A 144179-nucleotide genomic window follows, 5' to 3' on the forward strand; every position below is an offset into this window, starting at 1 on the left:
GATCCTTCAAACCAAAAGAAGAGCAATAAAAGTTTGCGTGCTTTTAGCCAGCACCTGCTCCTCGGTGGCTCAGCCCATCCCTAACTGGCGTCCACATGTTCATCTTGAGCTGTAAACGCGAGCTCCGCAGCACTAAGGTCCAGACTAGAAGCTCCGTGTGGTGCGTGCAGGTGTCTACTCAAACAGACGCGAGACAGAGACGCGGGAGAAAGAGGAAACAGAGTCCTGCAAACCCTGAACTTCCGTAAGGGGTCCGGCGTGGCAAAAGCGAACCTCTCCCGGCGGGGAAAGCTGCCAGCTGAGGGAATTGGGGTGGGGACGGCGAAAGAGGGCAAGGAAACTGGGGGTCAGCCCGGGAGATGGAGGGGCGGGGCAGAAATAGAAGAGTTACCATGCCGCCGAGCACTTCGTCCTGGTCGTCGGTGAGGAGCAGCACCACATTGGGCCTCCGAGAACCCGCCGCCACCCCAGAGACCCCCAGGCAGCTGCCCAGCAGCAGCAGCAGCAGCAGCAGCGCTGGGCTGCAGGAAGGCAGGTGACGGGGGTTGTCCCGCCGGGGCCCAGTTGGGGCCAGAGGCAGGAGCCACATGGCGGACACAGCGCCGGGGCGGCCCCGGGACCGAGTGGAGGGAGGCGCAGGTGTCTGAAAGGCTAGAGGAAAAGGACCTGCAGGAAGAAAGGGATTGCACGGGAAAGGCCCCGGGGCTGGGGTCAGGCGTTTTCTCCCCTAGCACGATCACGTGAGCCGGGGACTGGAGGCGGAGCACACCGAGCAATCACGTGAAGAGCGATAGGGTAGGACTGCGGCCGGAAGGGGAGGGAGGACGGACCACCCGGCCGGAAACCGGAAGTGGGCGAAAAAAAGGTCCGAGAGCTGGACCTGGACTTGTTTCATTCTCAGGCTGGGGTTGGGTTCTCGGGGGACGTGAAGCTTAATGGTTGGTGTAAGGTTTAAAATGGAGAGAAGATAAGATGGAATGGAGGAGAGAATCAGCTCACAGTAAGCGATTAAGAGAAGGGAGAAATGTACCTACCGCATAGTAAGATCAGCTGGTGGGCGAAGTCGGCTCTGTCATATTTAATCTCCGAGTCCACACTCACTGATGGCCTTACAGTTAATCATTTCTAATTTTCTCTACCACCCACCTACTAAATTTGGAGCTGGATACCAGATTAGCATTCTTAATTTCAAGCCTCGGCTGATAACATGATTTCAAACAAGCAAACGATTTAGAGATATCCTGACAGCCTAATGTTCCTTGGTGAATTTTTTAATATTTACCCTAATAGTCTTCGGTGAATTTTTGAAAGCCGTCTTAGAGGTTGTTGGAGGATATGCATATTGAACAAAAACAAAACCCCTGAAACAGTCACCCAACCACATTAAGTAATGTTTGGGGGAACAAATTCCATGAAACTAGGACTATAAATATTTCTGTGGTAGCTCTAGAACAGCTTTATCTCAACTCTCTGTTGAAGTCTATAAAAACAGAATTATCCCTGGCAGGGTGAAGGGTCAAGTCTTATTTCCAATTCAGAACAACAACTAGTACCTCCTGGCTCCTAACAAAGTGTATTTTCTCTAAGTACTATCCTATTGTGAGGTAAAAATAATTGTGGAAATACATCAAAATGTCACATGTACAACTATAAGATTTATGCAAAAGGAAGTGTTGCCTTTTTTTGTTTTTTTTTTTGTTTTTTTTAAATAGATTTACAGAAGGCAAGAGAATCTTTACAAAGTGAAGTAAAGTTCCACTGCAAGAAAAATTATGCTGGGCATCTGGTCAGAGTAGTTCCCAGATGGCCATGGTACTGGGTAACAGCCTCAAGCTGGGCTCATTTTGCAAGCTGGTGGAATAACTCCTAGGAAATCAAAGACTTCCAGGAAGACTTCTGGCACAAAAAAAGAACCTGCTTCCATGCCCCAAATTGTAAGATTATATCACTGTTCTTATTTCAAGGCTAGATTATAAAGTATGATGGTAGACACTTTACAATTAGGTGCCAACTTTATTCCAAATGCTAGGCATCTGGAACTTGCAATCTAGTTGCAGAGAGATATACAATCTAATAATCACAGAAGTGTATTATTACAAATAAGGAGACGTTTTGTGAAGGAAAAGTAAAAAGTGCAATGAGCATTTAAGGAGGTGGGGGGCTGACCGAATTTATGATAGGCTAAGGAAGTAAACTTCCAGTGTCCATGTGAAGTTTAAATAGGAGATGACTTGTTAATGGAATGGTTCGGTGGTAGAATGTCTCCTAGGCACAGTACAGTATGTGCAAAGGTCCTGAGGTGGTGCATTCAAAGAACTAAAAGATGCCAGTGTAGTTGGAGCAGAGGGAGAGAAGGAGAGGGAGAGGTAGACAGGACCCAGATCCTATGTGAAGGATTTTGGTCTTCATCTAAAGCTAATGGGAAATCACTGGAAGAATAGGGGAGAAAAAATATATATGAATTTTATAAGATCCTTTATGCTGTGGCATGGTGTACAGATTAGAAGAGGGCAAGAATGGATAAAGGTCAATTAGGTGGAGAGATGATGATAACAGGAACAAATCAGATTTTGTGGGGCATGAAGCTTATATGTATACAAGTTGGCAAGGGTGGCTTCTTAAAAAGAATAATAGTTACAAATACAAAATTAGGTACAAAGTGAATATTTTTTTAGGCTAAGAAAGAAATACCAGTATTATCAATTTTTAAAAGTTGAAAAATATTGCAAATTACAAATGCAAAATTTTAAAACAGTATTTTTTATTAAATTTTTTTGATGTTTCTTTATTTTTGAGAGAGAGAGAGACACGGACACTCAGAATCTGAAGCAGGCTCCAGGCTCTGAGCTGTCAGCACAGAGCCCGATGCAGGCTCACACTCACAATAAAAAATATTTTTATTAGTGAACTGCCAGATACATCTCTCCATGTTTTTTTCCCCTACATTTTATGGCTATGTACACTTCAATCATCTTTTATATGACGGTGGCTTTGTAATACTCTATAGAGAGAATAGGAAGATAATTTAGTCTTTTCTCTGGTATAGTTGATCAGTATTTGATTTTTATTACTGATAGTTCAGAAGAATTTTTTTTCATCCTCGCAGTTCATTGTTGGTTATACACACACATACATGATCACACACACTTACTATAATCATGTATTATGAGTTTATGTTGTCTTCATTTATGTCAACTTGAGGTCAAATCAGAAATTTAAATATTTTTAATGAGCTTATATGATTTTCTTCACAAATTGATTATCAAAAAAATTCACGGGCCTGTTTATTACTTTCATTTGCAATTTATCTCTTCATTTTAGACAATTACTGTCTTTGTTATCTGAAAAAAATTAGTACTATTTACTTCTCAATGTCAAGATAATTTCTTTTGATTTTCTCACTCATCTTTACCACTTTAATTTCATATTTATTAATTTTTTACCCTCAATTTTATATCAGTACTTTAGTAAAATAAATTTACGAATGACCTGAGAAGGTGCCCACTATGTACATCCACATCAGGAGTTTGTAATTTATCACATCTTTAATTGAAATGTTCCAAAGTGTCTTTCTAAATTGTAGTTAAAAATGTTATATTTGGGTTTTGTCAACTGTTGAATAAGTTCTTACATCTCATTTGTGTTTTGGTTTGTCTTTTGAGTCATTGAAAATATATTTTAGAGTCCTTAAATTTTCTTTGAGCCTGTGTTGCAAGGCTTGAACACTTTTATAATGGGCAGACCATTTCATTATAGTTAGATGCTTTAAGGAAAAATCCAACTTGGCATATATGTTTAAAAGATCAAGAAAAAAAGACTCCATATAGTAGTCGAACCTGAAAGTAAGATACACAACAGTCTCAGATTCTTGAAGTAGTTAACCTCAGATGCTTTGAGGCAGCCTTGCCTCTAACAAAATCAAGGTAGTGATTTGTGCATGGCTCATGTGCTGCAGTGGTTTTTAAAGAACACGCAGCCCTTTGTTCTAATCATCATAATAGCTGTGCTGACATGTGACTGTAAATGCCCAACTGCAGGTTGAAATGGCTCAAATCTTTTTTCACCTTGTTGAATAAAGTCAGACAAATGTTTTCAGTTGGGTGAAAAAGTTAAAAATTGCTAATAGGAGTTCCTATTAGAGGAGTAATCCACAATAATTGACAACTGATCAGTTTGTCACATCCAGAATAGAATGTATAATGTTATTATTTGGTGTCTGGTTATATATTTGACTTACCACTCTTTAAAACATTTCCCCATCATTTAAATTAATTTGTCATAAATTGTCTTGGTAAAATAAGTCACTTTTTATTTATTTTTTAATGTTTATTTTTGAAAGAGAGAGAGAGAGATGCACAGAATGTGAGCGGGGGAGGAACAGAGAGAGAGGAGACACAGAATCCGAAGCAGGCTTCAGGCTCTGAGCTGTCAGCTCGGAGCCCGATGCGGAGCTTGAACTCACAGACCGTGAGATCATGACCTGAGCTGAAGTCAGACGCTTAACCGACTGAGCCACCAAGGTGCCCCAATAGGTCACTTTTTAAAATGTTATCATTTTTTCCTAGACCTTAAGCAAAAATGGATTAAACCCAGCTATTATTTGAAAAGTTCCCATGAAACTTCCATTATGACAACACTACTTTTTATCATGACCTTTGAAGTAAAAATATCTTTCACTTACATATTTGACAACCTTAAGATCTCCATCTCGGACCATGATGGAGTAATAGGGCTGGACTAACGTTCTTGCTGTAAACCACCAGAAAACAGGACCAAGTGTATATTTTTGCACAACGGACAACAGGCAGTGCAGGACTCTGATCCCTGTGTGAAAAGGAATCAATTAACTGCTTTCAACTTGGAGGCACATTCTGAACCCGGGAGCCAGAGAGAGTGTTTCATGTAGAAAGAAGATGAGTTGAGGGGACAGAGATGAAGTTTGGGGGAGGATGAGGTACTTGGAAGTTGCGGGGCAGAGTTCCAAAGAGAAGGAAAAGCTCCATCAATCTGCACAGATATCCTTTTGAGGTGTTGTTGAATACTAAGATGTGAATGTGTAGGGTGGAAGGCATCATAAAATAAGGCAACGAATAACCAAAAACATGTAAGAATTCTCAGTGGAAATATCTGAGATTCAACTAGCCAGAAGAGTCTTCCTTGATCACTGGGGGTATTCAGTAGAGAACGCAAAAAAGTCATACCTTAGTAGTGGGGCTAAATTACCATGAGTGAAAAGTATTGTACACCTGCAATGACAAAGTTTAAATACAAGTCACAAAATATGAAGCTGATCTGCAAGAACCTTAACTTGCCTGCCAGAAGAAGGACACACACACTTGAAAACTGCAAAATCTAGATACTCAACAATATGAAATTCATAATGTCCTGCATCCAGTAATAAAAAATTACTACACAGGATCCCAAATAGGAAAATGTGACTGATAACCAGGGAAAAATCAGTCAACGGAAACGTAATAAATGACACAGATGAAGTAATTAACAGGTCCGGGATTTTAAAACCCCTCTTATAACGATATGTCATAGTCGAAACAGATCTAGACCGTCTGGGCACCCTGCAGAATGTCATATCTGTCTGCTGCACCCATGACATACTGATCAGGCGGGGTGAACAAGAGTCAGCTAACAGGCTGCCATCTTTGATATGATGCATGTGCTCTCGGGAGTGGGTGATGGACCCTATGAAAATTCGGGGACTTGTCCCTTCGGTAAAGGATTGTAGGGGTCCAGGGGTGTATCAGGGTCATGGTCTCCGAGGCAAAAACAAATTGCTGCATCTTGCTTTTGTTATTACAAAGAAGGAAGCCCAGTGCTCATTCTACCTTTCTGTATTCTGTATGCAACCTATTCTACCTATGCATACTGCCTCAGCTGTATACTGCGTGACGCTGAGTGACGTGGAAGGCTGCCAGCTTTGAGTGGGGCCTGGAGCAGACAAGCAGGCTACAGCAGACAGTGCTGGCTACATTGTAATCTGTGGGGCCCAGGGTGAAGTAATGCAGAAAAAAAGTGCCACGAAATGTACTAAAGTATAAAAGCCTTTCATTTTAAAAATACTGTATTACTGGGGCACCTGGGTGGCTCAGTTAGTGAAGTGCCTGACTCTTGATTTCAGTTCAGGTCATGATCTCATGGTTCGTGGGTTTGAGCCCCACGTTGGGCTCCCCATTGACAGCAAGAGGCCTCCTTGGGACTCTCTCTGTCTCTCTGTCTCGCTCTCTCTGCCCCTCTCCTGCTCACATGAGCACATGTTCTCTCTCTCTCTTAAATAAACTTTATAAAAAAAATCTTGTATTTACTAACAAGATGCAGTGGGGGTTCTAGTGATACTTGAGTAACACCATAATCTTACAAACTGCAATTAATATTTTTGGCATTATAATTTATATATCCTATAAATAACATTTTATTAACGTGATACCTTGACTGCTAATATGATTTTTCTGGCTTGCTTTCCTGCAAATTCATTTCTTAGGCCATCAAAATGTATACTTTTAGTAACTTCATTTTCATTTGATACAATTAAAAGCAATGTCATTTGCTCTCAGCAAATGCATGATTGCAAATAATTGTTAATAATTTTTAATTTTTTTAAAACATTTTTATTTATTTTTGAGACAGGGAGAGACAGAGCATGAACAGGGGAGGGTCAGAGAGAGGGAGACACAGAATCTGAAACAGGCTCCAGGCTCTGAGCTGTCAGCACAGAGCCTGACGCGGGGCTCCAACTCACGGACTGTGAGATCATGACCTGAGCCGAAGTCGGCCGCTTAACCGACTGAGCCACCCAGGCGCCCCAATAATTTTTAATTTTAAGGAGGCTCTTTCTTCCAACATAACTATTACTGAAGCTGTTAATGGTATTTTATAGGCTGCATAACAAAGGGATAAATTATTGATAGATTATTTCAAAATAGAAAGTTTGTCATGTGGAACTGACAATTCTTGTGGACTAATTTTTCTAAAACATTTAAATCTTATAGATCAGTTTTATTTAGATATTAATTTAATTGTAAATGTAAGCCAAAAATTATTGTGATTTTGCAGTTGTAAAATTGTTACTGGTATAATAGTTACACTGTAATGTTTCCTTTGATATTTCCTATAACTTGTGGAAGGTGTACAAGAAACCTCCAGCAGCTTCAAACTTTAAAATATTTTTTAACGTTTTATTATATATTTTTTGAGAGATAGAGCACGAGCAGGGGATGGGCAGAGAGAGAGGGAGACAAAGAATCAGAAGCAGGCTCCAGGCTCCAGGCTGTCAGCACAGAGCCTGATGTGGGGCTAGAACCCATGAACCATGAGATCATGACCTGAGCTGAAGTTAGATGCTCAACCGACTGAGCCAACCAGGTGCCCCAGCTTCAAACTTTTATATACAGCAATTCAAGGTGCCTGTCTATTCATTCTATCACAGCATCTTCAATTACAAGGCAAAATTACTTTTAAATTCTTTTCATCATTAATAATTGGTTCATCTGGACTTTCACACGAAAATGGTGTTATTTTCTATTTGTAAACTTGTGGATATTTGTTTTGCCATGTTGCAGAAGTTTTCTAAAGTCTGAAGAATTCTAAACTCTTAATTCTAATAATTCAATGAATTCTCTGAATTGTTTTATTACGATGTTCACATGTGTGCTTTTATTTCATAATAATTTACTGGCAAAATGTATTGCCTGAAAGCAAGCAGTTCCCATCCTAGCTCTCAAATATTTGTGCAAATACCACAAAGATGGGATCTGGGGAGCAGATGGGGATCCCCACAACAGGTCCCAGCCTTGGCCTTGTGTAGAGCCTCTTTCCCTTCCTGCTGCTGTTGCCACCACTGCTGCTTCTCCACTGTTCTCTCTGCTGTTGCTGCCTCCAGTTTGGGCTGTGGTCTTTTTCTGACCCCTCTGGGGCCTGAGACTCCCTGGACCGCCCTGAGGCATTCCCTGTGACCATTGCTTTGTGCCTGGCTGCTGCTTGTGGCATTCTTTGTCCTGGTTTATCTCTTCTGCTTATGCATGTCCCATTGCACTTTATTTTCAAAACACAAGTTCAAAGATAAAATTGTTAGTAATTTCAAGGTGGTGACCACAAAGCATCAGGCCAGGTGTGGGTACCTTCTCAGAATGATGCTCTGTGCAACTACAGGGTTCACATCTTAAAGTCTGTCCTGGTGGCAGATCCAGCCCGTGACGCATGTAAGCCTTCTGCTTGGGCCACGCACTCTGGCAGACCCTATGGTATTCCGGGTGCCAGTGATGAGAAAAGATGCAATGTGGAACAAGCCCCAGTGGGAAAATGTTATCTGCAGCAGGATTACGCATCTTTTGAAAAATAACTCCCGGTGTACTGAGCCCTGATAGAGATGGAACTCTTGGCCATGAGACACGGAATGACCATGCGTCCTGTACTGTCCACAATGAGTTGGGTCCTCTTGGATCTACCAAGTTGAAGTTGGTTAGGATCAGCAGTAATTTCACATAAGATGAAATATTACCTCTGGAACCAAGCATGAGCAAGACTGGAGGGAATAAACAAGTGCATGAGTAGGTAGCCCAGACTCTCAGATCGCTCAGCAGGGTTACTGGAGTACCCCTCTCTCAGCTCAGACCTCAGGTACTGTATGACCAGCCAAAGGAGGAGGAGAAAGTCAGAGCCTGGTTTATGGATAGAACAGCTTGGTACATTGATGCAAGGTGGAAATGGATGATGAGTTGCAGCCTCACTTGGAGCTGGCCTTGAACGACAGTGGTAAGAGAAAACCATCCTAAATGGGCACAGCTTTGGTGCACCTGACCATCCAGGTTGTGTGGCAAGGGAAGTGGTCTGACATTACAATAGTATATGCATTCATCGGTAGTGGTGAATGGCCTTGGCTGGTCCCGTCGTGGGTATGGAAGGAAAATGACTGGAAGATTGTAGATAGGGAGGTCTGAGGTAGAGGCAAAAGCATGGACATCCAGGAACAGGCACAAAGTGTGGTCATCTTTGTGTGACATGTTTATGCCCACCAGAAAGCACTCACTATGGAAGAGGCACTAAACAACGAATTATACAAAATAGCTTGGTCATTTTAGGTTAACCACCCTTTGTCAGTGGCCACCTAAACGCTGGCATGGTAGGCACCTCACGCTCAAAGAATGTCACGTGATTACAGGTGGGCTAGCAGAAGTTTGGCTCCCAGCTGATACGCATTGAGCAATCACAGTTTTTTACTATTATGAAGAAAAAGTTATGTTCTGTCACTTGGAAATCTAGTGTAACAATCCTTAGTTAAACAGTAAGATGAGATCTCCAAAGTTCCTCTTAACACGAAATTTCATGACTTAAATGTCATTCATAATTAATAGCCCTTATTTTTAAATGTTTATTTCTGAGAGAGAGGGCATGTGCACGCAGGGGAGGTGCAGAGAGAAGGGGACAGAGGATCTGAAGTGGGCTCTGTGCTGACAGCAGAGAGGCCAACACGGGGCTTGAACCCTTGAACCGTGAGATCATGACTTGAGCCAAACGAACGAAGTCTGACTTAACCAACTGAGCCACTCAGGCTCCCCTAATAGCCCTTGTTTATTGGCTAACTACTATGTATCACTATGTATTTCCTAAGGTCTATCTAAGGCTTGATGGTTTTTAAAAGTAATAAAATCTCTTTTTAACCTGGCATCCCAGCTTTTTGGATTGAAAACTATGAGTCTTCCGCATGTCTAGTTATTAAACTGAAAACGGAGATTATTGTAGTCCAAGCATATAAATAAATTGTAATCAGCAAAAATAAAGAGCAAAAATGAGCTTCCATGAGCAGAAGCTGAAACCAAGCCATGACTTTTTGAATTTCTCTTATGCCTGGGAATGAGAAATCCCGGAAGGATTAGAGTAAAAGATTCAATGCTAGATATTAGAAATCAGCCATTCTGAGCATAATCAAAGCTTTCATCATAGCAATTCATTATTTATGTGTGTGTCTTAACATGCTGAAAAAATTATCAAATTATCAAAAATGTTGAGAGTCTTGTTAAGGTAGTTTTTTTTTGTTTGTTTGTTTTTTTTTTAGTTACCTTTAATGTTTATTCATTTTTGGTGTAGAGGGACAGAGTGCAAACAGAGGAGAGGCAGAGAGAGGGAGACACAGAATCCAAAGCACACTCCAGGCTCTGAGTTGTCAGTACAAAGCCCTACTCGGGCTCAAACCCACAAACCATGAGATCATGACCTGAGCTGAAGTCGGACTCAACTGAGTGAGCCACCCAGGAGCCTCTTGTTAGGGTAGTTTGTTTTTTTTTTTTTTTAATTTTTTTTTTAACGTTTAATTATTTTTGAGACAGAGAGAGACAGAGCATGAACGGGGGAGGGTCAGAGAGAGGGAGACACAGAATCTGAAACGGGCTCCAGGCTCTGGGCGGTCAGCACAGAGCCCGACGCAGGGCTCGAACTCACGGACCGTGAGATCATGACCTGAGCCGAAGTTGGCCGCTTAACCGACTGAGCCACCCAGGCGCCCCTTGTTAGGGTAGTTTTAAGTGACAGGTATCAGAAGGTTATTGGCAAGACCCCAGTGCCTGTTTGGAAATTGTAAACGTTCACAGCCTGTAGTTTGCACACTAGATTTCCGTAAATTGTATTCTATAAATTGTAGTAAATTGTACTCAATATAGGTGCTCTTAGATCCTTGTAAATATAATGTATCACTAGACCTTATATCTGGCATAAAGTAGTTAGTATAATTATTTAAATATTGAAACTAAGTTTCCAAATAAGTTAAAATACTGATTATCAGTAGCATAATTAACCATAGTAAACTTAATTTTAGCTATTACCTTTAGTCATGATCAGTTTGAAATCATATTCTATGAGACCAATAGTTCTCTCTTACCTCCAATTAGAAGGCTTCAGAGCTTCAGGGAACTCACCTAGGGACTTCCAGTCACCAGGCAGCAGTAATATAAGGTCCAAAAATGGGCTGCTCTATGCTAACACCACTTCTAAGATTCTTTTTAATGAGACTCTCTTTTTTTTAGGAAAGCAGGTAATTTGTTGGTCTTCTGTCTAGTTTGATGAGCATACATCCATGAACAAAATTAGACAAAAATTCCTGCCTTCAGGAGCTTACATTTTCCTGGCAGAAGACAGATGACAAAATAAGTCATTAGGTGATATGGTAAGTCGGAAGATGGAGCATATTATGGAAAAAAGAGAACAAGGAGGGGGAATAAGGGAATGGTGGAGGGTGGGGAGCCACAGTTTCAAATAGAGTGGTTAGACCCACTGAGAAGATGATGTTTAAGCAGAGACTTGACCTTGGTGAGGTAAGAGTCCTGTGGGTATCTGGGGGGATGATCATTCTAACAAGTGCAAGGGACTTGAATCTATTTTCCTTGTTAGCTTTTATTTTGCCAATTTCCTCTCCTAGTGTGGTTTGGTACTGACAGGAAATGAGAAATAATTTTGAAGTTCTGAATAATTTAGAAATGTTGACTGTCAATGACCTATTGTGTTTACTGGTTTCTTTCCCCATCTCCTTCAAGCTCACTTTGAGTTTCTTCATCCATAAGTCCTGATAGAGATACCTAACATGAGGTTCTGAAGACTGGTAACCACATTTCTTACTGGATGGAGATAGAGAAAGGGTTGGGGAGTCAAATAAGAAAAGAGATCCAATTTCATTGTTTCCCGTTACTGAAAGTCCTGCGTGTTGCAAACTTTGGCATATGAAAGAAGCTCCCAGCTAAGCGTCTGACTCTTGATTTCGGCTCAGAGGGTCATGATCTCACTGTTGGTGAGATTGAGCCCTTCGTCAGGCTCTGTGATGACAACTTGAAACCTGCTTGGGATTCTCTCTCTCTCTCTCTCTCTCTCTCTCTCTGTGCCCCTCCTCTGCTCACTCTGTCTCTCTCTCAAAAGTAAATAAACATTGGTTGATGGGGGGTGGGAGGGAGGGGAGGGTGGGTGATGGGTATTGAGGAGGGCACCTTTTGGGATGAGCACTGGGTGTTGTATGGAAACCAATTTGACAATTCCATATATTGAAAAAAAGTAAACATTAAAAACAAAATTTTAAAAAAAGCTCAAAAGACTAAACAACAAAGTAATAAATAATTTCATTTTTCTATTTAATACCTTTTATAATTCAATGGGCATAGTAGTAAATACAGTTGTAAAACCACAACATGATGTTTCTAGTCTTTTTAAAAATTCTGGATACCTAAGGAGAAAAGTCGTTAAAAGTTTGCTTTTCTTACAGTAACTCCAAATTTCAAAAAGGGCCCTATTGCCCTCACTCTGTGTTTACAAGCATTGTGGTGGTGGTGGTGACCAGAGGCCTCAGGTTTCTACCTGTAGGGTCAGACTCTATTATGAAAGTGCCATGAAAAGTAAAACGTGTGCTGAACAAACATGAAGCCCCACCATTGTTCACTAGGTGCATTGTGGCTGCTTTTAGAAATACGGCAAATATTTAATAGCTCTAGGGCTTACACAAATACATGTTCATCCATTAATGAAAATCCATAATGGAGTCCATAATGGAATATGTATTCATCCATAATGAAAGCCAGACACTTTAAGCATTAAGGGAAGTTCACTTTATTCTTTGTGAATGGGCAGTTATTTAGTCCCTCTGTGCCTCAGCTCCTCACCTGAAAAGTGAGGCTATATATAGCACTTACCTTTTAAACTCTGTATGGTGAGGGATGTTAGTTCATTAGACTTATCCTTGTGGTCATTCTGAAATATACTCAAATATCAAAACCATATGTTGGACACCTGAAACTAACTTAATTTTAAGTCAATTATACCTCAAAAAAAAAAAAGTCCCACAATATTTACCTGCTTTATAGGGTTAAAGTGAGAATTAAATGGGATAGTTCGTGCAAAGAATTAAGAACAGGATTTGGCACACACAAAAAGCCGTCAAAAACGTTGAGAATTACTACTAAATTCACAAAGATACATGCCGTGGAGGGGCATCTCAGGGTTCTTCCACTGGGGTCTAATGTAAAGATACATCTCTCAGAATATTACCGTCAGCTTTTGATTTCACTGTCAGAATCAGCCATGTCAATTCATTGGTGCGGTCGTCTCACGGACATTTATTAAAGCCCTCATTCTTTGTTAGGTTTTGTGCCTGGGAATTAGTTGATCTTAATCTAGCACTTGACTTTTTCACTGAAGGATGAAAGTTCCCAGCGTTATTAAATCTCCAGCATAAGCCAAGTCTTCAGAAAGGTTATTGTCAGAAACTAAGAGCGCCTTGAAAGGCGCCCGGATCAGGTGGGACGGTGGGAAGGGCTGGGCACTGTGCCTTGAGTACGCGAAGAAGGGAGCTCCTGGCCTCGGCCTATTGACTGGCGTCGAGAACTCTCCCCCGCAGGATTTCTAGCAGGTGGCTGACTAGGAGGCAAGAATTGCCCCCTTTTTGAGTTAAATCACGTGCTTAAAAGTAAAGGTGGGGGCTGCCAGAGGGCCCTTCCCCCTCCGGCTGAAGGCTTCGTCCTGATGCGTTCTGGCCACATCCTCCTAGACGCGGATCAGATAGCGTTCCCAGGGGAAGTGGGGCCTCACCTGCTGCAGGTGTCCCCAGGTGGTTCAGAGGCGTGGCCGTATGCCCCCCAGCCCCCCGCCCCGCTCGTCCCGGTTCGGAGCTGCGGGGCGGCGGCTCGCGTGCCCGCCGAGGGGAGGTCAGGAGCCTCGGGGATCTGGGGCCCGCTGGCGCGGCGCGCGGCCCAGGGCACCCCCGGCGGCCGTGAGGCCGCGCCTCCTCCCGGAACTGGCCGGCGCGGCCGGGCGGGAGGAGAGGCGGGAGCCGGGCTTTCGCGCACCGCGGGCCATGGAGGTCCTTCCCACGGGCGGGGGCCGGACGGGGCGCCCGGAGCCCGAGGCAGGGCGGGAGGACGCGGCGGAGGAAGCGGTTGTCGGTGCTCCCCGGTCTGTGTGCCTGCGCGGGGCCCCCCCGGCGGAGCAGCCTCGAGGCTCCCGGGACTCCTGGGAGGCCGAGGAGGACCCGGAGCCCGGCGAGCCGCGGGGCGGCAGGACGAGCCGCACGGCGTCCCTGGTGAGCGGCCTGCTCACCGAGCTGTACAGCTGCACTGAGGAGGAGGAGGCGGCGGGCGGGAGCCGGGGGCTCGGGGGTCGCCCACGGCGCCGCGACAGCCTCGACAGCTCCACGGAGGCCTCCGGCTCCGACGTGTTCCTGGGCGGCCGCGGCGGCGACTCCCGGGTGCTGCAGGAGCTGCAGGAGCGGCCGAGCCAGCGGCACCAGATGCAGTACCTGCGGCAGAAAGGTGAGCTTCGGGGGCTTCGGGGGCTTCGGGGACGGGCCGCAGGGCACCCCGCCGCGTCCGCCGGAACTCCCGCGCTCACCTGGGCACCCCTGGCTGAGCCGCGCGGCGCTCCGATATTACGGTTGGGGCGGCTCCTTTGACCTGCGGCTAGTGGCCGCGGTGTCACTGGTTCGTGGCTAAACTCAGTTCTTACTGTGCCCCCGCCCGCATCCCTCTCGAGCTGCTCAGTGGAACCTCAGTTGTTGGGGTTGTAGCGGGTGGTACAGTTGTTGGGGGTGGTAGCGGCGGGTCTCCGCTCCTCTGCGCGCACCGTGTTTGCAGGAGCCCCGAAGGGACAGGCAGCCCACCTTCTAATTGCACCTGAACAGCTCTTTCGACTGTTGGGAGTTTCTGGTACGCGTAGCACAAGTTGCCTAGGGGGCGCCGAGAGAAGACCGGCGACTCCTGGGCCTGATTTTTTTTTTTTTTTTTTTATTTCTCCTAATCCGCCCTGCCTGGCCACACCACTAGGATAGTGTTTAACTAGTGAGGCAGAATAATTCGATAATGCAGTTTCTAAGCAGAGCGGATGAATTCCATTTCTGCCAGCCAGTCTGGTTTCAGGAAGCTCACTCGGCGGCGGATTAGTGGAGGGCCCTACGCTGTTGGCTTTAGCACAGGGTTTGACTGCTGGTACCTTCGATTTGAAAATGGACGTGGCTTTTGGGGAGTGGCGGGGGGGAGGCTAATTTGGTGTTTCTTTTGTTATCAGACCCTGATGCTCACGTCCTGAGGTTCCCCCCCACCCCCGCCTTAACTGTTCATAATAGCTTGCCTTTCAGGCACTGTTATTACAGATGTCTTTTTCATAGATGTATCAAGACCTCAATTTATATAATAAAGTGAGGTGTGGAAAACAGATGCTAAGCCGCCATAACATATCTTGAATTAGTGTCCTTGTGCTAAATTACCAGGAGAGGAAGGAAGGAGAGAATACTATTGAATGGTCTCCTGTCTCCTAATTGTAAGTCTAGCTGGTGCCAGGTGGGGGAAAAAAAATAAATAACAGAAAAGGAATAAATCTGTCTGCTTTCTCGAATCTGTGTTGAAAGTTGAAAGCTGTTTGCTTTCAACTTCCTCCTTTGGCTTCCTAGCAAAGGTTTTTTTCTCAGCTGATTGTTACAAATGGCTTCTGCCTTCCTCCCCCTGCCTGGGACTTTGCCTGGAGTAGTGCCATTTAATTTTACACAGTTTTTTGGCTGTTCTCGGAGTGTTTATGCCAGGAGTTCCGTGGGGGCAATAGGTCTTTCCGAATCCAACAAAATCAACTCTGAAGAATTATGATTTGCCTTTCTGTCTTTTACAAGGCCGTTCACTTTTCATTACTGAGCAAATTTGGGGGGTTGGCAATTTCCTCGTGGAAGAGGAAATTTGGCAAGCTAAAGTTTAAAGTTTAAAGAGCTTTGCCTGTGGATTTCAAACCAGTGACCACTCTACTAATTCACAAGATCTCCAAGATTCTGTTTTTCCCAAGTCTCAGCCTTATTGCATAGTTGCCTGCTAACCTTTTCTTTCCTTTGAATCGACTCTGTTAAGATGAACAAAAGTGCCATATTATAATAATCTTATACGCACCCACACGCACCCCCTTTATTGATGAGTATCATTAGAATATTAAGAATAAACAGGTGGAAGCACGTGGAAACAGCTGTCTGCATAAATAATTTTACAGCTTATTAGATTACTTGATTTTGTTTCAAGATCAAAAAATGTCCCTCCTATCATAATGCTTTGTAGATAACCTCTTACTCTATTAGGATTTTTGCTGTAGCACCTATTTAGGTGTTTGGCGTGTGTGGGTCCTTTATTTATGTGAAGCATCAGAATGGTTTCTCAGGAAATCTTGGCTCCCTTCTTGGTATTTTCATAAAGGAGGTGAACTTTGGAGTCAGAGTGCTTGAATCGATATCCTGCCACTGTTCATTACTCGCTGTGTGACCTTGGGCAAGCTATTTAACCTTTCTGTGTCTTATTTTTCTCACTTACAAATATGGATAATAATAACACCTACCTCTCAGAGAGGACTGTGGTGATAATTACGTAAGTTAATGTGTGTGTAAAATGCTCAACAAAGTTTAGATACTATTTTTATCAACGTACACACTGGAATTTCTTAGAGAGGAAATTGTCCGCTGCTTGTCAGTTGGTCTTTTCCTCATTTACTTAACAGCAAAAGTGGCTGATGCTGTGGGGCATGCAAAGATAAAGGAAACCTTATTATTCCTGTCTTCAGGATGCTTTATCAGCAGATATTGCTGTAGAAGACATTTCTAAACTCTGAAGATTTTTCCCATGTTGGATAATACACATAGTTCAGAGCATCACAGAGCTGTGGATACCTTAAGAGTCCCTGAAAATGACTCTTTGTTGGAAGGAAACTATAATGTAAAACAAAAAACAACTATAATGTAAATGCAAGATAATGATATTCCTACCCTTTCTGTTTCTGGAAGGAAAAATTTTAAACATTCAAAGAAAGGCTCTTTGCTCTGTGGAAGGCATCTAGGGACGAAGAGCCCCCTGGTCTCCTCTTTTAGCTTGTTTCCATATTTACTTTTCCTTAGAACACGAATGTTATCATTTAACCTAAATGTGTTCTTTTCCTTATGTGCCACCAAGTTTGAACTCAAGGTAAGAGAAATGGCCTTTGTTCTCTTCTTCAGAGTAACCCCTTATTCTTATTTTAGTGCTATTTATATTGATGTTTATAAAGACTGTTCACATTTCTTTCTCAAAATAGTCTTGTATGCTAAACATAATTTGAGCCTGGGAGTACTACCTTGCCTAAGATCACAAAGATGGTTGGTTGGTCCAAAGGGAGTTCTTTTCAAGGTCTAATACATTGTCCATGATGTGGCTAAACATGATTGCTGTTAAAGGTCCACCTTGTACTTCTGTTATACAGACCCCCAAAGTTCTTTTTCTTTGACCTCTGGATTTTTTTTTTTTTTTTTTTTTTTTCTTTTTTTTTTAGCTTTTGAATACTTCTTTTGTTCTCTTTGGATCCTCTCTAGTTTCTCAAAGTCCCTTTAAAAATGAATAGACCCAAATCCCACACAGGATCTCTAATGAGGGCCTAGCCAATTCAGAGTTGCATGGAAGCTTCTTGCCTGACTGGCAGACCACACTCCAGTGACTAATGATAATACCAAGTGTGACAGACGAAACTCCCAAATTGTAATGATTATTCATATAAAGATTGCTGATAGTTCCGATTCCCAAGTCTTTTTTCATTTGTGGAAAAACAGCTGTTGGGAATATTAATTTTATGAATGTAAAATTATCCTTAATTTATCTGTGTAAAGGAAATGTATCTTCTATCATATTTGAAAAACTACTGAGTTTCTAAAGTGAAATATTGTACCTAATAATCAAGCTATTGGAAGACTGTATATTTAAAACCAAACCAATATTGCTATATTCATCTACGTTAGAAAATGTGGTTATATTATTTGCTTTTAACGGATCATTTACAAAGGTGAGTGCTTTTAAAAACGTTTGTTATCAGGGGACGTCTGAGTGGCTCAGTTGGTTAAGCCTCCCACTTCTGGTTTCAGCCCCAGGCGTGATCTCAGTTTTGTGAGTTTGAGTCCCACCTCAGGCTCCATGCTGGCAGTGCGGACCTGCTTGGGATTCTCTGTCTCCCTCCCTCTCTCTGCCCCTCCCCAGCTCATTCTGTCTGTCTGTCTCTCTCTCTCTCTCCCCCAAAACAAATGAATAAACTTTAAAACAAAACCAAACGAAAACATTTGTTATCAAGGGCGCCTGGGTGACTCAGTTGGTTGAGTGTCCAGCTTCAGCTCAGGTCATCATCTCAAGGTTCATGAGTTTGAAACTCGAATTGTCGCTGCTGTTGGCTTGGAGCCCACTTCAGATCCTCTGTCCCCTTCTCTCTCTCTGCCCCTCCCCTCCCCCCACTCACACATTCTCTCTCAAAAATGAATAAACATTTATTTAAAAAAATTGTTATCAGCTGTTAGATTTACCATTGATGTAACTGATTCAAAAGGATTCTTTTCTTGTAAGCTTACCGTCTGAGCACTTTAATGATACAAAATATACATGCCAATTTTCAGGCAATGAAAGGTAAATCTGCAACCTGAGCTAAATGTGGCAAGAGTCTTTGCTTACATGTTGCAAGTAGCCTCAAAGATAAAACTTATCTTACAGTAATTATCTCACGGCCAGGGCAGGAAATGTTTGAGTGATTTATTTGATCAGAATATCTCAGCTGAACACGTGCATGTAATCCTGGGTGAGAAGCCAGAATTACTTGGTTTAAATGGATGTTCTAGATATTCGTCCTATGATTGGTGAGTGTTACATGGGAATTTGTATTCTTCTCAGGGTATTTATTTTCTTATTTTTCTTTTTCTTTGATAGACACTAATGAACTGAAGACAATCCTTCAAGAGCTAAAGCATAGAATTGGCGTACAATCTGCAAAGCTACTTCGGCAGCTGAAGCAAAAAGATAGGCTTCTGCATAAAGTACAGAGAAACTGCGATATCGTGACTGCGTGCCTGCAGGCTGTGTCCCAGAAGCGGAGTAAGTGCTGGAGTGGGGTTATCCCTTTGGCCACATGTGTCTGGAATGTTAGTGGAGCTGAGCCAATAGTTGTTGTGTTTTTGAATATATGGCAAAGTTTTAAATGGAAGCTTCTATCATCGAAACTGAGAGCTATGAACAACTCAGTTTCCTGGGATTTTTTTGTTTTGTTTTTGTTTTGTTTTTGTTTTTTGTTTTGTAAAAATGTATAGTACGTGTCTGATGTTACAAACTTCATTTTATTATTCTAGATTTGAAGTCGTACTTCATTTTGACCATGGTTATTTTTACCTGATGCTAAATAATGACTAAAATATTTTTAGAACTGCATCAAATAGACACAGCCTCAAAGGCCTTTGTTCTCTTCTTCTCTGTGTCACTCTAAAAAGTGAATCAAACATCGGCTTTAAAAAAGGACCCTTTTATAACAGGAACTTACACTTGCTTTGAAATTTAAAAAAGACGAAATATTTTAATAAGTTAAATCTGTCTCATAGGTCATCCATTCACAGCTAAGAGCTGTGTGGTTTGTTAACTGAGTTAAAAATGTTAAATCATTGATCCTTGTTAGCTACGGGATGTAAAACCTTGTGAATTAATCTTTTAATTCTCCATGCAATAGTTTTATGTTTTATTCTGCTAACATTTCCCTATTTTTGTTTTGTATTCTTTATTAACATGCAGCACGGCAGAACAGTATATTCAGGTATGGCAAATTTAGGCACCAGTGATGTTTTGATCAAATGCCTGTGACAGGTTTTTGGGTGCATGTGAAAGTTGCTTTATTTTGTTTCTTTGTCCCACCACATTTTATATATGAAGTGATACTTTTTAGAGTTTTTTTTTTTTTTAATTCCAAATTAAGATGTGTTTGTTTTCATAAGACAATTTTCAGGGTTTGACTAGTTTCAGATAATAAAATTAATGGCTTAAACTTCATTCTTAGGTTTATGATAAAAAGTAAATACCATGTTTTCCTCCTCCTGTTTTATTATGTCACTGTTTGTTATCCCCAAGTTGTTATTCTTGCTGTCTCCTAAAGAAGGTTTCAACCTAATGTAAATTGAACAGAATGTTACGTAATTATCATAATGATATAATGGTCCATACAAGGAGCAGGATGTAATTGAATTGACTGATTTTGAATAGGGTTTTCTCCAGAGCTAGGCACTTGTCTGAAACAGCTAGAGAAGGACGATACGGATATAGATATACATACACATGTGTGTATATTTTATATGTGTATCTATCTACAAAAAGTTGGCATGTGTTATATTTGATATTTTTCCATGGATTCTGATTGATTCACAAGTGTCTAGTAGAAATTCTGTTATTTTCCCTTTATTTTGAAATACCTTGATTTTTCTCTTTTCAACTGTGTTTTCATCTACCATTATTACTGTTGTACCAGACGTTAAAAGCATGAAGTGGTAAATGCATGGGGTTTGGATGTGGGAAAAAGTATAAGGGGGCGATGGAACCAGTGTTAGGAGACAGAGGGGAATGTCTGGCTGGCATAGGATCACGGGTTGATAATTACCAGGGACTGATAATCATTTAGAGTTTGAGTTTACTTGACTGATAAAGGGACAGGCATTTGTGTCTTTTTAGAAAAACGTGTTCACGAGAACCTAATTCAATTGTGAATTTGAATGCAGCCTTCCTATGTATTTTAGGGTTTGTCTCTTTAAATCCAGCCACTGTTTCGTATTTCATAGAGTATGGGATTAATGCCTCTTAACCTTGGGAGTTACATTATCACCTTGGTAATAAGACTCTACTAAATGGGACAGAATGTTTTTTGTTGAATTAAGAAATGACAGTGGATCAGGGGTGCCGACTGAGCCACCCAGATGCTTAAGAGTTCTAAAGAATTTAGATCTCACTGTTTTGTAATGAATAACTGAGCTTTCATTTTAGCAGTGATTGGCAGTGATGCGTTCAAATACAACATGTATGTTGACTTTTTTGTATTTAATATACAGAAGTCCAGATAACCCTCATTTTCTCCACTATATATGGATTCAGTCCTTATAATTCTTTCCATAAGTGATGTTCTCCCTTTCATAACATGTTATAATGTAATATAAAACTTTTTAACCTTTTTTAAAAATGGGTCATTTCCTATTGATACACCAAAGAGGATATGATTTTATAAGTAAGTGTGGATTATGAACCAAAATGACTAGGTTGTGTTTATTTCAAACACATATGCTGTAACTGCTTGGATTTTATGGTTTCTTACACCAAACCTTACAGTAGAATCCCTTTATTACTTATTTATTTAGTTTGTTTCAAGTTTTTATTTAAATTCCAGTTAGTTAACATATAGTGTAATATTAGTTTCAAGAATAGAATTTAGCAATTCATCACTTGCATATAACATCTAGTGCTCATCATAACAAGTACCCACTTTAGTACCTATCACCCAGTTAGCCCATCCCCCTGCCCACCTCCCTTTCAGCAGCCCTCAGTTTGTTCTCTATAGTTAAGAGTCTGTGTTATGGCTTGCCTTCCTCTTTTTTTTTTTCCCTCTATGTTTTGCTTCTTAAATTCCACATATGAGTGAAATCATATGGTATTTGTCTTTCTCTGATTTATTTTGCTTAGCATAATAGACTCTAATTACATCCACATCATTGCAAATGGCAAGATTTCATTCTTTTTGATGGCTGAGTAATATTCTATCGTATATATATGTGTATATATACATATATATATGTGTATATATGTGTGTAATATTCTATCATATATATATATGTATATGTATATATACCACATATATATATGTGGTATATATACATATACATATATATATATATATACCACATCTTCTTTATTTATCAGTTGATGGACATTTGGGCTCTTTTCATAGTTAGGCTATTGTTGATAATATTACTATAAATATCAGGGACTGTGTGTCCCTTCAAATCAGTATTTTTATATTCTTTGGGGAAACATCTAGTAATGTAAATTCCAGATCATAGGGTAGCTCTATTTTTAACCTTTTGAGGAACTTCCATACTGTTTTACAGAGTGCACGAGTGTGCATTCCCATGAGCAGTGTAAGAGGGTTCCTCTTTCTCCACATCCTTGCCGACTTCTGTTGTTTCCTGCATTGTTCATTTTAGCCATTCTGACAGGTATGAGGTGCTATCTCATTGTGGTTTTGATTTGTATTTCTCTGATGATGAGTGATGTTGAGCATCTTTTCATGTGTCTGTTAGCCATCTGGATGTCTTCTTTGGAGAAGCATCTATTCATGTGTTCTACCCATTTCTTAACCAGATTGTTTGTTATTTGGGGGTTGAGTTTGATAAGTCCTTTGTAGGTTTTGGATACTAGCCCTTTATCTGATATGTCATTTGCAAATATCTTCTCCCATTTTGAAGGTTACCTTTTAGTTTTGTTGATTGTTTCTTTCTGTACAGAAGCTTTTTATCTTGATGAAGTCCCATAATTCATTTTTTGCTTTTGTTTCCCTTGCCTCTGGAGACATATTTAGTGAGAGGTGACTATGGCCGATGTCAAAGAGGTTGCTTTATTTTATTTTATTTTTTATTTTTTATTAAAATTTTTTTTAACGTTTATTTTTGAGAGAAAGAGACAGTGTGAGCAGGAGAGGGACAGAGAGAGACAGAGGCACAGAATCGAAGCAGGCTCCAGGCTCTGAGCTGTCAGCACAGAGCCCGAAGCGGGGCTCGAACTCACGAGTGATGAGATCACGACCTGAGCTGAAGTAGGGTGCTTAACTGACTGAGCCACCCAGGAGCCCCAAGGTTGCTTTATTTAAAAAAAAATTTGGGGGGCGCCTGGGTGGCTCAGTCGGTTGAGTGTCCAACTTTGGCTCAGGTCATGATCTTGAAGTTCGTGAGTTCGAGCCCCGCATTGGACTCTGTGCTGACAGCTCAGAGCCTGGAGCCTGCTTCAGATTCTGTGTCTCCCTCTTTCTCTGCCCCTTCCCCACTCATACTCTGTCTCTCTCTGTCTCTCAAAAATGAATAAACGTTAAAAAAAATTTTTTTTTTAACGTTTATTTTTGAGAGAGAACGAGAGAAAGAGAGAGAGAGGGAGAGAGGCAGAGTGCGAGTGGGGGATGGGCAGAGAATGAGAGGGAGACACAGAATCCAAAGCAGGCTCCAGGCTCCGAGCTGTCAGGACAGAGCCCAACATGGGGTTCCAACCCATGAGCCATGAGATCATGACCTGAGCCAAAGTTGGACGCTTAACTGGCTGAGTCACCCAGGTGACTGAGGTTGCTTTATTTTCAAACAGGATGGGATTAAGAGCAGGATCAATATTTGCCTTGTAGAAGAGCATATGTTCCCCCATATTTAACCATTTGTCTAAGGATAACCATGGTATAACCAATTTATTTTTTTTATTTTATTAAAAATTTTTTTAATGTCTATTTATTTTTGAGAGACAGAGCATAAGCAGATAAGGGACAGAGAGAGAGGGAGACACAGAATCCGAAGTAGGCTCCAGGCTCTGAACTGTCATCACAGAGTCAGATGCAGGGCTTGAACTTATGAGCTGTGAGATAATGACCTGAACTGAAGTCTGACGCTTAATCGACTGAGCCACCCAGGCACCCTTGGTATAGCCAATTTAATATTAATAGTAAAATTAATAATAAGAATGGTAGTGGTGTCACTATTCATTACGTGCATGCAGGTGTGCAGGAAAATCACCCTCAAGGCTTTAAGACAATGGGATAATTAGATGAATATTTGGCCACGAGTTCATCTGTTGTCTTTTTGTTGTTGTTGTTGTTGTTTTTCTGATGTTAAGGTTAAGTGGTTTGCTTATTATGTGACTTGATTATTTTTCCTGAAGGCAGAAAGGAGGCTATCTTAACTATCAGCATTTCCTAATTTTATAATTTTTTGCATTGGTATAGTAAATTTTTAAGTTATGCTGGCTGAGTTTGTGAAATGGTAGTATAAGCAAGTAATAAAATCTACCTGTCATTGGAAAACTGTGGTAAAGAGGGAAGGTGGAAAAAATGTGAACATTCATGAAAGTATTGTCTTTATTTTAGCCTTGTCAATAAGTACAGGAATTTTTTTAAATTTTTTTAAAATTTTATTTTTTTAATTATTTTTAAAAAATTTTTTTAATGTTTATTTATTTTTGAGACAGAGAGAGACAGAGCATGAACGGGGGAGGGTCAGAGAGAGGGAGACACGGAACCCGAAACAGGCTCCAGGCTCTGAGCTGTCAGCACAGAGCCCGACGCGGGGCTTGAACTCACGGACTGCGAGATCATGACCTGAGCCGAAGTCGGCCGCTTAACCGACTGAGCCACCCAGCCGCCCCAAGTACAGGAATTTTAAACAGCTTACTGCCTCATTTGATCAATGTGTCTGGCATCTTTAATACTGTGACTAAATCTTGCTGTCTATCATAAATACCTGGCAGACACACTTGCCAAATAGTGAATGGTAGTGGTCCTTATTCTTTTTTTTTTTCTATGGTTATCTTCTCTAAAGTAGCCTTCTCTGTGGCAGGAGAAGGAATTTGTGTGGCTTCAGGTTGGTGGCACCGACATTCAACATTTTCTGCTAAGAAACAATTCTCTGTGTTTTTAGAACAGATTATGAAAGTAAGTGCACTCAACCCGCCATTCCCCTCCTAGGTATTTACCCAAGAGAATTGAAGACGTATGTCCCCACAAAAATGAGGACGTTCATGTTGGTAGAAGCACTATTCATAATAGCCCCAAAGTGGAAACAACTCAAATGTCTATCAGTGGGTGAATGGATTAACAAAAGTGGTATATCCATACGATGGAATAGTATTCAGCCATAAACAGGAATGAAGCACTGATTCATGTTACACATGGATGACCCTTGAAAACATTATGCTAAGAGAAAGAAGCAAGACACAAAAGTCCACATATTGTATGCTTCTATTTGAAACGTCCAGAAGAGGTAAATCCATAATAATGGAAAGTCAATTCGTGGTTGCCAGGGGCCAGGGTAAGGAGAATGAAGAATGGCTGCTCATGGTATAGGTTTCTTATTAGGGTGACAAAAATGTTCTGCAATTAGATGGTGGTGATGGTTACACAATTTTGTGAATATACTAAGCATCACTAAATTGTAGAGTTTAAAAGGGTGAATTTTATGGTGTGTGGATTATATCTCAATAAAATAAATACAGTCAAACCTTGGTTTGTGAGCATAATTCATTCTGTAAACATGCTTGTAATCCAAAGCACTTGTATATCAAAGTGAATTTCCCCACAAGAAATAAGGGAAACTCAGATGATTCATTCTAGAACCCCAAAATATTCACATAAAAATGATTACAATACTGTAATATAATACAAAACAATGAATAAAATACAAAATACAAAGAAAAATAAATTAACCCGCACTGACCTTTGAAAACCTTTGTGGCTGATGTGAGGGAGACAAGAGAGAGGAGGGTTATTCTGCAGGACGACTTTCACTATCACTAACGGAATCACTGCTGTCTATTGGCTCAATGGAATCTTTTTCTTTTTGCGCAACTTTAACAAGGAACCTATCCAATGACGCTTGCTTTTGCCTCCTTTTGAGGTTTTTGTGGAAACGTGCTGTTGCATTGACAATCACCCACAATCCTGCAGAGACAGAAAGAGAGAGAGAGAGAGAAAGAAAGGGAGAACCATTGGCTCGGCTGTGATCATGTGACATTAGGTGCCATGTACTACTCGTATTGCAAGACATGGCACATTTATCAAGTAAAAATTAGAAATGTTTGCTCGTCTTGCAGAACACTTGCAGAATAAGTTACTCGCAATCGACGGTTTTACTGTAGAATGTGTTATTGTACAATAAAAGTAATAAATGTAATAAAATATGTGTTAAAAATATAACCCACTCCTCATGGAAACTTCGGAAAATACAAAAGTATGAAAAGAGGAAAAATCGCTTTCGAAAGACATTTTTTCATAGTTTTGAATATTTATTCAAGTGTTTTTTTATGCAAAGTTTTTCCAAAGTCAGCGTACAACATAACATTTTTGTATCCAAAATTGTCAAACTTTCCATTATTATGGATTTACCTTTTTCATGTAACATCATAAGCTGGCATAAATTATCCATAAATATAATTTTGAATGATTAATGCACTGTTTTTCAGCCCATCATTTTGTTTTGTTAACAACATCGTAATAGTGAAAAACCTCCTTTCAGTCATAAGTACAGAAACACAACTTAAGCTGATTTAAGTGAAAAGGGAAATTGATTGGCTCACATAATTAAAATTCCAAGGATGTGGCTTCAGATGTAACTAAATCAGATACAGCTGCCTATATATAGTATCTTTAAGGGGCACCTGGTTGGCTCAGTTGGTTAAGTGTCCAACTTCGGCTCAGGTCACGATCTCACAGTTCAGACAGCTCAGAGCCTGAAGCCTGCTTCAGATTCTGTGTCTCCTTCTCTCTCTGCCCTTCCCAGCTCACACTCTGTCTCTTTCTCTCTCTCTCTCTCTCTTTCTCTCTCTCTCTCAAAAAAAAACAAAAAAAACAAAAAAAACAACAAACCATCAACAAAAAAACCCCGCACCCCCCCAATATTAAGAATATGAAATCATATTAAGAATATGATTTCATACCTTAGCAGTGCTTTCCTCTGCACCAAATAACACCAAAAGGGCCACTATGGCAGCTCCAATTAATCAACCTTACCTGAAAGCACAAAGTTCTTTCCACAGTTCCAGAAAGTTCCATAATTCGCTTTCCTTGACCTAGCTGGGTCACCTGCTCACTAAGAATCAATAAATATTTATGTATGTAAGAAGGTGATAAAGTGATAAGTACTATGGAAAATAAAAAACAGGTTAGGGAAGATTTGGAGTAGCCAACAATTGGTCCTGGTGTTACCAGTCTTTTATTAGATTTATTCATAGGTAATTAAGGTTTCTTGATGCTATTTTAAATTGGTATCTTTTAGAAAATTCATTTTCTGTTTGTTTCTAGTACATAGAAATATGGTTGTTTTCTGCATATTGACCTTATATCTAGCAATCTTACTTTTTTTTGTTGATTCTAATTATCTGTACATTCTTTTTAATTTTTATTTATTTTAATTTTTTTAAGATTTTTTTTAAGTAATCTCTACACCCAGTGTGGGGCTTGAACTTATAACCCCAAGATAAAGTGTTGCAAGCTCCACTGACTGAGCCAATGAGGCATTCTGATAAATTATTTTGTGTTAAAAAATTTTTTTTAATGTTTATTTATTTTTGAGAGCGATAGGTAGAGTGTGAGTGGAGGAGAGGCAGAGAGAGAGGGAGATACAGAATCTGAAGCAGGCTTCAGGCTCTGAGCTGTCAGCACGGAGCCTGACATGGAGCTTGAACCCAAGAACCTTGAGATCATGACCTGAGCCAAAGTCGGATGCTTAACCGAATGAGCCACCCAGGTACCCCATTTTGTATTTTTTTAATGAACATAATCTTTATCACCTGTGATTACGGTCAGTTTTATGTCAATTTTCTTTACCATTCTTTCATTTCTTGTTCTTGTGCACTGGTTAAGACCTCCGTGATAATATTGAATAGAAGTAGTGATAATGGGGTGAAATTTTTTTCAGATGCAATCTCAGAGGGAAAGTTTTTTCCCCCATCATTTCCCCATTAAGTACAATGCTTGCTGAACGTTTTCTATAGAAGTCCTTTATCAAATTAAGGAAATTCTCTTATCTAATTTGCTAAGATGTTGAACTTTATCATACAACTTTATTGCTGTATTGAGATAATATGTTGAAAGTTAAAACAACTTTGCATTCCTGGAAGTATCCTAATTAGGTCATGAGATGTATGTATTTATATATACATATATTTCTGGCTTTGTTTTTCATAATATTTTATTGATGATTTTTATGGCTATGTTCATGAGTGACAAGCTTATGATTTTCCTTTCTTATAATGCTCTTGTCAGGTTTTGGGAGACTCATAAAAGAAGCTATAGAGTGTGCTCACTTTTTCCATTATTTGGAAGAAATTGTGTAAGACTGGAATTATTTCTTTCATTTTTGATAGAATTCACTGGTAAAATATTTGGGCCTGAAGCTTTCTTTGTAGGAAGGTTTTAAATTATGGATTCAACTTAAAAAATAATTATAGGATTATTTGTATTTTCTATTTCTTCTTGTATCAGCTTTGGTAAATTTATAGGATTTACCCATTTCCCATATCTTGTCACACTTATGGACAAAATTTTAAAGACTATGTTTTGGGTTCCTTTGGTGTTTCAAGATACTAAAACATTTCTACTGATTTAAAGAGGAATTCACTTACCACTTAAAATATGTTTTATTATAGAATGTATCATCATAAAGAACAGTATTTTAACAAATATGTATATTAGAAATATATTAAAAAAAAATAAAGTTCTATGTATGTGGATATCTACTTACCAGAATTGAGTAACTGTTACTAGAACATTAGAAAACCCTGAGTGCTCTTCCCTGATTGAAATTTCCTCTCTTCCTCACATTCTCTTACTTTTCTTTGTAGTTTTTCTCCCTGCTGTGTAAATTCCTAAATAATGTATAGTTTTGAGAAACTGAGTAGCAAGCCCAAGCCTAGTTGTACACAGAAAGGGTAATTAATGTTTGCCTCTGTTAGATAAAGGCTCCCAAGAGATAAACCAGGCTCTGGATCATAGTCTGGTGGTGGGTACCCCTGAGAATGCACAGGACCCCCTTCTGGGGGAGTCAGGGAGCAAGGTGATAAATGAGGTTTGTGGCATCTGTCAGAGCTGAGGTTTAGGCTGTTTGCTGCATGATCAGCTAAGTTGGGGGAATGGCCTGCTTTTTATGTTTGATTCAAAGCTTTCCATGACTTGCTCTTGCTTCCAGAAGTAGGTCAAAACACAACACTTTTGTGGGCATGGAGGGGAGGAGAGGGTGACCACTTCCTCAGCACATTGTGAGATAAACAAGTCCAGATGAGAATGTGGACCTGCTCTCCCAGGCATTCTGTCCTTGAGTTAGAAAGATGGTCCAGTAGCAGGAAGCATCTTGCATTGACTGCCATCAATACAACTGTCACTTGATCCACACTGCTACAATCTGGACTGATTGTGCTCAATCTGGTGCAGAGCTGTTACCTTGGGGTTTCCCTTCCCTCTCTATGCCTCTCTCCTGTGTTGGATCTTTTGTTTCCCATATCCCACGTTTTCTTCTTTCCTAATTATTCTTTTTATATCATTGCCTGTATCCCCTCGAGCAAGGGTGCCTGTGAGGTAGAAGTTTGGAAATTGTGCAGGAATGAAGATGTCTTTATTAGACCCTTCCTTTGACAATTTCATACTTCCTCTGTTGACTTCTTCCATTCTTGCTCTTCAGAAGTCTGGAGCCTTTCTGATTCCTTATCCTTTGTACTGGACTCCCCCCTCCCCCCACCTCCGAAAGCTTGTGGAATCTTCTCTTTGTTCTTGGTGTTCTGAAATTATCACATTCCTTCTTATTTTGCTTGGTGTGGGTCTGTTTTCACCCATTGTGCCTGGCCTTGATAGACTCTGAGTCACGCAGCTTACATCCTTCAGTTCTGGAAAATTTATGTAAATTATTCCTTTGATGCTTTTCCTTCCTCCTTTTCTTTTTCCTCTTTCTGGAATTCTATTTTTTGGCTGTTGGAACTTCTGGATTAGTTCTTGAATATTCTTTGTTTTCTTATTTTCCATCTCTCTTTTTTTGGTGTCTTTTTTGTTTGTTTGTTTGTTTGTTTTACTTTCTTGCAGACTATCTCAACTTTATTTTCCCATCCTGCTATTGAGACCTCTTTTTTGGGGGATTGTTATTTGATTGTTTGTTTTATATATAGTATCCTACTCTTGTTTTATAAATTTACATATTTTCTTATTGCTTCAAGGATATTAATGATAGAGACTAAAATGGACAAACAGAAAACAATTTGGAGGAAAGAGATTATACAAGGAGGAAAGAAACTTTCAAAACTTATTATATTTAGAGTCTTTTCTCAGATATCTAGTAGTCCTTGGCTGTCTGCTTGTAATTAAGTGTGGGGGTCTAAAATAGTGACTTGAACTCTGAACTGTCCAGTAAGGCTTCTTGATTTTGAGCTTTGCTCAAGAGTCACCTGGATGGGTCCCCAGGTAAGTACCTTCAGGTCTTTCCTTTGGGGCTACTCAGCTTCCTCAGGGAAGAGCTTGCTGACCTCCTGCTTGGATCGTGAAGGTCTGTGGGCGTAAGCTCTGGGATCTCTGCCTTCAGCAGTCAGCATGCAGGTGGTCGCTGAGTCCCTTTGTGTTGGGTCAGGTACTCACCGTCAGCTGGCTGTCCAGCAACTCTTTGTTTTAACCCTTTTCAGAAAGGAAACCTTCAAACTTTTGGAAGGATGACAGAGGAGTAATTGCCCAACCTCATGAAATAGAGGGGAGGATGTAGGGATGCAGCCATTTCTCAACAGCTTCCTCCAGGTTCTCCTTAGTAAGCCTCCTCAAGAGCTGGCTGTCCATCTCTGAGTTTTGTGGAATATGTGATGTAATGAAGCTTTGCCTTGTCAATCTGAGATCTGGCTTTGTAGGCTCTAAGTCAGTTTCTACTTGTCCATATGCTTTTTGAGCTTCAACATTTTGTTGTTGTCTCTGCTGCTTTGTTTCCTGATCCTTATAGGGTTACGGTAAAGATCCCTGTACTGTAATTTTAGTGTGGTTTTGGTGGGGACCAGATTTACTGCAATTTTTTTCTGTCTGTCTTCTTCACTCAGATGTGCATATTCCTTTTTCATAAGTTCAGAAGGTAAAAAGAAATTAGCATTTTTTTCACGTTTTACTGAGATACATTTGACATATAAAGAAGTTAGCATTTAAATTAAGGTAGATTTGGGAGCTCCTGGATGGCTCAGACGGCAGAGTGTGGAACTCTTGATCTCAGGGTTGTAAATTCAAGCCCCAGATTGGCATAGAGATTACTTAAAAATAAACTCTTTAAAAAAATCTTAAGGTAGTTTGCCTTAAATTTGGAACTTGGTGGCAGAACCGTGAGTTTTGGCACAATTTTGTTAATACGGATAACAGATTTAGGTATATTTTGATATATAATTAGCAGTTTGATCTGCCCTGAAGTAACTTAGTGAGAATATGACTAGATGAAAGCAACAGGATTGTAATTGCTTACAGTATTTTTAGCTATAGTTTCCTCTCATTTTTTAAAAAAAACTCTTTAGTGTCTTACAGCTTAGGGTTATTTTTTCTGTTTTGTCTTAATTTGCTCATTCCTACGCATACTGCAAGTTTGTAGAATATTTGAAACAGTAACAGCTTTTGAACCTCCGACTTCCTAGAAATTGTTGGGGCTTTGAAAAAAGCAGAAGATGTTTGTTGTGGCTTTTAGAAAAAAAAAAAAAAATCTGGAGGCGCCTGGGTGGCTCAGTCGGTTAAGTGCCGAGTTCAGCTCAGGTCATGATCTTGCGGTTCATGAGTTTGAGCCCCGCGTCGGGTTCTGTGCTGACAGCTCGGAGCCTGGAGCCTGCTTTGGTTTTCGTGTCTGCCTCTCTCTCTGCCCTCTCCCACTCATGCTCTGTCTCTCTGTCTCTCAAGAATAAATAAACATTAAAAAAATTAAAAAGAAAAATCTGAATCTCAAAGTCATCATAATTTAGAACCAGAAGAGAATTTAAATCTGATTTCTACTTACTCCCAACCTAATGGTTGAGCAAAGTGAAGGGTAGAGGAGTTGAGAGCTTTGCTAATACTCAGCTGGTTGGTGACTGAGGACTTCCTGGTTGGTGTCCTTGCTATCAGTTATGACAAGAGAAAAATATACAGCCAGCAGGGGGAGTTCTCATTCTCTCTTAAGCTTTCTTAAAAACAGTATTAAATTTATGTTCTCTGTACAGTAGTCCTCCCTTATCTACGAGGGGTAGGTTCCAAGACCCCCAGTGGATGCCTACAACCGTGAATAGTGCTGAATCCTGTATATACTATGTTTTTTCCTATGCATACACACAACTATGATGAAGTTTAATTTATAAATTAGGCACAGTGAGAGATTAACAAGTAATAACAAAATAGAACAATTATAACCATATACTCTAATGAAGGTTGTGTGAATGTGGTCTCTTTCTCTCTCTCTCTCAAATTATCTCACTGTACTGTACTCACCCTTCTTGTGATAATGTGAGATGATACAATGCCTACATGATGAGATGAGGTCAGGATATGATACATCAGGGGCATCATTTGCTTCTGAACTGTGGTTGACTGTGGGTGAGCGAAACCGCAGAAAGTGAAACCACAGACCCAGGGCGGGAGGACTTTTGTGTTGTCTGAACTTGAATCCCAGTTCTGCCACTCCCTGGATGTGCAATCTCATGCAAGTTAATTAACACCCCCGTGCTTCAGTTTTCTCATCAGTAAACAGAGGATGATGATAATACCTACTTCTAATTATGAGAATTATGTGAGTTAAAGTATGTGACGTGGTTAGAATAGTGTTGGCTGCATCATTTACTCTTATTGCCTTTATTCCTGCAGTAGGAAGGGTTGGAGGCTGCCTTTTCCATCAGCGTTTGGATACGTGCCTTTTTAAGGCAACTGTGAAGGTTGCTGAGGCTCCTCACATTTAAAAAAATTGATGGGGTGGCGTTATTGGAGGAGGAGATACTGAATAATCATGATTAGGTGTTTTTACATCTTTAGCTTTTTGGGAAAGCGTAGCTTACTCTTCTCCAGTAGCATGCAAGGAGATGGCTCATCTCTCATGTGTCACAGTTGGGAAGAGGATATGTATACATATTGTGGGGACACACATTATATCTGAAAGTAGGCACCTGCCTGTCTGCTCAAAGGGAGATAGGAGCAAAGATGAGAGTCCCCCAAATCCTCCTTGAGACATCTCAAAGAACCGGGATAGAGGAATGATAGACACATGTCATGTGGGTGAGGGTGGGAGGCGTTGGGAGACATTTCAGGCAGAGATAATGGTGCAGAGGCTGTGAGAGCATCAGATATTTGTGATACTTTCAGTAATCTAGTGTTACAAATTATATAAAACTGGAGGCTGGAGGGAAGGGGCAGAGCTTGAGGCGGGAGTTTACATTGTGTCCTATAGCATCACTGCTGAGCACTAGAGTGATGTGATTGGAGTTTTGTGTTTCAAGGGTCATTTTGGCCCCAGTGAGGAGGACAGGCTGCAGAGGGAGAGTGTACATGAGGAGTATCAGGAGGAGGCTGATGCAATAAATGAGTTGAATTGATGGGCTCTCGGAGAAGGAGCTGTGGGAATGGAGGAAAGGCAGTGAGACATTTAGGAAGGAGATTGGGTAGGGCCAGGAGGCTGGTGTGGGAAGAGGAGGAATCTGGGGGCCTGGGGGTCTGGGTAAGGTTTGGGAAGCATTAATAAGTGCTTGCAGCTAAGATCCCTTAGGGGCACCTCGTGGGGCTGTTGGGGAGGAGTGTGTGGAATGGCCAGAGAACAGAGTCCTCAAAGGAGAGCTGTGCAGAAGAAGCTGTTGGAGGACAGAGACTGTTTCAAGGAGGTGCAGTTTTAGCTTCTATAGAACAGTTCTCAAGAACTTTTGTAAAGTACACATGGCTGTACATAAAATTACCGTAGAGGAGTCAAATAGGAAAATGAAAAACACATCGGATTTTTGCCTTTTTGTTTAAAGTTTATTCATTTATTTTGAGAGAGATGGGGAGTGGGAGAGGGGCACAGACAGAGGGAGAGAGAGAGAATCCCAGGCAGGCTTTGCACTGTCAGCATAGAGCCTGATGCGGGGCTCGAGCTCATGAACCATGAGATCATGACCTGAGCCAAAGTCAGACACTTAACCGACTGAGCCACCCAGGTGTCCTGGGATTTTTGCCTTTTTAAAATGATGGGAGTGCCTGGGTGGCTCAATCGGTTGAGCGTCCTACTCTTGATTTTGGCTCAGGTCATGATATCATGGTTCATGAGATTGAGCCCCATGTCGGGCTCCATGCTGAGCTTGGAACCTGCTTGGGATTTGTGTAGACTCTGGGTCTGGAGTTCTCTCTTGTCCAGCAAGAGAGCAGACACGGGATTAAAATGTGAGAGAGGCTAATGTCTGGGAGGAGACAAGAGCCCCGAGTAAGGGTCCTTGCTCTGTTTTTATTAGGATCAGAAGGCTTACAAGCATGATGGAGTACACAAAGAGACCATGAAACTGTGAACATTAACTCATGGGTGTGAGGAAAAGAGGGTTTTGAAGACATGTGGTGTTAGGAGTTTGGGTCAATACAAAACAAATTCCTGGCACTGAGCAGATGGTTGTTTACAGCAGGCATGAGGTGCCTTGTCTATCTTTAGCTAGCCTAGGGGATAAGACAGACCTAGCATGCTACCTCAGGGTCAGCAAGGCACCTTTCTTTTGCTAATAAGCTCTGCTCTGGGCAACTTTGCCCTGGTGTGGTCGATAGCCCTTTTTACCTATACTGGTCCTTCCCTCCTGTGAAAGCAGCTTTCTGTTATTGTACTAAAGTGGGGGGTGCTTCCACCCTGAATACCTAATCTTGGATGCTTTCATCCTGAGGCTTCCTATATGCCTTCATTCCTATATGCCTTTTTTTTCTTTTATTATTTATTTTTTGAGAGACAGAATGTGATTGGGGGAGGGGCAGAGAGAGGGAGACACAGAATCCGAAGCAGGCTCCAGGCTCCGAGCTGTCAGCACAGAGCCTGATGATGGGGCTCAAACTCGTGACCTGAGCTGAAGTCGGACGTTTAACCAACTAAGCCACCCAGGCACTCCTCCTATATGCCTTGTTAACCATGGGTGCAAGCTCAGGCAATTCCTAAGCTTATTCCCTACAGGGATTCTCTCTCTTCCTCTTTCTCTTCTCTTCCCTCACTCGTGTTCTCTCTCTCTCTCTCTCTCTCTCTCTCTCTCAAATAAATAAAAATTTAAAAAAAAAGTGATGGAGAGGAGTTTCTGTTTCAGTAGAATGCTGGAGACAGAAGCCACATTGATTTAAAAGGCAAGGGTGTTATAGTCTTTCCAAAGTCTTTTGGTGATGCAGTGAGATGGATTGAGAACTAGGCTTGTCCCGACTTCCTTGCATGGAGCCTTTTCTGTGTCCCCATTGGTTATTATTGATTAACCTTTTCCTCCTCTTAATTCCATCATTCCTTATCCTTAGTTCTATTATAGCACCAATAACATTTTACCATATATATATATATATATACATACGTATATATATGTATATATATATATACATACGTATATATATATGTGTATGTATATACGTATGTATATATATATACATATATATACGTATGTATATATATATATTATACACACACACACATATGTATGTATATACATATATATAGTGGTAGTTTGTTTCTTTATACATCTATTTATTTCCTTCCCCTGGCCATTTGACATAGATCTCCTGAGGGAGAGGCTATATCATTCACCTTTTTGTCCTCAGCATCTGTTACAATGCTTGGCATTGCGATGAGCTCATAGAAGGTCTGTTGGATGGATAGCTGGGTGGGTGGGTTGGTGGGATAAATTAAGAGGTTCGGTCAAAGTCACCGTGCATGTGTGAGGCAGGTGACTTGATGGAAGTGAGGGGGACAGGCGGAGTAGGCGCGGAGCTTGTGAACAACAGTGCAGATTTGGATTCATCACTCTGACATATGGGAAAGGGACTGATCAGGAAGGAGCAGTATCGGGATGGTTGAGATTGGAACTTTGTCATTAGTAAATGTGCAGGAATTTTGTGTAATTATAACATCTTAGAATTTTGGAGCTAGAGGGGACCTCATAATTAATCTAGTGTAACTGTTAACAGAACACAGGGCACTAGTTTATGTGAACTGCCTTCCTAGCTAGATTGAAAGCTTATTTGAGAGTTTGGCTGTTTGGCCAGGACGTACTTATTAATTGATAATGTTAATACAGTCTTATTTCTATGCGAGGATGGAGTGAGTAGGGAAAAATTAGGTTCTATCAGCCTAGTTAGAAGGTCCAAAAAACTGTTTGAAAATTTATGTATCAGGCCGCAGAACAATAGCAAATACAGATAATTCAGCTGTATTGTCTTTATTTCCTCAACAGCATTGTAAAAATTTACTTACCCAATTCTAAATATATATCTGACCCTATCTCCCTCCTCAGGATGTCAGAAGTCTTTTCCTACCTGCTGCTTGGGGTTTTTGTCATGATTTTTACTTTCAATGGATTATATATCATTGAATAGTAATGTAACATCATTTTTTTTTTTTTTTCTGGTAAGGGCATGAACAGGTAGGTGTTAGTAATGGACTCTGTAGAAGTAATGTTTTGAGGGGCACCAGGTGGCTCAGTCAGTGAAGTGACCAGCTCTTGATATAAGCTCAGGTCATGATCTCACGGCCCTCAGACTGAGCCCCATGTCAGGCACCAAGCTGGGGGGTGGAGCCTGCTTAAGATTCTCTTGCTCTGTCTCTACCCCTCCCTGCTTGTGCGGGCACGTGGTCTCTCTCTCTCTCTTAAAAAGTTGTCTGTCTGTCTGTCTATCTATCTGTTTGTCTGTCTGTTGGGAAACAATAGCTTCTAATGAATGCACATCACAGCCCATGCCTAGCCTTTTAGACAGTGCTCTTTTTTGGTCTCACTCAGCATTTCCTTCTCAACACAGTTCCACTAAGGCAACATCAGAGTTTGCCATTTGGCCTGTGATGTCTCCCATAAAGTTTCTGATATGCATGAAACTTGTAGATAGGTGCCTTGGCTTTTTGTGTGGCTCAATCCTCCAGCTAAAGGTGCAGACAGAAAGGGTCTCATTCTTGGGGCGCCTGGGTGGCTCAGTCCGGTAAGTGCGTTGGACTCTTGTTCTTGGCTCAGGTCTTGGTCTTAGGGTTGTGAATTCAAGCCCTGCCCCCTACCCCCTTGAAGCCTACTTTAAAAAAAAAAAAAAAAAAAAAAAAGTCTCATTTTTCAGGTCTTGCTGCCACTACTCAGGATGTCCACCAGAGGGCAGGCTTGCTCCTTTTCCTGATCCGGGGCTTGGACCCCCTCCTTCCTGCTCAGTCTTTCTCATATCCAGCAGTTTTCTGCTTTGTCAGATCACACAGTTTCCAGAATCAGTATGTGATATAATTAAAAACGAATGGAAAAGAAGGCACAAAAGTCATTTCCTTGTTTTCTCCATACATTGTGACTCTTTTGGGACAAACCTCTTTCAGCCCTTGTTGGTGGCCTTCTCTGAGCTTTTTCTGCCCTAATTGTCCCAAGATCAGCCACAGAAAGTATGAGATACTCCACCTTTAACCCTTGTGGTTTTCAGGTGTTGGGTGATGAGTCTTGATAGAACATTAAGGAGGCTTCTCATGTTTGGTTCCCACACCAGGTTCTCAATGTGCCAGTACTCCTACAAAAAGACCTAAACAATATATACACCGCCATATTGATGGATTTTTGATTTTTGTTGTTCTTGGAAAGATGTAATGATAATAATCCTCCTTTTAGAGGAGGAGCTAAATTTGTGAGGCCTGTTGGGCTGTGAGTTCAGGAGTCCTGGGTTCTGTTTGTGATATTACTGTTTTTTTCTACAGATCGTCCTTCTTGTCTTTGTTTACCTGTTTGTAAGCACAGTATTCTTCCCCAGGGACTTACTGGTGACTCTTTGAAGTGTCCCATTGAGAAAATATGTTTCCCCGTTCAGAGTTTTATTTGCTGTATTTGGGAAGGACTCACTCCACACCAGAGAACATAACAGATTTCTTGGAGGTAATGACCTCTTCTGTCTGCCATCCCAGCCTGGTCATTTTTTAATTTAGTTGCAGTTCTATCCCTTTATATAAGTGAATGTTGAGCAATGAGTTAGAATGTGTCTCTATTATAGTCGCTGTGAATAATCCCCCCCCCCAACCTGCGTGTGGGGTGAATAGTGAAGTGTGCTCCAGGGGAGAGGGAGGAAGGGGGAATTATTGTTTAGTGGGTATAGAGTTTTAGTTTGGGAAAAAAAGTTCTGGAGATGGTTGTACAACAGTGTGAATATGTGGACCAATCAACTTCAGTATCCAGTGCCCTCCCCATGGATGGCTGGGACCAGGCTCTCTTAAATTGTCCCATTAAGTTAATACTCCTTGCACTTGAATTTCAGTCTGTGTTTAACTTGAAACCACATCCAGTGTGTCAGTGCTGTGAATATAGCTAGGGAATGTGAGTCTCAGAGTGATTAAATGACCTTGCTGAGTTTTCCCAGGAAATCAACCGAATTCTCATCTGAATTCATAGAATGAAATTTCAGATCCTTCAGGATCATTTAATCCAATGTGCTCATTTTACAGACGATGAAATTGAATGCTCAAACAAGATGTTTATAACCACCTTAAACCTATTAAGAAGGCTTCTATAAAAAAAGAAAAATCTGGAAAATAACAAGTGTTCACAAGAATGTGGAAAACATTGAAGCCCTTGTACGTTGTTAGTGGGAAGTTAAAGGGTGTTGCTGCTATGGAAAACAGTATGATGGTTCCTTAAAAAATTAAAAATAGAACTATCATATGATCCAGCAATTCTACTTCTGGGTATATGCCCAAAAGAATTGCAAGTAGGGTCTGGAAGGACATATTTGTATACCCATGTTCATTGCAATGTTATTTACCATAGCCAAAAGGTGGGAGCAACTTGAGTGTTCATCAGTGGAAGAACAGATAAACAAAAATGTGGTGTATATATACAGTAAAACATAGTTCAGTCTTAAAAAGGAAGGAAATTCTTTTTTTTTTTAAATGTGTATTTATTTTTGAGAGGGAGAGACAGAACGCAAGCTGGGAAGGGGCAGAGAGAGGGGGAGACACAGAATCCAAAGCAGGCTCCAGACTCTGAGCTGTCAGCACAGAGCCCAATGCAGGGCTTGAACCCACAAACTGTGAAAGCATGACCTGAGCCGAAGTCAGACACTCAACCAACTGAGCCACCCAGGTGCCCCAAAAGGAAGGAAATTCTGACACATGCCACAACATGGACGAACCTTGAGGACATTATGCTAAATGAAATAACGCTATCACAAAAAGGCAAATGCTATATGATTCCACTTACATGAGGCACCAGAGTAGCCAGAATTGTAGAGGTATAAAGTAGAATGGTGATTGCCAGGGCCTGGGGAGAGGGAGGAAGAGGGAGTTATTGTTTAATGGGTATAGAGTTTTAGTTTGGGAAAAAGAGTTCTGGAGACAGTCGTACAACAGTGTGAATGCACTTAACGCTACAGAACTGTAGACTGAGAATGGTTAACACGGTAAATTTAGGTGTATTTTAATGCACATGTGTGCGTGCGCACACACACACACACACACACACACACACAGATGCTTATGGCCACATGGGTAATTGGTGCTGCGTTTCCTCTCAACTCCTATTCTGTTTTTGTCCTAATATACCATTCATGGCATTTTCCCCCCACAAAATTACTCGTGGATCAAAAGCTAAAGCATCCTTCCATCAACTGGTTTATCACTGTCCAGAAAAATCATTTTCATTGTTGATGTGTGGACGCTGTTTGACTCTCTACCTTCCTCTCCTTCAAATCACTTCCCATTCTGTGCTCCAAGCAGGAGGAGTTACATGAGGTGCTTAAAACTCACCACATTCTCAGGGTGATGGGGTGGCTCAGTTAGGTGTCTGACGTCAGCTCAGGTGATGATCGCACAGTTTGTGGGTTTGAGCTCCATGTCGGGCTCTGTGCTGACAGCTTGGAGCCTGGAGCCTGCTTCCGAGTCTATATCTCCCTCTCTCTCTCTCTCTGCCCCTCCACAGCTCATGCTCTGTCTCTCTCAAAAATAAAATAAACATTAAAAAAAACACAACAACTCACCATATTTTTTCCAGCCACAACTATTTCCCCTTGTCTGGTACTCTTTTCTTCACTACCTCTATGTGGTAACTTCTATTTTTAGGGTGCAGCTGAGGGATCATCTCTCCTGCCAAGTACTTTTTTTTTTAGAGAGAGAGAGAGAGAGAGAGAGAGGCAGAAGGAAATGGAGAAAATATTAAGCAGGCTCCAGTGCAGAGCCTGACGTGGGGCTCGATGTCACAACTGTTGAGATCATGACCTGAGCTGAAACCAAGAGTCGGACCCTTAACTGACTTAGCCACCCAGGTGCCCCTCCTGCCAAGTACTTTTGACTACATAGTCTGAATTAGATGCTCACTCTTTTCAGGGTCATCCTGGTCACATAGAATTGCCATACTTTATTTCCTGGTCTGTATCTTACATTGGACTCTGCTTTACCAGTCTTGATGTTCCCAGTGTCTAACACATTGCTTGTATACGGTAGAGGCTCGAAAATTTTTATCAAAGACGTACTGTATCTCGGAAGATACTGCTATAAGGGGAATATATTCAAAACTGCTGGACACCAAGTGCTAATCTGCATCTGTGCATGTGTATGTTTTTAAAGGCATCTCTCTTCTTTTAAATACTTATTAAAAAAATTTTTTTTTACATTTATTTATTGTTGAGGGACAGAGAGATACAGAGCACGAGCAGGGGAGGGGCAGGGAGAGGGAGATCCAGAATCTGCAACAGGCTGCAGGCTCTGAACTGTCAGCACAGAGCCTGACGCGGGGCTCGAACTCACAAACCATGAGATCATGACCTGGGCTGAAGTCGGATGCTTAACTGATTGAGCCACCCAGGTGTCCCTTATTTATTTATTTTTAATTTATTTTTAATGTTTATTTTTGAGAGAGAAAGAGACTGTGTGAGCGGGGGAGGGGCAGAGGGCGAGGGAGACACAGAATCCGAAGCAGGCTCCAGGCCCTGAGCTGTCACCACAGAGCCTGATGCGAGGTTCAAACTTGTGAACTGCAGGGTTTTGACCTGAGCCGAAGCCGGACGCTTAGCCAACTGAGCCACCTAGGCGACCCTCATTTTCTCTTTTTACTGTGCTAAATTACATATCACTTTACCATCTTAATTTTTAAGGATGTATTTCAGTGGTATTCATCTTGCAAAACCACATCCACTAAACAATAAGTTCCCATTTCTCCCTCTCCCCAGACCCTGTAAACCACCATTCATTATTTGCCTTTAAAAAAACCCACTTTTTAAAATGTTTATTTATCTTTGAGAGAGAGAGAGACAGAGCGTGAGCAGGGGACGGGCAGAGAGGGAGGGAGACACAGAGTCTGAAACAGGCTGCAGGCTCTGCACTGTCAGCACAGAACCCGACACGGGCCTCAAACTCGCGAATCGTGAGATCATGACCTGAGCCCAAGTCGGACGCTTAACCAGCTGAGCTGCCCAGGTGTCCCTGTCTTTTGCTTTGTTTTGTTTATTAAAAATTTTTTTTTTAAGTTTACTTATTTTGAGAGAAAGTGCAAGCAGGGGAGGGGCAGAGAGAGGGAGAGAGAATCTCAAGCAGGCTCCTCACTGTCCACGCAGAACCCAATGTGGGGTTTGATCTCACAAACTGTGAGATCATGACCTGAGCCAAAATCCAGAGTTGGACACTTAATTGACTGAGCCACTGAGGCACCCCAGAATTTCCTTCCTTTTAAAGGCTGAATAATGTTCCTCTGTACATATAGGCCACATTTTGTTTATTCATTCATCTGTGGATGGGCACTTGGATTGCTCTCGCCCCTTGGCTATTGCAAATAGTGCTGCTGCAAATATGGAGTAGCTCTGACTTCTTAAACATGGCAAGTCTTGGGGCGCCTGGGTGGCTCAGTCGGTTAAGTGTCCGACTCTGGATTTTGGCTCAGGTCAGGATCTCACGATCAGGAAACGAGCTGCATGTTGGACTCTGAGCTGACAGCATGGAGCCTGCTTGGGACTCTCTCTGTCTCCCTCTCTCTCTGTCCTCCCCTATACACACTCTCTCTCTCTCTCTCAAAAATAAATAAATAAACTGTAAACATTGCAAGCCTGCCCTTGTGCCATTCATATAGCATTACATCAAAAAATACACCTTTAATGCCCTGAATTCTTTACAGTCTTCATCCTGAACCATTTTTCTCTATGCATCTGCTTTGTGTCCTTTTCTGGTCTCCTCAGCTTTGATCTTGTGACTTGTTTTTCCTCACTTAAAACTGCTTCTATGGCTTCCCTCTGCCTCTGTGAGTCATGATTCATACCCAGCCACTTGTTTGTGGTTTCTGATCAGTATTGCTACAGGTCCAGTCTGAAGGCTTGCTACTGTGCCTCGTGGAATGTGGGATCTCCCGATGGAATGTTGTCCTCTCCCTCTTCCTTGTGTTCTTTCTCCTTCCCTCCAGGTCTTTATCTTCCACGTTCTCAGCTGTTGCGGTCAGAGAAAGGGGGATTCTCTGGCAGTCGCCCTCCCACGTTCTGTTCAGTACAAACAGAACAGAACCAGGTGGCCCTGGCTCCCAACAGCCCTTGTTGGTAGGTCTGCGTTTCACATCCATTCTGATTCAGCCGTCGGACTTCTCCATTGCTATGTGCTCTCCGCCCCCACAGTGCATCTTTCCTCCTCATTCCTTTCCTTCACTCTCCACCTGTTCCTCCTTTGTCATTCCCCAGTGTACCACGGGCATGTGGCACTGGTTGTCAGTGACACACTTACCGGAAGGTTTCAGGGTAACGTAGGAGAAAACTACAACAGGGAAGGACACAAGAAACGGCTGACTATCGAATTAAGTCTTAGACAGCATTGTCCTCGAGTATTCTTTGGACTTCTTCCCCTGAAAATTGCTCTCTGACAGTCATTTCTGTTAGACCCTAGTAATCTGTTTTAGAGCTCAACTGTCCTTCCTATTAGGAAGCCATAAAGCTTCGGAGGTGGAAGGTAAACTCACATCACTGGCCTAATCTAATTTTTCCTTCCTGGGAGAGTCAGCCATAGATGAATTTGCTGCCCATAGCATCCCTCTGTGCGGTTCCAACTCACCTAGATGAGGACCAGGTGGGTTGGTGGAGTATCCTAAGCATTTCTCTTTGACTAAAGTTCATTTCAGATTAAATTGTACATCAAATTTTGTAACGCAAATGTTGGACATATGGCAAGGGAGCATCTGAGGGGTTGACTCACTGCGTCAAAGCTTCAACATTAGTAAGTAGTTAATGAGATTTTGCTACCGTGTGTGATATTGTGCAACAGTTTTCAAACACGTTTTTAAAAGTCTGGGCAATTTGGTTTGAATCATCTCAAATGTCATCCTGACTCCGAGACGTAGTAATTACAACAGCTGCTCCTTGCACATGAGGGAACGCAACAATGGCCTGAACATCACTCAAGACTGATTATACCCTGAGTCCGCATCATTTACCATTTTTCTCTCTATGGAGAGGGTCTTTAATTTGTTGCTTTCTCAGCTAATTAACCAGCTTCCTGTTTCCTGTTTCACATTCGGCAAATTATTTTTAGAGATCAATCATATCTGCAGTTTCTCGGGGAACTTTAAGGTGGCCCACATTTTCCCTGGGTGAGTTGTGGGGTGACCTGATGCAGAAAGGCATGCCCCATGCGGTCTCCACCAAGCCCATCTCTCTGTGGGCACTAATTAACTCCTGCATGCCCCATCATGTGTCATAAAAGATACAGCTGGTTTTCTGTAATCCTAGCCTAAGAACCTCACTCATTTGCTCTGGCATCATGTTTTTTGTTTGTTTGTTTGTTTGTTTGTTTGGGTTCACTGCTGTGCTGAGCTAACCTTGCTGAAGCAGATGCTTTGTTACCTGTACCAGTACTTTGTTTTAGTAGATTAATAGAAAAGGGGGAGTTTGGGGAAATGATGGGTATCTTATTCAGTTTTGGTAACATAAATGGGGCTGTAAACAAGTCTTTCACAACTTCCAAAATGTTTTTGACCCTGCTTAGATAAAAATATATGGTTATATTTCATTGGCTTAGTGGATAGAGCATGACTTTAGAGTGAGACAGACCTGGGTTCAAATCCCAGCTCCGCCTTATTATTTGTATGACCTCTGGAAAGTTCTTTCACCTCTTGGTTGGTTTGCTTGTTTATTCCTTCTTTCTTTCCTTCCTTGGTTCCTTCTTAGGGAATAAAAGTCAGAAAAGTACAAGGAAAAATATAGTAGGCTCCCATATTCTCACCACCCAGAATTAACTGTATTTGATTGTATTTTCTTTTTAAAAATTTTTTAAACGTTTATTCATCTTTGAGAGACAGAGCATGAGCGGGGAAGGGGTAGAGAGAAGGAGACACAGAATCCGAAGCAGGCTCCAGGCTCTGAGCTGTTAGCACAGAGCCCAACACGGGGCTCGAACTCAGGAACTGCGAGATCATGACCTGAGCCGAAGTCTGACGCCCAACTGGCTGAGCCATCCAGGTGCCCCTCTTTTTTCTTTTTTTAAAGTTTATTTATTTTGAGAGAAAGAGAGGGACAGCATTGAGTGGGGGAGGGGGAGAGAGAGAGAGGAAGAGAGAGAATACCAAGCAGGCTCTGTACTGTCCGTGCAGAGCCTGATGCGGGGCTCAAACCCACAAACTGTGAGATCACGACCTGAGCTGAAACCAAGAGTTGAACGCTTAACTGACTGAGCCACCCAGGAGCCCCTGATTGTATTTTCTTTTAGTCATTTGTTTCTTATGCTTAGTAAAACAATTACCCTGATGATATATGCATACACTGCCCTTTCGCTCCCCATTTCTTGGAAGATAATTGCTACCTTTTTGGTAAAATGAGATAATTAGAGTACCTAGTTTAGTGATGATTCGTAGTAGACAATGGGTACATGGTAGTTCTTGCTATTAGTTGTCCCACTTTTATCCTTACTTCTTTCTTTGTGCAACTGCTTTAAAAAATATAGTCCTGGTAAATTGACAGACTTAGAAAAATGATTTTTTTGGACAAGGTATTTCTCCTTCCTGGATGTCTTTGCCACCTCCAGCTCGAGGAATTAGCATTAAAACATGTAAGAATGTAGAGCACACCATAAAACTTACTTACATTGCAAATCAAAATTTATTGAAAGACCAGAACTTTCTACCAAATGATGGGCTACATTTGGGAAAACTCTTTAAAATAAAATGATGGAGCCAAATTTCAGAAACTTGCATGCATTATTTAAAAAGTTATAGTATTGGAGGAATGGAAAGACTGAGAAGAAAATTGCTTACTTAAACTGTGCTGTGAAAGATTGATTTCCTGGTTGTAGTGATCTTGCAGGGCAAGTGGCTGTTGGGTAAATAATGCTGGGGCTTTATTAATTTATGAAGAGCAGGGAAGGATTAACTTGTCTGCATTGAAGAGACTTCTCAAGTAACATGTTAAAAAAATCAAGATGATTAAAAATGTGAGCAATTTGTCAATTTAAATTAATGTTCTATTTTATGGGCTTCCTAGACTAATTTTACACTAAAATCCATTCCAGAATGGGTGGTAACATAATTAAAGAGCAAAGAAGCTAGAGTGACCTGGCGGCATCATTTGTAATCTGTAGCAATATTGATGTAATAGTTTAAAATGTCTTTCCTTTAGGAAGGGGAAAAAATAGTTTCAAACAGAGAGGGAGGCAAACCCATAAGAGACTCTTAAATACAGAGAACAAACCGAGGGTTGATGGGGGGGCAGGGGAGAGGGGAAAATGGGTGATGGGCATTGAGGGGGGCACTTGTTGGGATGAGCACTGGGTGTTGTATATAAGTGATGAACCATGGGAATTCCAAAAACCAAGAGCACACTTTACACACTGTATGTTAGCTAACTTGACAATAAGTTCTATTAAAAAAATAAAAATAAATAAAATAGTAGGTCATATTTATATAGAGCTTACCGTGGGCCAGATGGTATAGTAAGTGCTTTACCTGCATCATTGGATTGTTAGAATAGCTCCTATTAAGTAGGTACTTTAATTGTCCCATTTTATGGATGAGGAAACTGAGACAATTAACTTACCCAAGTTACATTGCCCCTGAGTGGTAGAGCCAGGTTTCAAGTCCAGACAGCTGGTTCTAGAGTCTGTGCTTTTTGGCTACTATACTATGCTGACTGCCTTGATAGCTAGTATTTTAAGAGCATCTTTCACCTGATAAGCAGAGCAAGTATGTGACATTTGAGCATTACATGTTTTGGAAACTTGTCAGGGAGACTAAGAATAGTGTTTGGGGATTTTTTTTTTGTGCTTTGTACAAATGTCAGTCAAAATAACTTTATAAACACATCTGCTTATGTCTCTTGTAGTTGAATAAAAAGCTCTTTTTCAATGAGTGGGAAGGTATGGCTCTCTTCCTGACATGATGAATTTATGATGTTGTTTATTTTTAACATTCATGTACTGAGTACCAAATGTGTACAGAGTCCCATGCTAGCTGCGGGCAGTTGTGGGGGGGGACATACAACAATGAATAAGACTTAGTCCCTATGCTCAAAGGAGTTTATGATCTATTGAGAGGAGAAGATGTGCTTATAAATAATTCAAAGGCATAGCTGAATCAGCTGGGGGGGGGTGGGTGGGAGAAGTGTGGCATATGGAATACAGGTGCTAAGGCAGGTACCAAGTGTAAAAAATTATTTTTAGAGAAAGAATTGACCTATAACACCGTATTAGTTTTAGGTGTATGACATAATGATTTGATATATGCATATATTGTAAAGTGATTACCACAATCTGCAGGCACCGTTTTTATTTTTTATTTTATTGTTTAAAGACGTTTTTTATTTGAGTATAGTTGGCACACGGTGTTTACAGCTTCAGGTGTACAACACAGTGATTCAACTTCTCTATATGTTATGCCATGCTCACCACAAGCGTAGCTACCGCCTGTCATCATGCAATGCTATTACAGTATCACTCACTGTATGCCCTATGCTGTGCCTTTTATCCGCAGGACTTGTTCCATTATTGGAAGCCTGTATCTTTCACTCTCCTTCATGCATTCTGCCCATGTCCCCACCCCTTTCCCTTTGGCCACCCTTAGTTCTCTATAGTTTTGATTCTGCTTTTTGTGTGTTTATTCACTTATTTTGTTTTTTAGATCCCACATATGAGTGAAATCATACAGTATTTGTCTTTCCCTGTCTGACATATTTCATTTAGTATAATACCCTCTAGGTCCATCCATGTTGTCACAAAATGGCCGTTTTATGGCTGTGTAATATTCCATTGTATATTTAAATGCTACATCTTCCTTATTTACTTGTCTATCAGTGGGCACTTATGTTGCTTCTATATCTTGGCTGTTGTAAATAATGGTGCAATAAACGTAGGGGTGCCTATATCTTTTTGAATTAGTGTTTTTGTTTTCTTTAGGTAAATACCCAGTAGTGGAATTATTGGATTGTATGATATTGCTATTTTTGATTAAAAAGTTTTTTTTTAATGTTTATTTATTTTTGAGACAGAGACAGAACACAAGTGGGGGAGGAGCAGAGAGAGAGGGAGATACAGAATCCAAAGCAGGCTCCAGGCTCCGAGCTGTCCACACAGAGCCCAACACGGGGCTCGAACACACGAGCTATGAGATCATGACCTGAGCTGAAGTCAGATGGTCAACCGACTGAGCCACCCAGGCCCCATATTTTTGATTTTTAAAGGAACCTCTATACTGTTTTCTACAGTGGCTGTACCAATTTACATTCCTATCAACAGTGCATGAGGGTTCCTTTTTCTCCACATCCCTGCCAACACTTGCTACTCCTTGTCTTTTTGATTTTAGCCATTCAGACAGGTGTAATGTGATATCTCATTGTGGTTTTGATTTGCATTTCCCTAATGATTAGTGATGTCGAGCATCTTTTCATGTGTTTGTGGGCCATCTGTATGTCTTTGGAAAATTTTTCTTTGGAAAAATTTCCATTCAGGTCCTCATGCAGGTACCATTTTTAAATGTTCAATCCAGGATCGTGATCTGATATCTTTTGTGTGTCATAGAGGCAATGAAAAAAAAAACCAAAAAACATTTACTGGCTGCCTATGGTGTATCAAGCCCTATGCTGGAAAATTATTTAGAAGTTTTCTAAAATACTTTGTGGTACTTAGTTTTCAAGTATCGGGAAGGTTTAAAATTTAGAGAAACCAGAGGTTGCTTTTTTTTTTTTTTTAAAGATATAATCTATTCCCTCCCTAGGAGCTGGCATATCTAATTGATTCTGGCATCAGGCCAGACTAACATACTGCCAAGTGAGACTCTGTGATAAGCTGGGACTAAAGACAATGGTAATTAAAGGTGCCAGCACTGCTCTATCAAGTACATGAGTATAATAGGCCATATTTGTATTGCTTCTAGAAGAGAAGAAACACATAGAAAGTGTACTTATTAAGCTGTCTGCTTCTTTAAGAGTTTTTCTCTGTTACCGGGGCACCTGGGTGGCTCAGTTGGTTAAGCATCCCACTTCGGCTCAGGTCATGAACCCATGGTTCATGAATTCGAGCCCCGCGTCAGGCTCTGTGCTGACAGCTCAGAGCCTAGAGCCTGCTTTGGATTCTGTGTCTTCCTCTCTCTCTACCCCTCCCCCACTTGCACTCTGTCTGTGTCTCTCAAAAATAAATAAACATTAAAAAAAAAAATTAAAAAAAAAAAGAGTTTTTCTCTATTACCCAAACTTTAGGTTGACTTTCAAAGACTAGAACACATACATAACCATTTCCAGGGATACACTGGTATATTCCTTTTTTAAAAATGTTACTTATATTTGAGAGAGAGAGACAGTACATGAGCAGGGGAGGGGCAGAAAGAGAGAGGGAGACAGAACCTGAAGTGGGCTCCAGGCTCTGAGCTGTCAGCACAGAGCCCAACGTCGGCTTGAACTCACAAGCTGTGAAATCATGACTGAGCCACCCAGGCGCCCCACACTGGTGTATTCCTAAATGTTTATGAAGGTAAAGGTAAAAATGAATAAGTCACCAGATATGCTACCCTTCAAAACACTGAGGACTGTGTTGATTGATACACCATAAACTTCCTCTTACCCCCAGGTACATGTAATTCAGGAGATATGCATTTTCCTTTTAATGTAGTTCCTAACATGATTTGGGATTCCTTTCCAGTAGTGTCTTGGATTCTCATATAATGAGAGTAATGATCTAAAGATAATGTAAGATTCTTAATAAATACATAAAAATTCAGTTTGTTCAGAATAGTCTTTTGAAGTCCAAGAAAGTGTAATAATATATCTTACAAGTATTCTTAATGAGGACGGAAGCCAAAAGGATCTTTTTGCTTAAATTGCAGCTTACCTGAAAATATAATAACTCCACCTGTATTCTCTGTGCATTACAGTTGGTAAACATTTATATTGGATTGAGGGATTCTTACAGAGTAATAGAATTTGAGTATCAGTTAAACTGAAGCTTTTTCACTGTTATTAGTTGTTGAGCCATACCTCATTTTACACGTCCATTGAGGGTATTCCTGTCTGCTGGGTGTGTAGCTTTTGCCTGAGAACTCTGAAGGACAGGGCATTTAAGGCATCCTGAGGCTCTGGGTTTTGTTACAGGTAGAGCATTCTTACATTTTGCTGGTATCTGACTCTCTGTAACTTCCATTTAGCAGTTCTGATACAGTCCTTTGGAGTAAACATGAAGCTAATCTTAATATTCTTTTTTCTTTTTAATGTTTATTTTTTGAGACAGAGAGAAAGCGAGAACGGGAGGAGCAGAGAGAAATGGGGAGAGAGAATCCCAAGCAGGCTCTGTACTGTCAGCACAGAGCCCGATGTGGGGCTCCATCTCAGGAACTGTGCTAAAATCAAGAGTTGGATGCTTACATGACTGAGCCACCCAGGCACCCTGCCAATCTTAATAGTCTTATCAAGTGAGTGAGGGCAGTAGGGTAAGAATGCAAAGGAAGAACACCTGGTCGGAACCTCGGTGAGGTATTCTGGCCAGTCACACTCTCCTGTGGGTCTGGTCCTGGGTCCTCTGCTGGGCAGATACTTGGGTAGACCGCCCTCCGGGCCATTTTAACTTTATCCTGTACAGTAACAACATACACTAAGGAAAAAAGGACGCCCAAATGTAAATGTATTGAGTGCCTACTTTGTACCACTATGTGCTAGACTCTGGACTTTTGCTATTATTTTGCCATTTAATTCCACACAGGACCTCAAATCAGTATCGTTGATTCTAAAGATGAGGAAACTGAAAGCTAGAAATTAAGCAACTTGCCCACAGACATCGAGCTAGTGAGTGGAATTCTAACCTTGGTCTGCCTGCCTTCAGAGCCAGCACTTCCGTGACACATCACATTGTCCCCTGGAGGGCCGCACTAGGTGCCGTGACTGCTTTGACACGCTTCCTCATTAGCCTGCATATTCTACACCTTCTGAGTGATCTGAGGCTCCCAGACCAGCCACGCCAACATTAATGTTGACTCTAATCTCTCTTTCCAATACTTCTTTCTTCTCACCATCAAAATTAAGCACATTCTTCTTAAGGACATGACCCTTCTCCTCTCTATGAACATGTATTTGCAAGCCACGCTAATTTGCATCAGTAGGTATCAGAAACCCTCTCCTTTCATATCCCTTGACTGGGTCAAAGGAACCATAGAATGGTTTGGTGTAAAAGGTTGGGAAGGCCAAGCTAAGTAGTTCCTCATGACTAGGGTGAACAATGATTACCGTCTCCTGAAGCAATGGTCTGCGTCTTCCAGCTCTACTCCTGATGTGGAAGCAAAGAGCCGAATCGCCACAATTGTAAGAGCAGAAATCAGCTTTGTCCTTGGCTTGTTTTCAGTTGAAATCTAACAGTTTAATGAAATAAAGCCCTGGGGAAACATTGGAATACACAGTCCTTAGGGTAAGGTAAAGATAAGGCTATCCCTCCACGTACTCACATGATATTTTAAATACTCACATAGTATTTTAAACCTTTCACACCATCCTGTCACCACCCATTTTGTCCTTCCCTCAGTAAACCGTAAGTTCCTTGAGGGTAGAGAATGTACTGAATTCATACTTTTATTTCCCACAGACCATAGCATAAAGCCTTTCCAACTGCGGTTGACGAATGAATGTTTATTTCATGAATGCATAAATGAATAAAAGAAATACAAAGATGTCTTTCTGTAGTCAACATAAACCTACCTCAGGCAGTATTACATCACTTTCACTTATTTTGAGGCAAGAAAATACTTCATAGAAAATCAGAGGCCAAGAGGAATAATATGATGACTTCTAAAATTTTGGGTTAGCTGTGTATCTGAGGTTGTGTGGACTTGGCTGCAGGGTTTTAAGTACATTTTCATATGGTACCCAGAAGTGGGACTTCCACTCCCCTTGGGAATTAAATTCTCATATCATGGTCATAACTTAAAAATTTCTGATCTGTAGGGGCGCCTGGGTGGCTCAGTCAGGTAAGCTTCCGACTTGGGCTCAGGTCATGATCTCATGGTTGGTGAATTCAAGCCCTGCGTTGGGCTCTGTGCTGACAGCTCAGAGCCTGGAGCCTGCTTCGGATTGTGTCTCCCTTTGTCTCTGCCCCTCCCCTGCTCATTCTCTCTCTCTCTCTCAAAAATAAATAATAAACATTAAATTTTTTTTTTCTGATCTGTAGACAAAACTGGTTATTCTTAAAATACTTCATCCAAAATATTTGAACGTGTGTGTGTGGGGGGGAATGTTAGGAGTGGTTTTGTTCTTGAAAATATCTGATGAAAGGGAGTAGTCCAGAGAAAGCATCAACAGTGACCCTCAGGAGGTAGAGTGGATTTGGTTTTGGAATTTAAAAGCTTCTCTGTTCCATGCTTGATAGGATCCTTTCTCTCAAATAAGATACAAAAGCCACACCTGATTGTCTGCAAGGATGACTGTATTTAAATAGAGAAATCAGTTTTATGACTGAGGGGAGAAAATCACACAAAAAATAAAATGTCCCATGTACATAACATGATATGTCAGATAATTGTAAGATTTTCTTCCCCCTCAGTTTCTTCCTGCTGCCCTGCCTCTATGCCTCTTTCATGACGGGAAAATGGTTATGATTGATGCTCATCACCATGAGCTCATAGTGCGTGGGCTTTGTCCCAGATAATGGGTTGAAGGAACTACCTATTAAGTCCTTACTTTTAAGTAGGTCTGAGGAGAGTGTTAACCTTTACAGTACTGGTCATAGTTACTGTCCCTTTAGGGGAGATGTGATTTTTACTATTCAGGAGTTGCTCACAGACTTTCTCAAGTCGTGGGGAGAGCAGAGAGGAAAATAGTGGCTTTATACCACCAGACCCCCGCCCTTCTAGTTAGCAGGGGTGCAGAGATGTACCCATCTCCTGCTAGACCCACTAGACCTGCTATGTGGTAACCTCTCATCTGCCGTCAGAGACTTGGGTACTCACAAACGATGCGAGAAAACTCTGCAGCTATAAGGATGAGTTCCAGGCTGTTTCTCACCCCTCCCGCCCCCTGCCCCCCACTCCCAAGCAAGACAGCTCCCTGTAGGGTTTTTTTCCTCTCCTCAAAGCAGGCTTCCAGGGCTTTTTCTCTTGGTAATTGTCACTACTAGTTCTGTTCAGTCCCTGTAGATAAGCACGTAGGCCCTTTTTATTTTAAGATTTTACTGTTAAAAATAGTAGCATGAGGAAATCACAAAAGTCCCAGACCCGATTTCTGTCTGGAAGCCCCTTGGGACAGAGCTTTTATTCCTTAAGTTGGGCTTTCTGTGCCTCCGAATAAAGGAATATTTTGCTCTCAAGAGAGCCTCACTCCCAGCTCAAGGACCTGAAGGTGCAGGGGTAGCCGAAGATCCCTGCTTCTTGTATCAACCTGGGAACTTCCATCTCTGGGGATGTCCCGTGGGGATTGGACTCTGTATACCATTCAGGAGGCTCTCTCAAAACACTCATTTTCTTTAGCAATCCAAGTAAGTTTCAAATCCCAATCAGTTTTCATTGAGCCTTCTTTTTGCCAAATACAGCTTAAATTGTAATTGTTCAAGGCTGTGCCAAGGTATGATTTGCCCAAATGTGAATTCACTGATATTATTTGATTAGTAAAGATCACTCAATTAGTAAAGAGGGATGTTAAGTTGGCCTTGGCTGGGAATCTTACCACCTGAGGTCTTCAAGCAAAGTCCATGCTGGCATTATTTCTTATGCAAGTTGACTTCAGGTGACATCTTTTGCTTCTAGAAAACAATATTGCAGACATGAATAAGAAACCATGAGTCATACAATAAGTATAATACTAGGCTTATGCCATGGCTGCTTTTAGACCATTGTATTTTACTGCTTGTTTAATTATCTGTTTGCTGTAAAAGTTGGCAATCCTGGCTTTCCTCTTCAATGTAAACAAAATAATAATATTTAATTCTGTCACTATTTATTGCTATAATAGTAGAAACTATTTTTTTTCTTTTTTTGCTGTTTTCAGTTTCTATGTAGTTTAGAATGGCAAGTTTTCAAGGAAACTTTTTTAAAAGAGTTTTTCCTTGTAATAAATTGGAGATGAAACAGAATTTTTATCTTGAAAGTAAACAAACCCATTACTAATGGGAAAAAAAAAATTGTCTGGAGAAGAGTTATGGAGAGAGGGCTTTTTGTCAGCCATGACATGTCGAGGTGGGCTTGGCAATCTAGGGTCTAGATTCTCCTTTGGCAGTCCAGAAACTTGATTTCCTCAGCTCACTGAGAACTGGGCAAATTCGGGGGTATTGGCTGCTATTAACTGGCTGGTGCATTTTCTTCTTTGCAGCAAAATCTATGGGAAGTCAGATGACACTCAGCCTTTGTTTGGTGAGCATGGAGTCTGGGCCAGAGGGAGGGGGATGGTCTGAGAGGCACATGTCCACCAGCTGTGGGAGCTGGATGTCCCTTCCGCTCCAGAGGCAATGTTGTAGAGCCGAGCCCACTGCTCCTCTTCTTGGCTGCTGAGGCTGTCTTTCCTGCTGGCCCAGTGTTAGAAACTGAGTGTGAATAGCCTCTCTGGTTAAAAGAGAACACAGAACCCCCTAAGGTTTGAGCAGATGAGAGCTCTGTGGAAGATGAGACTGTGCATGCAGATACCGGCTTGTTTTCTTGGATTTTCCCTCTCCTTCCGGTTCTCTTCCTTTGATTCTGGCCATTCATCACCGTCTTCACAACCAGGGGCCTGTGGTGCCCTCTAAAAAATTGGCTAAAGCCAAACGTCAGTTCTCTTTCTGTTAATACTCTCAGCACAGCTGAGATAGGCTGGAACAGTCAATGGACATCTTATTAAAATTAAGAGAAAGCAAAAGGAAAATCAACATGTACTGAAACTATGAAAGTATCGGGCTGACGAAGGATAGATTTTGAGCTTGGTGTAAAGTGTTGGGAAATCTAAGCCAAACAGTCAATTATGACCAGGTTAAACAATGACTTCATCTTCTCAAGTGATGAGGCAGTACTTTTTCAAAGCATTTTTCCCCCAGTGGGGCAGGCATAACCGAGTAGCTTACGTATCCCAAATGAGCCAGGTTTACTTTTGCAGATTAAGAATCTCATTTTAACAGATTCTATATGTATGAAATGTGTATTTCATGATTAGAGTTGTGTCATTTCTGACATTGTCCTCAGATTCTGGGGTACTTCATAAAGCCCAGAATGTACTGATTACCAAATAAGTGTGCCAGAGTCATAAGAATGACTTCTTTTCCAGCTCTTTCAGAATATCATTAGGACTGCATTTAAAAAATACTCAATACTTTTCGATCAATAGCAGTCATTGTTTTTGATGGTCAAAAATTTCCATCTTTGGCCAGTAGTAGCCTATTCATGTGACTCTTAGGTCCTTTTGACATGCCCCTATTAGTCTTGGAGCACTTCCTTACTTCCTTAGCTCATCAAAATGGTTCAGGCTCATCTTGTACTTTTTTCTGGCTCAGATGTAGAATCAGTCACACTTCAAAGGAGTCTTGATTCTTTTTAGTGGGGAATGGTTTTTAGAGACCACAACTTGGGTGCTGCAGGTGTTCATTGCTGCTGGGTTGTCTTTAGTTCAAAACCCACTCAGTGTCTTTAGTTCTAAACAACATGGGTTTGAACTGCACAAGTCCATTTATAAGTGTTTTTTTTTTCAATAAATATAGTACTGTAGATGCATTTTCTTTTCTGTATGATTTAAAAAAATTTTTTTTTCAATGTATGATTTTCTTAAGATTTTCTTTTCTCTAGCTTACTTTATTGTAAGAATACATATATAATACATTTAACACACCAAATATGTGGTTTTTTTAAAGTTTATTTTTAAGTAATCTCTATACCCAGTGTGTGGCTCAAACTCACAACCCCAAGACCAAGAGTCTCATGCTCTACTGATGGAGCCAGCCAGGTGCCCCCAAAATTTGCATAGGAATTAATTTTTTTTTTAAATTTAGAGAGGGCAAGTTGGGGACAGGGGCAGAGGGAGAAAGAGAATCCCAAGCAGACTCTGCTTAGTGCAGAGCCCAATGCAGGGCTCAATCCCATGACCCTGGGGTCATGACCTGAGCTGAAATCAAGTCTCAGATGCTCAACATACTGAGCCAGCCACGTGCCCCAGTAATTAATTTTTTTTAAGTAAGCTCTGTACCCAGTGTGGAATGCAGGACCCCCAAGACCAAAAGTCACATGCTCTACTAACTGAGCCAGCAAGGCACTCCATTCAAATATGTGTTGATTGACCATTTATGTTATTGGTAAGGGTTCTGGTCAGTAGTAGGCAATTAGTAAGGTTTTTGGAAGGTCAAATTTATATGCAAATTTTCCACTATTGGGGGTGGGTGGGAAGGTTCACATCCTTTACTCCCCTGTTGTTCCTTGTTCAACTGTGTATGTATTTTTGAAAAAAAAAAAAAAAAAGACAAGTTCATACTAGTTCCAAAGTTCCAAATATAATATTGCAGAATTAAAAAACCCTTAATTTCTTTGTACACTTGAGTTTTCGGTTACACTGAGAACGTCTTGGTTTCTTGTGGCATTAACATTATTTGCTTTATCCCATAGTGTACATAAGGATTAAAAAAACATCAATATAGTAACAATAATGCTACTTACTGACATTTAAGGTTTTTTTTGCAGCTCTTTTTGCCCTTGGAATATATACCACCATTGATGTATAGTCACAATACTGTATTCTAAAGCAACTTAGTAATTTTTTCTGTATTCTTGTGCCAACAACAGGATATTCAGTTAGGTTCATTTATTTCCATTCATTTTCATTTTTTCTTTTTATTTATTAATATAACATGTTATCCCAGAGTCAAAACTATATAAGGCACATCCAGAGAAGTCTGTTTTCCATTCCTCTTTCTTCCACATTGTTCCCTCTCACATAAATACTTTTTTTGTTGTTTTATCCATGTAGTATTCCTTTTCTAAATATTAGCAAATACAAATGTCTCTGTATTTCCTCCTATCTCCTTTCCTTCCTTATTCCTCATTCATTTTTATGATTAATACTCCACGGGTGACTGTCATAGTTTAAGAATGACTCCCTCCCCCCCCCTTTTTTAAATAGTAATGATAGTTAATAGTTCTAAACTACTTAAGTCTATGGCTGGACAGAGGGGGCACTTAAAAAAACTGCTTTTAAATGTGAACAATTCTTTTTTCTTGAAGCCTGTTCTTCCAAGAGAAACAACCATTATTATTCGGTGTTACGCGCTTTCCATGCCTCTCTAAGCTGCCAGGAAACTGTGTAACACCATTTGGGATGAAGCTTGTGTTTCATCACCTGCCAGCTTCTCTGCCACGCTGCCAGATTCGTCCTGCGTTCGGCTGACTGTCCCTTCTGAAGCTGCCCGGATAGGTGGGCACTTGAATCTCTCTGGTGTTCTGCACCTGAGACTTGCTGTCTTTGGTGCCACCCTCCAGCCCCTCCCAGATCTTGGGAAAAGCGCGGAAGTCTCCCGCAGCTTCTGGTCCCGGGGCGCATTTGTTCACCTGGCCGCTCTCCAGTTCCCAGGCTCCCGGACTCTGGGGTTTCCAGGCTCCGCAGTCCTGCGGTTCCTGGGCGCAGGTGCCAGGAGCCCGCCGGGCGCTCAGGAGCTGAGGCCGCCCTGGAGCTAGGGCCGCCCGCCTGCGCATGGTGATGCCGGGATTGGGGGCGGGAGCGCCGCCTTCATCTCCCGCGCGCTCGCTCGCTCGCTCCCGCCCCCTTCCCCGCCCCAAGCCCTCTCCTGCCTCAGCCGTGCAGGCTCCGCACTGCAGATGCCTGCCGACCGCCCCGCGCTCGGTGGCTCCAGCGGTGCTTCGCAGGTCCCTTCGACCCCCGGGCTCCCGCCGCACTCTCGCTGCTCCCAAGGGCCCCTCGACTAAGGAGACTCGCTAAGTCCCGCGCGCGGAACCGCTACGCCGGCAGGGCGGCGGGGATCCAGGCGGACGGTGGCCGCGCCGGAGCCCCGGGCTCTCTCGAATGCGGCAGGACAAGCTGACCGGCTCCCTGAGGCGCGGAGGGAGATGCCTGAAGCGGCAGGGTGGCGGAGGCGGAGGCGTGGGCACCATTCTGAGCAATGTGCTCAAAAAGCGCAGCTGTATTTCTCGGACCGCGCCCCGGCTGCTCTGCACCCTGGAGCCGGGTGAGGTCCCGGGGCTGCAGATGGGGCACTGGAAAGTAGCGTGGCGCCCCGGACTGGTGCCTCTGCCTCAGTTGAACTCCGCCTAAACCGGGCAGCGCTCGCGGGCCGCCCGGTGCGGGGTACCGCGGCTCGGCGCGGGCGGGGCTGGGTCGGTCTGGGAGGGAAGAGCGCGGACGAAGGCCTGGGCGCGGGCAGCGGCCTCCCAAGGCTGGGAGGACTGGCTGCTCCCGGTGGTTGCCTGCGGGTCCCGACCCTGTGGCTTGTGCGCGGTCTAGCCCTGTTTGTACCCAGAGCTTAAGGCGAGCGGTGCGCTCGGCCTTGTCCGCGTGGTGGGGAAGTGCTGGCGGCTACCCGGGCTGCCAGAGGCCGCGCAACCAATTGTGCTTCGGGCTCACTGGAAGCCACGTCTTGAAAGAGGTGTGTGAGGCGAAGAAAGGAGAATGTTTGATTCTTGGGGTCGAAGGGGGAGGCAGCGGCTGCGAAGGAAAAATCGGGTGCATTTTCCTGAGTGTCCCCGCGGCGTGAGTGCTAGGGTCAGTTCGCCTGGAGCCTCTAATTTGTGTGTCCGTTTGGGGAGCGGGCAGGAAACCCTCCTGCAAGTAGAGATCCTTTCTTACAGCTAAAGTCCGGGAGCGCGCCTTGTGTGCTAGGCTAGGCCCTTTATGGTGGTAGCCTGTGTTTACACATCCTTGCTTCTCTAGGCTGCATAACTCCGCGTCTGCTCCACCACCCGGCATCCCTCCCCGGGGTTTTATGGGCCTGGCGCGGGTGCCTGGGCACAGAGCTTTCTGGCAAAGGGTGGCCGCAGAGGGAGCCGGCTGCACTCTCGCCGGTGCTTAGCGCTCACTTGTCCCCAGCGTGGCACCAGCGGGGTTCCAGGCGAGTTCGTCCTCCCCCAGCCCCTGCCCCCCCCACCCCCCGCGCCACCGGGGACCTGCTATCCTGAGGCTGCTGGAGAGAATCTGACGAGGCGCGGAGCCCCAAAGGGTGGAACGCGTGACTGCCTTTATGAACCTTGTGGTTTCTTTGTTTTTCTCCCCGTGGAAGTGTCTAATTGCAGAGACTGTAGTATTTATTCACCATCTGCCTTTACCCTTAAAAAAAAATTTCCTTTCCACGTTAAAAGTGTTTTATATTTCTGAATCCGGAACAGCCGTGACTATCAGATGAAACATAAGCCTTCTCCCCTGCTTTAGAAGAAAAGAGGAGAAAATGACCTGATTTCAGCTATCGCATGCAGGTGGTGAATGATCAATTCCAGTTAAATCCTGTGACTCATTCTAGATCATGAGAAAATAGTTGTGGTTTAGATTAACCCCAGCAGGTTTCAGCACCTGGTGCCCAGCAGGTGCTCTGAAAAAGCAAAGGGAGCATATTCGGTCATACATACAGGGAATCCAGAACTGTCAGGTCGGTTGAAATAAGTCAGCGCTGGACAGAATATCCTTGTCTTTGTTAAAGCAAAAGTCATGAGTATGTATGCTCCTCCGTTCAGCACCCCGCGTCTGGACAGCAACCTCACAAGGGAGTGTGTTTCATCCTGCCTTAAATCATTCGCTCCAGCTGGAGGCACTCTTGTGGCCATTGTATCATTGCTCTGCACTGAAGCAGGACTTCATTTAAACGATCTCAGAGAGATGAGAAATTGTGGGGGTACTTGATAGACCTTTGGAGAAGGAAATCTTATCTACTTAGGCAGAATATGCCTGTGGCCCTGAATCTTTGAAAAGAAGTATCAGGGCATTGATTGGATGCCTGGGATTCTTTATCACAGCTTGACTTCAGAAATCTAGGACCCAAATCATGTATTCACAGTACTCTTCCCAGAACTCCCAAGAAGGATATCTGCATACTGTCATGGGCTTGGGCAAAACATACATACCTCTTTCTAGTTTCTTGACTCCATATATATGTTTTTTTTTTTTTAATTTTTAATGTTTATTTTATTTTTGAGAGAGAAAGAGGAGAGAGAGTGTGACTGGGGGAGGGGCGGAGAGAGAGAGAGAGAGAGTGAGAGAGAGAGAGAGAGAAAACACAGACTTGGAAGCAGGCTCCAGGCTCTGAGCTATCAGCACAGAGGCCAATGCTGGGCTTGAACCCACGAACCGTGAGATCATGACCTGAGTCAAAGTCAGATGCTCAACCGACTGAACCACCCAGGTGCCTATCCATATATATATGTATATATATGTGTGTATATATATGTATATATATGTATATGTGTGTATATGTGTGTATATATGTATATGTGTGTATATATGTATGTGTGTGTATATATATATATATATATATATATGATTTTTTTTTTAAGTCTACCTTATAGTAATTTTAAATTCTGAAAATTGTTTCTATCTACATACCAATTCCTAAGTACTGGAAGTTGTGGGGAAGTTTTCAGTATGCTTAATCTGCAGTCAACATCTGAGAAAAAATATTGTCATAAATGACAATTATAAATTGTAAAACTGAATACTATTAATAATGTTTGGTATATCTTGATCCTTGAACTTTTAAGTAATAAGTCTAAAAAAGTGACTTGAAATATGATTTAATTCATTTTGAAGTTGTAGAAAAATCTAGCATTTTCAGAGTTGATTCTTTTTAATAAAATTTACATGGGAGGGATTGCCTGGGTGGCTCAGTTGGTTGAATGTCAGATTCCTGGTTTCAGCTCAGGTCATGATCTCGCAGTTCATGGGTTCAATCCCCAACCCCACCAAAATAAATAAAGTTAAAAAAATTAAGCTCATTAAAAAAATAATAAAATTTATGTGGGAATAAAAATTGTCATGTAATTTCATTTCAAGGACAATAACACATACTTCTCACATGGAATTCTGAATAAAAGCCTAGTATGAATATAGCATAAAGTCTTTATGTATTATAAATACATTGTCTTGATATATTCTCCCATTTATTCTCTTCCATAGATTTGGATTTTAGTCAAAGAAGTTTGTTTAAAGTTGTAGATAACTTTAAATAATAGTTATGTTATCTATAGTTATATTTTTAGCTTGTAGTCTGTAATTAAACATACAAACTGTTTTATCTTCAGTGAGTAAATGTATCATAGAATTTTAAGGTACATGAAAATCTCCAAATAAGATTGTTAAAATGGATTATTCCACAAGTGAGAAAGCAATGACATTATTTTGATAACTTTTGATATTTCACTGAAGTTTCCTTCATAACTTAGTTCACGTAAATGTCTTTTCTAAGACAAATTCTGTAAGTAGAGAATTCTCTTCATAAGTTTCATAAATATTAATTATACTTTGCTGGGTGATTTATAGTTAATCATCATACTAATTTACTGAGGTAGATATTATTCTTCATTTTAAAGATAAAGTATTGAGACTGAGACAGGTTAAATAATTTGTTTGACACTAGGGATCAGAGTTGAGTGGTGGTCTGAATAACTCCAAGCCTGTGATGTCATGCTTTTGTTTTTGTTTTTACACGGCTCCAAACAACTGTGGAAGCCACCATTCTATGTGCTAAACTACATTCTAGTGGCCATAGGATATTTTTTATTTAAAAAAGTAATATTATTACCTTTTATCTTAACAAAATTGACTAAAATTTAGTAAAAACATGTTTTAAAAATTTTATAATGATTCAGTAGAATCAGGTTAATTTTTAATTTTATTTTTGATCTAACATGTTATTTATTTCCAAAATAACAGATGTATATTTTTGTTTTAGGAGTTGACACAAAGTTGAAGTTCACTCTTGAGCCATCTTTAGGTCAGAATGGTTTTCAGCAGGTAACTTTGTTTTTTTTTTTTTTTAGTTTTGAAAATACTCTTATTTTGGGGTATCGGTAGGGCACACTGAGATATATTCTCAAAGTGGGAAAATTAGCCTATACTTTGACATGCATAAGATGAGTCAGTTTTTAAAATTATAAATAAACTTATGAGGCTACAAGTGGCCCGAGTTTATACTTGCAATGAAAAATTTTGTACTTTCTCTTAATGGTGCAAGTGTGAAAAAAAATTTAAAAAGCCAAATATCTATTATTTTGAATCCGTAATACATGTATTTGTTTCTGAACCAGAGCTTCCCAATCATTGTGTGTGTACTGCACAGGGGTCACAGGTGTGTTAAGAGTACCTAAGGTGGGGGGTGGGGGTAGGGCTTGGAGTAGTTATATGTGGCTGAAAGAAACTCTGTTTATCTTAGTGTGATATATGAATTTTATCATACTCTGTGGATGTCAAAATAGGAAACAAGTTGAAAAATGCTTATCCAGGTCAGTATCACTTTGCCAATATTTCTTCTGTGCTCCTAGTGGTACGATGCTCTCAAGGCAGTTTGCAGACTATCAACAGGAATACCAAAGGAATGGAGGAGAAAGGTAAGGAGGATGCATAGGGCTCAAAACAAAAGGATCAGCCCTCCGTTCCTCTTTAAAATGTCTGAAATGTCCAAAAGAATATTCTAGGTTAGTAATTTGAAAGCTGTCTTTCTTCATTATCTATGCATTTAATAAGTATTTATTGATTATTCCGTGCCAGGTACTGTTCTGGGTACTGAAGATACAGGGAGTGGGGGTGGTGGTGGAAAACAACAGACCAAAATTTTTGGCCTCATGGAGCTTACAAGGAATGCAATATAAAGTATGTCAGATGGTGATGTGTCATGCATAAAAATAAGGCAGAGAAAGAAATAAGGAGAGTTGAGGGGAGAGGAATGGAAGTAAGGAGGTGGAATTTTAAATAGCAAGGTGACATTTGAATAGTTGGTGAGGCAGCTACCTGGGGAAGGGAACTCCAAAGAGAGGGAACACCCTTAGGCTAGAGTATCACAAAAGCGAATAACCAGGATGGCTGAAGCCCAGTGAACAAAGAGGAATGCAATTGGAGAGAGGGTCATAGAGATAAATGTGATGGGGTCAGAGGATGGTAGATCATGTAAGACCTTACAGGCCATAGTAGGACTTTTACCCAGTCTGAGATGGGAAGCACTGGGAAGTTTTGAGATAGGGAGTAACAGCACACAACTTACATTGTGAGCAGACCTCTCTGGTTTGATAATATGGACAAGGGCAGAAACAGGGCGATCAATGGAAAACTTGTGATCATTCAGGCAAGACATAGATCAGGGTTACAGTAGTGGAGATGGAAAAAAGGATTACATTCTAGATATATTTTGAAGGCCGAGTTGACAAGAATTCCTGTTAGGTTGAATATAAGGTATAAGAGGGATGTCAACAATGACTTCAAGGTTTTGACCTGAGCTTCTGGAAAGTTAGAGCTACTGTTTACTCAGATGGAAGGGGCAGATGTGTGTGTTCATATGCATGCATGTATCGGTTGACGCAGTGGTAGATTAGATGATTGGTTTGCTATCTGTTAAGGTTGAAATGCCTATTAGACATCTAAATTGAGGGTGTCAGGTGAACATTGGGATATATGATTGTGATGCTTAGAAGAAAAATCTGGCTGGAGATATTGATCAGTGTTATTTCTGCTAAATTGTGTTGAAATGCCAAAACTTGAAATGCTTTCTTAGTATGTTGTTTATTTTTCTTAGTATGTTAATTCGTAAACCTAGTCTTAATACCCCTAGAATTTGAAGGTGGGGATTCTTCATCTTCAAAATATACATTAAAAGTCTTTCAGAAACAGCTTTTCAGGAGAAAGTAATCAAAGGAGTAAAAATATCCAGTGACTCTTTTAAAAAAAGTTTTTCATGGGGCTCCTGGATGGCTCAGTCGGTTGAGCATCCGACTTCGGCTCAGGTCATGATCTCACGGTTCGTGAGTTCAAGCCCCGCATCGGGCTCTGGGCTGATGGCTCAGAGCCTGGAGCCTGCTTCAGATTCTGGGTCTCTCTCTCTCTCTGCCCCTCCCCCACTTGTGCTCTGTTTCTCTCTGTCTCTCAAAAATAAATAAATGTAAAAAAAAATTTAATTAAAAAAAAAAGTTTTTCATTATAAGACCCTGTTGTCAGTTTTGTGTGTGTGTGTGAGAGAGAGATGGAGGGATAATTTAAAGGCAGAGGCCCTGCCATGGTGAAAAAAGACCCATTCTCCATGAATGACCAGGTGGCTCGTGTCCATGTACAGAGAGCAATTCAGAGTCAAGTCTAACAAGTATATAACATAATATAGCTAATCCAGTGAACTGAAATAAAAATGGAATTTTTTTTTGTTCTCTTAACAGTATCCGTAATGATCGGATCATTGCTTGCTGCGTAGCAGAAGCTCAACAAATAATAAAGAAAACAATAAATGAAAGGCTCTAATTGGTTCAATTCAGCACAGCAAACATTTCAATGAAAAGTTGATTTCTACAAGTGGGCTATATATGGTCTAGGATCAGTTCCCATTTTCTTGTTAGATACGATAACTATTTTTTTAAAGTTTATTTTGAGAGAGAGTGCGCGTATGTACGAGTGCATGTGAACAGGGGAGGGGCAGAGAGAGAGGGAGAGAGAACCCCAAACAGGCTCCCCACTGTCAGCACAGAGCCTGATCTCATGAACCATGAGATCATGACCTGAGCTGAAACCAGGAGTTGGTTGCTTCACCAGCTGAGCCACCCAGGCACCCCTGTGATAACTATTTTTTAATAAAGAAGGATGAAATTATATATTTTAGTGTAGCATTCTTTTTTATCTCTTAATATTTTAGGTTTGGTTGACCTTGGCAGATCATTATTTGCACAGTATAGCTATTGATTGGGACAAAACCATGCGCTTCACTTTCAATGAAAGGAGTAATCCTGATGATGACTCCATGGGAATTCAGATAGTCAAGGTAAGTCCCCTGAGTTTGGCCTACTGTCCTGACTGAAAAGGAAGATTCTAAGAGCCAGGTGTTTACTGGATAGAGGATCAAACCTTATGGTCTGAATGTCTATATATTTTCTGCTTTCTTATTTCATTAGTTAACAGCCTTTTAATGGGAACTTTGACAGTATCTTGTCTTCATAAATTTGTATGTTGGCAGTAAGAAGAAAATGTTTCTGTTCATATTCTATTTGCTTATCTAACTTACTTGACAGGAGATTGAAATTTCTTTTACTTTCTTTAGCATGGGTCAGTGCTGTTAACTGGATTTTTACATAAAAGTCACAGATTGAGAAATTTAAAGTTAAGTATATTTCCTATTAAAATAATTGGGCTCTTATTAGGGCCTTTGATAATTCCTTAACTGTTAATTTATGAAGATAGATTGATGGGTCTACTTTGAACCAGATGGTCAAGGGTTCATGCCAGCTGTGGAGGCAGCTGTGGTTTGCCTACTGGGATTATTACAGTTGATTAGGGCCTGTTGCCAAAAGCCAAGGATGCTGATTCAATTTGATCCCACTACTGTTTTCTTACATAAACCTCCAGCACATGGCTTTTGATTTTATGAGTTCATTACAGTGTAATGCTAAGTTGGGTTATTTTTAATGCTTATTTATTTATTTTGAGTGAGAGAGAGAGAGAGAGAGAGAGAGCATGCACGTGAGTGCGTGTGTGAGTGGTGGAGGGATAGAGAGAGAGGGAGAGAATCCCAAGCAGACTCTGTGCTGTCAGCGTGGGGCTCGAACTTATGAACCATGACATCATGACCTGAGCTGAAAGCATGGGTCAGAGGCTTAACTGACTGAGCCACTCACGTACCCCTAAGCTAGGGTTTTAAAAGGGAAGTTGTCTCATAAATTTTGGCCACCGGAAGATGGCTAAGGTTTTGGCAGATTTGAAGATACTTTTCTCATGAGGAAGTACTAACTAAAAGAAGTTTCTATGTGATCTAACTTGGTCTGTTTCAGACAAATGTTGAAAACAATTATAAAATTTTATTTTGTATGTTTTAAAAGTGTCTGCACTATCCATCTTTCAGCTCTTTATTTGGAATTTCAGAATGTTTCTCAGAAATGAAGTATTCCATATATTTTTAAAAAATGTTTTCATTTATTTTTGAGTGAGCGTGAACAAGCAGGTGGCAGAGGGGCATTAAGAGAGGGGGACAGAGGGTCAGAAGCAGGCTCAGCGCTGACAGCAGAGAGCCCGATGTGGGGCTTGAACCCCTGAACTGTGAGATCATGACTGAGCCGAAGTCAGATGCTTAACTGACTGAGCCACCCAGGTGCCTCAAAGTATTCCATATTTGAAATATTTTCTTTCTGTTTAAATTGTGAATTAAGGCAATGTACATTTTATAACAATCATGTTATTAAGAGAATGTTTCGTTTTTCTCATTGAAGTAAATGCTCTGTCAGTAAAATGACATTAGCTCATGAAAATCATAGTCTCTGCTTAGTTATTAAATGATATATATTGATCTCATTAAATATTAAAGTACAACAAATGTTTCTGTCCTTTTTATACAAATTTATAAACCAATTTAGATAGAAAGATTTCTGTGTCTTGAACAGAATAATTTTTCTGTCTCTCTGCAATATAGATTGCATTCTTTGCTATTTTGATTTTTCTCCTTAATATTAGAGTTTTAATAGGTAAATATTACATTGTGTTTTCGAGAAAGGAATAATGTTAGCATCTATCATATGTGTATTGAAGTGACCGTTGTTTTATCTGAGACCTAGTATTAAAAGAAACTGTCAATTTATATAGAATTATAATGCAATTTTTGTTAATTCTGAATCACATTTGTATCACTTCTGGAAACAACTTAACTTTAATAGAAAATTAGAAAGAAATTTAGAAAAATTTGACTGAAATTCCCCTTGAAAATGTCCTTAGTCAACTATATCCGAATAAAACTGGAAAAAAATGTATCTTTGCATATTAGAAAATGTTAGGAGAAAGAAAATTTAAAAAATTGTTTTTGGCTTGTGTCTAGGGTACATATATAGTTTTAAAAACTAAAATCCATGTTGGGGCACCTGGGTGACTTAGTCGATTAAGCATCCAACTCTTGGTTTTGGCTCAGGTCATGATCTCAAATTTCATGAGTTTAAGCCCCATGATGGGTTCTGTGCTGACAGCTCGGAGCCTGCTTGGGATTCTTCCTCTCCCTCTCTCTTTGTCCCTCTCTACCCTCTCAGAATAAATAAACTTAGAAAAATAATCAAAAATAAAATAAAATAAAAATAATAAAAAACTAAAATACATATTCTATTTAGTGCTGAAGCAGAGATACAACTAAAGGCTTTTTTTTTTTTTTTTTTTTTTTTTTTGTAGAGAAAATAAGGAACCATTAGAAAAGATAATTGTTTCTCTTCTTTAGGATCTTCACCGCACAGGCTGCAGTTCTTACTGTGGCCAGGAGGCTGAGCAGGACAGGGTTGTGTTAAAACGGGTCCTTTTGGCCTATGCTCGATGGAACAAGAATGTTGGTTACTGCCAAGGCTTTAACATCCTGGCTGCTCTAATTCTGGAAGTGGTGGAAGGCAATGAAGGGGATGCACTGAAAGTGAGTATCAGGCTCTGGAGAGGGCAACTGAAACTGTCTGAGAGTCAAACGTTGGAACTGTAATATCTCTTCCTTTTCGACCCACCGCCTTCCGAGGGGTTTGCTGCGCATTTGTAATTACCCATAATAACATTTCCCCCACGTTAAAGCCAGGTCAAGTGATGGACTCATGTAACTGCCAAATGTGAGTAGAATCATTATGTTTTTAGTCTTGCTTATGAAACAGCATATCTTTAAAATTTTTTTTAATGTTTATTTTTGAGAGAGAGAGAGACAGAGAGACAGAACATGAGTGGGGGAGGGGCAGAGAGAGATGAAGACACAGAATCCAAAGCAGCCTCCAGGCGCTGAGCCGTCAGCACAGAGCCTGACGCAGGACTGGAACTCACAAACTGTGAGATCATGACCTGAGCTAAGGTCAGATGCTCAACTGACTGAGCCACCCAGGTGCCCCTGAAACATCATATTTTTAAAGCAAGTTGAATACTAATTGTATTAATTATCCATTGCTGCATAACAAATTAGCTACTTAAAATAGCAAACATGATTTACCTCATAGTTTCTTGGAATCAGGAATCTGAGTGCAGCCTAGCTGGCTCAAAGTCATATTGTTGTGACATCAAAACTTTTGGCTGGGTCTGCAATCTCATCTGAAAGCTCACTTGGGGACAGCATTCACTTCCAAATTTGTTCATGTGGTTGTTGGCAAGATTTAATTTCTCACAGGTTGTTGGACTGAGGGCCTAAGTCTGGCTGGCTGTTGGCTGGAGGCCTTTTTAAGTTCTTTGCCATGTCTCCATTTCACAACAAGGTGGCCAGCATCCCTCAGAATAAGAGAGTAAAAGAGAATGGACAAGGTAGGAGAGATTCATTTGCGGATTTGTAGCCTATTATCAGTTACATTTTCATTTTTGTTACATCCTATTCATTAGAAGCCAGTCACTAGGGCTAGCTCTTACTCAAGGGGAAGGTCTTACACAAGGGTGTGACTACCAAGAGGTGGGACACGAAGGGTCTTGTTAGAAACTTCCTACTTTCCCACAAGTTATGCTTAATTCAGGTTGGGTCTTGTTACTGGATTGCTTTACTCTTTCACATATGGGGTGAGGTATGGAGGAGGTAGGCTGAGAGTGAGTGTGTATTATGGAAGGTATTTGCATGGAGAAAGGTTGTGGAGGTGAATTATATTTTATTATCTTTTAATCTTTGATACCTGGAACCTTTGTTTGTTAAAAAAAAAAATTCTGGAAACACTTTGAGATGGGTCACAAGCAATTTAAGCTTATGTGTTGGAATGTGAGTCAGTGAATCACCAGAAATAATCTTTATGAGAAATGAAGCATTTCACATGTGCAGGATGACTACTCCCTTATTAGCTTGGGGCAATATGGGGTTGCTAATTCATGTTTGAACTCTCAATCTGCTATTGATTGCAATGCTTTGTGATGGGTGGAATAGATACTTAGTCTTTGTATTCAAGAGCCTCCCCCAAGCCTTGTGTTTGATTGTGGTAAATAATCTTAAGCATATTTCCAATCACTGACTAATGTCATACGGACAAACAAACAAATATTCCTTCTCGTTTTGTATGTATCATGGTGGAATTAATTATAAAGCCAGCCTGACATAGTCTAAATCCGTATTCACCCTTTCACTTTTTCCATTCGCATATTTAAGGAAACAGCTCTGAAGCTACATGTTCATCAAATAAGTGGGGGAGGGAGGAGCCAGAGACAAATAAATGTATGAATTTAAACGTTTAAAACGTTTTTTATCAAGAAGCAGTTTTGTTTACTCAGTCTATCAGCTTTAGTCAATTTTTTCTTTTCAGATGTAATTTCTATGCCTATAAAATGAGAACTGTTCTGTTGAAAAGTTAGAATAAGCAATTCGGGTTAGCAGGTGAGGTGGAGTAGTTTGGGGGAGGGGACATACATGCCAATCAAATCATGGAAAGGCTCAGTGATACTTGGGAAACTAAATGCACATAAAAAAGATGGATTAGATAAAGCTGAGGAGCTGCATATTTATATTTCTGCCTCTAAGAAAATGAACTCTGTGAAATGAAATGACATCATCATCATTTAGGAATCTTGTGGTTAGACATTGAATATGCAGAGGAAGATTAGATTCATGAAGAATCATTTCAGATGCAAAGGAAGATATTGGTATCCGTGTTTTTTAGCGGCTATTTTGGCCTCTGCAATATTTTTTTTTTGCAAGTTTTAATTATTAGGCAGATATATAGTTTATTTTAGAAGGAGGTAAACCATTTCCTTGCTTTTCAGCACTTACTGTTTTTTCTTAGTAACTATTTTTAACTACTTGTTAAAATTTTGATGCTCCTTCATTAGTTATTTTTTAAAAAATGCATAATTTTTTTAGAGCAGTTTCAGGTTCACAGCAAAACTGAGTGGAAGACACAGATGTTCCATATGCCCCCTGCCCCAACACATGTGTAGCCTCCCCCGTTATCACCATCACTTCTCAAAGGTACATTTGTTACAATCCATGAACCTGTATCAATGGGTCATAATCACCTAAAGTCCATAGTTTCCATTAGGACTCACTCTTGGTGTTGTACATTCTGTGGGTTTGGACAAATGTTTAACGACGTGTATTCGTCATTAAAGTATTTGTAGAGAGGGTGTTCACTGCCCCAACAATGCTCTGTGCTCTGCCTATTCATTCCCCCTGCCCTCACCCCTGGCAACCAGTGATCTTTTAACTATCTCCACAGTCTTACCCTTTCCAGAAAGTCATATAGCTGGAATCAGAGTATGGAGCCTTTTCAGATTGGCTTCTTTCACTTAGTAATATGCATTTAAAGTTCCTCATGTCTTTTCATGGCTTGATGGCTCATTTATTTTTAGTGCTGAATATTATTCCTTTGTCTGGCTGTATGTAGTTTGTTTTTCCATTCACCTACTGAAGGACATCTCTGTTGCTTCCAAGTTTTGGCAGGTATGAATAAAGCTTCAATAAACATCCATGTGCAGATTTTTGTGTAGATGTGAGTTTTCACTTCCTTTGGGTAACTACCAAGGAGTGTGATTGCTGGATCATATGGTAAGAGTATATTTGGTTTTGTAAGAAACTTCCAAACTGTCTTCCCAAAATTGTGACTATCCAATTTTGCGTTCCCGCCAGCGACGAATGAGAGTTCCTGTTGCTCCACATCCTGGTCAGCAGTTGGTGGTGTCAGCATTCCATATTTTTGCCATTCTAATAGGTGTGCAGTGGTATCTCATTTTAATTTGAATTTCCCTGATGACATATGATGTGAATCATCTTTTCATATGCTTATTTGCCATCCAAACACATCTTTGGTGAGGTATCTGTTAAAGTCTTTGGTCCATTTGATCCTACTGATTATTTTATTTTGAGCTTTCAGAGTTCTTTATGTATTTTGGGTAATAGTCTTTTATCATATGTGTCTTCTGCAAATATTTGCTCCCAGTCTGTGGCTTGTTTTCTTATCCTCTTGACATTGTCTTTCACAAAACAGAAGTTTTTATTTAAAGAAATCTAGCTTCCCAGTGACTTTTTTCATGGATGGTATCCTTTGCTGTTGTATCTAAAAAGTCATCACCGTACCCAAGATCATCTAGGCTATGCTGTCTTCTAGGAGTTTTATAGTTTTGCGTTTTATGTTTAGGTCTGTGATCTATTTTGAGTCATTTTTTTGTGAAAGGTGTAATTTTTTGTGTCTAGATTCATTTTTTGGCATGTAGATGTCCACTTATTCCAACACCATTTGTTGAAGAAACTGTTTTGCTCTATTGCCATTATTTATCCTTTTTTTTCCCCAATGTGTGGTCTTTGAAATATAGTGATGGGTGGAGTGACATACTTAACAAAACGCACAGCTATCTCTTATGTCCTATGTCAGACTTAGAGATGCCTTTGGACAGATAATTTCATTGTGTCATAAGAATTACTATGATAATTGGAAATTTGTTTTTCTTGTTTTGTGTAATTTTGAGAGATCATAGTTTCTTTTTTATTTTTTAGTTGCTAACTGCTATCTTCTTTTTTTAAGTTTATTTATTTTGAGAGAGAGAGCAAGGAGGGGAGGGGCAGAGAGGGGGAGAGAGAGAATCCTAAGCAGGCTCCGCATGGCCAGTGCAGGGCTCTGTGCAGGGTTTGAACTCACCAACCGCAAGATCATGACCTGAGCGGAAACCAAAAGTCGAAGGCTCAACTGAGCCACCCAGACACCCCCATGATTTCTTTTTAAAGCTTAAGTGTCTCTCTCTCTATTATATCCTTAGATAGAAAGTGCAGTAATAGAGAGACTCTTACTTTTAAATTTTACCTTTGTGATCCTGTAAGTCCCCCTTCTCCTTAGAAGTAGAGTGCAAGGGGGGCGCCTGGGTGGCGCAGTCAGTTAAGCGTCCGACTTCAGCCAGGTCACGATCTCGCGGTCCGTGAGTTCGAGCCCCGCATCAGGCTCTGGGCAGATGGCTCGGAGCCTGGAGCCTGTTTCCGATTCTGTGTCTCCCTCTCTCTCTGCCCCTCCCCCGTTCATGCTCTGTCTCTCTCTGTCCCAAAAATAAATAAAAAACGTTGAAAAAAAAAAAAATTAAAAAAAAAAAAAAAAAGAAGTAGAGTGCAAGGTCCCCACCAGGATACTCCGTTCTCTCGGACCTCTGCATTCCCCCTCAACTGGCCCCAGTCTCTCTAGGACTTCCTTCCTCCACAGATTGAATATGCTGTACTCCTTTTATTGCTAAGCTCTACCTGTCCACTCTTGGAATAAAGGTCTCCGAGGGACCTTCTCAAGAGTATGGCCCAGCCTTATTAGTCAAAACTATGACCCGAAAAAGTAGAAATTACAAGCCAGGGATGAGGGACAAATGGGCCCTTGTCAGGTCTGGGAGATAATTTTCTTGGAAAATAGAGTTTTGTGTTAGACAGAAAAATCAAAATGTGAGACAGCTACTTCTCTACCAACATATAGGGTTAGCTATGATTCTATTCTTAATCTTGTTTTTCCTGGGCTCTGGGGACTCAGTGGTTTTCTGGGGTGGGGGAAGACCTAGCAGAGTGTACAAGCTGATGGGGAAACAACCGGAGATTGACATATAGAACTCTTGTGTGTTCTGCTCGGTCAATCTAGTGGTTCTTGATATCTTAGAAAAGGTAATGCAAGTAGAAAAGTCAGAATGAAAAGAGTAATTTGAAGAACTTGTGAGACAATCTTATGAGAGAAATCCAGATTTTAGAAATACCGTGTATTCACACGAAACCTTGTTGCAGTCTCCTGGGAGAGGAAAGCCACTGTCAGTTTCTGAGCTGATGCTAAGTGAATCCTGAGACTTGCTTTAGTTGCGGTGTTTTATGATGGTTCAGCTCTTGGTTTTCATATTAAGGTTGTAAAACTGTGCTGACATCAGGGAGCCAGCATTGAGATTCCTGCTGGCTGCTGATGAAGTATGTGCTCCATCACTTCTGAATGGGGCGGAAGGTTGTATAAGCACAGCTACTTTGGGGGTGAACTTAGGTCTAGTGGCCCATCTAGAAACTTTAGACTGACACATTTAAAGAATGGTGTACTTTGGCTAACCGCATTTTTGAATATGTCCCTTGTATTTAGGACATGTTAGGGATCCCAGGTTTTCAGAAGTAATCTTATTCTTTGTATTTTTCTTCAGATTATGATTTACCTTATTGATAAGGTACTTCCTGAAAGCTATTTTGTCAATAATCTCCGGGCATTGTCTGTGGATATGGCTGTCTTCAGAGATCTCTTGAGACTGAAGCTCCCTGAATTATCTCAGCACCTGGATACCCTTCAGAGAACTGCAAACAAGGAAAGCGGAGGTAGTGATGATTCAGTGCTCTTATATCTGTGAAAATATTTTACTTTGATTCCACTGTACCTCTGAGCCTAAACCTTGAACGGAAATACTTGTTTTCAGGTATTTCTGTTAGTGAGAGTACGGTGCAGTGAAATAGATTGCTAGAGAACAAGAATAGAACTGAAAAAATGATAGGGCCACATGCTGAGCCTCTAACTGGTCATGGTTAGGAAGTCAGTCAAGAACCTAATACTTTCCCAGTATGAGATCAACAACTGAAATGATGTATTGCACTCTAGGTGAAGAATGGTGTCCATGTCTTACCATCTAGTTACACTGCTCTAAGCTGGCACCCATCTCATAGGAGTTCTTTAAAACAGAGCGACAGGTACAATTTCACACAGACTACGGTTTTGCCTGAACCACTGAGGCTATGGAGAGAGGAATATGTGTTTTCATTAAGTTTTAGGAGATACGTCAATAGTCTTTTGGATTGAAACGTTTAATTGCTCCTTTTATCTATTCATGGTAAGGGTATTTAGATTTACCAGAGATGAGTGGGTCAGCTCATTCTGGAGAAGGGCTCTCCAGGACGGCCAGCTAGAATCTGCACCCTGAAGGAAGGCACTAGGTTGAGACCGGGATGGAAATTCGGGTCTGTAAGCAGCTCCGAGTCGCTGCTGTCTGGTGGGCATCTCCCAGCTTTCCGAAGCACCCCAGCTAACGGCTGTGAATGTACCCACTGCCTGTGCTTCCCTGGCTATGCTCAGGATACCAGGAAAACAGTGAGAGCTTTGCTGTGTTTCCTGTATACGGTTGCCAACCCCCCACCCACACATTCAAATCTGGGAAAATTTGAAACGATCTGAAGACCTAATCTGTGATTACAGTACACTGGAAATTTTAGTGACACCTGGGAGTCTCTCAGCATTTCCTTCTAAACCATTTGAATAATCTCATTTAATTTGGCCGTGCAGTGTAATTGTGCACCTGTGTGGATTTCATAGTGCTTCCAGATAGACCACCTTGCCTGTCCCATGTCAGACGTGCTTTCCTCGGCCCTACGTTTTCCTCCATAAGTCCTGCACTTGCTTATAAGTGCTGCCCTTAGATTCTAAGTCTCTGAAAAAAGATGCTCCTTTGTTCTTTAAGAAGAGAGGAAATGAGAATAGAGCTTTTTTTTTGCTTATCCTTGGGTAAATGCACAGTCTGATTAACTTGGAGGGAGGATCAGTTTAAATATCTACATTTTTTATTTCATAAAACACATACTTAATGCCATTCCAGGAAGTAGGAGGGAGCTCTGTGTTTTTGGTGAATTCACAAACTTCATTGTGAGCTGTGTGTATAGTTTAGTTCAAAATATTTTAAAATTTCATGTTGTTTAATCTACAGATACTTTGGGATTTTCCAGCTTTCTTTCTGTTATTTATTTCTAGTTTAATTCCACTGTGGTCTGAGAGCTGTGCATAATTTAAGAAGTAGACAAGTAATTTCATAAGGAGCCCTGTTTTTATCGGTAGCATTTGAATAAAAGTGGGCTTTATGAGATTTTGAAAATTGAATTCAGGTTTTGAGAGGCGAAAAAATCCTTTCTTTTAATCCTGTTTTTGGTGAGGAAAACGTTCTCCCTAATTTTTAGCACCACAAAATAAATAGGTAGAGCCAAATAAAGTTTCAGGTTAACATTTCTGAAATATAAAGAATTTGTGAAGGTTATATTATTGAGATTTTTACCAGACACACTTATGTTCTTCCAAAAAAAAAAAAAAAAGAAGGAAAAAAGGAGGAAAGAACCAGAATTAGAGATATGAAGAAATCAGTCAGGAAATGTAACATGTTTAGTGGGCATGGAAGATTGAATGAGGGTATTTTTATATCTTGCAAAACATCAATTCTGAAGAAACATAGAGTATTTGATTCATTTCAGGTGGATATGAGCCCCCACTGACGAATGTCTTCACGATGCAGTGGTTTCTGACTCTTTTTGCTACGTGCCTCCCTAACCATACAGTCTTAAAGATTTGGGATTCAGTCTTCTTTGAAGGTTCGGAAATCATCCTGAGGGTGTCGCTGGCCATCTGGGCAAAATTGGGAGAGTAAGTGATTTCCCCCTTCTGTTCTCTGGTGTGGAGGGCCTTAAGAAGTTCTGTGCTCTAATATGGAAAGCATCTGTATTTAAGTGTGAGCGAAAGAGAAATTTGGGAACTTTGTTGAATTGCTTTAGCTTTCTGAAATCTTAGTTGGCTGATTCTTGATTGTTGGGGTGGGGGCGTGGCAAATAGAATCTATGTTGGGGAAGGGGGTAAGCTTTTTCAGGTCTGCAGATATCTTCCTCCTCTTCAGTGCTAGTATCCTGGCTGGCTTACTTTTGGCAGCTTCTCCCTGGACTCTAATTGGGAAGAGGGGGAGGGAGAGGAACTTAGAAGAGGAAGATCTGGAGAGGAGTAGGTGGGCTTGTTAGTTAACATTCATGATTTGGATTATTTTTTGAATTTTTATTATTTGTTTAGTTCTGCCTTTCAGGATCACGATAGAATTAAATGAGATAATATGTATAAGGTATCTGTGGTGCTTAGTACATAGTCAATAGTAGAACACACAGGGGGCTCCCGGCTGCCTCAGTCGGTAAAGGATGTGACTCTTAATTTCAGGGTCGTGAGTTCTAGAACCCCTTTGAGTGGGGAGCCTATTTAAAAAAAGGTAGAACACATGGAACTTCTTTCCTTCTATCAAGAATTAATTCTATGATGAAACCTATTACTATTAAACATATTGCCACATAGATGTTATTTACATTTGTTACCAGTAGCAGAACTATAAAAAGGAGGGTATTTTCACCCATCTCTAATATATTATGACTATTACATTAAAATTTTACCTTCTGGGTAATGGAGAGGACAACAGTTATGGTTATAGGACAATTGTTATAGTTAAGATTCAGAGAAGTTGTTAATGTTTCTTTCTTAGAGCTATAAATGACTTGAGTGGGTACTCATAGATAACATGTCAGAAAACTAATAAATCACTGACAGTGTTTTGTTTCAAAAACCTTTTAACTAGACTTTTTATTTATGATAAGTTGTTTCCTGGGAGACTTGTAGCATTTCATACTTTTTGCAAGAAAGATCCACCAACTATCAATTCAGGGATGTAGAAAGATCATTATTGTGTATAAGTATTTTTAAACATCACATAGCTATCTCATTTGCCTTTGTTTTACTGCGCACTGCTTTTCAGCTAGGCAAATAGATGAGTCTTCTGGGGATTTGGTGTGCTGTTTACTTATCTTTTCATTCCCCCCCAGTATCTATATTTTTCTGTAATCATGTGTTTCCAACCTACTGTATGCCTGAAACTCTTTGCACTTTGATGGTTTCTGTGGGTCTGATAGTCCAGTTGCTGGGTAACTAGTTTATAGGATTAAAATACTGTAGCACTTAACTGTGTGCTGAGTTCTAGTAACCTTTGTGTTAGTTCTTAATTATGGGGCAGGAAGAAAAGAAGCGATTCTGTTTTTATCCCATCTATCCATTATCTGCAGGATCAGAATTTATCCCTATGGTCCTCCCAGGGATGTCGCACTGTTGAAATAATAACAGATACACTTAATATCCAATATTCATGGAGTGCTTGCAATGGACAAGCATTGTTCTAAGCATGCTAGATGTGAAGCTAACTCGCTTAGTCCTTGCATTTCATAAGGCAAGGACTGTTATCATCCCCATTTTACAGATGTGGGAACTGAGCCCCAGATAAGTTAAGTAAATTGCCCAAAGACACTCAGTAAGTGGACAGCCTGATTTTGAGCCCAGGTATCCTGACTTTAGAATCTGTACTTTTTTTTTTTTTTTTAAAGATTTTATTTGTAAGTAGTCTCTATACCTAATGCAGGGCCTGAACCCACAACCCCAAGACCAAGAGTCGCATGATCCACTGACTGAACTAGCCAAGAACCCCTAGAATCTGCACTTTTAATTATGTGAATCTACGGATAATAAATAGCTATCATTTATGAAATTCAGGGGATATAGAATCAGACTGGTAGGACTTTAAATGTTTCAGAGTCTTTGCTCACTCCACTTCTACATTTTTTGAACCTGCAGCTTGTTCAGCAAAAGGAAGGGCAACCAGTATACATCACCAAGTGCCTACAGTGCCATCATTCTGTCAGGTGGCTTAAACACATTTTCTCATTCAGTTCTTTGCATAATCCTGTGAAGTAGGTAGGATTATTCTCCTTGCCTTTTCAACTGAGAAAGCTACCCCCGGAGGGTTAATTAACTAGTTCATGGTCACACAGCTCATGAGTAGCAGAGCTGGGACTCAATCCTGGATCTTTCTGACTCCAGGGCCTGTATTCTTCCCCACAAACTTTGCACTGGAAAAATCGTGAACAACATCTCCATGGGACCTCTCCATTCACTTTACTCCACCAGCTTGGCATTTCTTCCTCTCACTCACACCAGCGGTGCTTTTGGAATATGTAAGCCATGGACTGTCAGCTCACCTTCGCTGGCATCTCCTTAATGTAGCCTTTCTTCTCTGACCCCATGCTTTGGCCTCATGCCAGGCCTAGCGTGGTGTTTCCTTCCTTGTCCCCCTGTCATACTCTACACTTGCCATGCGACCTCCAGCCAACCTTGCCAAGGGCACATCTGCTCTCACATTCCCTGTTCAGCACCTTTCGGTGACTCTTGCCCTGAGGAGGCTCAGCCGGCATCTGAGGCCTTTGCCATCTGCTGTCTGCAGCTCTGTACCCTGAACACTTGCTCTCTCCCTCTGGCCACATAGGCCTTCTGGCCAACTTTGGTTGCATGGAGCTCCTTGCAGGGCCTGGAGAGGGCCTGCTGTCTCCTGCATCCATGTCTTTGGAACGCTTTTTCTTTCTCGTCAACCTGGAGGATATTTTTCAGAACTCATCTGAAGCATTATTTCTCTTCCTCACCCTCTAGGGTAAACGTAACCACTTTTTCAGTTATGCGCACATGCCACTCTGTATCTTTGTAATAGCACTTCAATGGTCTATTTCATTTAGTGGCAGTGGGATTGAAGAACACTCCAGAACCTGAAGTTTTTCCATCATTATGTATTTTTTGGATGGCTCCGTGGAAATTCCCCGACATTAGTGCATGTCAAAGAGAAGGTCTTATGTCGGTGGGCAAATAAAATTATCCTACTATCCAAAAAACATTGTAATAAATGAAACAAATACACAGTGCTCTTTGCTTTAGACTATTAAATTTTTTTCCCTTCTAGAAGAAGGTTGAAAGTATAACCTGCCTTATAGGTTGCCAAGCGACAGACTCTTTTTTTCTCTCTTTCTTTTTAATATTTATTTATTTTTGAGAGAGAGCACAAGCTGGGAAGGGACAGAGAGAGAGGAGACAGAGGATCCAAAGCAGGCTCTGCGCTGATAGCAGTGAGCCTGATGCAGGGCTCCAACTCACAAACTGTGAGATCATGACCTGAGCTGAAGTCAGACCTCACCTGACTGAGCCACTCAGGTGCCCCGACAGATTCTTATTTATGTATAGAAGCACATGCAGGAAGCAGGATGTAATCTCCAACTAGCAGCAGTGTCCTGAGAAGAAGTGAAAAATTTCTGCCTGTGAAAACATCCTGTGGATGATGAAATATACAGAGAAAGTTCTCGTATTTTTCACTTTCCTTTCTACTGTGGCTTGGTTTCAATTTTATCAGTGATCTCCTCATTTGCAGATTAAAAGCCCCAGATTCCCTCCAGGGGATAATTGTTCTTTAGTACCCAATTTTGTGGTCCTTAGATCTGATCGGTGGTAGGCATTCTGCTGTGTAGACAGTGTCAAATAAAAATAATAAAGATGCCACAGGTGGGGCTGTGAGGCTGGGGAGCAGGTAAGAAAGATGAGAGCTCACCCTGTAATAAGTACATCTACGTTGCCTTTGGTATTTTTTTTATCTTTTCTCTGCATTCAGCAAAGATGGGTTTATTTGGGAATAGCAGAGAATTTCAAGCCAGGACATGCAAGCTACGACAAAGCCATAGACAAGTTCCCAGGAGTGTGGTTTTTGTTGATTGCTAACTTGATTAATTTAATGGCAAGAGGCACTGTATCCTGTTGCAACTGCAGTACATGCCTGATAAACAACACGGTGTCCTAAATAATTCATTTTTCTGTTCTTTCTTTATCTAGGCAGATAGAATGCTGTGAAACAGCCGACGAATTCTACAGCACCATGGGACGCCTTACCCAGGAGATGCTAGAGAATGACCTTCTGGAAAGCCATGAACTCATGCAGGTGAGTGGGCAGCCTGGCCCCATTTTGGCTCTGGGAGTGCTGGGTGCTGTGGGAATAGGCAGTGTCACAGCAGCAATTTTGGGAAATATGTTTGGCCAGCCATCAGATTTAGTTTTTCATTTGACCAAGAGTCTATATATATAATTTGATAAGAATCTCACTGTGTCACAAGAGGAAGGAAGAAATGAATAATGGATATTTGTTATACTTCCATTCAAGCTGCGTTGCTTAAAAATCATAACGTGCAATCCAACCTCTAAACCCCACCCCCGCCCAAATTACCAGGTACTTCTTCTGAATCTGATTCTTAACCTTCATAAAGGGAGACTTGTGGGGCAACATATTATTTTGAGGGAGAAATTATTGAGGGTTGAAAAGGAAATTATTCTTTAAAAATTTTTTTAAATGTTTGTTTTTTTATATATAGAATAGTGGGGGGGGGGGGACAGAGACATAGGGACAAAGAGAATCTCAAGAAGGCTCCATGCTCAGCACGGAGCCCGAATGGAGCTCGAGCCCATGACTGAGATCATGACCTGAGCCAAAATCAAGAGTCAGACGCTTAACCAACTGAGCCACCCAGGTGCCTCTCCACCAAAGGAGATTATTCTAATCAGTGTTTTGGTAATTTGTTTTACCCATATATTCTACTCATGTTGTTCTATATTAATCATAATATAAAAAGACTTGAAGGGTTTTGTTATTTTCTGGCATGTTATCATATCTCACTATCATATTCACCAAGGCATTAAAAGCGATAGTGAGTATAAAAAAGATAACAGGTTTGTTAACATTCTCTCTTGCATTAGGTTCTGTAACATGATTTTATCCTTATTCTCCTCTGATGCTTCTGACTACTGCTTCTCTTCCTGGTTGTTCCTTTTGCCCACCGACCAAACTCTGGGTCTTGTCCAAGGTTGCCCTAGGGCCTTAGTTTCTTCTTTCTCTGTGATTTCTCTTTCTTTTTTCTGAGTTTCAACTTTTACCTTTATGTTGGGTTCCATGCATGGGGTTATGTTTGGAGGGTGCTGGACCAAGTCAACAGATTGGAAAATGAAGACTCAGGCCCTGACTTCATGCTTGAGAAGCAAAGAGTTTCCATTCCTTTGCTCATTTCCTGGCACTTCCAGCTCCTTCTCAGAATCCCTTATGTTTGGAGAATGTTGACCACCTGATAGAACTGCCCCGAACATTCATATATTTTTTAAAATATATGTATTTTTTTCATTTATTTATTTTTGATATAGAGAGACAGAGCACAAGTCGGGGAAGGGCAGAGAGAGAGGGAGAGACAGAATCTGAAGCAGGCTCCAGGCTCCGAGCTGTCAGCACAGAGCCCGACACGGGGCTTGAACTCACAAACTGCGAGATCATGACCTGAGCTGAAGTCTGACGCTCAACCAACTAAGCCATTCAGTCGGACTTCTCAAGCCCAAAGTCAGGGCCTGAGTCTTCGTTTTCCAATCTGTTGACTTGGCCCAGCACCCCCCAAACATAACCCCATGCATGAACCCAACATAAAGGTAAAAGTTGAAACTCAGAAAAAAGAAAGAGAAATCACAAAGAAGAAACTAAGACCATTCAGCCATTCATATTTTTTTATTTCAACTTTTCTTTGCCTTCTCATCTCTTCTTTCTTCTTTCCTGTCTGTCTCAGAGGAAGAAGGGTTCTGTATGATGCTGACGTTGGTGCTATGATCCCGACTCTTCTCACACATCTCAGGGCTATTGCTTCATCACTCATTCTCTCTCTGAGGGAAGTACCTCTTTTTGAACATGGCTCTGTGTATAAGGTCTGTGCTTGGCATTTTCCACATATGGGATCATTTACGTCTCACAGAACTGCCTGATTCATCTGCCCAAGGCAGGACTCTAGGATATTATCCCTTCCCCCTCGCTCATGAAACATTGTTGGCTACTCACTGCCTACAAAATGAAGCATGGATTTCTCAACTTATCATCCAGTGCTCTCGACTGTCCTAGCTCCTCCCTTTCATACCCTTTTCTTATTCTGGTCAAGTCAAGCTGTGCTCCACACTCCCAGGAATCCCTGGGAATATGCCTCCTCTGTACCTGTGCCCCCTCTGTTCAGTCTTTCCCATCTACCTTCACATGATTAAGGCCTGCCTCCTCATGAAAAGTTCCAGTTCAGATGCCCTCTCCTTTGTGAAGCATTCTCTGATAGTCTCAACTAAAATCATCTCCCATTTCTGTGAATCACTGTGGCATTTTCTTTGTACCTCTCTTGTGAACATTCATCACATTCTACTTTGATTTAAGACTGTATCTTAAATCAGTGATTTATCTTAAATCAGTAATATCCTCAGTGATATTTAAAAAAATTTTTTTAAGTTTATTTATTTTTGAGGGGAGGTGCAGAGAGAGAGGGAGACACAGAATCCTAAGCAGGCTCCATGCTCTCAGCTGTCAGCACAGAGCCCGATGCAGGGCTTGAACTCATGGACCACAAGATCATGACCTGAGCCAAAGTTGGATGCTTAACCGACTGAGCCACCCAGGTGCCCCCTCAGTGATATTTTTAAGCTCCTTGAGGTCAGAGCCTGTGCTTTGCTCATGAACACTTAGCACTTTGCCTTTTACTACAGCTGCTCAATAAATTTATTACTTCATTAAGCAAACATCTGTTGAGAGTCTGAGATTAATTTCCTGCCTTCTCTTTTTCAATAAATGTTTGCTGAATTAAACAACACTTATATGGTGGCCCTCCTTCCAGATTCCCTCCGCTCTAATAGCATTGGCATTTTGCTGCCAGAGTGATTGTCCACACTGCTTTGGTCATTTCATTGTTCTTCATAATGCCTTCAGTGCTTCCTTGTTACTAACTGCAGTAAATAAAATGCTTCAGCCTAGTTTTCTAGGTCTTATATTAACTTCTCCAAACATTTTTGAGCATCTCTGTCAGAAGACTTCCTTGAGGAAATGATTGTGTGGTTTTACCTTTTAAAGATGGAGTTGGTCAGGCTCTATATATGTGTGTGTATATGCGTGGGTGCATGCACATGTGAGGTGTGTGTGTGTGTGTGTGTGTGTGTGTGTGTGTGTTGGAGGCAGTGGTGCAGAGCAGAAAGGGAAGTCATGGTTGAGGAAGGGGCAAAAGCAAAGACATGGCACTGGAAAACTTTACAGTGTGTGAAGGAAACTATGAGCAGTTTGGTATTTGGTGTGGATATGGAGGACCACAACCTGTGGTAAGGATTGGACTTGACCTTTTAGGTCAGAGGTTGTGAAATTGTGCTTGCTGGAATTCTAGGGGTTCTGTGGAGCCTTTGGAAAGGGAAAAAGAAGACCCGAAACATTTTAAGGAGAGAAGGAAAATGGTCTGAGTTGTGGCTTCTGTCAGATACAGGGGCAGCTCAGCGAAGGGTGGACTTGAAAGGGTCAAGTCTGCTAGCAGGAGCCCGTGAGAGGCAGTGAAGGGTAGAAACAAGGATGGGATGGAACAGAGACAGTACTTAGAAGGCGAAATTGATGGGACTTGGCCACGGAAAATGGATATGGGCTGAGGGAGAAAGAAATGGGGAGACAACGGCAACCCATAGGTTTTCTGGCTTAGGAGGAAGAGCATAAAAGTTTATCCGGGGCAGAAATAGGGTTTGTTTGGAGACAGATTGCATTGGAGGTGCATTCTTGCTGCCCTGTTCCTTACCTATCGAAGGTGTTCCCCGACTGGAACCTGTTGCACTGGGCGGAGGTCTGTTGCTACCCGGCCCTCTCTGTTCATGCCCGTTCCCGTGAGAGGGCTTGTGGTTCCCTCTGCCACTTTCTGTGAAAAATGGTCTGCCCACCAGGATCCTACTCAGTCTCTTCTCCTCCCTCCCACCCCACAGCCTCTCTTATCTCAGCCCTTATTGACGAGCCTTCCTCCATATTCTTTCAGTACTTAAGATTCTCAACAACTGATTTAATGCCAATTACAGATTATTTTATATTATTTGGTGTTTTTTTCAAATGTGTTAATCTTATTCTCTAATGAAGTAGTAAGTTCCTTAATGATAAGGGCCTCCTTTTACTCTGTATTCCCATAACACCTAGAGGAGTGGTTGGTTTTTTAGCTTTATTTACTTTTTTTTTTTAATATATATTTTATTAACGTTTATTTATTTTTGAGACAGAGAGAGACAGAGCATGAATGGGGGAGGGGCAGAGAGAGAGGGAGACACAGAACCGGAAGCAGGCTCCAGGCTCTGAGCCATCAGCCGAGAGCCGGACGCGGGGTTCGAACTCACGGACTGTGAGATCGTGACCTGAGCTGAAGTCGGATGCTTAACTGACTGAGCCACCCAGGCGCCCCTAGCTTTATTTACTTTTGAGAGAGAGAAAGAGAGTGAGTGTGTGCGAGCAGGGGAGGGGCAGAGACAGGGAGAGAGAGAGAGGGACAGAGGATCTGAAGCGGGTTCTGCATTGACAGCAGCAAGCCCAATGAGGGGCTCGAACTCATGAACTGTGAGATCATGACCTGAGCCGAAGTCGGACACTCAACTGACTGAGCCACCTAGGCGCCCATAGAGTACTAAGAACCTATCCAGTTATGGGACGCCTGGGTGGCTCAGTCGGTTAAGTGTCTGATTCTTGATTTCGGCTCATGTCATGATCTCGTGGTTGTGGGATCAAGCCCCGAGTTGGGCTCTGTGCTAGACATGGAGCCAGCTTAAGATTCTCTCTCTCCCTCTCCTTCTGCCCTTCCCCTGCTTACACTCTCTCCCTCTGTCTTTAAAAAACAAAAACCAAAGAATACACCTGGTTGCTCACTGAATACACAGACTCCTAGAACATTAGAACTTGAGGCAGTGTTTTTCACACTTGACTATGTATGAGAAACTGCTCCAGAGTGTGTTAGAATGTGGACATTTAGTTCATCGGTGGTTCTGATGCACCATGGTTCTGATATGGTGTTTTGTTTTGTTTTAATTCTTTTTTTTTTTTTTTTTTAACATTTATTTTATTATTGAGAGAGGGAGAGACAGAGTATGAGCTGGGCAGAGAGAAGAGGAGACACAGAATCTGAAGCAGGCTCCAGGCTCCGAGCTGTCAGCACAGAGCCCGATGTGGGGCTCGAACTCACAGACTGTGAGATCATGACCCGAGCCGAAGTTGGACGCTTAACCAACTGAGCCACCCGGGCGCCCCTGTTTTGTTTTAATTCTTAAGTTAGTTAACATACGGTGTAGTCTTGGCTTCAGGAGTAGAAGCCAGTGATTCATCACTTACGTATAACACCCAGTGCTCATCCCAACAAGTGCCCTCCTTAATACCTGTCACCCATTTAACTCATTCTCTCACTCACTTTCCCCCTCATCAACCCTCAGGTTTTTGTGGTTTTTTTCTGTATTTAAGAGTCTCTTATGGTTTGCCTCCCTCTCTGTTTTGATCTTATTTTCCCTACCCTTCCCCTATGATCATCTGTTAAGTTTCTTAAATTCCACATATGAATGAAATCATGTATCTGTCTTTCTCTGACCTGATGTAGCTGGTTTTTAAACAACACTTAGGGAGGCACTGGTTTAAAAGAAGCTTAAAGATCAACTAACCTAATTCTGTCACTTGATAGAGTGTGAGCTTATGGCCAGTTTTTTAGATTGTCCAGTGGCAGACCCAGACTGGGAGCCAAGTCCCCCTCTCCTGGCCCACTTTTCCCCTACCACCAGCCCACTGCTTCCACGTTAGTCGAAACGTGTCTTTCCCGAAGCTGAAATCCCCTTTAGAAAAATAAGGCAGCATTTTGTTTCACTTAAACGTTGCCAGAGCGAATGAGAGGTACGTTGACACACGCCATCTTTGTCCTATAGAAATTTCCAGTCTTAGGTATTAGGAGAAAAGACAACCACCTCTTTACCTTGCTGTGAGAGAATCCTAGAGGGAAAAATACCTACCGGCTATGGTTTGATCAATTGGATGCCATTTTAGCGGCTTTTCTTCCGCAGAGGAAAACATCTGGATGGAGATGAACTGAGCCTAATTTTGTACAACTCATGTTTTCGTGTTTTTTGTGAAGCATGTCAGTAATGAAAAATACAATTTTGTTTTCAGCGGTACCTAAATATAAACGTCTATTTAAGTGTACTTTGGTAGTTTGAATAGTAAGTTGACTTATTGGTTTTCCTTGGCATCATGGAGTGTTATGGAGAGAAATGGTGAATGTCATTTCAAGGCACTCTGTTTTCTTTATTCAATCTTTTTAAAAAAAAAAATTAATTCAGTGGCTGGGATCCAATTATGGTGGGCCATAAATCTGTCAGCAAACCTGAAATGGCTCCAGATGAAAAATGTGGGCTGTGCGTAAGGTCTTTATTTTTGAGCTGAAAGACAGGGAAGGATTCTCCCTGGTGGTCTTCCCAATTTCTTTCCATTCTAAGTGTCACACACAAAATCTGCTGGGCTTTTTCCTTCTGTAAATCATGTCACTTTTTTTTTTTTTTTTAAAGTAGCAAGGGCTGTTTTTAAAAAATTGGTGGTGTCTGAAAAAGACATTGGGAGAATGCCAGTGAAATAGCGGGTGTGGATTTCAGTGAGACTTTGGACAAAATCTCTCATGACTTCCTTGAGGGCAATAGAGAGAAAAATCAGGTGCTGTTGTCAGAAGGGTTTGTAGGTGCTTGGGACAACCTACCTCAAAGTGTATATCAGTAATTATTGTTACCTGGGGGGAGCTCTCATGTGCTGTGAGGCAGGATCAGCCCTTGGAACGTTCACTTTTTTCCATCAGTGATGACATGGAAATTACAAGGATGTGGATGCTTGTCCCATAGAAGGATAATGTTTGCTTAATTAGCGCTGTCAAAAATTGAAACCGTCTGCCCTGCAAAAGAGTGTGTGCCCACCATTGGAAGGGTTTCAGTGCTGCCTTTGTGACCATCTGTTGGAGAGTCTCTAGAGGGAACTTCTGCTTGGGAAGGTGGCCAAACTAAATTATGTTTACATTCCATTCTAACCCGAAGATTCTGTTAGTTTACCATATTTGGCTCCAAAGTGATTAGTAAAATTCCTTTTTTGGAATCCATTGTAAATCTCTGATTTACAACGTTGGAAACCAGAGCTTCTCAGGTACCCCGAGGACTATGGTGATGTGTGGTGTATATTCATGGCATAAACTCGCCTTCAGACGTGAGACCTTCGACTAAGTGAGTGAATATATGTGAAGAGGTGCTATAAACACATTTTTTTTCCCAGGAGCACTGATTTCTTCTTTGAAGGATTAACTAAAAGTAAAGGATAGAGGAAGATAGACCAAAAAATAGAAAATGAAAGCACCAGTGCAGCCAGGTTTTTGTTTTTGTTTTTGTTTTTGTTTTTGTTTTTGTTTTTGTTTTGTCAGATGTCTGAAGCTGAGTGGCTCTTGAAGGAGCTTGCTAGGAGCCCAGGCCAATTACTCTGGGGCAGGACGTACTTCCCATACTGTTCTTACCAGCTTCCTTCATGAGGCTGGACAAGGGAATATTTTAATGATTTTTTTATAAAACTGACAAAAATAAAACACAAGTGAATCTTCACCTGGTCACCCTACTAATTGTCTTCAATGAGACATCTTCATTCATAAGGAAATTTGAAATTCCTATCATTAATAATTTCATCTTAAAAAAATTTTTTTTAATGTTTATTTTTGAGATAGAGCACAAGCAGGGGAGGGACAGAAGGAGAGGGAGACACAGAATCTGAAGCAGGCTCCAGGCTCTGAGCTGTCAGCACAGAGCCTGACATGGGGCTCAAACCCATGGACTGCAAGATCATGACCTGAGCTGAAGTTGGATGCTTACTGACTGAGCCACCCAGGTGCCCCAATAATTTCATCTTTTAAACTTGAATCCCAATGGTATGGGTTTCTCTTTTTAAATAATTAAGGTGTAGTTGACATAGTAGTTTTAGGTGAATGGTTTCCTGGGAGAAGTGAAACTTAGGGTGATTAATATACATTTTCTGGAGAATAAGTACTTGAAGGATTGAAGGAAAGCATTTGGAACAATTAAGCTTTAATAAAATTAAGAGAGCAAACGTGATTACTTTCCTCCTGCTGGTAGAATGATATATAATTTTGAAATTCTGGAGGAAGCACAGGTGCTTTTCCCATTTTTATTTATAGATTTTTTAACAGCCTATGCTTTACACCCTGTCACTTTTTTTCTTTCTTTCTTTTCTTTTTTTGTTTTTAAATAACAGCTAACAATTTTCACCTCGAGCTCATTCACAGACATTTGAAAAGGTGGTATCTTTGGCAAAAGCTTGTGGCTGATCACACGATCACCCACTAGATTTAATGTTGTCCAGATGACGTTGAATGTCTATAAAAGTCATCAAGCAAAGCTTTGAAAAACAAGCACTGCATATGAGCATCACCGATGGGTTCTTTGTTAAAGAAATAATAGAGAGCTGTGAATTTCTGAGTTAACCCACCTGTCAGTTGAGCCCAGAGGAAGTCAGACTGCCCCCATCTGCCACCCATGTTCACCACTTGGAATACCCAGTCACGGCTGGATTGATTTGAAAAATGAGCATTGTGTTCCTCAGTATTCTTTTGTCTTTCTCTAAAGGGGATATTGAAGTAGAATCTCTCCACCTGCTGTGTGAGAAGCAGAATCTACCTCTTTACACCCAAATCATAGAACTTTAATATCTTTCCACGATCGAGAAGAGTTGTTTAAGGCCATCGTTTCAGACTTGACATTTTTGCTTGTGTTTTTCAGACTGTTTATTCTATGGCTCCATTCCCTTTCCCACAGTTGGCAGAGCTGAGGGAAAAATACACCTACAACATTACACCATTCCCAGCCACAGTTAAACCCACCTCAGTTTCTGGGTAAGGTCTTTTTCCCCCCCTTGTTGTTTTCATGATGGAAGACTTAATATCTTAATGTGTTGGTGTAACTTCATATTTGTTAAGCCCCAGATATATCTATTCAAAGTAGTTTGGTACTTAAAATCTGAATGTTTCTTTCCCAAAGGTTTTGATTTAAATTCAAGACAGATTTTTAAAACCGTACTTTCCAAAGAAGATTGGAACATAAACTGAAGGAATATTTAGAGACCCCACAACTTATTTAAAAATGTCAAATATTAAAAATTTTAATAATTAAAATAGTATAGAACAGGTGCATGAAGAGGCAGATGGCCTAATTTAAAATGAGAAGACAAGAAATTGACAAATATATATTCCTGTATAGGAATTTAGTGTTTGAAAACTTAACATATCAAATCAATAGTGAAAAGTGTATTTAAATAGAAAAAATGAAATAATAAAACTAGCAGAAGAAAGTGTGGAAGAATGTCTTTAGTTCTTTGGAATTGGAAGGGCCTTAATAATGGACTCAGAAACACAAGGGAAAAAGTTAAGTAGTTTAGAAATAATTTTCTGCATGACTAAAAACCTTCATAAGCAGGCACAAAAATATTTTGTGAAAAAATATTTGTAATTGCGGTCTCTCATGTATAAAGTTCCTAGAAATCAGTAAGAAACTGGCTGCCCAACTGAGACACGATGAAAGGATGGGGATTGGTAGTTTATGTATAAAAGGCAGCATCAGTTGTATGAAGAGAAATGCAGCCTAGAACTAGATTGAGACTATGTTTTTATCTGTCAGATTGACAAAAATTCAGAAGGTGGATGTGCGCTCTGTTGGTGACGCTATAGGGGGACACTCTTGCACAGTACAGGCGTAGCGCATTGCTGCAAGATTTGTGGCAGGCAATTTGGCAATATTTCCCCAGATTACTAGTGCACATATCCTTTGACCCAGCAATTCTACCTTTATGACTTAACCCACAGATGTATTTGTACACCTGCAAAGCACAGTCTGTATGAGGTTATTTATTGCAACATTGCTTATAATGGTATAAGATTGGAAACCACTCAGGTGTGTATTGTCAGTGGCCTGGTTCCATTACATGGGCTACATGCACACAATACAGTGCAGCTGTACAAAAAGGATGAGAAAGCTCTGTGTGTGAACGTGGAGAAAGTTTTAGGTACATAGAAGCAAGGTGCGGAAGAATGTATACAGTATGCTAATAATTATGCAAAAGGAAGAGAAAAATAAGACCATAGTTATCTTTGCTTATCTATGCAATAAAGAAACTGAAGAACGCATAGAAATTAGTAGCAATGGTCACCTTTGGGAATTAAGTAGGGCAAAGGCAGAAGTTGGACAGGGATGGGAGAGAGACTTTTTATGTATGTTACATTCATAGTTATATATAAAAATTAAACCATGTGACTATATCATTTATTTTTCAAAGACACCACAATTTTCTTTGAATATTTCTTTTTCTTTTATGTTTCCCAAGACGACATGGTAAGGTCAGAGACAGTGATGAAGAGAATGACCCAGACGATGAAGATGCTGTCACTAATGCAGTGGGGTGCCTTGGACCTTTCAGCGGGCTCCTGGCACCCGAACTGCAGAAGTACCAAAAGCAAATGAAAGGTAAAGAGGTCGCTTTCTATTTAGATGATCTCAATGTGTTGGGTCACTATAGCAAAGGTATTATTATTGTGTCTGATCAATGACTACTGTTTCCTCACCTGGTTACCACTATTAAAGGTCTTTGTTAAAAGTGTCTTCTGTGCTACTCTATCATGTAGTAGGATCTCTCTGTTATGTGTTACACACATCATACCTATATCTTTTTCTTATGTGTTTTGCCTCCAGTTTATCTGATTCTACTTCGTATGCTCAGTTCCTTAGCCTGGAACCTGGCATATAATAGATGTTTAACACATTCTGTTTGAATTTAATTGATACAGAATGGCTTCTTTTCCACTATAGAGATACCCTCTAAATCTAAAACATTATGGTAGCCTCTCCTTGAATTTGAGTGATTAGAAACTCGTTATCTCATAGGATATTCTGCTGGATCCCTCTGCTTAGCCCATGGTTTCTAGTTGAGAAAAGATAATCTCCACCTACCAGTTCTTTTAATAGTTCTTTTGAACAAAAGACAGCAAGTCTACTCCCTCTTTTATTGGATGTCTCTTGAAATCTTGAGGACATCCATCATGTCCCCCAAATCCTTGTCTATGGTCCAAGATCAAAATTTTTCAGAAGGGATGACTTCCAGAACTTTTGATATTCTGTATATTCACCTTTTAATGTCCTGTAGTGTGCCTCTTAAAAAGTGGTGCTCTGAATTGGATGCTGTACTACATTTGTTTTTTTCTTGTAGAGAATGGACTTTTTGTGGTCTGGACACCATCGACGTAATGAACTTTTTTTTTAAGTTTTTTTTTTTTTTTTGTAAATTTTTGAGACACACACACACACACACACACACACACACACACACACAGCATGAGCAGGGAGGGGGAGAAAAAGAGGGAGACACAGAATTGGAAACAGGCTCCAGGCTCTGAACTGTCATTATAGAGCCCAGCGCAGGCCTTGAACTCCCTGACTGTGAGATCATGACCTAAGGCAGAAGTCAGACGCCCAACCAACTGAGCCACCCAGGTGCCACAATTCTTGTCAGGTTTAACTAAGTTCAGATTAGCAGGACCCCTTTTAATTTTCTTCTCCTTTTTTTTTTTTTTTAATGTTTATTTATTTTTAAGAGAGAGAGAGAGAGAGAGCATACGCAAGCAGGGAAGGTGCAGAGAGAGAGGGAGACACAGAATCCAAAGCAGGCTCCAGGCTCTGAGCTGTCAGCACAGAGCCCAGTGCGGGGCTCCAACTCATGAACTGTGAGATCATGACCTGAGCCAAAGTCGCACATTTAACCGAATGAGCCATCCAGGCACCCCTTAATTTTCTTCTCCTTAAAAATGTGTTTTCCATAAAAAAGGAAGTAAATTTGTCTGATGTTTAAGCTTTACCTGAATAACAGTTTCAGCAGATGCTACGATAGTTGAAATCCTCACTAATTATTTTTTTAAAAGCGGTTCCCAGGCCGTTTTACATACTGTGCTAGAAAAGCCTATGTAGTGTGTCTGCCCTCACACAGTGCTTATTTCTACTTCTCAGATGTAATCTCAATTTTATTTAAGGGACAAATCTGCTAGTTGTAGGTGTCACAGGAGCAGAAACCACATCAGACAAAACACACATAGGCAGGAAATGTGTATTAAATGAATAAAAACATTTCTAGTGATGCAGTGATTCAAAGTTTTGATATGTTTTTTTAAATGTTTATTTATTTGAGAGAGAGAGACAGAGCATGAGCAGGGGAGGGGCAGAGAGAGAGAGACACAGAATCCAAAGCAGGCTCCAGGCTCTGAGCTGTCAGCACAGAGTCTGATGCGGGGCTCAAATTCACAAGCCATGAGATCATCACCTCAGTTGAAGTCAGATGCTTAACTGACTGAGCCACCCAGATGCCCCGAAGTCTTGATAATTTTATAGAATGTGTTGCTATTTTTAACTTAGGAAAAACTCACTTTTAATGATGGTCTAAACTCTACGAACAGTCAATTCCTTATAAATCCTCATGCAGTTATATGCAAATCTGTCAACTGACTTTAGACACCTGGAGTTATATTTTCCTAAGGGAATTTTAGAAAAAGGCAGTGATATTTATGTGGAAACAGTTGTTCTTATGTCTACAGAATGAGCAAAGTGCTAATAAAATCAAACAGTGAACCCACACAGCTCATTTCAGACCCACAGTTAGGCTAATCAGAAAATGCGGAAATATTTTCAGGACCAAATGAAAACCAGCACAACAAACTGGAGCATGCATTTTTTTTTTTTCTTTTTTTTTGTGGTTAGAATTCCCTGGAAGTTAAGATACCACACTGGGGCACAGTGTAATCTTTCTCCTCCATGTCCGTGTCTCTCTCCTCTGGAGTGTAGAACCAAATGAAGAGCAGAGTCTGCGGTCTAATAACATTGCAGAGCTGAGTCCAGGAGCGATCAACTCTTGTCGAAGTGAGTACCATGCAGCTTTCAACAGTATGATGATGGAGCGCATGACCACAGATATCAACGCGCTGAAGCGGCAGTATTCTCGGATTAAGAAGAAGCAGCAACAGCAGGTTCATCAGGTGTATATCCGGGCAGGTAATGTGATTCTTTGTTTGAATCAATTTCCCCTCTGTGTCTTGTGAAGGAAGGAACCATACTCCTAGGATCGCCTCGGTATTGCAACCCTGTAGCTCAGTATCCGCAAACACTGCTGGCATGAGGAAATGACCTATTTAGTATCCCTTTTCTTATTTTATTAGGCTCGACTGAAGAAAAAGACCATGGGTCCCTTTTAGGTACCAAGAACCAGGCACTTGATGGTATTAAACACGTCTGTACTACGTGTGCTTGTGGAGAGGGGTTTACAAATGATGAAACTGTTGCAAACGCCATGCAGTCCTTGGACTTGAGACATTTTTGAGCTCTTCCTAAATTTTAGGCATTTGAAAATGGTAAATTAAGCTATCCACTGGTCATTTAGGTAGTAATATAACAGAAGTTGTCATCAGAGAAAAAGGAAGAAACCATTCCTGTGCCTCACCGATGGGGTTAGCGGGGTCTTTCTTGGGGATCTGCCGAGAAGAGCAAAATTGGATTGAGGTTGGAAATGCTCTTTTCCAAGGACTGTCCAGCTGCTTTTTTTGTTTTCTTTTTAAATTCCACAAATGCCAGTGAACAGTCTGCTTTGTGATTTAATACATGCTGATTTGGGAAGTGGTTTGTCTTGTTCTAAGTGAAATCCTAATGAAAATGATGCCTGTTCTGTGTTAAAATGAAGTTGACTGGGGAGCACGTGACTGATCTTGCACGAAAACTGTACTTACCTTCCACTTACGAGGGAGGAGCGGGTTAACTTCCTGAATGTTTTTACTTTGACTTGAATCATTAAGAGGGCATTCACAAAAGAAACAACTCTAGCACTTTAATTTTAAAAACATTGGCTCAAACATATCCTCATTTTTGTCCTTAAAGAAATGAGGCAGGTAAGGATGGATATGCTTCTGTCCTTTTAAAAGATGAGGAAATGGTGACTCAGGAAAGCTTAGCAGCGTTGTATAGCGATGGTCGGTGGTCAGGCCAGGGCTAGACCCCCGTGTTCTGATTCTTTACATAGTCCCTTTTTCTCTTGCGCCCTACACATCTGTGGGTGTGATGGTGAACAGTTGTCGGTGGGTATTAAATCGGCCCAGTGTCTTGTGCTGTAGCTAGGGGGTCAGTAAACTGTGTTCCACAGGCCACATCCGGCTAGCTGCCTGTTTTTGTAACTAAAATTTTATTGGAATACAGGCATGCCCCCTTATTTACATATTGCCTATGACTGCTTTTGCACTACAAAAGTCTAAAATATTTACATATTGTCTATGGCTGCTTTTGTACTACAAAAGTCTAAAATATTTACAGTCAGGAAAAGTTCGCTGACCCTTATCGGGATCATGGTTTGTGTGGTTCCTTTTAGGGAGATTGTTGCTCAAAGACAAAGAGCATTGCTTTTGAAACTTCAGCGTGCATGTAAATCACTTGGGGATCTGTTAAAATGAAGAGTCTGTTTCAGCAGCTTTGGGGTGGGGCTGAGATGATGCATTTCCAACAAGCTCCTGGGTGGTGCCAGTGCTGCTGGGTGGGGATCACGCTTTGAGTAGCTTTTAGAAGAGATGGTATAAGAGGATTAGCAGTGCAGGTGGAGAGGGTGCGCTTGACTTCAGCTTCTGAGATGTGAAGTAAGGTGGTGAGCATGGCGGTTGAGGTCCCAGCTTCCCAGGTTAAGGAGGACGGGAAGTTGGGGCCTTTTGGACCCGGTGGCTTCGGTTTTTGGGGAGAAATCGGAGGAAAAGTTGTTTGCTTTTGGAGGAGTAAGTTGGGGAAGTCAGGTAGGAGCGTAGAGAAAGCAATGAAGATTTGGGTAGGTCATCGAACGGAATGGAAGAGGGAAAGAAAAGGGTTGTTCAGTGGCTTTGAGGACCCAACAAAATAGGAAGTTATGAATCTGAAGGGCTTTCAGTCCACATGTCTGTGTGATTTTTTTTTCCCCTCCCTTTTTGGAAAAGATAAAAATCCAGGTTTGGGATTTTGCCAGGCATAAAGAGATAGGGGTGTCAAGAATGTGGTCATTGGTGAGGCAGCATCCTGGTGATCAGCCATGCATCTAGCCGGGGGAGGAGTGCAAGTGACTCACACATAGACAAGGGGTTATGGGAAGTTTGAAAGACGAGAGAACCCAAGTCTCTGGTTCAGTACTATGTATAGTCATATCGAGAACCTGAGAGCCAGGAGAGCCAAAGAGAAGAATCAGAGACTTAAATATTTTTCAGGTAAGATAGATCTGGGTGATGAAGTTTTGGATGGAATTGGGGAGGCTGAGGAAGTATGAGGATGGGTCAGTCAGAGAAACAGTCATGCAACTGAGGGAGGTAGTAGGATATGGGATGGAGAGGAGACTGTAGTCAACATTTTCAGTAAAGACTGGAGTGTGACCCGAGGTACGTGAGAGCAATCGAGAAGCGTAGAGGTGAGCTCAGCCAGATGATAGGGATGTCAGGAGGAAGGTTGCTCACACAGAGACGGTAGGGCCTTCTCCCTACTGCTTCTGCCTGCTGTTGTCATCTCTGGGGCCATGTGTGTTTGAGCGTCATCTGAAATAGAGGCTTGGTCATAGCCACTGGAGGAGGACGACAGGAATACTATCACCAGTGCCCTCCAGGAGAGCATGGCTTTGGTGCTCTCCAGTTTCAATTGGCTTTCGAAGTCCATTGAGGACACAGGAGTGGGATCAGGAATCAAGTAGCAGTGATCTCCCTACATTTTCACCACCTTCTATCACCTCTGTCATTCTGCCTGCTCTCACCTTTATAATATGCAGTGTGTTCTTTTCCTACCCCTCAGAAGCTAACAGCTGATAATCCATATGGTCGTAGTGTTTGACTTATTTTTAAAACAGTCTTCTAAAGTTTTCTAGGTACAGGACCTCTGAGGTTATTTCTCAGAGACAAAAACTCTCAGTAAGAAACAGTAGGGTGTCTGCACTTTAGTAATGAGGGGCCAGAGTCTGCTTCTTTTTGTATCCTCAGCCTCTCGTCTCCTCCTTTTGGAAGAGGAGGGAACAGGTACTACAGGCTCTAGGGTTGAATTCAGTTTCTGTTACCTTCAGTCACATGACTCTGCAAAACCTGGCAGATACGTGGGTTGGGATGTGGGGACAACCTCTGTGATTCCTGTTCTGTGATGGATGGTTTCTCTGTGGTCCATTTCACACAACCTTTCAACGTTTCTTTCAGATAAAGGGCCAGTGACCAGCATTCTCCCATCTCAGGTAAACAACTCTCCGGTCATAAACCACCTTCTTTTAGGAAAGAAGGTGAAGATGTCAAACAGACCTGCCAAGAATGCGGTCATCCACATCCCCGGCCACACAGGAGGCAGAACGTCTCCTGTCCCTTATGAAGACCTCAAGACGAAGCTCAATTCTCCGTGGCGAACTCACATCCGAGTCCACAAGAAGAACATGACGAGGACCAAGAGTCAGCTGGGCTGCGGGGACACCGTTGGGCTGATAGAAGAGCAGAATGAGGGCTGCAAGACTAAGAGCCCGGGGGCGGCGGAGTTCCCCTCCAGCCGCGCAGCGGCAGCTGGAGGAGAAGGTGGCAGCTCGGAAGGCTGTGTGGGGAGGACAATCGAAGGGCAGTCTCCGGAGCCAGCGTTTGGGGATGCCGATGCTGACGTGTCTGCGGTCCAGGTGAAGTTAGAAGCCTTGGAACTGAACCGGAGGGATGCTGCTGCCGACCCTGAGCCCAAGGCACACGCGCCCTGCCAACGGCACTTCCCGGAGCTGCCTGATACGCCTGGGGAAACCAAACCTCCCCAGGGCGGCCACCTGAAAGCACCCATCTTTAGCCCTTTCCCCAGCGTCAAACCACTGCGCAAGTCAGCCACTGCCAGGAACTTGGGATTATATGGTCCTACAGAAAGAACCCCAACCGTGCACTTTCCTCACATGAGCAGGGGCTTCAGCAAATCCAGCGGTGGAAACAGTGGCACGAAGAAACGATGATGGCCTTCAGAAGCTTCGACTGTAGATGCGCCTTCCCATGGTGGTAAAAGGGTTCCGGCTGAGGCTCCAAAAGAGTGTTAATTGTCCGGTGAAAATGAACAGATAGGTTCAGAGATGAGCACCAGTCTGTAAAGATGGGAAATGGAACTTTTCTAGTGGGAAGCCAGGACGGGGATGTTTTCCCACCCACCGCTAACCGATCCAGTGAATTCTTGTGGCAGCATAAATATTGTAGTTTTAAAGCGTGAAGTTTTCCCTATTTTTAATCGTGAGTTGTTTAGAAAAGACTGCGTATTTAGACTGTTAACCCCTCTTCCTTCTTCCTGTTCTGAAGGCTGTCAGGGTCCCTGCGACAACACTCCTCCAAACCTTCTGGTTCTCTGGGCGTTAGCGATACTCAAGCATGCACACACTAGCTCCTAGAACAGAAACTGTACAAAGGAAGTAAGTTTCTTAGTTACAAAAAACATCCTGATTTCCCTCTTCCTGCCCCACTGGGGGAATGTTTGTGTGTGTGCGTTTTTCTTCAGTAGTTTCTCTCAGCCAGTCTGAAGATTGTTTTTTCATTCTAGAGCTAAAGTGCAGGAGAAAAATGTAGATAGCCTTAGTTTCCCTTTCTGCCTGCAAAATGAAGAAAACCCTTTATCTGTTGAAATTTAGGTTAAGCCACCAATTTGAAGATCTTACCCAGAGAACACACACGGGACATGCATTAAGCAATCGCTCTGAACGGCTTGCTGATTCTGCTAAGCTTTCCCCAAGGTTCATTTTTTTCCCCTCTAAGAAGAATTATGGTCCTCAGTGTTGGGATGACTTGGTGGGCTCTCCATGGAGCGTGTCCCGTGTTGTCCGCCGTGCAGCTCACTTACCTACCAGCTCTTCATGGCAGACGTAGCGATGCTCGATCGTGGCTCGAGCCGTGTTCACGGCTGCTGCTCAGAAGCCAGAAACACAGCACCTGCAATTCTGTTACTTGAATTTTGTGCTTTTTTGATTGGAGCACTTTGTTGAGTACTTTTGTTACTTGAACACTGCCTTTCTTTGGAGAAGGCATTAGTGCTTTCTAGCTCTCTCTTACCCACTTCTCTCCCGGTCCCAGCGGGTCAGAGACAGCACCTGTTATCTCCACTATGCAGATGGGAACTCTGAGCCACACGGAGGTGAAGTAGCATTGCAGATACTCAAGGGGAATACTCCCAGTATTCCCTGTGACTTGGTCACCTCTCCTCTGGCACGATAGGCGGATTTACTGCTCTTTGTACACAGATGCATTGGCTGTATAGGTTCTAAAAACCAAGACTGGGAAGCCACTCACTGTACTCCCTCTCGACTCAGAGGACCTTTCTCCAGATGGTACAGAGTCCCGTGATGGTGTTTCACAAAACCAGCTCTGTTTTTACCCAAAAAGGTAGTTCATTTTAAAAATGCTTCGTGCAGCTGTCATTTGAACAAAGGCTCACTCCTCAATCCCCTTGTCTTACTGTTATCCGAAGAATAGCCTCAGCATCTTTATCCTCCTCTCTGATAGACCTTGACCATGCCTGCAGGCACATTGTCGATGCACTCAGTGTTCATTTGGGCTAATTGGATTGCCAATTCTGAAACCAAAGCTATAATTTTAGAGAGGGCTTCTACTGTGAGAGGTATTAATTTTCATAATAAAATAGAAAATGTGGTAGTGTGGGCTTTTTTTTGAGTAGAAGACACAAGAATGACATACAGTGAGAAAAGCCATGTTATCCCTTTTGTGGTATTTTTACCCCCAAAGGCACAGAAGGTGGAAAATATGACTACTGAGTTATTGCGGTGTTGGTCTTGAATTCTGTGCCACCTGAAGTTGGCATGCAGCTTCTTAAAAAGCAGCCACGCCCACCACCTCTGTCTTGGGAAGGGAGGAGGTGGGATGTTGGGCTCACCTCGCGTCCCGCTGCGGGGATGAGACCCGCTGCATTTTTCAAAGTTAAGCAAATGACACGATTTTCTTCCATCTGCTAAAACTTTACAGATAATGATTCCACCTTATATTCTTTTCTCCTCCCCCACCCCAATGAGTCAGAACAGACTCATCCCTTTGAGGGATGTCTGACTGGAATGGAGGAGTAGTCTCTCTTCTCTTGAGTCAGCCCCACGCTCCCTGAGGATCTAGGTCCAGGGAGGTGGATGCTGGGGCGGAGCCGCTTACCACAGTCCTTGGGATGGCGCTGTTGTGTCTGCTAAGTGTCTTAGTGTTGGTGACATAGGCCCCACCGGTTTCCCTCTGATGGTCTTTCTGGGAGAGGGACGGACGAGACGGGCGCATGCTTTGGAAGAAGTATTTTATCCCAAATGGAAGAATGAATAACTGAAAGGATCATAGTCCTCGGAGGTCAAAATGACCTTGTCAGGATTTTAAAAACCGAAGGATTTCTGTTGAAGCACTCTCTGTACCAATAACATGCATGCATTGTACCGTGTAATCGCAATGTGAATCGGTCAATTTTGGAGACTTGCCTACTTTAGGAAATAGAGAAATCTGCAGTAGCCTTCACCACACAGCATGTACAAAGACCAGTATGGACTCGTTCTCCCCCCTACGTATTGGACACTGTACTCAAGCACCAGAAGTACTTACCAAGTAGCGGTTTCTTGATTTCTAGATCTGTCTGTCCCCTGTCAGCACTTGTGCGGGGAGTCCCCTCCTTCCAGTGCTTCTGCACCTCAATACTCTTACAAAAGCCTCCAAATGGTTTAAACCCAGTTTGTAATGTTTGACCTATGGGCTGTCACTTTTTGAAACATTGTATTCCTTTTTCTTTTTTTTTTTGTCTCTGTTGTTCTGAAGAATTGTACTGATCACAAAGACATGCGCATAAAGATTCTTATTGTTGTAGCTGTTGTGCCATTTTCTGAGTGCATGCGTAGAATACCGTTGTGACACTGACATCCTCCTTCCCCTTCCGCTTCAACTTTTTCCCCTCCTTGGTCACGGAACTGGGGAAACAGCCCAGTAAGCTCCATCTCCCCCAATCTAATCACTGGGCTGCAGGGTGGCCCGTGACCTCTTGAGAACTTGGCAGAGGAGCGGGTTCCTAGGTATGAGTGAGTAGAGAGTTTACTTAAGAACGTGTGTGTGAATGTACGTGTGTGTATAAAATTAGCCATGAGGTTTGTCATTTTCCTTTGTTTCAATAAAATAGGACACTAGGAACGTAACTCAGCTTCCTGGTCTCATGGGTGGGATGTGAATGGACAGCTGTGGTCACAGGCACTGCATCAGCCTGCTCCCTTCATCAAGTCTCCCTTTACTCTTTCTGAGCCACTTTCTTTGCTGCCTCCAGCAATCATTTGAGGCAACGTTTAAAATACATTATTTTTTCGGGGTGCCTGGGTGGCTCGGTTGAGCATCTGACTTCGGCTCAGGTCATGATCTCACAGTTTGTGAGTTCAACCCCCTGTGTTGGGCTCTGTGCTGGCAGCGCGGAGCCTGGAGTCAGCTTCAGATTCTGTGTCTCCTTCTCTCTCTGCCTCTTCCCTGCTTGTGTTCTTTTTCAAATAAACGTTAAAAAAATTTTTAAAAACATTATTTTTCCTAATGAAAGAAGTAGCATATATTTTAAGAAAATTTGCAAAACCGAGCATAGGGAATCCTCAGTGTTCTGGTATGGGCTTCTCCGGAACGTTCTTGTATGTGTGTGTGCATGTATACACACACACAAAGGTATATTTAGCTGTCTTTCCAGTAGACACTCGTATACAGCGTCATTTTCAGTGACTTTCCTTCACGTGTTCATGCCAGAATTCAGGACTGTTGTCAAACAGTTGGTTCCTGATTGTAGGTAGTATTTGAGAGCGTCTTAATACTTACATCTTTGTGTACAGACTTAACTACGTTCTCAGGGTACATTCATTGAGGTGGTGTTACTGGATTAGAAAGTATGAACATTTTGGGGGCACCCGGGTGGTGCAGTCGGCTAAGCCTCTGACACTTGATCTCAGCTTAGGTCATGGTCTCACGATTTGTGAGATCGAGTCCCATGTCAGGCTCTGCACTGACAGTGCTAACAAGCCTGCTTGGGATTCTCTCTCTCTCCCTCTCTCTCTCCCTGCCCCTTCCCCATGTTCTCTTTCTCTCAAAATAAATGAACTTTAAAAATAGGAACATTTGTGGGGCGCCTGGGTGGCTTGGTCGGTTAAGCGTCCGACTTCGGCTCAGGTCATGATCTCATAATTTGTGAGTTCAAGCCCCATGTTGGGCTCTGTGCTGACCACTCAGAGCCTGGAGCCTGTTTCGGATTCTGTGTCTCCCTGTCTCTCTGCCCCTCCCCTGTTCATGCTCTGTCTCTCTCTGTCTCAAAAATAAATAAATGTTAAACAAAATTTTTTTTAATAAAAAAAAAATAGGAAGATTTTTAAGTCATACGTATTGTCAAATTGCCACCATCAAAGGTTGAACTTCTCATTGCAAGCCATGAATAAGAATGCCTGTTTCTCTATGCCCTTGGATGAGGCAGCAGTTTTTTTTCTTTTTTTTCTTTTCTCTTTTCTTTTTTTCTAGGACCTCCAGTATTGATAGAAGCAGTGATAATGGGCATGCATACCTCATTCCTGGCTTTTGAAGGAACCATTCAGTAAGATGTTTGCTGAGATTTCTGGTAGGTATCTTTTATCAGGTTAAGGAAATTACCTTTTATTCTTTGTTCACTAAGGTTTTAAAAAAAATCAGCAGGTACAGTTGACCCTCAAACAGCAGGAATTTGAACTGTGGAGGTCCACTTATATGTGGATTTGATAAATACAGTGCAGTACTATAAATACATTTTTCTTAGAATTTTCCTAACATTTTCTTTTGTCTGGCTTACTTTATGATAAGAATATGGTGTAATACATATAACATAGAAAAAATGTGTTAATTGGAGGTTTATATTATTGGTAAAGCTTCTGGCTAACAGGCTGTTAGTAGTTAAGTTTTGGGGGAGTCAAAAGTTATACGTGGATTTTCAACTGTGCTTCTCACCCTCGTGTTGCTCAGTGGTTAATTGTATTGAACTTTGTCAAATGATCGCGCATTGCATACTTTGAGAAGAAACTAGTGTGTGAGATTTGAACTCAAACTTGAGGAAATGACCACTACCAGGTTTCTTCTAAGAGTATTAGATATTTTAGAGTTGGAAGTGATAGGAGTAAAAGTTTTATGTGCAAATTGTCATTGCAGTAAATTTACTAGTAGAAATTTGGAAAGAATATCTGAGAACAGAGGAAATGGTTGGGGTGAATTATGGTTCATCCATAAGATGGCTTGGTCCATGAGTGTTTCCCCCATTGGAATGGCTGTTATCTATTACATAAGGCAGTTCAGGTGAAAGTCAGCAAAGTGTGGAGTCGTGGGGCCCCTGGGATACAGCCATAGATGGGAGGCCCTTACCGGACAGTAGCTAAAGTAGAACCAGGCAGCTTTTCTTTCACAAAGACAGCCTGCGCTCGATCGCATGGGGACTGAATGGGGACTGGGAGATTGTTGGGGTTGGATCAGCTCCCGAGAGGTTCCCTGTTGGCCAGCTCCTGAACCTGAGTCTGCATCTCTCCTGGAGCTCAGCTCAGGTCGGACCTACTGATGACTTGAAAAGTCATGCTCTGTCTCATCTTCTTCACCTCGTCCAGCACACCCACTCCTTATCTGATCGCTCCACTCTGCACCCCAGAGGCCTCAAGAATCCTGGAGTTAAAAAAAAAACAACAACAAGGAGTTGACTGTTCCTTAATTTTTGTATTCCTGCTACAATTCTAGTTTTCCTTTGGGCAATGCTGATCGTTGGGAAGGAGGTGGATCAGTTCCCTTCGGGAACCAACAGGGCCAGGCGGGAGCTAGCCGATACCTCAGCCCAGATGTCTCCCCACCCCCGAGGAGTCCACAAATCTGTATTCAACAAACAAACAAACACCCTAGTAAATTTGACACTGAGCTAGATTTGGCAACCACTGTCATTCTATTTTAGCGGTATCTTAACTAGTCCCCCTCCCTGCTGCCGTAAGTACACACTGTTGCCAGTGTGATCCTTCCAAAATGAAAATCTTACCAGTCAAAATCCTATCGTACCCCATTTTCTGGGGGATAAAATCTGAAATCCTTAGTTTAGCATGATCTGGCCCATGGATATTGTTTGAGCTTTTTTCCCTACCTCTTTCCCGTTCGTCACCTTCTACGTCCTGTCATCCCCACACCAACATCTACCGTTTGTTTCCATGTGCTAGGCATTGTCCTGGCTCCTTCTTATATGTTATCTCGCTTATTCCTCCCAAGAACCCTGTGAAGCATATTATCCGTGTATTACACAGATGGTGGATATGAGGTGAGCGGTTATGTCCTTGTCCACGGCCACCTAGCTGATAAATAGCAGAGTCCTGATCCCTGTGACACCAGACTGAGCTCTTTTCTCTGCTGCACCGACAACTTTGCAAACAACTTGACATGCCCTGAGAGGTCCTCGCCCTCGCAGCATTCTTGTAACCGTGTATTCACAAACCTCTGCCTAGGGCACCCTGCTTGCTCCAGTCTGTCTGAGAAACACCCACTTGTCCTTTTAATCTTATCCAACACGTTAATGAGGTCAAATCCAATTTGTCACTTTCCAGTTCTTTGATTTTTGTGCAAATTACTTAATAGCTGGGAGCTTTGGTTTCCCCATCTGTACAGTGAGAATAGTAATTTCAACCTCATAAGGTTTCTTGTGGAGTCTGCTATTTTTGCTGCCTACAATTAACTCTCTCCCTTTGGCAGCAATGCTCTGATTTTGCTTGGGGGGTTGGCCCTCTTCCTTCTGTTGGAGTACTTCCGGGGAGGTTGATGCCCCTGGAGCACAGGGCCACAGCTAAGCCAGTCAGCATTCTCCCTCCTCCATCCCCGGTGTCTGGCCTATGGACATGCACACAGGCAAAGAAAGTCAGTTCCTGGGCTCTTGTTTTGAAATCTTGGGGAAGCTGACTTGCTCATTTCTACTGGGTTTGCACCTGGGTGGAAAATCCCATAAGTTGCTGCTGGGAGTGGTCTTGTAACCACGAGGGCAGAACCTGCTGGAGAGGAGAGTCAACACTGAGCAAGTGGAGCTGAGAAACCACACCCTTTTCATATCAAGTGATCCTTGGATCAGGCCATGCCTGCAACTAAATACGTCTCTCTACGACACTTTGTTAGGTAAGCAGACGTTGGAATGCTAGCCCAGTTTGCACAGGTTTTCTATTGTTCCTATTAAACGTCTCTTACTTGGAACAGGGATGTTATAAAGATTACAGAGTATAGGGGCGCCTGGGTGGCTCAGTCGGTTGAGCATCTGACTTCAGCTCAGGTCGCGATCTCATGGTTCGTGAGTTCGAGCCCCGTGTCAGGCTCTGGGCTGATGGCTCAGAGCCTGGAGCCTGCTTCTGATTCTGTGTCCCCCTCTCTCTCTGCCCCTCCCCCATTCATGCTCTGTCTCTCTCTGTCTCAAAAATAAATAAACATTAAAAAATTAAAAAAAAAAGATTACAGAGTATAAAGGCAAAGCAGTGGATGTATCACCAGTGAAAAATAGTTAATATTTTTTACTTTATAGTAATTCAAGCCTCTCCTGAGCTGCTTTCTCTTATTTTTGGCTTCGTCCTCCCTATCGTAATAATAGATAATGTGAAGCAGTGATGGAGTCAGGGAGCGTGGTTCTTGTTTTATGAAGAGGGCTCTTTCCTCAAGCTCTTGAGTCTTTTTTGGTCTTGTATCTCCTTGTCACAGAAGGAGAGGTGATTTTGAGTATGAAACCATCTTTGGTTAATTTTGCCTACTATTCCAGCACCATCTGCATTCATGACTGAGCCCTGTGGAAAGCAGAGTGACTTGAAAACAAAACACAAAAGAGATATTTTAACCAAATTCCACAACGTTTGGGAGCCCAATGGCATACTTGTGGAACTCCTCTCGCAGAGTGCAATAGAAACAGAAGGCACATTGCCTCTGCCTTCCTTAGGTAGCCATGCCACCTGCTTACGGAGAAGGCTCCAGCATGTCTCAGGTGGTATCTGCTGGGAAGCTGCGGGCTGGATCTGGTCATGGGCCTCATGGGGACCCGTAGTGTTTAGCAGAGCCACGGAAGCACGCGCTGGGACCACACCTATTTGCGAACACATAAGAGGCATCCCCTGAGGATTTCAACATAGCCCAGTGTTAAGGGGATAAGAAGACTTCACAGATGCTGTTTCAAAACATATCTGTGACAGGGCACCTGGGTGTCTCAGTCAGTTGAGTGCCCGCCTCTTGATTTCAGCTCAGGTCGTGATCCCAGGGTCATGAGATCGAGCCCCATGTCGCCTCCGCATTTAGTATGGAGTCTGCTTAAGGTTCTCATTCCCTCCCTCCCTCTCTCCGTCCTCTCTCTCTCTCTCTCTCTCTCTCTCCCTGCCCTCCACCCCCCTCTTTCTCTGCCCCTCTCCCCTACTTGTGTGAGCTCTCTCTTAAATAAAAAGAAACAAACACAAAAAAACCCCATAATATATCGTGAGAATAGTGATTTGCTGTTACAGAGACCTCTTTTGGACCAGAAAGGTGCTGAGGTCTGGGGAAAATTGGGTTACATATGACTTTTACATAATAAATTCCACAAATGTATATATAGCCGAACTTAACAAATAGTGAAAAGCTTAAAGATTTTCATTGCATGTGGAGCTGTGGGCCAGAATTTCTAGTGTGTTTTTCAAGTGTGAAACACATGACAGGTCATGGAATCCTTAATAAAAGTGTATTCGAATAATGAAATCATTAAATGTTAGATTGAGGGAGCCTGTTGCTCAGTAGTTTTCAATGGTTTTCAAGGCAGTGTGTTTGCACATGGTAAAAATTCAAACTGTAAAAAAAGCTCTTGGAGAAAACTAGGTCTCTCTCTACACCTCGATCCTTAGCCATCCAGTTTCCCTACCTACAGGAAACCACTATCAGCACTTCCTTGCAGATCCTCCCAGAAGAATTTTGTGCATATTCAAGCATGTTCACACACACATGTGTTTTTGTAAGTAGTAGCAAGATAATAAACTTCTGAATCTTTCTTTTTTTCCACTTAATGTATCAGGGAGATTGTTTCATAACAGTGCAGGCAGGGTGACCGCATTCTTTTTACTGGGGCATTGGTTCCCATTTGAGGTCTGTGCACAATGAATTGATCCTCTTGTCCATTGTCAGGGAAAGTTTTGGCTTCCGATTCCATACCTATGGAATATGCATGCCCTTGTGTATATGTTGTTATATTGCAAATAAGCAGGTTTAGCTACAGGATAAACTCTTAGCTATGGGATTACTCGTCAACAATGTTCATTTTATATTTTGACACATGTGGCTAAATTAGTCTCTGCAGATGTTCTATAAATTCCTCCTCATGTTGCTCAATATCTTATCAAACTTTTTTGTTTTAATGTTTATTTTTGAGAGAGAGCGAGAGCACGAGCAGAGGAGGGGCAGAGAGAGAGGGAGACAGAATTCATAGCAGGCTCCATGTGCAAAGCAGGACATGGGGCTCAAACCCACAAACCGTGAAGTCACGACCTGAGCCAAAGTTGGATGCTCAACCAACTGAGCCACCCAGGTGCCACCAAACTTTTTTGATCTTTTCTGACTGGACAGATATTAAGCTACATTTAAAAAATGGGCATGAAGTTAGCATATATCTAAACATTACTTATAGGTCCCTTGTTCATAGCCTATGCTCATTTTTGGTCCTTTTCTCTTATTGATGCAAGTTCTCTATGCATTAAGAAAAACGTCTTTGTAATATTGCAATATTCTCATTTTTCTGGTTATCTTCTGACCTGATGCTGATTTGTGAACATGTATGTAGACTTAAAAGCATTTTTATTCAAATTCATCAGTCTTTTCTAGCTTCAGGGTCTTGTGTGATATTTATTTTTTACAAAATTTTTTTAAATGTTTATTTTTGAGAGAAAGAGAACCCGTGAGTGAGTGGGGGAGGGGCAGAGAGAGAGAGGGAGACACAGAATCCAAAGCAGGCTCCAGGCTGAGTTGTCATGAACTGTGAGATCATTACCTGAGCTGAAGTTGGACACCCAAACAACTAAGCCACCTAGGTGCCCCAATACTTGTCAGTTTTAAGTAAATTCAGATTAGCGGCCTCTTTTTAATTTTACCCCCCCCCCCTTTTTTTTAAATGTTTACATTTTGAGGGAGAGAGGGAGGGTGGGAGGGAGTGCAAGTAGGGGAGAGACAGAGCAAGAAGGAGACACAGAATCTGAAGAGGGCTCCAGGTTCCAAGCTGTCAGCACACAGCCCAGCACAGGGCTCGAACTCACAAACCGTGAGATTATGACCTGAGCCGAAGTCAGACTCGGATGCTTAACTGACTGACCCACCCAGGTGCCCCAGGTCTTGTGTGATATTTAGAAAGGCCTTCCCCAAATCTTTGGAATTGTTCGAAAATTATTTCTTTTTTTTTCCTTCTCTTTTCTTGGGTTTCATTTTCCATGGCTTAAATCTTTGATCCATCTGGAATTTACTTTTGTGTAAGATGTGCATGATGGTTCCATCTTAACATTTTTCCAAATGGTTGCCTAGTGGTCCAAACACCATTTATTAAATAGCCCATCTTCTCATCATTGATGTGAAATGCCACCTGTATCCCATACTCAATCCCATACTCAATGTGTGTTTTAGGGTTTCTTTCTGGACTTTCAGATCCACAGTTTGTGTTCAAACCAAATGTCCTGAGAATATCACAGCTGCTCTGGTTGAGGCTGAGGTGGAAGGGCCAAAGCCCTCTCTACTCTGTTCCCTTCTTGTTGCCTGAGGTCACCCCCAAGCTGCTCTGTGCAGGTTTTGGGATCCTGGGGAGCATAGTTTCGCAAACTGCAGTTTGATCTGGCCCATTCTCTTTCACTGATGACAACTGTAGTTTGGAGTAATTAAGTGACATCAAAGGATGTTCTGGTAGGGTGTGTGTGTGTGTGTGTGTGTGTGTGTGTGTGTGTTTTCCTTTCCTTCCTTTGTGGAGTGTATCATTGCTGTAGGAGCTACAGCAATGTGTGGGGGTGGGGGTGGGGAGGGTCACAGGAAGGTGGCCAGAGACCAGAGTCAGGGACCACTACCATGGCACAGGTCCTCCTGTAGGTGTTTGGGGAGAGATGTTCCAGGCAGAGGGAAGAGCAAGCACAAAGTTACTGGGATACATACGTATATAGTATAGAGATGTGGACATAAGGGTAGAGTAGGACAGGTGCAGTATCGCTGATGTAGAGAGAAGGAGGTCAATCTAGAGATTAGACTATACTTCACCTAGGAGTAGGAAAACTTTCACTTAGCATCCTGTTTATATTAATAAGAATAGGTTCCTATGTTATAATATTTCATAAGCCACGCACTACACATTATATTGTTTATATTTTCATGACACTCCTGGATTAAGTGGAATCATTGCAAGTTGTCTCCAAGAAACAAGCATTTCTTCCTCAAATCCCGCTCTGCACTACAGTGGTTTCGATTTGGGTTTTGGTGCCAGCAGTTCAGCGTTTTGACTGATAACAGTAACTTTTCAAGTTTCTAGAACTAGTGCGGTGAGGGAGAGAGAATCTGAGTTGTAGAGCCTTGTGGAGAGAAAAGTATAAACTCTGCACCCAAAGCAGTCAGCTCCAGAGAGCCCCGGTCCTACCCTCCTTTTGAAAACTGTCTTAGTGATCATGTCTGGAGCCTCCTTCAAGAGGAACCGTCTCCACTGGGTACCAAGAATGAACCACTGCTTGGGTTTGCCTCGTATGTGGTTTTGAGTGTCACGCAGGGACATAGTGACCATGATGTCACCGCATAGATTATACTTAAGTAGCCTGAAAGGTCCATAAAGAATAAATAAAACACTATTAAGAGGGTCTCAGCAACAATATGTGTCTGAAAGCTTGCCCACCTATAATGATGTAAAAATAATAATTAATGATTAAGTCACACAGAGCCATTGGATTTCCAGATTTTAAAAAGGTGATTTCTGGAAAAGGAATGACATCAAACGAACATTTTAGTTTCCTTGAATTAGCTCTCTTCCAAAACAGATTAAAAAAAAAAAAACGACTAAAACAAATAAGAAAAACAGAAAACAGAAAACAATTCAGCCCATCAGCCAGAAAAATGGATGGATTTCAGGAAGGGTATTATTAGTCATGACCAAGCTTCATCGTGCAGTAGAGAGGCAGGACTGTGGACTTCCATCTGGTCCGAGTCTGAGTTTCTGAACCACAGGGTATAGGCTAGGCTCAGGGTAAAGGGTTTTCCTGCCTCTTTCACCAGCTGCTGTGTGTATGTCCAGTTCCTTCGGCCCTTCTAGTCTGTGCGAATCCTCCCAGTTTTGACGGTGAGCTGACTTGGGGCCTGCCACTCTGCTGTGCTGATACACCAGGAAACCCGGACAGGTGCTTCGGGCCACAGCTACAAACTGCAAACACACCCCCGTGTGTCCCTGAGGTCCTCTCGTGGAGCCCATGAGGCCAAAACTCTTTTCTTTTTTTTTTAAATTATTAAAAAAAATTTTAAATCCAAGTTAGTTAACATATAGTGTAATAATGATCTTAGGTATAGAATTTAGTGATTCATCACCCATTTAGCCCACCCACCCCCCACCCAGTACCCTGCCAGCAACCCTCAGTTTGTTCTCTGTATTTAAGAGTCTCTTATGGTTTGCCTCCCTCTCTGTCTTTATCTTATTTCTGCTTCCTTTCCCCTATGTTTATGTTTTGTTTCTTAAATTCCACATATGAGTGAAATCATAGGATATTTGTCTTGCTCTGACTTACTTCGCTTAGCGTAATATACTCTAGTTCCACCCACTTTGTTGCAAATGGCAAGATTTCATTCTTTTTGATTGCCGAGTAAAACTATTTTCTTAATAACACTAAGACGTCATTTGCCTTTTCCACTCTCCTTTTCTCATGAGTGCACAAGGAGTTTTTCAGGGGTTGCATGATGTGTAACATTAGAATAAATTGAATGCAGGAGCAGATAGGAGAACCCAGCTATCTTCTTAATAGCCTGACATGAACGAGATTTGGAAAAGTATAAAGCAATGACACTCTCTTACCAAATACTCTTATTATGGAGAATGTAGTTATTTTTCCTAAAATGTTATTTATGTTAGGGGATTCATTATTGTCCTCTTAAAAAGAATTCAAATATTTTGGTTTGATTTCTAAAACAGTGAATGTCAAAAGGTGTAACCTATAAACGTAAGCTCTTAGGGTCCTTTTAATTTTAGAGAATTTATGTAAAGACCAAAAAGTTTGAGAACTGCAGGTCTATGGGATAGCAGAAGAAGATAAACACAAAATACCAGTAATTATTGATTGAATGCTTCCCGCTTGTGAGGCCATGCACCAAGGGCCTTACATGGATTACCTCACTTAATTCTCGTAATCACCCGAAGAGTAGGGTCTAGTTTCTTATGTTCCAGATAAGGATCCTGGGTTTAGAAAGAGGGTAAGCAACTTTCCCAAGATTATAGAGGGTAGAACTAAAGCCAGGGAGGATGGCTCCAGCTCTCACACCCTAAACCACCCGAAGCAGCCACCTCCTCCCAGTGAAAAATTTGATATAATGAAAGAAGCAGACCCAGGAGGCAGCTGGAGAGGGGAGCTGTGGATGCCTACAAGATCCTGTCACTGAGTCGGGGTTGGACTGGCTGCTGGCCTCCCGGGCTGTGGTGGACCCAACATGGGGAACTAGATCCCCAAATGCTGAAGCCCACACTGGTGTCATTCCCCTTTTAAGTTAGACTTGGAGCCGAAGGGCCATGATTATTAAAAAGCAGTGAGAGACAACAACGAGAAAAGGAAACCCTATAAAAACCAGTGGAGGAAATCTTATTTCGCAAGTGTCTTAAGGTTCTCGCTTATTTCGATGAACAAAAGCTGACTGTTGTAGGTGATGTACGATGAACAAATGATGTATAGGTGATGTAGGTGATGTATAATGTTTGATTTATGCAACATATGCTAGCACCAATTCAGTGGGTCTGCATTCAGGAAAGAAATTTTGGCTGTATGTCAATTGTTCACTGAATGCCTAGTTAGATATGTTAAGTGTTTAGTAAGCTCTGCATGCATCATTTTAAGGGTTCCCTGTTTTACTGACTTTTTCTGTTTCCCAGCCAACTTCTCATTGGGTCTGAGTAGATCAGAGGAACAAGGGGAGGTTGGGGAGAAGGATTAGGTCTTTATCCGTTTTTCTGTCATGAATGGAGCAAGCATGTGGTTAATGCATATCACCACTAGATGCCACTGTTGCTTCATGCAAACATCACCAGACAGCCAGGTTCTAGAAGTAAGGTGGCAGTTTTTACTCCAGTGTTTTCAGGGTATTTGTGTGAGGAAGAGAACAAGAAGGCTTCCTACTGTAGCACACACCTCCCCCAGTACTCTCATCTCATCAAGTTTTAAAAGTATGTAGAATTGGTTGTTGGATAAGGAGCACTTAGGTACAAAGTTCTCAGCCAACGATCTTTTTTTCTTTTCTAATTTTTTTTTTTTTACATTTATTTATTTTTTGAGAGACATAGAGAGACAGAACACAAGCTGGGAGGGGCAGAGAAAGGAGACACAGAATCCGAAGCAGGCTCCAGGCTCTGAGCTGTCAGCACAGAGCCTGACGTGGGGCTCGAACTCACAAACCATGAGATCATGAGCTGAGCCAAAGTCGGACCCTTAACCGACTGAGCCATCCAGGCGCCCCTAACGATCTTTTTTTTTTCTTGAAGAATGACTTAAAAAACAGCTTCCTTTCCAAACAAGTAGAGTGGGAAGCATGGTAAGGGAAAGCTAGTGCTTTGGCTGGTTTAGGGCATAAGGCGCCCCACAGAGTGGCTGTCCGTGGCTGTGCAAATGGTAACATTGCAACCTGGAGCCCAATGGCATTCCCCTTTGAAGAATAGAATGCATGATAGGGGCTCCCTGGGGAGGTGAGTAGAACTAGCTGGACGGTGTTCTAAGCTAGCTATGGACATACCCTCTGTCGGCCGTGGCATCTATCCAGGTTGCTCAGACTGAAAGAGCTTTTGGAGGCCATCCATTTCAGTTTCCCACTTAGTAGTGTAAGCGATTCTTTGGTAACAACTCTGGTAGGTGAGCATTCATCTGATGAAATGTTAAGATTCCTACTTCATTGGGCATCTCATTTCATTGCGGGGCAGCTCTGTTAGGATGTGCATTCGGGGTTAAGCTATAATCCACCTCCTTTCATCTTCCCTTAATCATTTCTTTTATGATTCCCAGAGTCTTCCATATCAGCTCAGGGTAATTCAGTACTTATTTATTGAACAGCTGTAGGTCCAAGGCTCTGTGCTAAGCAACCTGGACACATCCTCTGGGGAAAATTTGGATTGCTAATGTCCTTCTTATGATATTTTTCCTGGAAAAAAACATTACAGGTGAAGTCTAATTCATGCCAAGTGTAGGCACAATTACTGCACTTTATCTGGAAGCTTGCATCTAATAAGATTGTATTAACTTTTTATATATTATAACAATGCTGGTCCATTTGACCAAACTTTAGTTTGAGTTGAATTTCAATTCCCAGGGCTCTTTCTCAGGATCTGTGTCAAGCCAGTTTTTTTTTTTTTTTTTTCCATTCTGACCTTTTTAAACAAAAAATTTCACTATAAACCCAAGTCTTTATCTTTATTCATCCATTCATTCAATTAGTGGGTTTTGAGCACCGCACAGCCCTACATATCACTTAGATAAGGGATACAACAATTATTCTACCTTTTCTTTCATCTAGTGAAACAGACCCTCCCAGGACTGTATCAGTCACAGATTTGAAACGTATGCCTGTTCTGACTTCATCCTAATTGCTAAAACATGACTGCATGTGCTTATTTGTTCTACAGGAACTTTAAAAGGATCTGACAAATTTTTACAGAATCTGATTGCACAAGGAAAATGAATGAAACTTTGCTTGGGTTTGGGACTCTATTTATCATCGTGTTAAAAAGATGGTGTTTAAAAAATTTTTGAAATGGTTACTTAATTCCACATTTTTAGTAAAATTTGTATGTAGATATGTGATTATGTTCAAGGAGTTCATAGAACAATAGTGTATCTGAGGGAAGTCATATGGAAGCATATGCCCCCTTCCACATGTGAAGCATTGCTTATACTTAGTTTCTGCAGCTCAATTATTATTTGTAGGAAATGTGATCTTGAAGGCATTTTTTTTTTTTTTTTAGTACAACTGCTCTGAGCTTCTGATTTAGAAGGATGATCAGGAGCAAAGATTAGGGAGCCTCAGTGCTCGGCTTACTGGGGGAGTAAATGTTGCTATGAAGCCATCTAGAAATACATCAGGCATCTTTTTTCTTACAAAGACATTGATCCAGAATTGGTCTGGTTTTGTTTGTGCCTTGCTTGCTATGGTAACCCATGAACATCATATTTACCAAATCTATACTCCTCTGTATCCCTGGAAGAAATAACCAAGGGAAGTGGTTCCAAATGCTAAGTAAGTGTTGGGCTAAACCCTTGAAATTAACTAATTAATATATTGTCTGAATAATATCAGATCAATTATTAAATATTAGCCATTTTGTGTTTAGAGGGTTTTGTTATGGTGAAGTTTAGAGTTAAGAAAAACTCTTTTTCCCAGTTTTGATTCTTAGGTACTTATTTTGGTAAATGACAAGATTAATAATGTCACAGATTAGATAATGTCACAATTACTACATTTCAGATATTAGTCATATGTGTTGATCTGGTATTTCTACCTCCATATGCTCATACAACACCTAAACTTTTGGTTTATTTAATTAAACTGTGATAGCATCATAAACAGATGGAAATTAAATGGAGACAGGATCCTGAACTGCAAGAACTATATCTGATAAATTAATGAGTAATTAAGCACAGCAATAAAAGAAATATTTACATTGCATTCTGCATTTTGCTACATAAGTAGATTGTACATTTCCTAGAGAAGTCACTATGATGGATCTAGGTTTAGAGATTTTAGTTTGTCACTAAATGATCCCTGATGGATTGTTTTCAGACTTAGCTTGTAGGATGCGACACTTTGTCTTTGTTTTCCCCCTAACTCTCTTTTTTAATCTCCTTTGCTGGTTCCTCCTTTTCTTTGAACTCATTTAATATTGGGGTATCCCAATGCTCAGCCCTTGGTCCTCTTTATCTTTACTCCCTTGGTGACCTGCTTCAGGGTTGTGTCTTTTGGACATAAAGGATCTGACAAAATATGCATCCTTTCTTGATAAAAACCCTCAAGGGATAGAAGAATCATACCTCAAGATTTTAAAAGCCATATATGAAAGACCCACTGCTACTATCGTCCTCAATGGGGAAAAACTGAGAGCTTTCTCCCCGCCCCAACATCAGGAACACGACAGGGATGTCCACTCTCGCCACTGTTACTCAAATAGTATTGGAAGTCTTAGCCTCAGCAATCAGACAACACAAAGGAATAAAAGGCATTCAAATCAGCCAGGAGGAAGTGAAGCTTTCACTCTTTCAAGATGACTCTTTGCAGATATTCTATATGGAAAGCCCAAAAGATTCCACCAAAAAACTGCTAGGACTGATCCATGAATTCAGCAAAGTCGCAGGATATAAAATCAATGTACATCATTTGCATTCCTATACACCAATAATGAAGCAATAGAAAGAGAAATCAAGGAATCAATCCCGTTTACAATTGCACTAAAACCCATAAAATACCTAGGAATAAACCTAATCAAAGAGGTGAAAAATCTATACACTGAAAACTATAGAAAGCTTATGAAAGAAATTGAAGAAGATACAAAAAAATGGAAAACTATTCCATGCTCCTGGATTGGAAGAACAAATATTGTTAAAATGTCGATACTACCCAAAGCAATCTACATATTCAATGCAATCCCTATCAAAATAACACCAGCATTCTTCACAGAGCTAGAACAAACAATCCTAAAATTTTATGGACCCAGAAAAGACCCCAAATAGCCAAACCAATCTTGAAAAAGAAAACCAAAGCTGGAGGCATCACAATCCCAGACTTCAAGTTCTATTACAAAGCTGTAATCATCAAGACAGTATGGTACTGGCACAAAAAATAGACCCTTAGATCAATGCAACAGAACAGAGAACCCAGAAATGGACCCACAAACATATGGCCAACTAACCTTTGACAAAAGCACGAAAGAGTATCCAATGGAATAAAGACAGTCTCTTCAGCACATGGTGCTGGGAAAACTGGACAGCAACATGCAGAAGAATGAACCTGGACCACTTTCTTACACCATACACACCATACACAAAAATAAACTCAAAATGGATGAAAGAAACCATAACCAGCGAAGAAATTGAATCATTTATCAAAAATCTCCCAACAAATAAGAGTCCAGAACCAGATGGCTTCCCAGGGGAGTTCTACCAGATGTTTAAAGCAGAGATAATACCTATCCTTCTCAAGCTATTCCAAAAAATAGAAAGGGAAGGAAAACTTCCAGACTCATTCTATGAAGCCAGTATTACTTTGATTCCTAAACCAGACAGAGACCCAGTAAAAAAAGAGAACTACAGGCCAATATCCCTGATGAATATGGATGCAAAAATTCTCAATAAGATACTAGCAAATCGAATTCAACAGCATATAAAAAGAATTATTCACCATGATCAAGTGGGATTCATTCCTGGGATGCAGGGCTGGTTCAACATTCGCAAATCAATCAACGTGATACATCACATTAATAAAAGAAAAGATAAGAACCATGTGATCCTGTCAATCGATGCAGAAAAAGCATTTGACAAAATTCAGCATCCTTTCTTAATAAAAACCCTTGAGAAAGTCGGGATAGAAGGAACATACTTAAAGATCATAAAAGCCATTTATGAAAAGCCCACAGCTAACATCATCCTCAATGGGGAAAAACTGAGAGCTTTTTCCCTGAGATGAGGAACATGACAGGGATGTCCACTCTCACCGCTGTTGTTTAACATAGTGTTGGAAGTGCTAGCATCAGCAATCAGATAACAAAAGGAAATCAAAGGCATCAAAATTGACAAAGATGAAGTCAAGCTTTCACTTTTTGCAGATGACATGATATTATGCATGGAAAATCTGATAGACTCCACCAAAAATCTGCTAGAACTGATACATCAATTCAGCAAAGTTGTAGGATACAAAATCAATGTACAGAAATCAGTTGCATTCTTATACACTAATAATGAAGCAACAGAAAGACAAAGAAACTGATCCCATTCACAATTGTACCAAGAAGCATAAAATACCGAGGAATAAATCTAACCAAAGATGTAAAAGATCTGTATGCTGAAAACTATAGAAATCTTATGAAGGAAATTGAAGAAGATATAAAAAAATGGAAAAACATTCTGTGCTCATGGGTTGCAAGAATAAATATTGTCAAAATGTCAATACTACCCAAAGCTATCTACACATTCAATGCAATCCCAATCAAAATTGCACCAGCATTCTTCTCAAAGCTAGAACAAGCTATCCTAAAATTCATATGGAACCACAAAAGGCCCTGAATAGCCAAAGTAATTTTGAAGAAGAAGACCAAAGCAGGAGGCATCACAATCCCAGACTTTAGCGTCTACTACAAAGTTGTAATCATCAAGATAGCATGGTATTGGCACAAAAACAGACACATAGACCAATAGAATAGAATAGAAACCCCAGAACTAGACCCACAAAAGTATGGCCAACTAATCTTTGGCGAAGCAGGAAAGAATATCCAATGGAAAAAAGACAGTCTCTTTAACAAACGGTGCTGGGAGAACTGGACAGCAACATGCAGAAGATTGAAACTAGACCACTTTCTCACACCATTCACAAAAATAAACTCAAAATGGATAAAGGACCTGAATGTGAGACAGGAAACCATCAAAACCCTAGAGGAGAAAGCAGGAAAAGACCTCTCTGACCTCAGTCGTAGCAGTTTCTTACTTGACACATCCCCAAAGGCAAGGGAATTAAAAGCAAAAATGAACTATTGGGACCTCATGAAGATAAAAAGCTTCTACGCTGCAAAGGAAACAATCAACAAAACTAAAAGGCAACCAATGGAATGGAAAAAGATATTTGCAAATGACATATCGGACAAAGGGCTAGTATCCAAAATCTATAAAGAACTCACCAAACTCCACACCCGAAAAACAAATAACCCAGTGAAGAAATGGGCAGAAAACATGAATAGACACTTCTCTAAAGAAGACATCCAGATGGCCAACAGGCACATGAAAAGATGCTCAATGTCGCTCCTCATCAGGGAAATACAAATCAAAACCACATTCAGATACCACCTCATGCCAGTCAGAGTGGCCAAAATGAACAAATCAGGAGACTATAGATGCTGGCGAGGATGTGGAGAAACGGGAACCCTCTTGCACTGTTGGTGGGAATGCAAACTGGTGCAGCCACTCTGGAAAAGAGTGTGGAGGTTCCTCAAAAAATTAAAAGTAGAACTACCCTACGATCTAGCAATTGCACTACTAGGTATTTATCCAAAGGATACAGGTGTGCTGTTTCGAAGGGGCATATGCACCCCAATGTATACAGCAGTGCTATTGTCAATAGCCAAATATGGAAAGAGCCCAAATGTCCATTGATGGATGAATGGATAAAGATGTGATACACACACACACACACACACACACACACACACACACACACACTGGAGTATTACTCGGCAATCAAAAAGAATGAAATCTTGCCATTTGCAACTACGTGGATGGAACTGGAGGGTATTATGCTGAGTGAAATTAGAGAAAGACAAAAATTATATGACTTCACTCATATGAGGAATTTAAGATACAAAACACGAACATAAGGGAAGGGAAGCAAAAGTAATATAAAAACGGGGGGGGGGACAAAATATAACAGACTATTATATATAGAGAATAGAGAGTTGATGGAGGGGTTGTGGGAGGGGGGAAGAGGCATTAAGGAGGACACTTGGGATGAGCACTAGATGTTGTATGGGGATGAATCACTGGAATCTACTCCTGAAATCATTGTGGCGTGATATGCTAACTTGGATGTAAATTAAGAAATAATTTAAAAAGAGAAAAAGAGTTGGACACTTAACTCACTGAGCCAACCAGGCGCCCCATGGACATTTTTTATTTTCACCACTGGGGGGAAGGGTTGCTATTGGCATCTAGTAGGTAAATGCCATATATATATATATATATATATATATATATATATATATATATATTTATATTTATATATTTATTTTTTTTCTACAATGTGTAGGACAGCCCCCTACAACAAAGAATTGTTTGGCCTCAAACTAGTGCTGAAGTTGAGAAACCATTGATAAGGTCAAGGACCCAGACTGGGATACCCAGCAACATGTAAGAGGTGAGGTTGAAGAGGAGGAACTGGCAAAGGAGACAGAAAAGGGACAATCAGGCAAGTAGGGCAAAACAAAACGTTGTGGATCCTGGAAGCCAAGTGGAGAAAGTTATCAAGAAGGAGATGTGTCAGATGGTTCTGATTTGTCACGTAAGACGAGAACTGAAAATTAATCATTGCATTTAGCAACATGCACATCTCTGGTGATATTGACAAAAATAGTTTCAGTGTATGTGGTGGATGGGTTTGGAGACACCTAGTGCTGGAACGTCTTTGGAGAGGTTTTCATGCCAAGACAGCAAATAAATGGGGCAGTGGCTGGCCAGAGGTAAGTGTCAGAAATGGGACAGAAGATTTGGGTGCTGACTATAAAATAATAACCAGCAAATGAGGCAAGGGTCCCAGAACCAAGAACAAGGCAGATCCAGATTGTAATGATTTAGGACACAGGTCAATAAGGAGGTAAAGGTCTAGGGATCAATAATTTTGGGTGTTGACTTTATGGGTTAGAGGTAGGCCTGATGACTGGGGCCAAGCTGGACTAGACTTATCTAACACATTATTTTTTTAAAAGATTTTATTTTTAAGTAATTTCTACACTCAACATGGAGCTCAGACTCACAACCCCAAGATCAAGGGCCGCATGCTCTACCAATTGAGCCAGCCAGGCACCTCAGACATTCTATTATTTATATCTGTCTGCCTGCCTATCTATCTATCTATCTATCTATCTATCTATCGGAAAGAGAGAGAGAACAAGTGGGGAAGTGGCAGACAGAAAGTGAGACACAGAGAGAGAGAGAGAAAATCTTAAACAGGCTCCAAGCTCAGTGCTGAGTCTGATGCTGGGTTTGATCTCACAACCCTCAGATCAATCATGACCTGAGCCAAAATCAAGAGTTGGACGCTTATAGCAAAGCTTATAACTGAGCCACCGAGGCGCCTTTATATCTATCCTTTAAAATAAAGACCTGGAGTTGGCTATATGGCTTGCTCACAGTTGCTGCCCACAAGATTTCCTGTCATCTTTAACTTCTAGGGGCAGACTTATTTTGTGTTGCTTTGAACACAAAGCAGGCAAATTTTGGGGTGATGGATGTCTGCGCTAGTGCAGCAGCCGTTTATCTGACTCCAGCTTGTTTCCCTTCCCTGCCTTTTCTACTTCCAGGGGGATCTTTCTAAATACTAATCCAACTGTATCATTCCCCTGCCTGAAAACCTTATAGCTTCCCATTGTGGTCAAGATAAGAATTTAGGCTCCCTTGTGTGGCATATGATATTATCCTGGACTTAGTTCCTACATATGCATATCCTTTTTTTTTTTTTTTTTTTTTTGCCTTGCAGTGTATTCTGGTCTTCTTGATATCTGCTGCAACACGCAGGCACACGCGCACACAAACACACACACACGATTTAGTTTCACACCTCCATGCCTATGCTCATGCTGTTTACCTTTCTAAACATCCTATGTACTTTTCTGTGCTTTGTTCAGGACTTCTTTGTTTTAGGAAGCTGAATAAATTAGAATTACATTTGGCATGTGACTAAAAATAACAGTGGCTTTGCTGCTCTTCTGGAGTGGGAACATGAGGAAGACAGGGCTATTTAGAGGTCCATGGAGAGGAATATCCGATGCTCCCACAATCTGTTCCCAGAATAACTATTGCCTAACTGGGAGCGGCAAGTCCTAGCCTGGTCTTTCTTAGATTCTGAGACTATGATATTGTTGCTGTTATCTGACCTCAGTTTTAGGGGGTCAAATAATCAAGTTTGTCCTGAGCCTTGTTTTAGATGCATCCATTAGTTCATTCATTCATCAATGACTTAATCATATGCTAGTTCACTGTAACTTATATATGAAAAGCCTGTTTCTTCTGGCTTAATCATCAGGGTTGAGGAGGTGTAAAACAGCGCACTATCCCTCTGTAAACTCTCACATTCTTGAGATCCCATATCCTTGGGGGTCAAGGAGACCCATATCCTTGATTCTTCTCTGCTCACTCACTGACTATTTGTTAAAAAATAATTATTGAGTACTTGTTTGCCAGATACAGTGCTTGGCGCTCAGGATACAGAGTGGAAGATATTTCTTGTGCTTGCGGTCTAGCATTAGGGTGGGTAAGGAAAAGGACAGAGTGGAGCATAGGAATTGCTTATGCCACTTTTTTACCAAAGCATTGCTGAAATGTTACGAGAGTCCAGAAGAGGCATATGATCAAGACTAGGATGTCTGGGCAGAATCTTGAGAAAGTGATGCTTGTACTGAGTGATGAGAGACACCTAGGAGTTAGCAGGAAGCTAAAGGGGGGGGGGGGATCAACCAGAAAAAAAATAAAGGGAGGGGGTTAACCAGGGGTAGCTTGATGAGAATAGAACTCCCCATAATTTCCATCAACCCTAACCCACACGCCCCCAGGTGAATAAACAATCAAAGTAAAAACAAAATGTTTAGTAGGCAAACGCTTTTACTACAATTCTCTTCATCTCCATCACCCCCATCTCAAGTTATCCCAAACTAATATACAACACAACTTCTGCAATTTCAGGTAGATTCCTACCTAAATCCCCTCCTAAAGACTCTTATGAAGATGTCACTGCCCCACATCCCTCACCACAACAACCCCTCAAACTCATTCTCATCCCTGATACTGGCAAATCAGATCATCCTGGGGCTCAGCCAAAGAGAAGGAAGAGGTATGGGTGGAGTTGAAGGACAAGGCAAGACTCAGGGGTGGAATGAAGCTTTGGTTTGAGTAAGGACCAGGAATGGGGTGGGGTGTTATGTGGTATTATATAGTATTATGTGATATGTGCTTTCTTCTTTATACTCCTGAAGAACTCTGTCTGGTGTGGAGGAGAAAGTGGAGTAGGTCTTATGCACTAGTCGGGCATTAATGAAATAGTCTATGTGAAACGTAGGGTGTGTTGCTAAAGACTATGGTGAAGAAGGGACATATTTAGGAAGTGTTTTACATATACATCTATGACATATTTACATATATATCATATATACATTACATGTATGTTATATATTACATGTATATTTTTTACAGCATCCTTTGATTATAAAAGAAATACTAATACTCATTTTTATAAAATTTGGAAAACATTTGGAAATTATTAAAAAATTACCAGAAATTTCAATGTCTAGTGGTAAGAACTGTTTATATTGTAGAATTATTTCCCAGTGTATTTTCTATGTATATTCAGATGAATTACCTGTGATAACTATTCTGCATCGTCAGGATCTAACTTAATGACAGTTTTTCTGGCACTACTTTTTAAAAATATTGTGGTGGAATATACATAACAAAATTCGTAATTTTAACCATTTAAAAATACATAGTTCTGTAACACTAAGTACATTCGCATTGTTGTACTTTCCTGGTACTTCTTGAGCTCTTTCTACCTATAGACATTGGTTCTCTTTTAATTCAAGAAAATTCTTTTCTAGCATATATTGATTATTTGTTTGGTTCCTTTTGATGTGTGTGCGTGTGTGTGTGTGTGTGTGTTTGTGTGTGTGTGTGTTTTAACCAACCTTGAATGTACATTTGGAGGAGAGTGTAACAATTTGGGTTCTAGTGGTTTCTGCAGTTTTACTCTCTAGGGCTGCTTCAGAATTTAGGTCTTTGATAAGGATGAAGACCTTTATTTTGGAGACAGGTCAGCAAAATGCTCTGCAGGTAAACCAAAGCCTTAGTATACAAAGGACTTTTGGTAACCTGCCTGAAGAATCAGAGCCATGTGGTGTGAGTGAATGCCCACAAGCAAGAATATCCTTGGTTTCCTAGGTCACCTGCAGGGGGAGAGATATTGTCTCTTAACAGGAAATGATTCCTCTGTTTGATGATGCGTGCATCTTGGCATCTGGAATTCAGTGGACTGTTCTCTGTCTTAGAGCCAAGAATCTGGAAAGTGAGTAGGAACATCAGATGTGATTCAGTCTTTCACAATGGCACTGAAGAGAACTTATCAACACTCAGTTAACAGGCAGCAGCTTACGGAGGGTGATGATGAAGGCTGGACATATGTGAGGATGTGAACGAGGAAGAGGCTGGGGCTGGGAATTTTAGGAAGTGATTTCTGTGCCTCACTCAGTGCTGGGCACATGCTTATTGCTTAACTCTAGGTTGGACATTTCCTTACTGAGAGTCCTTATGAACCCAAGCTTAAATTAACTGTGTATATTGTTTTTTTAATTGTTTTAATTTTGATAGGTTGTTAGTGAAATCAACTGAGTGTTGGTCAGATACATTGACTAACCACTTTATTGATAATGGAAGTAGAAACATTAAATATTCGTGTGTTCCAGAGATAATCGGTTATTGTTACAGTGTTTATACTAAAGGGATAGTTAAAAAATTTTTTTTAACGTTTATTTATTTTTAGAGAGTGGAGTGGGAGAGGGGTAGAGAGAGAGGAAGACACAGAATCTGAAGCAGGCTCCAGGCTCTGAGCTGTCAGCACAGAGCCTGGCATGGGGCTCGAACTCTCAAACTGTGAGATCATGACCTGAGCCGAAGTTGGATTCGGATGCTTAACTGGCTGAGTCACCCGGTGCCCCACTAAAAGGATAGTTTAAGGCCAACAAGATGTTGGAAAGACAGTATTTGTCTTAACTGAGGAGTAAATTTGATATTCTGGAGGCAGCATGTTGTGAGGAGACAGATAAAGTTCTGGATTTAGACATTTTGAAATTATAAATGTGGGTTGAACAAGGTTAACTTGAAAGAGTCCTTTTCTCTCTAAAATTCTGGAAACCTTTTATTTTTCTTGTGTGAATCAGTGGCATCACCATCTATCTAGGTCCTAACTAGAAAGCGTGGAGCCGTCTGTGAGTTGTCTCCCTTCCTCACTTTTGGGAAGACTGAGCAGGTAGAGAGGAAAGAACCAGGATTGGACTCCAGACAGCCTGGGGGAGGTCCTGTCATCCTGCAGATATGGAAGGCTCTGTGGCCTTGATCACATCACATGTATCTCCAAGTCTGTTTCCTCATCTGCTAGAGAAAACAGGCTTAAAACCACTTGCCATCGAGAGTAGAAAGAATGCATGTAAGGCACGGAGCTCAGCACCAGACACAGAATAGGTCCTCAATACATGTTAGCTATTATTAAATAAGGGCTAAAACTTAATAAGCCATAGACTCTTCTTAGGTACTAGGCACTGTTTATAACACTGCAATATATTTAGTAGTTTAATTTTAATGACAATCCTTTTTTTTAAGTTTATTTATTTTGAGAGAGAGAGAGAGAGAGCGAGCGAGCATGTGTGTGAGCAAGGGAGAGGCAGAGAGAGGGACAGAGAGAATCCCAAGCAGGCTCCACACTGTCAGTGCAGAGCTGAATGTGGGCTTGATCCCATAAAATGCAAGATCGTGACTGAGCTGAGACCAAGAGCCTGATTGAGCCATCCAGATGCCCATCAAGACAATCTTTTAAAGTGGGTACTATTACTACCTATATATCTTTTCCAGATGAGGAAACTAAAGTAGAGAGAGGTTAGTTGCCCAAGACTGTACAGTCAGTAAGTGGTCAAACCAGGATTTGAACCTTAGTCAGGCTTCAAAGTCTGTGTTCAGCTACCAAGTTGATTCTGGTTCTGAAAGAATGTCTTTTTTTAAAAAAAAGTTTGTTTATTTTTAGAGTGTGGTGGGGGAGGGGCGGAGAGAGGGGGAGAGAGAATCCTAAGCAGGCTCTGCCCTATCAGTGTGTGGACCCTGGTGCGGGGCTCGAAACCCACGAACCTGAGCCAAAGTTGGACGCTCAACTGACTGAGCCACCCAGGCACCCCTGAAGAAATGTCTTTTATAAGTAACGAGACTCCATTGGGATGGAATCAGACAATAAGGTCAAAACCGAAATCACACCAAAGCCCACTAGGCAGAGACAACCACTATGACTATTTTAGGATATTTATCTCCAGACCATGTCCTATGTATACATGAAAAGAGAGGTAGAGATTTTGTTCTAAATAAAAATGAGACCATGCAGTGAGTTCTTTGTAAGATACTCTATTGGCTCAGTGTGTCATAGGGATCTTTCCAGGTGAACAAATACGGAATTGAACCATTACTTGTTTAACCAGTCACCCTACACTGCATTTTTAGGTTATTTCTAATTTTACCCACTATAAATAATACTGAGCTAAATATCTGTGTATATACACCTTTGTGCCCCTTTTCAGCTATATTTGCTTAATCACTCTTTAAAAAGATTTTAGGTTATTTCCAATATTTTCCTACTACTCTAATAATACTTGGACATATATCTCTGTACACACGTTTGTCCCTTTTCCAATTATGTTTTCAGGATAGCTTCCTAAAAATAACCTTATTGGTTACCCGTTGGTCAAAGGGCATCTACTTTTTAAAGATTTTGGATATGTATTGCCAGATTACCCTACAGAAAGGTTGTGCCAATTTGTACAGCCAGTACCGGTGAGTGAAGGTTCCCCTTGTACCCCCCTCTTGCCTGTACTGGGGTTTATGAATATTTGAAAGCTTGATAAGGTATATTTTGTGGACTGGTATCAGACTTTAACCACAAACGTCCCGGTTTCTCTAGGGACGTATATCTTACCTAAATGGCCAATTTAGAAATTGCCTTCCTCCGTTAAATGGGAGGTGGTCTGTGAAAAATACCCTGGAATTTTTCTTTGACACCATCCATTAGAAAGCATACCAGGGTGTGGGGCATCCGGGTGGCTCAGTCGATGAAGTGTCTGACTCTTGATTTAGGCTCAGGTCCAGATCTCACGGTTCACGAGATTGAGCCCTGCACTGATTGAGCCCTGCACTGATAATGTGGAGCCAGCTTGGGATTCTCTCTCTCCTTCTCTCTCTGCCTCTCCCCTGCTCATACACACACACCCTCTCTCTCACACAAAATAAATAAGCATTAAAAGAAAACGCACCAGGGTGTAAGCTGGATCCCTCTGTGTTTGTTGGCTTAGCTGCTCTACCAAAAGACCCCAAAGAAAAATAGCCTCCCTTTTAAAGAAGTCTTGTGACATGCAGCCTCGCGACACTATCGTGTTGTTCTAGGGGATATTTATTATGCATTAATGGGATAAAGGGTCAGTGGTATTTAGAACTATACCCAAGACCCCTCGAAAGTATGCAGGGCAGGAGATTAATTGGTGAGGACCCTCCAAATACGACCTTTAGTCCAGCAAATTACACATAGACACCCAGCACTAGAAGTACGTAGACAAATTGGAGAGAGTTCAGAGAAGAACAGTAAAAATTAAGGGAATAGAGGGATTGATTTATGAGGAGAGATTAAAGAAACCAAAAACACAGAGCTGGGACCCAGAGGTGACTTCAGGGAACATGATTAACAGATGGCGAATCTTCGAATGATGTAAACCACCAGAGTGAGGATGTATTGAGCCTGGTACCAAAAACATAAGCAGCGGCAGTGAGGTGAAATGAAAGAGAAAAGGACTCACTGATTTATTCGGCATTGTCTCCAGAGACAGGTTAGAATTTCTCTTGACTGGAAACGTTTAGCACCGGGCAGCACTCGGCCCCCACAAGGAGAGGATCCTGGACCGGAAAGCAAGAAAATAGACTCACAGGTTAGATCATGCCAAACTTTGGAGCCTTTCCAGTTGTTACCTCATGGTGACCGTATAAACACACTATCTGGGGTCCCGAAGGTAAAGTAATACGGCTCATCTCTTTTTCATTTCCTGCCTTTAATGCCTCTTAGCAGGTTAGCAGGTTGAATCATGTCTGAACACATGCTTCTTCAATCAGGTCTCTCCACATGCCTCTCAGTGGTAGGTGGGTTGCCGACGCTATTGTTCTGGGAGACAACGGACATCTCCCCCTGTGTTGCAGCGCCTGTTTGAACTGGTGAAGGGGGACAGAGGAAGCAGCTAGGCAGGCAGGGAGCCCACCCACCCCAAACCACAGAGGATGTCTCTCACCAGCTGGGCCTCATAATTTTTGTCCGAAAGCTCACCCCCATCACGGACATGCAGGGGCTCTGTGTCCTAAGAATCCACACAGGGCAGCAGCAGGTCCCAGGGGAGGTGGATAAAGCGTGTGAGGGCCTATTTAGGGGATATGGTCCTGATTTTAGTCTCCTTGTTCTGCTGTCAATAATAGAAAGTTAATTTGCTTGGATGTATGCCAGGCAGTACTCAATTATCGTAAACTGGGGACCATAACAAGAAGGATCTCACTGAAATGAACCACGGTTCATTTAAATACACACACCGTTTAAAGCATTTTGCTCCTCGGTGACAAGCCAACAAGTGTTTCCTGAGCGGTGATCAGATGCTCGATGCCGGCATCCGAGCTGTGAGGAATGCTGAAGCAGGCTTTTTGTGAAATGTCCAGAATCAATGCAGAGGCAAGTGGAGGTGACAACAGGAGGTGGGAAGGACTAAGGCAAACGCTGCTGCCATCTCTCATTAGGTGTGTGTGGGCACGCACAAGAGCCAGGAGAGCCAGCCTCTCCTCCTAGACCACAGCCTCCGTGCTTGCTGACAGTGTGACCGTGGCCAAATGATTGCACCCAAGCCTCCATCGCTTCCTCAGCAAAAGAGATAAGAACAGTACTGAGCTCACAGAGGTTTGGGGAGGGGTTAAACAAATAAAACAGATCATACCCTCTGCCAGTCTTGTACAAAGTGAGCCCTCTATAAATGTTACAGTATCCCCTCCCTCTTTCCTGCACATACACACAGCAACTCTTTTTTTCTTAAAGCTTATTTGTTTTGAGAGACAAAGAGAGTGTGAGCAGGGGAGAGGCAGAGAAAAAGGGAGAGAGAGAATCCCAAACAGGCCCCTGAGCTGTCTGAGCAGAGCCCGACGTGGGGCTCGAACTCATGAACTGTGAGATCATCACCTGAGCTGAAACGAAGAGTCAGATGCTTAACCGATTGAGCCACCTGGGCACCTCGAACACAGCAACTCTTTTTTTATTTTTATTTAAAAAAAAATTTTTTTTAACGTTTATTTATTTTTGAGAGACAGAGCATGAACAGGAGAGGGGCAGAGAGAGAGGGAGACACAGAATCCGAAATGGGCTCCAGGCTCTGAGCTGCCAGCACAGAGCCCGACACGGGGCTCGAACTCACGGACCGTTAGATCATGACCTGAGCCGAAGTCGGACACTTAACCGACTGAGCCACCCAGCTGCCCCTACACACAGCAACTCTTAATTCAAAGTCTGTGGGGGTCTACTTGTGCCCTCCTTTGAGAAAGGGAAAGTGATCATCACCTCTAAAGATATTTTTTTTTTTTAAGATTTTATTTTTAAGTAATTTCTACACCCAGCCTGGGGCTTGAACTCACAACCCAAAGATCAAGAGTCCATGCTCTACCGACTGAGCCAGCCAGACATCCCTCTAAAAAGATTTCTTTTTTTTTTTTTTTTTAATGTTTGAGAGAAAGAGAGGGAGGGGGGGCAGAGAGAGGGAGGGGGGCATAGAATCCGAAGCAGGCTCCAGGCTCTGAGGTGTCAGCACAGAGCCCGATGCAGGGCTTGAACTCACGAACCGCGAGATCATGACCTGAGGTGAAGTTGGACGCTTAACCAACTGAGCCACCTGAGCACCCCTAAAAATATTTCTTAAGCTGTCAGCTATGAATTCCCAGAAGATCCATGAGTTCAGTGAGAAGTTTAAATTTTTTATTTTATTTTTAAAGTTTTATTTATTTAAGTAATTTCTGTACCCCAGCATGGGGCTTGAAATCATGACCCTGAGATCAACAGTCGTGTGTTCTTCCAACTGAGCCAGCCAGGTGCCCCTAAATTTTTATTTTTTATGTCAATATTGTAATATTGAATACATTTAATGTTTCACTATTTAAAAAAAATTTTTTAATGTTTATTTTTGACAGAGAAGACGGAGCATGAGTGGGGGAGGGGCAGAGAGAGAGGGAGACACAGAACCTGAAGCAGGCTCCAGGCTCTGAGCTGTCAGCACAGAGCCCGACATGGGGCTCAAACTCACAGTCATGGTGAGATCATGACCTGGGCCGAAGTCGGACGCTCAACCGACTGAGCCACCCGGGTGCCCCTTTAATGTTTCACTGTTAAAAAAGACAATCTGATTTTGGATCATATCATGATCACCTTCGATTCAAGCACTGTCATTTCATGTTAGTACCCACATTTGCATCTAGGTTCATAGCTAGGGGTCACAGAAAAGGACAGCTTTAAAGTTTCTCTTAAAGTGGGATGTGAGTCTGCCTCCCTCTCCCCCATTATTTTTGGTATGTTTCTCAAGTTTGAGAAGGACAGAGCTACAACGAACACCGTGCAGGTAAGGGTGGGGAGGATGGGGCAGCCATGTGGGAGAGTCATGGGAATACCTGAAGAGAGGAGAAATGGGGGGCAGCATCACGTAGGAGTTCAGTGTGAGGGGTGAATGAGGCTGATTAGGGTTCCAAGGTCAGCTTGCTGTGACCTTGAAGCCTGGGGTTTATGTGAAATCCCTTGTTCTGTCTACTTGTTGACATGCACTTATCTCAAACACCAATACCCCTCACTCGTATAGCCCAACATATGTGCAAAAGGAGTGGATGTCCAGTCCCTCTGGAAGGTTCTAGGCAGTGCACGAATTGGAGCAGTGGAAGCGCTCCCAGGGTTACATGACCGTGGTGACAAAGATGTCACCCCACACTGCCGCCACGAAGGAGATATTGTGAAGAGGACTTCTGTATAATGAATACAGAATCACCTGGAAATGGCAGTGGCAGAGGGAGTTTCTCAGAGAAGGTGATAGGACAGTGCTCCATGTGAGACTGTCATAGGGAGGGGTGACATCAGTTCTATAAAACACCTAATATTGGGATTGCAACTGGAGCTTCGTGGAATTGGAATACCTGTCTGCCTTGGTGTATTGTGACGTGAGTTTTGATTTCACAAGCTTCCTCGCCTCTCCTCCAACCCCGGGGGCAGAAACACTCCAGATACTCTAGGCTCAGCTTCATGGACTTACTGTCCTGCGGGGTCCTAAGAGCTTCTCCTCCACTCTCGGAGAGACTACACAGATGCTCACACTCCTGGCTGGCTGAAGCATGGCCCCGGCGGGGCATCGGCAGATTTTGGCAGGAGGCCAATGGGTTAACCTAGTTGAGTCTCCATTTCCTCATCAGAACAATGAGGATAATTGCGAGGCTGTAGGAAAACTACCTAGTCCAGGTGCTGCTACCCAACAAATTATAGCCATCATCATCATTTAAATTCAGCAGTGGCTAGAACTCAGCAGTGGCTAGAAGGAAAGCCCTGCTTTCAGCCCAGAGAACATAACTAGAAGAAAACACACATGCTCTGCCATTGGGGCTGTTTTATTTCAGCTGCCACCCTGAGGATCTCTAGCTCCGCTGTCTATTTAGCTAATTGTCTGTCTCCTTAAATAATTATTTATTTAGATAATGGCCTCTTGTATCAGTCACGTATGCAACTGATGACTTTGCTTGCAGGCATGACAGTGTTGGGGAGAATGGGTCCCATACTTAGTTTCTTGGGACTGACTGTGCCAACTTCTCCATCTTACTTCTGGGGCTTTGAACAGGAACCTATCTGTCTGTCTGAAGGGTCCCTTTTCATTTCCAGTCTCTAGCCGATTAAGGTGAACTTAAAGTCTGTAGGTGGTAGATTTTAAATATGTGCACAGGGACGATTATCTGTTTATAATGAACATGCCTATTGCCTTGGGAAGCGTCGGGGCATTCAGGGTCCAGCTCATCCTGACTAGATGACACAGGCCTGGCCCCTTCACTGTTTGGGGTCTTCCACTCTTTATCGACAAATTCCTCAGGAGACTGAATTAAATGCCATCTAAAGGGCCCTTCAGCATTTTCAGCTGATCTATGAATGAGTTACTGGGGTGTCTGGCTGGTTTCTGATTTTCTTAAAGGTCTCAGAGCTGACCACCATATTCTTAGGAAGGTACGTTTGAGAGAATCTCTTCTGTGAACCCTCCCTTATAAGGAACAAGTATTAATTTGAGGATCACGGCACTTGGGTGGCTTAGTTGGTTAAACCTCCAACGCTTGGTTTCAGTTCAGGTCATGATCTTACAGTTCCATGGGTTCAAGCCCTGGCTCCATGCCGACAGTGTGGAGGCTGCTTGGGATTCTTTCTCTCTCCCTCTCTCTTTGGCCCTCCCCTGCTCACGCTGTCTCTGTCTTTCTCAAATAAACTTAAAAAAATAAGTAAATAAATTGAGGATCATCCCAGCCTTTAAATTCACCTTTTTCACTTCTACTCTCTACCTTTGGGTACTCTCTGTTGGTATCTTCATGATACAATGGGAATAAGAGAAGGTGAGCACCCTGTTTATAGTGGTAAGGAAAATCTTTGCTGCCTTTGGGTAAATTATAGTTAGGGTGAGTGATTTTGCTGGAATTTAAGCCTGCCTAGGAATGTTCAGAGAAGGGACTATAGTGACCTCAGAAGCAGTAAGAGGAGAGAGAACATGGGAATAAGGAATTCCTCTTTACAAAGCTGCATCCCCAGACCAAGGCTCAAGAGCCTTGGAGTGATCTTTTGTGCCTGGAGAAAAATGGGAACACTCGCAGGGGAGCTCCCCAGCACTGCTGTGACTTTTGCTAGGATGGCCAGCTCTGAGCGCAAGAGCCTCTCTCCTCTTCTTCAATCCCACTAAGTCAGACACAAGAGAGGAAAGAAGTAGTTTCTGATGAAATCAAGAGTCCTGGGGCCCCTGGGTGGCTCAGCTGGTTAAGGGTCCAACTTTGGCTCAGGTCATGATCTCCCGGTTTGCGAGTTCCAGCCCTGCATGGGGCTCTCTGCTGTCAGCACGGAGCTCTACCGTCAGCACAGAGCATGCTTCGGATCCTCTGTCCCCCTCTCTCTCTGCCCCTCCCCCACTTGCACATGAGCCCTCTCCCTCTCTCTCTCAAAAATAAATAAACATTAAAAAAAAAAAAGGGGTCCCAAAAGGGATACTGAAGTGTACTCCCATGATCCACCTTAGGTCCAAGAAGCAAGGATGGAATTTTATTTGGACACAGCTTGTTCTAAAGTCTGAGGCAGAGAAGCAGGAGCTAGATTTTCTGAAGCCTGAGTACTCCTAACTTTTAAGGGTTTTTGTACAGCTTGAGGGATCAGAAAAGCATGAAGTTAATGCACTTAGTGCTCTTACCTGCTCCTTATCAGCAGGCAGGCACGTTTCCAGGAAGGACCAACGACAGAGGGACAGGGGAGGGGAGCGAGCATATGGGAACTCCGTACCTTCTGATCAATTTATCTGTAAACCTAAAACTGCCCTAAAAAAAAAATCTATCCGTTAAAGAAAATTAAAAACTAGAATTGGTACTGATTAGTTCACTTTAACAACTACCAATCACTTCCCTGTATTTGCTCCCTTTTTCATTGTTTATGAGTCAAAAATCACTTCATAATATTAATAATAGAAAACTAATTTGTATGAAAAAGAAGAGTAGAAGGATGGGTCATTGATGGTGTGGGTCCTACTGGGGTCACCAACAGCATAGAGCAGACTGAAACATGACACGTAATAGATATTCACTATGTATTTAATTAATTATTAAATGGATGAAAGGATAATTGAATAGATGAGTGCACTAGGTTCGGTTGGGAACTTGGGTCTATCTAACGGTATGCCCTGGGGCAACACTTAGGTGCAGCCTACCTCTGTGGACCAGACTTGTCCCCTCCCCCAGGCACAGAAGCTGCCAGCACCCACTCTATTCCTAGATTCCTTAAAACACCTCTTTCCTCTTTCTCATCATCCCTGAAGGCAAATGATCAGACTTCTTTTTTTTTAATGTTTTGTGTATATATATATATATATATATATATATATATATATATATGTATTTTTTAAATTTTTTTAAGTTTTTTTTGAGACAGAGACAGTATGAATGGGGGAGGGGCAGAGAGAGGGACAGAGAATCCCAAGCAGCACCCCCACCCCACCCCAGCCACCAGTGCAGAGCCCCATGTGGGGCTCTAACTCACATAATGGGTGAGATCATGTCATGAGCCAAAACCAAGGTTGGATGTTCAACTGACTGAGTCATCCAGGCACCCCTATTTATTTATTTATTTTGAGAGACAGAATGGGGGAGGGGCAGAGAGAGAGGGAGACAGTGAATCCCAAGCAGTTTCTCTGCTAGCAGCACAGAGCCCCATGCGGGGCTTGATCTCACGAACCAGTGAGATCATGACCTGAGCCGAAATCAGGAGTCAGAGGCTTAACCGACTGAGCCACCCAGGCATTCCCAGACTTCTTTTTGACTTAAGAGTTTTGCTGTCAATTTCAAGGGAATAGAAACAAATGAGAATTTCTTTCTGTGAGTTGCTAGAATATTACAAAATTCTCAGTACCCTGGGCCCTGAATGTAGCTCTTACTTTGCATCTGTGGTGGTAACTGGATGACCCTTTGGTTTCCAGTGATTGGCTTTTATTTACTGTCATGTCACCCTTCTTACTAGCTAACAGTATTTGTCTTCTTGATTATGATCTGCCTCATTTTCTCTGGATGTAAATTCCTTGAGAGAAGGATGCTGCCTCTTATTCACCTCTCTGTCCTCAGGACTTAGAAGAGGGCCTCTGCCAGAGTGGGTGCTCTGGTTGGAGAATGAATACATGGAACCCAAGAGTCAAAGCCAGTTGGAGAAGAAATATGAACCTGAATTTGACAGAGCTCAGACACTTTTGGTAGGCAATTGGAAATATGGATATCCAACTTAATCCGTTCATTCAAAAGTTATGACCTGAGCACCTACTATGTGCCAGCTACCATGCGAGGCCTTTAAATATTGGTTTGGCTTTCAGCCTTAGATGTCCAAACCCAGAAATAGAACCTCCAGACCAAGTTCTCAACTTCTGCTGCCAATTTGCTGTGTGGTTACACTCAGTCACTTAACTTCTCTGTTTCCCAAGTAGGCGAGCTGATATTCTGTCACCTTGCAGGTCATTTGCAAGGATTAATTGGCATTTACAGTGTGCTTTGGGATCCAAGATGAAAGGACTATTGCTTGTGCCAAATCACATGATTACAGTAATGTGTTAAGGATGAATGCTTTAGAGCTTGTGACAGACTTTGAAGGTGAAGAGAGATTTAGTCTTATGATGTCTTTTAGCTCCCGCTCAGTAGGGACCTGGAGGTTTATGTGCCCCCGAGCCTTCCTGGCACCACTGGGATTCTCTCTCCTTTTTTTGTCCCAAGAAGTTACATTGGCACCCAAAATTTTTATTTTTCATGGTTTGCAAAAGAAAAATCAAAGGTAGCATGGTGTATTATAGAAGGTCAACTTCAGCGAGCCTAGAGCTAGGGGATGAGTAGGAGGGCGCAGAATACATTTTTCTCTGACATTTTCATCCCTGGATTCATATCCAGTTGTTCACTGAGTTCAGGCGCCAGTGAATTCTACTGGGGACTCCCTCAAAAAAATAAAGGTAAGTAGTAACCAACCCAAAAGATGGCTTGAAGCATCAATTTGTTCGATGTTAGATTCAGAAATATATTCCAAATCTAAATCTAAATCAAATCTCTCAGAATGTATTAAAATTGCTTCACATGAAAGACAAAATACCTATGTTCTGAGAAACTCCAGAGTTTCTCTCCCTCTTGAGGACGCACGAGACCCATTCCTAGAGGTGCAAAGATTCCTCCTGGTACTGCAGAGCCTCCCATGACATCCTTCCAGGTTCCCAGCACTTCGGAGGGGGCCACCACTGGAAGGTAAACTGAAGCAGGGTCATACCTTGGAGGAGGGTTCTGGGCCTGAGGTAACAAAACCAGGTGGGGTCCAACCTAGATAATCTCACTTGAAAGGACTCTGCTCTGTCCAAGTTTTTTATTTTTATTTTATTTTATTTTATTTTTTTAGTTTTTTTTTAACGTTTATTTATTTTTGAGACAGGGAGAGACAGAGCATGAACAGGGGAGGGTCAGAGAGAGGGAGACACAGAATATGAAGCAGGCTCCAGGCTCTGAGCTGTCAGCACAGAGCCCGAAGCGGGGCTAGAACTCCCGGACCGCAAGATCATGACCTGAGCCGAAGTCGGCCGCCCAACCGACTGAGCCACCCAGGCGCCCCTGTCCAAGTTTTTTAAAGCCTACTTGGGACTGAAAATTTGAAATAGCCATTAAGGGTGTCCCAGGGAGGATACGGTCCAGTACCCTAGGGCTTCCTGCCACCCCTACCTTAAATGTGGGGTCCAGAATCACTGTCCAACTTGTCCTGAGAGACAGGCCGACACAGGAGGATGTAGGGTTCGGGTGGTGGGTGCCTCCTGACTTCCACCTGCTTGGGATGCTTTGCTGCAGACATTTAGATGCTGCTCCTGATATAGAAGAATGTGATCCTGGAGGCAGTGCATACCCAGATGGGAGCTGAATCATGGTTAAATGCATAACTTTGTTCAAAAGAAACCTACAAGACCAGACAGAGTTTTCAATTTCTTAATTCCAGAAGGGAGGTGAAAATTGTCTATTAGCTCTTTTCAAAACCTCACCGGGGGACAGAGATAGTTGTCTGGCCTTGGTCCTTTCCTGCAACCCCATATCTCCTACCACTTCATTTGCTCAGTCTGAGGGTCTCTTTTTATCATACTCTTTTTTTAAATTGTTTTTTTTTAACGTTTATTTATGTTGAGACAGAGAGAGACAGAGCATGAACGGGGGAGGGGCAGAGAGAGAGGGAGACACAGAACCGGAAGCAGGCTCCAGGCTCTGAGCCATCAGCCCAGAGCCCGACGCGGGGCTCGAACTCACGGTCTGTGAGATCGTGACCTGAGCTGAAGTCGGACGCTTAACCGACTGAGCCACCCAGGCGCCCCCATGCTCTTTTTTTAAAATATATTTTTTAATGTTTATTTATTTTTGAGAGAAACAGAGCATGAGTGGGGGAGGGGTAGAGAGAGAGGGAGACACCGAATCCAAAGCAGGTTCCAGGCTCTGAGCTGTCAGCACAGAGCCGACATGGGGCTCGAACTCACGGTCCACGAGATCATGACCTGAGCTGAAGTCTGATGCTTAACCGACTGAGCCACTCAGGCTCCCCTCTTTTTTATCATATTCTTTCAGAATGTACGCTAGTTAGTATCAGCCAGGAGTGGAGTGTGATTTCAGTGATATGTCACCCCGCTTCTAGTATATATACAGGTAAATGAGGGTTTTGAAAAGCACAAAGGGTGTGTGACGTAAGTCAACAACTACAAAAATAAGTCTCACTGAGGCCTATTTCTGGGACTTCTTTAATATTTCTTTATTTTGAGAGAGAGAGAGAGCATGAGTGGGGGGGAGGGGCAGAGAGAGGCGGGTACAGAGGATCGGGATCAGGTTCCGCACCCACGGCAGAGAACCCCATGGGAGGCTTGAACTCAGGCTCGAAATCATGACCTGAGCCAAGGTCGAATGCCTAACCAACTGAGCCACCCAGAGGCCTCGGGAATTCTTATCACTATACAGAAATCACTGTCGCTAAGCTTAAAGCAATAGCTGTAATCCTATGCCTTGCCAACATGCACAGACATTCCTGGACAGCACGACTTGCATCTGAAGGACTTGTATCTGAATGCCAAGTGGAGAGAGCACCACATCTGACTGCTAGTGGGTCCGGGAGGAAGCGTTCATCTATTCTTTCAAAGCTTTGCAGTAATTCACCGACAGGCAGTCCATTCAGTGGCATAATTGGGTTTTCCATTTCTAAACAGTGATATTATAAATACCATAGTAGCTTGATCCAAAATTCTGTCCCAGAATGTCCCATTTCTTGGCAGTGATTTTCAGTGGCACAAAAGAGCTTTACTGGATTTGGGGAATACTTCCCATTTTCTAGCCCAGAGCTTTCTGAAGTTGTATGATTACTTGATGAAAGGTGCTTTGTGAAAAACTGCCTTGTTTTAAGAAAGTATTCTTCAACTTTTATGCTATATATTTTCCCAGTTTTTGCATTAATACTGCCATAGGTATATATAGAAGTGCATGGTTTTTAAGCACAGTTTCTATATACATTCATTATTATATTATGTGTCATTGTCTCTGAAGATTGCCCCCAGTAGTCTTCTATATTGTTTTTGTTATGTCTGATTCTAAATTTATCCAGAGACGACTGTGGTTTGATGAGTTTAAATCACAGGAAGGACAAGTGCCAAATTAAAGGCTTGTTGGTAATTATTTTTTTAAGCTAGGTATTTTTAACCCTCCCCTCTTGCTGAGGGGAAATAGATTTTTATAAGACTGTATATTTAAATATATATTTTTGATGCATGACTTCTGAAGCCAAAGAGTGCTTCAATGCCAGAATGGGCTGGGGAATCATTTGCAAGAAAAACATAAAAAGGAGAGATTAATACGTTGAGGCACTGGCTTCAAGGAGTTTGTTCTCCAGAAAATAAAAGCTGCCACATTTCATTTCTTTAAGCCCGTTGTCAAACATAGTTGGTATGTCTGTCTTTCTTATTTAATTGTAGCCCTAAGGAGTCACTGCAGAGAGAAGGCATTTGGTCTTTCAGTTGCTTTTATTTATTGGTTGTGGTCAGGTTGGAGATCTCTGGGAAACAGGAAGTTTCCAAGAATAGCAGGTTTTAGTTGTTACTTAGTCACCCTAGTCAAAGGACAGGTATTTAACCAGAGCAGAGCTTGGAAGCTGCCTGATTGTCCACAAGTGTAGCACACTGAATGTCATTAGCCCTTAAGGGGAATATCTAGGTGCTCATGGAAAAATCTCCCAAATTGGAGTTGGGGTAGGAAGTGTGGTTTGTCTAACCAGCTGGGCTTGATATCATTAAAGTTAGAATCTTAATTTTGAGAAGAGTGATAGGACACAAGGGTCCTGTACCTATTGAAATTATAAGCAATACTTAGTGTGGCTGAGCATTTTTCTGGAGATAGAGTGAATAGGTTTTATGAGATTCGCCCAAAGAGCCACAACCCTGAAAAGCTGAGGACTCTTTCCTGATGGCTTGCTCAGTCTTCTGCTCTGTGGACTGGCCCCTACAGCCTCCCACATGTGGTTCCTGCCACGGGGGAATGCCAGCCCCTATGAGGACTGCTCTGATTTATTGAGAGCTGGGTGGGAAGGAGCGCAGAAGCCACACTCGGCTCCCTCAAGGCCCTGTGGATGGCAGAAGTGGGTAAAGCAGGACCAGGAGTATGGTGGTGACCAGGGAGGCTACACCTCCTTTTGAGAGGGGGTCGTTTTACCCTCTCCAGGATAAGCTTTTGTTGAGCAACCATACAGCTCAGTGTTGCTGGATGTTTATATGTAAACCTGGGGTCTGAACTTGGGGCTTGAACTTATCCCGAGATTAAGAGTCGTGTGCTCTACCAACTGAGCCAGCTAGGTGCCTTTGGATGTTTATATATTTAAACGTCAGCAACTAACTCAAAATTTTGAAGAATATTGAAGGAAACCCCACAAAAATGCTTGCAAGGGCAGAGTTGGCCACATCCTTTCGTTTGTCACCTTTCTGGCAGAGCAGTGCTTGACATTAAGAACAAACTCAAGGCTCCATTTTCATAACATATATATATATACAGTAAAACCTTGGATTGCAAGTAACTTGTTCTGCAAGTGTTCGGCAAGACGAGCAAACATTTCTAATTTTATTTTTATTTATTTATTTTTAATATGAAATTTATTGTCAAATTGGTTTCCATACAACACCCAGTGCTCATCCCAACAGGTGCCCTCCTCAATGCCCATCACCCACCCTCCACTCCCTCCCACCCCCCTCCCCCCCACCAACCCTCAGTTTGTTTTCAGTTTTTAAGAGTCTCTTATGTTTTGGTTCCCTCCCTCTCTAAACTTTCTTTCTTTTTTTTTTTCCTTCCCCTCCCCCATGGTCTTCTGGTAAGTTTCTCAGGATCCACATAAGAGTGAAAACATACGGTATCTGCCTTTCTCTGTATGATTTATTTCACTTAGCATCACACTCTCCAGTTCCATCCATGTTGCTACAAAGGGCCATATTTCATTCTTTCTCATTGCCATGTAGTACTCCATTGTGTATATAAACCACAATTTCTTTATCCATTCGTCAGTTGATGGACATTTAGGCTCTTTCCACAATTTAGCTATTGTTGAGAGTGCTGCTATAAACACTGGGGTACAAGTGGCCCTATGCATCAGCACTCCTGTATCCCTTGGGTCAATTCCTAGCAGTGCTATTGCTGGGTCATAGGGTAGATCTATTTTTAATTTTTTGAGGAACCTCCATACTGTTTTCCAGAGTGGCTGCACCAGTTTGCATTCCCACCAATAGTGCAAGAGGGTTCCCGTTTCTACACATCCTCGTCAGCATCTAGAATCTCCTGATTTGCTTATTTTAGCCACTCTGACTGGCGTGAGGTGGTATCTGAGTGTGGTTTTGATTTGTATTTCCCTGATGAGGAGCGACCTTGAGCATCTTTTCATGTGGCTGTTGGCCATCTGGATGTCTTTAGAGAAGTGTCTATTCATGTTTTCTGCCCATTTCTTCACTGGATTATTTGTTTTTCGGGTGTGGAGTTTGGTGAGTTCTTTATAGATTTTGGATACTAACCCTTTGTCCGATATGTCATTTGCAAATATCTTTTCCCATTCTGTTGGTTGCCTTTTAGTTTCATTGATTGTTTTCTTTGCTGTGCAGAAGCTTTTTATCTTCATGAGGTTCCAATAGTTCATTTTTGCTTTTAATTCCCTTGCCTTTGGGGATGTGTCAAGTAAGAAATTGCTACGACTGAGGTCAGAGAGGTCTTTTCCTGCTTTCTCCTCTAGGGTTTTGATGGTTTCCTGTCTCACATTCTGGTGCTTTATCCATTTTGAGTTTATTTTTGTGAATGGTGCAAGAAAGTGGTCTAGTTTCATTCTTCTGCATGTTGCTGTCCAGTTCTCCCAGCACCGTTTGTTAAAGAGACTGTCTTTTTTCCATTGGATATTCTTTCTTGCTTTGTCAAGATTAGTTGGCCATACTTTTGGGGGTAAATGAATGATGTCTTGCAATATGAGTAGTATGTGATGCCCAATGTCTCATGATCACAACTGAGCCAGTGTTTCTTCTCTCTCTCTCTCTTTCTCTCTCAGGATTGTGGTTGATCGTCCCTCATGCTTGGATGCTCTGTCTCAGGCTGTAGTGTTTGGCAGAAATTCATGATTTTTCAAAACGTTGGAAGGTGCCCACAACTGGCACTAGTGTATTTTTTGTCACTTTAAAGCACCTATGGACGGTCCTTTGCTTTTCCATACAAGAGTAAGCTTAAGAATGCTTTGCTTCATTCTAGGTCATTGGATAGGTTCCTTGTTAAAGTTGCACAAAAAGAAAAAGATTCAATTGATTGTAGTGATTCTGTTAGTAACAGTGAAAGTCATCCCACAAAATAACCTTCTTCTCTCTTGTCTCCCTCACACCAGCCACGAAGGTTTTCAAAGCTAAGTGCAGGTTAATTAATTAATTTTTTAAATATTTTGTATTTTCTTTATTATTTTGCATTGTATTACAATATTGCAATCACTTTTTTGGGGGGGCACAAGTGAGTGAGGCGGCAGAAAGGGGGGGGGGAGAGAAGCAGGGCTCACCCAAAGTGGGGCTAATGCTCACCTGCAGCAGGGCTTGAACTCACAAATCATGAGATCATGACCTGAGCCAAAGTCAGGTGTTTAACCAACTGAGCCACCCAGGTACCCTTGTAATTACTTTTATATGAATATTTTTGGGTTGTGAAATGACTCATCTTAGTTTCCATTATTTCTTACGGGGAAATTTGTTGCTTTGATATACAAGTGCTTTGGATTACAAGCATGTTTCCAGAACGAATTATGCTCACAACCCAAGGTTTAGTTGTTTGTTTATTTTAATGTTTTATTTATTTATTTTTGAGGGGGAGAGAGAAAAAGAGTGCGTACATGTGAGTGGAGGCAGAGCAGAGAGAGAGGGATGCAGAGAATCCCAAACAGGCTCCGCGCTATCAGCACAGAGCCCAATGCGGGGCTTGAACTCGCGAACCATGAAATCATGACCTGAGCCAAAATCAAGAGTTGGCTTAACGGACTATGCCACCCAGGTGCCCCCATAACATATATTTGACATCACCTTCTTTTCTATTGAACAATGAAATCCATAGATGATGTAACTAACAAGCACAGTTTTTTTTAAAAAATGAGTATTTTGCCTTAACTGTAATACATAGGGAGAGATAACAGGAAAGAAACTTATCATGAAAATGTGTGTTTTAGCATGTAAATGCTCAGCCGTGACTCTATTTTAGGTGGAAAAAAATTGCTACACATTTCCAAAATGTTTCCTGGGGGGGAAAGATCAGCACCATTGAAAGCCACATTGCCAGAGGCTTCTGATTCCTATGAATCCTATCTTGCTTCCTCCAACTTTTCACTCATCTGTCTTAGGTGGGCCCTCTAATGTCACACTTGAGGGACAACTTGTTGCCTTTATGGGACTTTTAAATGACAGGAAGAGTTTGTTTCTCTCCCTTCACACTGTCCACCCTCTCCTGTGCAGGTCTTCTCTGCCCAGGTGTTTCCAGTTCTTTCAACCATTCCTGACATAGATGCCCTTCCAACCACCTCCTTCCAGAGCCCTCCTTCTGTCCTTCTCGTTTTTCTGTGTCTTCACCCCACCCCAGTCCTGCAGCTGTCCTGCATAGTAGGATGTGTCTGAACCGCTGTCCCCTTCCTCTCCTCACTGCCCCCCCTCCCCGAGGCAGCCACCCAGGTAGATGGGACTTGGACTGTTGTGTTCCAGGTGGGAGCCACGGCCATCTTGTGTCACAGTGACTTAGGAGATGAAGAGCTGGTTATGAGTGCTGGGCCACCCCCTGGCCATGAAAGCACATCAAAGCATCTGAATGGCCAGATTTGGCTATATTTGACCTATAAAATAAGTATAAACCTACTCGTTTTGCTAGTGCCGTCAAGTGCAGCCCCATCTCCTTTGTCAGTTCATTTTAGCAGGTTCCACTTCCGTCACCTTCCGAGTGTTGGCGTTGTCCACGCTGCAGGTCAGCACTTCATTCCATGCTCTGCTTTGCAGATGAGGCCTTCACAGGAAGCATGGGAGCTGATGAAATCACTATTTTTTGCTCTTTTGTCCTAACGGGCTATCTCCATCTTACTCCACATCAACTCCAATGTGAAACTCAGTCTTGTATTTAAATCTACAGGATGTTAAAATCACTTAGATTAAGAACACATCAGTTTTTAAAGTTTAGAGGGTCAACAGGAATTACCATGTTGCATAGTACGGAGACTGTCATCACATCAATGACTTCCTCTCTTGTCTATTCCTCACTCCCTCCTCCTGGATTGTCTGTGAATCTTCAAACAGGCATCCTTCTTGGATGCAGAATAATTTAATTTTCATCTCAGAATCTTTGGTCCTAGCCAACGTAGAGGACCTAACCAGGTATCTTGAGCTGCTATAACAAAATATCATAGACTGGGTGGCTTATAAACAACAAACATTTATTTCTCACAGTTCTGGAGGCTGGGAAATTCAAGATCAAGTGTCATCAGATTCAGTGTCTGAGAGGCCACTTCCTGGTTCATAGAGAGCTGGATTTTTGCTATAACCTCACATGGCAGAAGGGTTGAGGGAACTCTCGTGGGTCTTTTTTATAAGGACTCTAATCCTGGTCACAATGGCTCCACCCTTGCAACCTAATGTCCCACCTCCAAATACCATCACATTGAGGGGATGGGTTTCAACATATGAATTTGGGGGTGGGGTGGGGACATAAATATTCAGTCCATTGCACCAAGGGAGAGGTATAAAAGGGTGTGAGAGGAGAGGGTCTCACTGTGCACTCCAGTCTTTGTTAAAATTATTTTTCAGACCAAATTGTTTCCCTTTCTAAGAGATTCTCATGCCAGCTGTGAACATTTAACATTATAATATTATTTTCTCTGTTCTAATGCATTTCTAAGCGTTATTCCATCCTATGTGGAAGGAGTACCCATTTATCATATACTTGGGTATCAAGGGCCTGCCATGTGCTAGAGATGGACAAAGCACTGGAACACACAGGCCTCACCTCAAGGAATTGGCATTTTGTGGTGACAGGAAGAAAAGTGAACAGACACGTCAACCTCGTGTGCTTTGATATGGTGTCATTGCATATTACAGATACATAAGAGAGGACTATGTAATCTGCTCTTCGGAGATCAGAGAGGTGCAGGTAGACTGAATGATGAACAAATCTTGAAAGACCAGCAGGAGTTTGCCAGATAAAGGAGGAGGCAAAGGGAGTTCCAAGTAGATTGAGGAGCATGTGGGGATGGAGTGAGTGAGACCTGAAGCATATTTCAGAGAAAATAAGTCCTAGCCATGCGAGAGTAGCCTGCCAGGGGGTTCCTTCCTGTGGAAGGAAGGCTCTCCCTGTGAGTGTTTAGTGCCTCTCATTGGACTTTTATCCTAAAAGTAAAAGCCCGTGTAATTTGCTTGCCACATTGGTTCAGCGAAGCCTTTAACCCTGGTATCAAGAGCTTTATTTTTCTCATTTTCCCACTGAATCGTTCTTCTTCCCCTTCCTGCTATCTTGGCAGCACGTACGGAAATGGACATATGTGAATATCTTCTCAGATCTGTTCCCAATGTTCATAAAAATCAGGATCCTGGATTGTGGGTTTACTCAAGGGAGAGCTCCTCTTTCTCATTCTCTTTTCTGACGACTCGAAGTTGGGGAGAGCCCAGTGCATATTCCAGTTCCACCGTTTCCAGCTGCCAGACATTGGGCAGGTTATGGAACCCCTTTGAGTCTCAGCTTCTTTATCTAGAAAATGGGAATAGAAGAATATATGCATCACAGAGTTGTGGCAACATGAGGTAATGCCTAGGGTAGCAAAAGCTTTCAACAAATGGTTGCCTTTGTCTGAATTCACATTAACTTAAAGTCCCACTCACTGAATGGGAAGATGGTGGCCATAGAACTTTGTGCCTCTATGGAAAAAATGGTTGAGAACTGAGTAAACATGAGAAGGGATAAAGGAAATCCCCTAAGAAATGCTGGTCTTACTGTCACTCTTTGTCACCAAAATAAGAAAAAAATGAAGCCGTTCCAAGGAAGTTGCCAGGCCTCGGTGTCCCCCTCTGCAAAATAAGGGTCGGTTTACATGCATGTTCCTTTCAAACCATAACACTTCATTCTTCTTGGTTTCTAGAATAATTGCATAAATATAATAATAATTATGTATAATAACAATTGCATAATTATAAAGGTTCAGGTCTTCTAAATGATGGTTGCATATTTGAGGCCCTAGGAAGCTTTGAACAACGGCTGATGTCCAGGTCCTATGCAGATGTATAAAATCAGAATCCCTAACAGGGTGGGTATGCTATGGGGCAGCCAGGATTGAGGTCACAGTAAGAGTCTTGTCTGTAATTTCTAGCTTATAGCATCCTTTATACTCAATCACCTCCATAGGAGAATTAGATGTCAAAAGTCAATATCACAAATTGCTTTTGTTGTTGTTTGTTATAAATTTTTTGTTTTTATCCTCAAAGTGAATAATTAGGCTTCTTAGAGATGTGTGTAATTGCTCGTCCTTGAGTTTCCTTTACCAAAACATTCATAGCATAAAGACGTATGTTACCAATCATGTTTTTAATTAGAATGGAAATGTGTGTAAAGTTCTTTCATAGAAATGCACACTAAATCTGTTTTAGAGAAACTTACTTGTAAGACTTTTTTTTCTTTTCACTCGGTTCCAATTCAGGCTTTGGCCTTCATTCAAGAGAAGCCACTACAATGAAATATTTTCTGACACTGTGTGGAAATAGCTGTCCTTGATGTGTGTGTCTTTATTTATGTCAGGGTTCCTAACGAATCCCACAAATAAAACCTTTTTTTCAATGAGAAACATTTCAAAATGGAAGAAGGATGTATGTCATATTGACCCAAAATAGCATGAGCATAATGAGCCCAACATGGAAGAGGCTTTAAAGGCTCAAATCTTCATGGGAAATACTTGTTGATTTTACCTCACTGTATAGTTGGAGGAAAAAAATATAATGGCATTTTAGCATGATAATTTCTTAATGCGTACTTATTGAACTTCAGTATGTGTGGTCTATTAAAAAGAATTTCATAGAAAAAATTTCATAAGTCATATATATATATGTGTGTGTGTGTGTGTGTGTGTGTGTGTGTATAACTTGGGGGGAGATAACAAGTATACACTTGCTTTTTGTAACTTCTTTTTTAGCTTAATATAAGTGGACGTTCTTCCTGGTCAAAACCTTTGGTCTCCGTTATTATTGTAATGACTGCATAGTATTCCTAATTATCAACATATCAGAATTTATTTAACCAACCTCACTGTTGGACATTAGGTTGTTTTAAGTTTTTCCTATGAATAAGAATATGAATAAGAATATCTTTATTCATAAGGATGTCTTTGTACAGTTACATTCATTACTGTCTTGGTACAGTTATTTCCTTAGGGTCAATTCATAGAAATGGAGTCACTGGGTCAAATAGCGTTCATAATTTTAAGGATTTTGCTACGTATTGCCAAATTGTAGTGAAGCCTATACCAATTTGTCCTCCTACTGGCCCGTTTGTTCAGCATAGTCTTTTGAAGTCCAAAGTGAAACTCTCCCTGACTATCTCAGCAAATAACTTCCAAACTCCCCAAACTCATTCTGCAAGGGTGAAATGCTGAAGACAGCTGCACACTTATTGAAAGCAACAAGAGTGGAGTCCGGGGGACTGCAAAGAAGAAAGAGGTTGTCAACAGTGCACTTAGAAGAAATGAATATCTTTTCACTTGCCAGGGTCTGACCCGACCTGTGGGACAAGGAGCTTTCTCCCAAAGAAGAGTTGAGGTTAGAAAGAAAGAAAAACTAGAAATTCCAACTGAAATTCCACCGGGTCTCGTATTTGAGATTGGCAACACTGAGGCATTCCAGATGGCTTTGTCTGTTCTTTTGAACCTACCTTTTGATCTTATTTAAATTTCCTCCTCATTTCACCTGTTCTGGGTTTATTGCCTGGAAAGCAAGCAGGTGAACATATTAGGTCCTCCTCAAGGCACCCCGAGACCACAGGAAACTCACGTTCAGGTCAGGAATCATATAACATGAGTCCATGCTCCACATTTATGGGCAAGTTAAACAACAGGGAATTTTATGCTGGGATTTATGACACAAACGTGTAGCAGGCACACTGTGAGGTGGGAGGGAAATTTAAACAAGGAAAATCTCTGCCCATAATATTGATTCAAG

At 41.7% G+C, this 144179-nt stretch overlaps 2 protein-coding genes across 3 annotated transcripts in view; one reads left to right on the forward strand and one right to left on the reverse strand.

Annotated features, from left to right (window-relative positions):
• GNS (glucosamine (N-acetyl)-6-sulfatase) overlaps positions 1-730 on the reverse strand; it is a 54867-nt gene extending 54137 nt beyond the window's left edge. Inside the window, exon 1 of the mRNA XM_049625908.1 lies at positions 392-730. Coding sequence (XP_049481865.1) covers positions 392-589 — 198 coding nt within the window. The 5' untranslated portion in view covers positions 590-730. The remainder of the gene's footprint in view (positions 1-391) is intronic.
• Positions 731-13547: 12817 nt separating this feature from the next.
• Positions 13548-98666, forward strand: TBC1D30 (TBC1 domain family member 30). Of its 2 annotated transcripts, XM_049625910.1 has the most exons (13): positions 13548-14288; positions 18711-18875; positions 60950-61011; positions 61539-61604; positions 63884-64009; positions 66434-66619; positions 72277-72445; positions 74354-74522; positions 78600-78705; positions 87402-87514; positions 88999-89138; positions 91500-91706; positions 94883-98666. In XM_049625910.1, the coding sequence occupies exons 1-13, from the start codon at positions 13610-13612 to the stop codon at positions 95653-95655; spliced, it is 2961 nt and encodes a 986-aa protein (XP_049481867.1). In that variant the 5' UTR covers positions 13548-13609; the 3' UTR covers positions 95656-98666. The 2 variants fall into 2 exon arrangements, with proteins under 2 accessions (XP_049481867.1, XP_049481868.1); XM_049625911.1 differs by lacking the exons at positions 13548-14288; positions 18711-18875 and adding an exon at positions 57082-57244.
• Positions 98667-144179: the final 45513 nt, after the last annotated feature.

Source organism: Panthera uncia, chromosome B4 (assembly GCF_023721935.1).
Source record: "Panthera uncia isolate 11264 chromosome B4, Puncia_PCG_1.0, whole genome shotgun sequence".
Taxonomy (NCBI): domain Eukaryota; kingdom Metazoa; phylum Chordata; class Mammalia; order Carnivora; family Felidae; genus Panthera; species Panthera uncia.

Coding starts and splice junctions, on each gene's coding strand:
- TBC1D30 (XM_049625910.1), top strand. CDS start 13,610: ATGCCCCCCAGCCCCCCGCCCCGCTCGTCCCGGTTCGGAGCTGCGGGG. Junction 66,620..72,276: donor ATGAAGGGGATGCACTGAAA/GTGAGTATCAGG, acceptor ATTTTTCTTCAG/ATTATGATTTACCTTATTGA. Junction 74,523..78,599: donor ATCTGGGCAAAATTGGGAGA/GTAAGTGATTTC, acceptor TTCTTTATCTAG/GCAGATAGAATGCTGTGAAA.